General features: G+C 39.7%; 2 protein-coding genes and 1 long non-coding RNA gene across 9 annotated transcripts; 1 reads left to right on the top strand and 2 right to left on the bottom strand.

Annotated features, from left to right (window-relative positions):
• The first annotated feature begins 270 nt into the window (after positions 1-270).
• On the top strand, positions 271-36817 carry LOC132524834 (T-cell receptor gamma chain C region C10.5). Of its 3 annotated transcripts, none has more exons than XM_060157310.1 (6): positions 271-316; positions 437-753; positions 18903-18913; positions 23991-24031; positions 30480-30857; positions 36244-36817. In XM_060157310.1, the coding sequence occupies exons 1-6, from the start codon at positions 271-273 to the stop codon at positions 36384-36386; spliced, it is 936 nt and encodes a 311-aa protein (XP_060013293.1). In that variant the 3' UTR covers positions 36387-36817. The 3 variants fall into 3 exon arrangements, with proteins under 3 accessions (XP_060013293.1, XP_060013292.1, XP_060013291.1); XM_060157308.1 differs by lacking the exons at positions 271-316; positions 437-753; positions 18903-18913; positions 23991-24031 and adding exons at positions 14036-14244; positions 14354-14657; positions 21031-21086; positions 34673-34708; XM_060157309.1 differs by lacking the exon at positions 18903-18913 and having other exon boundaries at positions 437-760; positions 23957-24031.
• LOC132524837 (uncharacterized) lies at positions 31113-42542 on the bottom strand. The gene is made up of 4 exons (XR_009542056.1): positions 42396-42542; positions 41636-41897; positions 33026-33131; positions 31113-32079 (listed from the first exon to the last, which is right to left on the bottom strand). It is a non-coding gene; the product is annotated as an uncharacterized LOC132524837 (long non-coding RNA).
• Positions 42543-46260: 3718 nt separating this feature from the next.
• STARD3NL (STARD3 N-terminal like) lies at positions 46261-96418 on the bottom strand. Of its 5 annotated transcripts, none has more exons than XR_009542059.1 (9): positions 96279-96418; positions 69837-70119; positions 62539-62616; positions 59781-59871; positions 57562-57615; positions 57330-57447; positions 54544-54639; positions 47982-48057; positions 46261-46756 (listed from the first exon to the last, which is right to left on the bottom strand). XR_009542059.1 is itself a non-coding variant. In XM_060157342.1 (9 exons), exons 2-8 carry the CDS (start codon positions 70059-70061, stop codon positions 47999-48001), a joined length of 708 nt encoding a protein of 235 aa, XP_060013325.1. In that variant the 5' UTR covers positions 70062-70119; positions 96279-96418; the 3' UTR covers positions 46261-46756; positions 47982-47998. The 5 variants fall into 5 exon arrangements, 3 of the variants coding, with proteins under 3 accessions (XP_060013325.1, XP_060013327.1, XP_060013326.1); XR_009542060.1 differs by having other exon boundaries at positions 47999-48057; XM_060157342.1 differs by having other exon boundaries at positions 59794-59871.
• Positions 96419-121896: the final 25478 nt, after the last annotated feature.

The raw sequence follows: 121896 nt of genomic DNA, 5'->3' as shown, positions 1-121896 counted from the left end.
TCATGAATACCGTTTGGAAAAATGAGTCCCGTCAGAGTTCTAAGGTGGCCGTCTGTGTGGTCTATAGTAAGCTGGAGGAGCTTGAACTACTGACTTGGAGAGGGTGTAATAGCAGGTGGTGAGAAACACTCCTTCACAATGAGGAAAGAGCCATGTCACTGTCACCAATAGGAAGTTCGACTTGATTGACTCAGCCAAGCCCCACTGGTCTGAAACTATTATCAGCAGCGCTTCCAGGCTGTCCTGGAGGAGAGCACAGTTCCTGCAGACATGCCGTCACTGTTCCACGTGCTCACTCTGACAGTCCTTGGGGCTTGTAAGTTGTTTTCTTCCCCTAATAGCCTTTGACCAATATTCTCTAATTTTGTCATTTTAAAAAATTCCAAGGTTCTGGTTTATTTACTCTCCTCCTTTTTTTTTTTTTTTTTTTTCCCAGTATGTGTGTATGGTGAAGGTCATCTAGAGCAACCTCAAGTCTCCACTACCAAAAAGCTGTCAAAAACAGCCCGGCTGGAATGCGTGGTATCTGGTGTAACCATTTCTGAAATGTCTGTATATTGGTATCAAGAAAGACCTGGTGAAGCCATACAGCACCTGCTACACATTTTATCTAACAACACCGTCAGAAGGGAATCAGACGTTACACTGGGCAAGTTTGAGGCAGACAAGAAACCCGAAACTTCTACGTCGACCCTCACCATTCACAATGTACAGGAACAAGACGCGGCCACCTACTATTGTGCCCTCTGGGAAGTGCACAGTAGCAGACATTAGAGTCACGTCATTCAATAAATGATCCTTGGGTTTTTTTTTTTTAACATCTTTATTGGAGTATAATTGCTTTACAGCGGTGTGTTAGTTTCTGCTTTATAACAAAGTGAATCAGCTATACATGAACATATATCCCTATATCTCCTCCCTCTTGCGTCTCCTTCCTACCCTCCCTATCCCACCCCTATAGGTGGTCACAAAAATCATTGGGTTTTCATTCACTATTGTGAGTTAGGAAACCACAGTTACCACCTGTATGCTTCTGTACAGTTTTCTAGATCAACTTTTATATAGGTGACTCTATGTGAAGTGGCCAAATCCTATATTTTCTTAGAGGAAGCTTTCAGAAGTATGTGCAAATAACCAGGGTTATGTTTTCAGGGAATCATCTTGCTCTCAACAGGCTTTCCCAGGGCACCCATGTTTACTTATCTGAGTCAATCTCCACTACTCACTCTTTTATTTTCTGCCAAGATATATATACCACGTTATCTGTGACATTTTCTTGTGAGTCAATTTGTATTTCATTAGTGTTTTTTATGATCTAGTTATCTCCTTGGATTAAAATAATGGATATTAGATTGAATGCTAATCATTTTCTCTTTTTTTGACCGCACCATGGCCACGGGACCAGGGATCGAACCCAGGCCCTCTGCAGTGGAAGTGCAGAGTCTTAACCACTGAACTGCCAGGAAAGTCCCTAAATGCTATTCATTTTCCTAGAGGCTAAAATGTAGCAAACACACCATGATCTAACCACAAGCAGGGCTGATTGCATAATAAATATATCAAATTCATGCCCTGGAATGGTGATATTTGATTTTGCACAAAACTTATAAATGCTGCTACTTATCGAGTCCAAGTCAAAGTCTACTTTGGATTGAGGTTTGGGGAGTCTTGCATTTTCTGGCTTAAGATTCCATTTATCCCACAATAAGTGTGTGACACTTTGAGCCAGGCGTTGTGCACAGCAGACATTGCAAATCTCATATGCTTTGTCAAAGCTGGAGGTCACTTCTGTAGAGCCCCCTTTCTGCTGCTGGGCTGCCACTCCCCAGTGAAATGACAGTCCCCAACTTAACTACGGTTCAGGGTTATAAGTCTCCCAGGAATGCTGGTTACTTCTAGCTCAGCTCATGGTTTATAATTCTTGTTGTTTTGCCATGATGAAACAAATATGATTTTTGTTTTCTTCAAATGTGATCTTATATAAAACAAATGAAAGTAGATTTGCTCTGGTTAAAAGAATGGAGGGATAAATAATTCTTAGGTTTGTCGTCTCAAATAGCTCTTACATTTTCTGATTCTTCAATAGTCAACAATTATCTGGCTACAGATAGGGTGTAGCCAAGCGGTGAAGACCTTGGCCTCTTGTATCCGAGAGACCTAGGTCTGACTTGGGCTCTGACATTTACTAGCTATGTGACAAGGCCGATCGCTGCTATCGCCCATGTCCTCACCTGTAAAATAGAGGTCCTCCTGGTTGTGTGAGCGTTCCTGAGATGACACATATTAAGGATTTGGTCCAGTGCTCAGCATACTGTGAGAACTCAGTAAACGTTAGCTAGTAACAAATGAAACAAACAAAGTAACGATGAGGGCAGCTATACGGACAGGAACACACACACACACACACACTCACACACACACACACACACACACACACACACACACACACACCTCTTTATATCCAGGTCTTAGCATCATATCTGTCATAGTGTGGCTGACTTACAGTTTAGTTAAAGAGAGATTAGCTAGCTATGAAGAAAGCCTGTTGAGAAGCCATCCCCAATCAATTTCAATCTAAGTTTCCAATCACAGGTCCCTAGTACCCTTAAGGCACACACAGGTGAGACTGACAGTGCTCTTGCTTATGGAGCAACAAGCCTTACGGGAGGAAAACAAGTCTATATTTGGAGTCACTTACTCCTCCTGCCTTCTTCTTTAGGTTAAAGTGAACTTCATCAAGGACACTTTGACAGCACACACCAAAGGCAAACCAGCCCGAGGCAAACCAGCCCCGTCCTAAGTAAACATTGGCAATTAAATGGTTCATAGAACATGGAAAGCATTTGATTAGCATGTACAGTACTGAATACAGAAGGGGCTCAATTAATGTCTGTTGAAGTGAGGTCTATATTTCCATTATTATTGAGGTGTTTGTATTACCCGATGGGTGGATGGGGGAATTTGTACAGATGGATGCCTGAAATCTCCTGATGACTTTGACTCAACTTAACTTTCTCTCACAGCTGAGGTGGGTGATTCACAATGACTTTGAGTAATAGAACCAACATTATATTATCGAATTAATGCTGAGTAAAGTCTAGGAAAACCTTAAAAATCATAAATCATATCATATCATATCATCTACTGCTAACTCCCTGTACATACTAGTACTGTGGGAATAGTGATGTCTGTTCACTAAGCGTCAACTTGGAAAAACCACAATTCTGAAAATTGCTAGGCCCACCTGGAAATCCATTTGATTCTTTTGTCTTGGGTGATCTTTACTTTCAGCCCTGAGAATGGGTTTAGAGCATCAGCCCAAGGTAGAGGAAAGGGTGCTAATTTGCAATGGTCACCTCTGGAGCTTGGGATCATAGATAATTTTTTTCTATGTCACTTCTGTGGCCCCTATATTGTCTAATAGAAAACTTTTATTACTTTTGAATTTTATTTCAAAATTTATTTTTAAAAAGAATTCGCACGTTTCATAATATTAAAAATACCTGGGAAACTTTTGAGCACTTAGAGAACATGAAATTTGATGGTTAGAAAGGCCTGTAATGGGCTCTGTCTTGACCATTTTTTTTCTCCCCTCTTCTCTAACAACTTTTGCTTCTTTACAAAATGAAATCTTGTTTTCTCTCTTGATTCCCAGTGATCCTGTCTGGCAAGTGAGAGACAGTGTTAATGCTCAGGGTGGCTTATTGGGCTTAAATGTCTTTTTTTTACCTTATTATAGACACTAAGTAGTACAGATAGTGCCAAAAATATGCAGTTTTCTTATTAACACTGTGCTACGACGTTCTTGCTTTCTTTACTTCTGTTTTGTCCAGATGCAGATGCCGTGATGAGCAAAAACTTCACACTTAATTACACAGGAGGGGTTTCTGTCTGCAAGGTTGTTTGGCACTCCTATTGCCTGAGAACGTGATCTTCTACCTCTCATGGAAGGTTGCTAGAAAATCAGCCTCATGTGATCTTCACCTGGAGAGTAGGGAGAAGATAGACTTTCGACCGGCTGTCGACGCAGAAGTCTAACCCCTATGGATTCCACTAATGGGCACATTGGAAATCGTTGATTTCCATTTAATTTCAGCCGATGGAATTTGAAGTTCAAAGAAACCATGACTGTGTCATCTGACAAAAGCATTCCTTCTTTGGGCACTAGGATTTCCAAGCCCTGAGGAAATAACAAAGAAACACATGCTCCTCTCTATGAAGTTTATCAACTAGAAAGCACAGAATTTAATGATACTTTCTCAACACCCGTCCAGTTTCCTGTTTTCTTACTGAAGGAGCAGTGGCACATCCTGTTCTGTTAGGGACGGGATCTTAGTGGCTTTGTGAAAAGTGAAATGAAACAAGCTTGATGAAACCTTCTTCTTACTCTTCAACTTATATTACTTATTTGGGGGCAAACATAACCCACTTTATTTGACCACGTGCTTGATTTCTTCCTTTTGCTCTTCCAGATTGACTGTCCACTTCTCTTAACTGTCCTGTGTGCCTTACGAGTCAGACCTTCATGGACTAGGTTAATGGTCTTATCTCTGGCTGCTGTTTGGGAGACTGGAAAGTGGGCAGAGAGTGAGGTCCGAGCTCCCTCCCTGACAGGTGGCCTTGGATTGGCTGCGTTCTCCTCCAGGGGCCAAGTATAGTGACATCTAACTGATAGCCAGAAGGTTTATGTCCAGGAACCAAAAGGTGAAAGTGCATGTGGACATTCCTTTTTATACAAATTTACCCAGTGGAGGGATGTGTTTCGTCTGCTCACACCCTGGGAGTCTCTCTCCTCCTTTTCCTGGGCCTCTTCCCTATCTGCTGCTTATCCTTTTTGGGCACTCAGCCTGGGCAGACAGGATGTATGGCTACAAATGTTCATCTGTTCTTCACTCATGCTGGGAACGTAAATTTGTTTCCCTATTTCTCAGATATGGTGAGGATTTTTTAATAAAGTAAATTCCAGTGAGATAAGTCAGACAGAGGAAGACAAATACTTATGTTATCACTTATATGTGGAATCTGAAAAATAAAACAAAAGAATGTGAATAACAAAATAGCAACAGACTCACAGGTATAGAGAACAAACTAGTGGTTACCAGTGTGGAGAGGGAGGTGGGGAGGGTAAGATAGGGGGATGGGTTTAAGAGATACAAGCTACTATGTACAGAATAATAAGCAAGAGCACAGAGAAACAGAGCTATTGTTTTGCAATAACTTTAAATGGAGTATAATCTATAAAAATACTGAATCACTGTGTTGTACACCTGAGGAAAGCATAATATAGCAAATCAACTATACTTCAAGAAAAAATAGAATTACCCATGCCACCAAAGAAAAAGTAATGTCTTATTTCTTGATTATTTTGCTTTTGGTTGGAAATGCTATTCCAATTGAAGCAAATGAAAATATTTAATAGCAGAAAGGAAACATATGTTTTCACTGTAGGGTATCCAGATATAACTTTCCATACCACACAGGAGCTGAAACCAAATCAGGCTTTTGAGGGTCAGATATTTACTTGAAAAAAAACCTTATTTAAGGTCAGTTATAATCAAAGAATTGCAACCACAGAGTAAATAAAATTCACAAAAGAAGATGAAATGAAGACCCAATATAATGGGCCCTGGGAACCTACAGTATCATTAGAGCCAAGACAATGAGCAAAAACACCCCTTATCATGACTTGTGACCACATCCTTCCCAACATGGAGCAACCTCGGTCCCAAGTCCAGATCTCAGCCCTGGCTAGACCTCAGCCTCAGCCTGCAGCACTTCCTGTGCTTCTCAGGTCGATGCCTCATATCAAAGGAAAGAGGAAAGGGAGTCTGATGGCTATCAGTTGTACCCCTACAGATGTTAATAACTGTGCCCCCAAAAGTCTGGTTTGACATCATTTCCTGTAGACATGGGCTCCTATTTAGAGAATATGTATGTTGAAATGGCCTGATTATCTCAGAGAGAAGAAAAGGCAAGGTGCATTATTTCATTTCCGAGAGATTTTCAGTAAGTGTGAAAAGCTCAGGCCAAAGGTACTGACAATGAACATAACGGAATTTACATCCATTTAGCTCCCAATGGCTGCCAGATAATGTGTTAGATGTCATATGTGTTCAGAAGCTTATGTGATTAAAAACTCTGCAAATAAGCATGTTTCATGGAAGAAGGAATTGATGCTTAGACAGAGGCAGCGATCAGTCCAAAAAAAGAGTCCGTGCTGTTTCAATTGCACTATTGGGCCACTTTGAATACCCTTAGTGTTTACTAACTTTATAAGAATATACTTTGGCATTTGTGAGCAAATATGGATTGTCCCAGACCTATCTCCCTGCCTGGCAGAGCCTGATCAGGACAGAATGAGTAGCCACTCAAGAGGTCATGGCTAGAAGGTCACCTTGGGGCACATCTTAAAGAGCTTTGTTTCTGTACAGTCTGCCCTAGGACCCTTCACCCCTAGGGGAAGGTAAAAGTCTAAGAAAATCATCTATCTTCTATGTTTTATGAATTTAATTTAGCAAGAAATATCATAGACGGGGTACATAAAGAGGGCTCAAAACTCCATAGCCTGGACTTGAAGAACAATCACACTGTGCAATGAGGGTAATACTTTGGAAATTTGTAGGCAGCATATTTTTGCTCTCCTACATAAATCATGTCACCTGTAGTCCTTCTGTTAACACTAAACCATGAGGTTACCACCCATGGAAGGAGATAGTGGCTGTGCTCAGAAACAGCTCCCTTTTTGCTTCTTTTATTTTATCTATTTTCCCCGGGTTTATTGAGATAAAATTGATATACAAGATTGTGTAAGTTTAAGGGGTACAACATGTGGAATCAATAGTGGTAGGTTAAGTTCTGATTATTGTACCAGCCAATTGAGCGGAAGAGACCAGCAGGACAAAGAGCTGGAAGTTGATGAGAACACAAGGGGGGCGGGAGAATGACTAAAAGAATTCACACTCCTATGTGTAGTAATACCCTCTGGGGGACGAGAGGAAGGAAGAGAGAGGATCAAAAAAGGTAAAGAATGTACCAAAAGGGACCGAAGTAACCTGAAGGAGACCGTTCTAAAATAGCAGAGACTAGGGCTTCCCTGGTGGCGCAGTGGTTGAGACTCCACCTGCCGATGCAGGGGACACGGGTTCGTGCCCCGGTCCGGGAAGATCCCACATGCCGCAGAGCGGCTGGGCCCGTAAGCCATGGCCACTGAGCCTGTGCATCCAGGGCCTGTGCCCCGCAACGGGAGAGGCTACAACAGTGAGAGGCCCGCGTACCGCAAAAAAATAAAAAAATGATAAAAAAAATAAAATAGCAGGGACTATTCTAAATTGCTAAGTTTAGTACCTTTTTCCAGTGTCAGAATGAGGAAGAGATACGTCAGTTATACACAGTAATGATGCTCCCATACCACACACACGCACTGAGTGGTGGCATGTGTATAGTCTGTCACTGCACCCTGCTCAAGGGTGCTTAGGGGTTGGGTATCCCTTCCCATGCCCACCCCCCATCTACCCTCAGGACCAGGGCTATGTTAGTCTCAAGAGACTGCCTTTTTCTAATTCTGCATAGGGGTGTGTGTCTTTTTTAATGAGTAAAAAGGAGCCTTATGTGCTATGGGATGGCCCTATTTAGGATGTAATAAGTTCATAGAATCATGTAGACAAGAAACAGGGTTTTAAATAAATTGACTCTATGAAGCTTCCTGGTCCAAAGGAAAGACAAAACGAGTCTAGGTAAAAAGAATCATCAGGGCTTCCTTGGTGGTGCAGTGGTTGGGAGTCCGCCTGCCGATGCAGGGGACACGGGTTCGTGCCCTGGTCCGGGAAGATCCCACGTGCCGCGGAGCGGCTGGGCCCGTGAGCCATGGCCGCTGAGCCTGCACGTCCGGAGCCTGTGCTCCGCAACGGGAGAGGCCACAGCAGTGAGAGGCCCGCGTACCGCAAAAAAAAAAAAGAATTATCAAAGAAGATGGCATAGTAGGAAGACCCTGAGCTCATCTGTCATGGGCACACCCAATTACAACTATTTACAGAGCAACTGTAAATTGTTGATGAGAGAGACCCGAAGACTAGCAAAAGAGATCTTCTACAACTAAAGATATACGGAAGGAACCACAACAAGATGGGTAGAAGGGGTGAAGGTGCAGTATAGGCAAGACCCATAACCCAGGGTGGGTGACCCACAAGTGGGAGAATAACTACAATCTCAGAGGTTCGCCCCAAGAAGCAAGGGTACCAAGCCCCACATGGGGCTCCCCAGCCCGGGGGTCCTGCACTGGAATGACGAGCCCCCATAATGTTTGGCTTTGAAGGGCGGCAGGGCTTACTTTCAGGAGAGCCAAAGAGCTGAGGGAAATAGAGGCTCCACTCATACAGGGCACACACAGAATCTCACAGGGCAGTGGCAGTAATTTAAAGGAGCCTGGGTCAGGTTCACCTGATGATCTTGGAGAGCTCCCCAGAGGCAGGAGGCAAACAGAGCTCACCCAGGGGGCCTAGACCCTGGCAGCAGCCGTTTGGGGGAGCTCATTCTACCACAAGGACACTCGTGGTGGCTAGTGTCATTTTGGAATCCTCCCTTTAGCTTATTAGTGCCTGGGCCTATGAGGCTATCAGCTGACTTTTCAGGAGAAAATTTGCAGGCAAGAAGAGAATGCCATGACATATTTAAAATGATGAAAGGGGGGAACCCAACAACCAAGAATACTCTACCCAGAAAGGATTTCATTCAGATTTGATAGAGCTATCAAAAGTTTTACAGACAAGAAAAAGATAAAAAGAGTTCAGCCCCACCAAATGAGCTTTACAAGAAATGATACAGGAACTTCTCTAAGAAAAGAAATGGCCACAACTAGAAATATGAAAAATGAGAACGGAAAAATCTCATTGATAAAGGCAAATATACAGTAAAAGTGGTCAATCAAGCACATATAAAGCTAGTAGGAAGGTTAAAAGACAAAAGTAGTAAAATCATCTATATCCACAATAAGCAGTTCAGGATATCCGAAAGAAAAAGACGTAAACATGATATCAAAAACAGTAAACATGGGGGTGTGGAGTATAAATGCAACGTTGTTAAAGTGCAAAGTGTTTGACCTTAAGAGATAAGCAACTGAAAATATTCTATATATAGATTGCTACATATAAACATAATGATAGCCACTAACCAAAAATCTATAATAGATACACACATGAAAGAGAAAGGAATCCAAACATAACACTAAAGACCGTAATTAAATCAAAGGGAAGAGAGCAAAAGATGAAGCAAAGGGGTGGCGGCCAGGCTCAGCGGCCACGGCTCACGGGCCCAGCCGCTCCACGCCACGTGGGATCCTCCCGGACTGGGGCACGAACCCGTGTCCCCTGCGTCGGCAGGCGGACTCTCAACCACTGCGCCACCAGGGAAGCCCTCCCAGCTTTTTAACGTGAGATAAGGCACCTTTGCCACACTGTTCTCATAGGTCAAAGTGAGATAATAATACCACTGACCCTCAAGATTGAGAAGTATAAATGAAAGAATACGAAAAAACTATTCAGAACAGTGCCAGCAAATCCTCAGCAGGTCTGCAGTAGAAATACCCTACCTACATCTTCCTCCTGTCCTGCCAAGTCACACGACACCTGGATCTTCCAAAACCCCACTTTCCTGCTTTCTTCTAGGTGACATGGTCAGGCAGACAGGAAGATGTCACTGCTGGGCACATCCATATTTTTCTCCCTCTGGGCTTGTGAGTTGCTCTTAAGAGATGAAATACATTCTTTATTATTTCCACTTTCTGTGTCAGATGTTTATAGGAATTTCCCTTAAAAATTTTTTTTTTTTTGTGGTTGGACATGGGCAGTTAAAGTTAGAGCAACCTAAAATGTCATCTTCCAGAGCAACAGAAAAACAAATAACATATCCTGTATGAAGAAGACTTTGAAAATATAGTTATACACTGGTATTTGCAGAAACCCAAGGAAATTATGACACATCAGATGTTTGTCATCTCAATAAAAACCCCAGTTTGAGTTCACTTAGGTGAGAAACAAAGCAAATTTGAGGCAAGAAAATTTTCAAGCGCCCAGTTCAATCCTTGCCATAAACTTCATAGAAGAAGCTGTGGCCACTGACTACAGTGCGGTGGGACCCACAGCACTAGAGGTGCCGACAGAGCCTAACAACTGCCTCTGACGGGGCTCTGCCCCGTCACAGCCTTCCCACAGGAGCAAACTCAGCTAGTTCCTGCCTGGGCTCCCAGCCTCTGCCTCACTGTCTCTGCTACTTTCCTGAGCTTTCCAGGAAGCCATCTTCGCTTGTCCTTATACATCAGGCCCTATCTTGAGCAGCAAGCATTTCTGACCATGAAGTTCCCAAATCTTCCTTTAACACAACTTCCCAATGAACTAAAGTCTTGTCTGGGAAGGAGTAGACACGGGCTTCATTTATCATATCACCATCCAGAGATTTCCAGTAACTGGGAATCGTTCAGGCTGAGGGAAGGAATCACTGCGTACCAGGACTCCTAGACTTGGTACATATATATTACCACGCGTAATTATTACAACTCCCCTGCATGATAATCATTATCTGCCCATCTTATAGATAAAGAAATTAAAGCTTAGAGAATTAAAATGATTGGCCAGAGACAGGAAGTCTATGCTTTTTTAACTGGACCTTGAGGCTATCCTGAAAATTTAAGGATCGCAATTCTATAACAAACAGAATACTTGAGGTAAATTTGGGATGGAGCAAGTGTCTTTTTTCTGGGGGAGCAGCAGGATGTTTCCTCTCTTCACATTCAAGGCTGTGTCAGCCTGACTTCATCAGAGTAGAGGTCTGAGCTACTGAAGCCAATAGATGAACCCACCAAATTGTGAGTAACCCTCGGTTCTGCCTATGAAGAGGGTCGGAAGATGACCCAAGAGAGGAACAGCTAATAATTCTGTGTGTGAGAGAATTCTCTATTAGTGTTCTCAGTTCTTTGCACATATTAAGTCTCTTAACCCACACGGTAACCCAGGAGGCCTCTTCTGTTACTGTCATGAAGCCATTGACTCACGAGGTAAATAAGATACTACTTGTCTCAGGAATCTGTCCAGGTCACACAGCTGCTACCTGGCACAATAGGGTTGGGCCCAGGAAATCTAGCTCCAGGGTCTGTCCTCTTCGTCATAAGAGGATAAAAAGAAGTACTATGCATCGTTCCTACCTCCATGGAGAAAATAAAAGTCACCTTTGTGGAACACTCACTAGCACAATTTATTATCTTACACTGAATCAGGTGAGCAGGATTTGAGTCATTGCAGGCTTCACAGAATATGTGAAATGCCAATAAGTTAGCAATGTACTTTCCAAAGTATAAAATAATAAAAATCTATTGTTTTCTGATGCTACCTCTCAAATAATTGTGAAGCAAAGGGCTATCCGGTAATCCATGCATTCTTTTTATGCAGTACATACTAGGCACCCCCTGGATATCATTTTGCATCTGTGCCATGAGTATTCCCTTATTTATTTGATAATTTCCAAAGTCATGGCAACATATTCACCCCCATCATCCCATCTACTAAATATTCCAGTCCTATTTCTAATTCAGGGAAGCCATGGAAAGAAAGAAGGGGGATTCACAGGAAAGACTGACATAGAATCAGTCTGTCAGCCTTTCTCTTCTTGCCTCTGATGCAGGCAACCTTTTCTGATTGCATCCTGTCTGTTTAATTTCTGTCCATCTTATTCACTCAGTGTGGGCCGCCATTGATTTCTTGAAATTAAATAGGGCGTTACTGGTTACCTAAACTTTGAACACAAGCTAAGGTAGAGAGCCAGACCTTAGAGAAACCAAAGGTCTGAAAACATAAGCCCTTTTGAGACAGAAACTCGAGGACAAGCTTGTCAACCTACTTCTGCTCCCTTCTTGACATGGTTGCTGAGTACTCAAAAGTGCTTCATAAAGCAGTATGAGGTGTCCAAAGCAGGACCCCCTGTGTCACAACTTAGAGGAGAAGTTTCCAGTAGGTTCTTAGGTGTCGGACTAAATGGTGAATAACAGGGAAAGATTTACATTGTGTTCAAAGGGTAGAAAACTAGGCAGCCGTTGAAAACAACATTTTGTGGATTTATTAATAGAATTGAAAAATACCCACAATACAATATAAAGAAAATTCATGAGGATATAACAATCTATTAAAATTATAGCGGTTGTATTGATAGAAGAATTTAAAAAGAGGAGAGGGAGTTCTCCCACATCTTAAGAATATTCTTGAGAAAACAAACGGTTTTATTTCTACTATGTACTTTGATAACCTAACTTTACTAAATGAGCTACTATGGTTTTACTGTAAAAAAAGTAACTTTCTCTTGTTTGATAATAGTAATAACAAGATTTTCTAACATCACTGAAGACTCAGGATGTGCCAGGTACTGATATCTGAGCATTTTCTTCATGTAATAAGATAATGTAAGCCTCTTAAAACCTCTGAGAGATACGTATGCAGTCAAGGTGTACCTGTGGAAAGTGAGGCAGAAGAAGCTTAAATAATTCAGCTCATGTCAGATAGGGTAAGTGGTATTGGAAGGTGTTGACTTATCTTTAGTCATTAGAAATAGCATTCACATAGTTTAGTTAAAGCAATGTTGCTTACTATCATAAGTTAACCGAGAGAAGAGAATATAAAGCCCCAATGCAAATCCCACTTAAATGTGTATTTATGTAAATAATATCCAGCAATCCCATCTCTAGCCATAAAAATGTACAGAAAAATTCAAACTGAAAGTAAAGGATGGATGATGCCTCTTTTGTCCTTCTTTATATCGTACTTTACCCATTTTCTCTGATAAACAAAGGTTACTTATGTGAGTTATCACATTTACCAACTCCACGTCTCTGAATGAGTCTGTTTGCCACTATCCTCACTGGTCACATGGAGATGTTCATAACAGCTCCCTCACAGGCTGATTAAGAGGATTAAATAAAATTGTAAGAGGACATTTAGAACCATGCCTGACAAATAGCAAGTCCTCAATGGATATTAGGTACCAGATTAATTTTAAAGATTACCGTTGCATATTAAACAGAATATTGCTTTTAAAATACTCCTGCATGTGACATAAAGTTCATGAGACTGTTCTCAGGTCCAGGTTGAGTGAAGCTGATTTCCATAGATCACTCTGTCTCACAGATCCACTAGCAATTGTAATCTAATCCCTTTTTGAAGGCACCCTGATTGTAAACAAAGTATGATTTCTCTGACTGATAATTTGCATGGTAACATCTCAATTAATTAAAAAAAAAACAAAAATACCCCAGTGCTTGTGCACATGGCATATTAAATAATGTCCAGGATGGCTTCCCTGGTGGCGCAGTGGTTGAGAATCCGCCTGCCAATGCAGGGGACACGGATTCGATCCCTGGTCTGGGAAGATCCCACATGCCGCGGAGCAACTAAGGCTGTGTGCCACAACTACTGAGCCTGCGCTCTAGAGCCCACGAGCCACAGCTACTGAGCCTGCGTGCTGCAACTACTGAAGTCCGTGCACCTAGAGCCTGTGTTCTGCAACAAGAGAAGCCACCACAATGAGAAGTCTGAGCACTGCAAAAAGAGTAGCCCCCGCTTGATGCAACTAGAGAAAGCCCTTGCGCAGCAAGAAGACCCAACACAGACAAAAATAAATAAATAAAATAAATAAATTTTAAAATAATGTCCAGGAGATGTTCTAGTGTCTGATTTTTTTCTGTAGCATTACAGAAAAATAAAGGTTAGGTTTCATACCTGAGTCCTGGCTCACCAGCCAGTTACAGAAAGATAGACATAGGGAAAGAACACAGTAGGGATATTTCTGTAGCAACGTTACATATGTACAATTTCTGTACATATTTCTGTAGCAATGTTACTACAGCATGGAATTTCAGGGGGATGAGGGGAGTGGCTGTGGGAACTGCTCCACCCCCAGGTATACGCATTCGTCTCAGGGTTTTCTTTCCAGATCGTGAGCCTACTTAGCCCACCTGCCCAGCACTCAGGGGCAGGAAAACCCCACGAAACCAGAACTGCTCATATCCGTAGCAGGTCATGAAGAACCCTAGAGAACCACCCGACCTGATCCATCGCTTCTTCCGAGACACGAGATCCAGCCCGGCTCTCCTGCCACTGGCCTGAGACTTCCTGCCAACAGAGCCCTCACTTTCTTACCTCCTCCCAGGGAGCCAGTCTGGGGACGGGATGGCACTCCCGGAAGCGATCCTCTTCTCCTCCCTCTGGGCTTGTGAGTTGCCTCCAAATCATTTCAGTCTACAGGAGAGACTGAAGAAGGTCTTTATCGTTGCCTCTTTACATGTCATTTGTTTATGGGAATTTCTCTTCTTTGCTTGCAGTTGGCCTTGGGCAATTAAAGTGGGAGCAACCTGAAATATCAGTTACTGGAGTAAGAGATAAGAGTGTAGTTATATCTTGCAAGGTATCCTCTCAAGACTTTAGCAACGAATACATCCACTGGTACCGGCATAAACCAAATCAGGGTATGGAACATCTAGGATACATCGCAACAGCCCCTGCTCCAAAAAACTTAGGAGGGAAGAAAAACAAGATTGAGGCCAGAAAAGACGTCCGCACCTCCACTTCTACCTTGAACATAAGATTCTTAGAGAAAGAAGATGAGGCCACGTACTACTGTGCCTGGTGGGTTTATGTCCACAGTGTTAGAGTTTCTTGGGTAACACACACAAGAACCATCTCCAGCTCTGTGCCTACCCACATCCTCAATACCAGCAACTACTGAGGCTGCACAGCTGAGAGCCCCGCCTAAGTCTCCCATTAAAGAGAGCGAGTCGCATGTGATATTTTTTTTTACTATCCAGAGATTACTTGAAAGTTACATGGTTTATCCTCAAAGAGGAAATCACCCATTGCCAGAAAACACGCTGGTGGTATTACATCTTATATCAACGTCACAACACTGTTGCAACGTAATTCTCACTTTTTCCACTTCAATACTAATAATTTGAGGCTTAGCGAGATAAAATGACTTTTTTTTTTCAAGCCTGCATCTGACATTAATTAATTTATTTATTTTTGCTGTGTTGGGTCTTCGTTTCTGTGCGAGGGCTTTCTCTAGTTGTGGTAAGCGGGGGCCCCTCTTCATCACAGTACGCGGGCCTCTCACTATCTCGGCCTCTCTTGTTGCGGAGCACAGGCTCCAGACGCGCAGGCTCAGTAGTTGTGGCTCACGGGCCTAGTTGCTCCGCGGCATGTGGGATCCTCCCAGACCAGGGCTCGAACCCGTGTCCCCTGCATTGGCAGGCAGATTCTCAACCACTGCGCCATCAGGGAAGCCCCAAAATGACTTTTTGAACCTCCAAATCCCATGCTACTTCAACTCTCTCAGGCCATCCTGAATAAGTTCAGAGTTTGGTTACTCCCTACATATTTGGGGTGAATGTGGGATGGTGCTCTTGCCCTCCCTTGCAGGAAGGGGGTCACTGTTAACTCCTCACTCAGGGTTTGTGTGACAGCCCGACCAGGGCACTTCCTTTTGCACAGGCCTCTGACCCCCAGGGGCATTAGGTGATCACACAACAAGGTGGAGACTCCTGTCAGGATCCTTTTCCCAGGGATTCTGCTGTGAACCTGCAGAGCACCACAGAGTCCATTTATTCAGGCTGCTGCTCTCTCTCAGACACCGTTCTAAATCCTTTAGGTCTAATTTTTCTCATGTTTGGGACAATCCGTTGACATCAGTGCTGTCATGATTCACATTTTACAGGTGATGAAACACAGGCATGGAGATGTGATTTCTTTTGTGGTAATAGTTACCGAATGGGGGAGGAAGCCTGCAGCCAGATGGGGAAAAAATAGTAGACTTTCTTCAGAAAGCATGCAAACAAGAAGACAGTGGACAAAAATCTTTAAAATATTGGAAGGGAAAACTGACATCTCAGCAAAAATATCCTTCGAAAGTCAAGGAGAATTGAAGAATTCTCAGACAAAACAGAAATTGAGGGGGTTCATTGCCAGCCCACCTACTCTTAAGAGATGTTAAAAGAAGTTATTCAGGCATAAAAAATATGGTATAGGTCAAAAATTTGAATTTCCATAAAGAAATGATATGCATTATGAGTATAATAAATGAAGGTAAACAGTAATCCTTTAAATGTTTTTTTTTTTTTTTTTTTTTTTGCAGTACGCGGGCCTCTCACTGTTGTGGCCTCTCCCGTTGCGGAGCACAGGCTCCAGACACGCAGGCTCAGCGGCCATGGCTCACGGGCCCAGCCGCTCTGCGGCATGTGGGATCCTCCCAGACCGGGGCACGAACCCGTGTCCCCTGCATCGGCAGGCGGACTCTCAACCACTGCACCACCAGGGAAGCCCTAAATGTTATTTTTAATTGCACTGAAATAGGAGTTGGCAGACATTTTCTGTGAGGACCAAAGAGTAATGATTTTCAGTTTTGTGGGCTGTGTAGCCTCTGTCCTTCAGCTTTGGCACGGCAGCATGAAGTCACTCTCCTTTTAGACCTTTAGGGACAAGGAACTGCTATGACAACAGGGAGGGTATCTGTATTGAGAGGTCACTTTGGGAATTCCCTGGCGTTCCTGTGGTTAGGACTCAGTGCTCTCACTGCCGAGGGCCCGGGTTCAATCCCTGGTTGGGGAACAAAGATTCCACAAGCAGTGAGGCGTGGCCAAAAGAAAAAAAAGAAAGAGAGGTCACCTGCCAGGAGCTGTGGCCTTTAGTAAAGGGACACAACTGTCTGTCAATGCAAATCATTCATAAGTCATCTTTAATAGGAAGAGAAAAAGAATTTTTTACTTGAGCTAACCTGAAGACAGCCTAGGAGACACAGATTCAAGGACCACAGCTTTTCTGTCAGTAATTAGGATTAGAGTCGGCAAGGTGTGAAGGGTGACTCTGAGCTGGCAGCTACGAGCAGGTACTGTTTTTGAAAGGGCTTGTCGTGTCCTTGAGTTTGATACACTTCAGAAAATTCAAGTTCCCCGTAATGCAGGAACGTGCCGGAAAACACATCCACAATGGAACCCGGCTCCATTTGGGATGCCTCAAACAGTTTTGTTTCTGTCAGAACAAAGGACAGACATCGAACATGACAAGGGCACACTTCATCAAGGTCTCAGAGAGACAGATCAGTATGTACATGGCGACTCAGCTTGACCTCGGTGTCTGGAAAGGAAATCTCATCTTCAAAGGAGTACAAGCATTGACCTCATAGGAAGGGAAGGGCATTCATTTGTATCTTCAAAGTGGACATCCTAAATAATCTGGTAATGCATTCTTTTTTTTCCCTTGAATGGTTAAAGCGAATGTGCAATATATGTTTGACAGGCCATAAGACAGGCTGTTCTAGTTAGCACAAAGTTCAAGCCAAATGAGGTATAAACAAGAATGACTTCCCCATACCTCAGTATGTGAACATGTCTTCCATCAATACCTACCTATCTTAGTTTGGGTTCCCCAGAATAGATGACTTGGGATATGAGTATAAGTAGTTTATTTGGGAGGTGCAGGCAGTAAGGAAAGGAAACATGAAAGGCAAGGCAGATGACACTAGGTCGCTACAGGGAGCATAGCAAGGGTTCAAAACTGAGTGATGGGGCTTCCCTGGTGGCGCAGTGGTTGAGAATCTGCCTGCCGATGCAGGGGACACGGGTTCGAGCCCTGGTCTGGGAGGATCCCACATGCCGCGGAGCAACTGGACCCGTGAGCCACAACTACTGAGCCTGCGCGTCTGGAGCCTGTGCTCCACAACAAGAAAGGCCGTGATAGTGAGAGGCCCGCGCACCGCGATGAAGAGTGGCCCCCGCTTGCCACAGCTAGAGGAAGCCCTCGCACAGCAACCAAGACCCAACACAGCAAAAATAAATTAATAAAAATTTTTTAAAAAAGAATAAAGATGTTAATCTGAGATCACAAAACGATCTTTATTTAAAAAAAAAAATGAGTGATGAATTGTGTAATGGATTTCCTGTTATGCTCTCCTGTTTTGTGGACTGGCTATGTAAAAAGAATAGAATCTGTGGGACCCTAAGCGATCTGAGTCAACGTGGTGGTGAACCAGGGAATCTTGCTAAGAGTCAGAACACTACAAGGAAGTACTTACAGAGTAGAAAAATGTTCATGGTATCATATTAAGTAATAAAGACAAAGCACAACCTTAAATATACGATATCATCATATCTATGTGAAACAAATTTTTTAAATGAACAGAAATTAATCTGTAAGCGAATGTACCAACTGTTACCAAGTAATTGTCTCTGAGCGATGGGACAAAAAACGATTGTTTTCTCTTCTGTTTGTATTTCTTTATGATCCATACTGAGGATGCACTCATTATATATTAGGAAATAACAATGGCTTTTGTTTTTAAGGTATATTAAGGCACTACGAGGACACAGCATCTCTAAGGATCCCATTTAATGGTCACATTCAAAAATAAGAGAATATGGGGCTTCCCTGGTGGCGCAGTGGTTGAGAGTCCACCTGCCGATGCAGGGGACACGGGTTCGTGCCCCGGTCTGGGAAGATCCCACATGCCGCGGAGCGGCTGGGCCCGTGAGCCACGGCCGCTGAGCCTGCGCGTCCGGAGCCTGTGCTCCGCAACGGGAGAGGCCACAACAGTGAGAGGCCCGCGTACCGCAAAAAAAAAAAAAAAAAAAAAAAAAAAAGTTTATTTGAAAATACTGGAAAAAACTAAACATTCTCCAACTTTCTCCTCTGAAACATTAAGTATTAAGTAAAGGTGCTTCTTAATCCTCTTCCCTTTCCAAGCTCCCCTACACAACAGACCCAATTAGTCCCCTACTTCTTTCCAGCTCACATCTCTAGATTCTTTTTCACTTGGATATTTATCTACTTGGAACTCAATTTATATGGTATGAGGTAGAGAGCTATTTTTGCTTTTTCCAACAGGGTAATCAATAGTCCAAAGCTTTTTTAAAAATAATCTATTATTTCCCTATTATTAAAAAATACCAGATCACTGGGGCTTCCCTGGTGGCGCAGTGGTTGGGAATCCGCCTGCCATTGCAGGGGACACGGGTTCAGGCCCTGGTCCGGGAAGATCCCACATACCGCGGAGCAACTAAGCCCGTGAGCCACAACTACTGAGCCTGCGCTCTAGAGTCCACGCTCTAGAGCCCGCGCGCCACAACTACTGAAACCCACGCGCCTAGAGCCCATGCTCCGCAACAAGAGAAGCCACCGCAGTGAGAAGCCCGTGCACCGCAACGAAGAGTAGCCCCTGCTCGCCACAATCCGAGAAAAGCCTGTGCGCGGCAACGAAGACCCAACGCAGCCAAAAACAATAAATTAAAAAATACATATACCAGATCACATTTTAATATCAGCGTACACTTGGACCACCTTCTGGAGGATTTCTGTGTTATATAAGTTTCACTATTCTTACACCTTTATCCTACTATGTCAGTAGCTTTGTAATAAGTGATAAAATCTTCTATGCTAAATGTCTCTTCACCATTGTTTTTAAAAATATTTTTCAATTATCTCATATTTATTCTTCCCATTAGAATTTAAAATCAACTTATCTAGTCCACCCCGACATTTTACAACAAAGAACAAAAAATAAAATGTTATCATAATTCTGGTTGGAATTGAGGTCAATTTATATACATGCTTTTAGGAAAGGTTAGCATCTTTATGATCTTGAGTTTTTTCCTTTACAAATATGGTATATATCTGTTTATTCAGGTTTTACTTTATGCCCTTTAGTAAAATATTATACTCTTCATCTAGTTTTTGTAATTTAATAAAGGATTTTGTAACTCTTTACTTTTTTGTATTTTACTACCTTCATGGATCTTGAAATATAGACAACTCCTAAAATACCTTATAACTCTCCTCATTTTCTTGGAATAAGGTAAAACAGAGGAAAAACTATCAGAAAGGAATTGAGTGGGCATCATTTATGTCTACAATGGGTGCAAAGGGTGTTTGACAGCTCCAAGTAATAATATCTTTGAATTTTCAGTTAAAAATCCCTTTCTAAACGTGATTTTCATTCAGGTCTTCCCCCATTGTGTTGGGGGTTCTGAGCTGCTGTGAATGAACAGTAGCCCACCGTGGCTTCCTCTTACTTTCATTGTCAGGGCAGAGGCAATGATTGCTCACAGGACTGAGGCCGGAACCAAGTGGATCTGGAGTGGACATGGGGATACTCAGGCCCTATCCTGTCCGGGTCCTGGCAGTTGGACAGCTCATCTGTATTCAGAGGAGCACTCAGCTGCCTCTGGCAATTTCTTTTCCCTCTGATCCATATTGAGTGACATAACATTACAGGACAGCATCCCAAGATGACATCTTTCAACTTATCAGAGAACTAGGCTTAGTTTTTAAGGTTTAGTTTAAATAAGGAATCTATTATTTCAAAGAGACAGAATGCTACAAATTTCTTCTTTCATCCCACGAAAAATAATAAGTCATCACAGGACTTATTTTCTCATTTGACACTGCCTTTTTAAAAATCATGTGGCCCAATGGTAAAAGCGGTTTAGGAGAAAAGAAGAACTTTGTTCACAGTGCTCAGTATATTTGTGTTGGCATATTTGCATTTTCAGTTACTGAAGCATTTCCTCCTTTCAGAAATGCATTCCCTAATCACTAATGGAGAAGCCCTGGTGTTTGTGAGAACAAAAGAGACTTTCTTTGATGCAAACTCAGCAGTTTCAACACAACCGAACACCTGGAAATAAAAAAAAGCCTTAATCCTCTGAATACTTTTCCTGGTAATTTAGAAAAGCAGTTGGTTGACCAGTTGGTGCTGAACTCTTCTTTTCCTGCTTTTATCCTTTTCATTTTCTATCCGTGCTTTTTAAAGTTTATGACTCGGAGGAAAACAGACATTTGGGTCAATTGATTTGAGGAAAATCTACAAACTATCAGATGCCATGAAACCTACGTTCAGGGACGTTCGAAAGAACTGGAAGATCAAATTGACTCTACAAAGTTTTTTAACTGCTGGTCACGTCATGAAGCTAGGAGAAGGCTGAGATTTTTGTAGGCGCTCTAACCATTGTGATAGCTCAGGTTGGATCAAGATATTTGGAGGAGGAACTAAGCTCATAGTAACTCTCCCTGGTAAGTAGCTTTTCTCTATTTTAACTTAATAGTGAAAAATTCATAGTTGCTTTTTAGAAAAAACAAAACAAAACAATTTAGGGTTCCCCCTTATCTGACTGCCACATTCTTGTCCTCAGCATCTGAACAGCAATTTTGCAGCTACTGGTCACTGTAAATGGAAACAAAACTCTCTTGTAAATGGCTTTTCCCTGCTTGTTAGTAGTTCAAATTCTACTTTTAGAAGTTCAACTTTTTATCCAAAAAAGAATAGACTCGGGGTAGAAATTAAAGTATTTTGAGGACCATGTCTGTAATCCGTTGCTGTAAGTTATGGGTTCAAAATGCTTTTCTTATAGATGGGCTATTTTTTAATAGATTTTTAAAAAATTTTTATTTTTTCTTTGTGTCTTTATTTTTGGCTGTGTTGGGTCTTTGTAGCTTGTGTGGGCTTTCTCTAGTTGCAGTGAGCAGGGGCTACTCTGCGTTGCGGTGCACAGGCTACTCATTGCGGTGGCTTCTCTTGTTGCGGAGCACGGGCTCTAGGCACACAGCTTCAGTAGTTGTGACACGTGGGCTCAGTAACTGTGGCACACGGGCTCAGTAGCTCTGAGGTATGTGGGATCTTCCCGGGCCAGGGATCAAATTTGTGTCCCTTACACTGGCAGGCAGATTCTTAACCACTGTGCCACCAGGGAAACGCTATGGATGGGCTTTTAAATGAGAGACAATATTTACCTCTTCTCTATAGTTTGAGATAAACATATTGCTCCTTTCTCCCAATAACCTGAAAAAATGACATTATTGGTTTTCATCTCATCCTTAACAGCAGTGCAAAAAAATTCTTATAGTAAATGACTATAGAACATCGATAAATCCCACTTCTTGTTACTCTAGCTTCTCAGACATAGGGTGAGATCAGCTGAAATTCATGCAGTTACAACTCTTGTTACATTGCCTGGATGTGGACCAGTTTCATGGGATTTTTGAGCTCAGTGAGCCATCTCAGCTCCAAAGTCCATGAAAAGGGTCTGCATGGTTGTATATTCTCATTTGCTCCTTCTCTCAGCAAACATTTATTGAGGACACTTTCTGTGCTGGATGCTGGAGATAAAAGGGTGAACAAGACACAGATAGGACAGGTCCCAACACTCAAACAGCTTCCAGTCTAGTGGAAAAGTCTTCTAGATTCTGGCTTGATTGAGCCCCATATTCTTTGGTCCGTGGCTGCCAGAGAGGTAGGAGGTCTTGCATTGATGAGCTTGTTTCCTTTCTTAATTGATGTAATACCTATAAAATCCATATACTTTGTTTACTGGAAGATTTTGATGAAGTGGCCACAACCATCCCATTAAAGGGAATAATAATATCACCTACTGTTTACTGAGGACCAGACGCCAAGACAAGTAGTTTCAGTGCCTTATCTCCTTCCTCAACAGGAATCCTCTTCTTCCCATTTCATAGATAAGGAAACTGAGGTTTAGAGAAGTTCAGTTACTTGCCTAAAGGCACATGACTAGTTACTGTGGCAAAATTTGGGACCCAATAGCGACTTGTTGATTCCAAAGTGCAGGGTCTGGACCATTATGTGATGTTAAACGTCATGTTTTTATATTCTGAATATTTAATCTTTTGTATTCTGGCCTTTAAAAAGGATTTTGTAATTGACTACCTAATTAGTAATAGCTCATAATTTGTATTAATACTCATGTGTGAAAATAATGCTCCTGCTTCTAATCATGGCACCGAAAGGACCTTGCTCCTCCCAGAAAAGATCATGTAAGTCATACTGAATATCCAATTATTAAATACTCAAAATATAATTCTTAGAGTATCTTTATAGAATGGCAATTCATTTTGACACCATTTCACTCAATTTTCCTTCTGTATTGGCATCAAATTTGCTAAAAATATTGAATCTGGTAAAAGAATTATAGCATTTATACTAAATTGCATAACTTAGAACTGCTTCTCCAGACATGATGGGAGCGAAAAATACCAAATACACACTATTCTATTTAAAATAGATAACCAACAAGGACCTACTCTGCTCAATATTCTGTAACAACATAAATGGGAAAAGAATTTGAGAAAGAATAGATACATGTATATGTGTAACTGAATCACTTTGCTGTACACCTGAAACTCACATAACATTTTTAATCAATTATACTCCAATATTAAATAAAAATTTTTAAAAATAGTGCAGGAAAGGTGGTACCAAATGCTTGAGAAATACCAAACTGAATAGGATTCTCTGATGAGCAGCGGAGGATTTTATTTCAATGCCCTTGAAACCATAAGGTTATTTTCAGGTAGAAAGGAGCAGTCTTTCAGCAATGAATAGCTTAAGAGGCCATCATTAAAAATTCACACTCTGCCGCAACTCATCTGGTCTACTGAATGAGGATTGGATTCCGGAAAGAAGTTACTTTAGAATTAACCCAGATACCTACCTCTCAATACATATATATCACAAAATAGCTATAAAAGGTAATGAATAGACATTTATTAAATAATCAAATATATTATTCCTAGTTCAACTTTGGAAATTAAAGAAACATTAACTGTATACCCTAAGCATGAACTGATTTTATACATGAAAACCCTTTAAGGGAGGATATTTAGAAGATTTAGGCAAAATGGTGAGAAAAGATGGAATCCTACTCTCCAGTGTACGTGAGGTGAGATGGGAGCAGATGTAACCCAAGATGCCCAATAAAAGCAGGTTCAATTTTTCAATTCTTGACCACGTTCGTACCTAATGCGCTTTTGCTTGAGTTCCACCTTTGTTTATTGTTAGCAGGGCCATTTTTAAAATATATTTACACAAATATTGAAAAACTATGGGCACAATTTTAAAGCAGGCCGAGAGGGAGCTTTCTACAAAGGTTTTTTAGATAGTGGGCTAACACATGGCAAGAGCGTCAAAGTGTTTGGTTCTGGAACACAGCTCATTGTTACAGGTAAATATTCTTTAAATTCTGTAGTAAGGTAGGGGAGGGAGGCAAGCAATACAGGCACTGCACACTGCAGTGCTGGTGTTGCCCAGAATTCTTGGATTTGATCCCTGTTTGGTCACGAATCAGGGTGGGGTCTCTGGAGAGGTCGGTGACTCCATCCAGGTCCTTGGCGTCTGCCTGGTTCCTTCTCTGCCTGACCTAGTACAGAGGACATTGACAAGAGTTAGCCAGTTAGACCAAGTGTGAGTCCCTCAGTGGTGGATACATTAGGTTCATTGGGTCTTGGAAAATTTCAAAGACTCTTAGGTGGTTTTTTCATTTGATTCCAGAAATAACCGATGGAAAAATTGGACAAATATTGTTCAACATGTCATTTAATTAGAGAATGATTAGTATCAAGTAGCAAGATATTTAACTTTGCGACCATATTCAAGCATGTCTTAAGGTGGATTTTTTTTTTCTAAATTCAATCCAGTAAATGTATTCCCTCTTCATTTGCCTTAAAGGTGAAATTTTGCCTGGATGAGGGGGGAACATCTCTCAAGTATGTTCCTACCCTATGAGATCCACGGAAATGAAAGTTTTAAAAAATTGTCACAAAGTTGATAAAGCATTGAAAAAAATGAAAGAATTATATATTTTGATCTCTTTAGTGGTTGTGATCATATGAACAAATGAATTTGTAAATTGAAAAGCAACATTCCGGTCTCCCTTTTTCAACTGAGTCTATTCAATGCAAAGTATAGCAATCAAATTAAATAAAGGTGACCCAGATACAACTCATAAGTGTCCTGAAAAATGATTTTTAGTAGTGTGTAGTGCAGGGAAAAATATGGACTTTGATTCTGTCACTTTCTGTATGATGATCCTTTAGCAAATAAAATTTGATTCACTGGTTAGTGCTTTAAAAAATTATGCAAATAATGCATGCCCATTGCAGGAAAAAATTGAAAAATATCAAAATAAAGAAAAATTAAAAATTTTTATAGACACATCACTGTTAACAGTTTGATATATTTCTACTCACTTATTCCATCTGTGCAACAACCATCTCGAGTAGATGTTGTGAGGATTAAACAAAATGAAAAATGAAAATTACCTACCACAAATGTTGGGACGTGGTCTATGATAAAAAGATCAATTCCTCTCCAGAATTTAAATTGTTACTCATTTACTCATTGGAATTCTTTATGAAATCAGGAGTGCAGCTAAATGTATTAATTACCATCTAGTCTTAGGTCATTTGAGAACAAATGGTCGGTACTTAAAAATTCTCTCAGTTTCTATGACCAATTGTTACCTGTTTCTAAAAGTGGTAAAATGTAATAAGCATTATCTCAAATATTATTAACCTGAATATAAGGTGCTCTCTCATCTTGCAGTAGAAATATCTGGAAGTAAAAAAAAGTGGTTTTTTTAATATTTTTTTTTGCAACTTGAACATATAAGCTTATAGAGATATAGACAAAAGTCAAATATTCAATTGTAGTATTTAATTTCTTATTTGGATTACACCTGAAAGTTAAAAATTATGCCAATACAGAACCAGTTGAGAAATATTGCTTTTTGCCCACACATTTCATTAAAAATTTTGTTCAGACCCTAAACAGGCACCTAAAACATCTACCTTAGAGCAACTTACTAACTCATCTCAGGGTCTGTTTGTTTTTTGATCCCCATATGATGATGCCAGTGGGTATTTCATTCAAAGAAATAATTACCCACTTATAAAATAAAAGGAAAGCATTTGTAAAATTTATTCTGTTATTCTATACATGTGCAAGGTAAGCACAAACTGTAGAGACTTCAATCCCAAATAATTTTTACCAGGTAATATTAATACTCCCAAACCAGCTTTAACTGAGTTCCTTTCAGGTTGATATCTTGTCCAGGTAGTACTTTTTGATCAGAGCAGAGTATTAGAAGAGGATCTTTTAATATGAATGGTTGCACAGGCACTGACACATAGGCAGCCCCTTGTTTTGTGAGGGATAATTTTGAGAAAGAAAGCCTCACCTTATGTTCTGGTACCCTCGGTCTGTTTGAATCCTGCATGTTTTGGTTCTATATCACAGAACTAGGATTAGTAAACATATTTTACCATACCTCATATCATCCTGGAGTTAGATCTTACTAATTATGAACCCCTAGGGCAGAAAAACAAGCAACCTATAATGCAGAAACTATTTGTCACTTACTTAAACTGCTTGTTTGCAAAATCTACTTGAGAAGACCTAACAGAGCAAACATATATAGAGGCAGAGCAGGAAATAAGAATAGAAGATCAAAGGCACTAAGGGAAGCAGAATGAAAAAGGCCTCTGATAATCTAGCAAGAAGCACAGGGTAAGATTTTATGCTCAAAAGTAGGAGAGTTATGTGTCAGTTATATCTCAGTAAAAAGAAGTGAATAAAAAAAGAAGGTAGGGGAACATGTAGTAGAATACATACCCTTTGTTAACTGATCAAATGAAGCACACCAAATTTTCAAATATGATATGTTTTCCCACCATAAAATTAGAAAAAGACTTCAATGCAGGAGTCTTGAAGGAGGAAAGTGATGTAAAGCATGGACATTGACTTCAATATCCGTTCCATAAAATGGAAGAAATGGTCTTTAAGCCAACCCAGTTTATACTCCCAGTGCATCGATGATACGGCACCAAAACATTTAATGTCATTCGGATGGTGACCCTCAGCAGATAAGGTCAGGCAAGTTTTCGTGATCCAAGGTGACAATAATAGGATTTGAGGACCAGGCATCCTGCTATTTCTCTAGTCATCCTGCCTTGAAGGTCCACCGCCAGGAGTTGCAAGCTGAACTCTGAGCATGAGCTGGAGAGAAGTCAGATTGAGGCTGAAATTTCTGGTAAAACTTCGAATGCCAATAGATTATGCTGTTGATTGGGGAAAAGCCATTTGTTTTGGACAACACGAGTTAAGTAGTCCCATATACTGATTACATATATTTAAGCAATGTTCCCTTTGATTTTCTTAACCATAGATATGCAGGGGATAAGACAAGATATATTGCCTATTAATTGGGTGTGTAAAAGACACATTTCCTATGATGAAGGCTTTGAAACTTCCAGATATATCAGAGCACAGCAAACCAGGGAATCAGTCTTCCTGCTTGATTGCCACAGATCCAATTGCAACCCCCAGATACTGAATTTCTAGCGGTGAGGGCATGATTTGGTCCCATGAGATTAAAATGTCATATTGGACCACACAATCATCACAAATTGCTAATAAAATGATAATGATAATAATAATAATTATAATCTCATTTCTGTAGCATTTTTAATCAAATTGCTTTTCAGATCTTGTTTTATTTTGGTCTCACTTCAGCACTGGTAGGGATGATGAACTGATTTACATTAACATTATTGTTTTCAAATAAATAAAGGCTTTAGTTTACCTGATTAGCTCAGACACAGAACTCGTTAAGAGCAAAAAGAACCAGGAACAGAGCCCTGGTCTCTTGAATAGCAGGCTGTTACAGTTCCACTAGGATTTGAAGAAATCAGAGAAGCTAAATTAGTCTAAAGTTTTTGATATGGGTTGAATCACTGTGGAATTATTACATAAAAATTTTCGGCGATGGGACAAAACTTGTGGTCACAGGTAGGTATCAGAGGAATGCAATTTTTTTCAAGTTTTTGGAGGGAGGGAAGAAGAAGTTAGAGTAATAGTTAAGAATCTTTAGAAAAAACAAGGCTGTGATGGTATTTAAATGTAGAAACCTTAGAAGTGGTTTTAAACAAATCTGTATAGTAAAGGACAGCACAGATAACACTGTGCACATACTGTGATAGGAATTAGTCTTGTGTTCATGTGGACTTATACAAAGTGCTCATACGTATGTAATTATTATGAAAATGTTTGACCCAAGGCTGAAGTTTGCTATTACAGGTAAGTTTTGTATTACTTTTCTGATGGTGAAAGGGTGTTGTCAAGGAGCCTGGGCTTTGGCATCAGGCTGAGCTGGAGCTCCAGGTCCATCACTTACTGCTTATGTGAACTTGGAGATGATTCTCTGGCCTCAGTTTCCTAATCCATAAATGGGATAACAGTATGTATCGAGCAGGGGTTGTGCTGGAATTGAATGAGACAGTGTGAATAAAGTACTTTGCACATTGGCTAACTCATCATAGGTGCTGGATAGGTGTATCTACAACTTATTCCAGGAGAACTGTGTCCAGTATAGAGTTATTTGCAGCCTATAATATTAACAGAACAGATATTCTCCAGTGAATACAGTTGTACTTCTAACTGCTCAAATGAAAAGTTATTTTACTGTCCACTCACACAAAAAGATTGAATTTAGACATACTTTTTTCTCTTTAGCAGAATTTTTCCTCACTTAGCAAGAAAAACGAGATTAAAATGTGTCTGTTTTTCATTTCTGTTGTTCTGTGTTTGTAAACATAGATTATGAACACTTTGGGCACATAGAACAAGAAAATAAATCTTAATCCTTTATCTCAATTGCTATTATCTCAACACCAATATTTATTGCCTCTAAAATTTATAGGCAATAAGTTTGAGTTTCATACTCATGTTTATAAGGAAAAAAATTAAATTCATACAGAAAATGATCGATATGTAAAATCAATTAAATGTAGTTAGAAATGTCATAAATTTGAAATTCTTATTTAAATATAAATTAGCTGTAATTAGTTATTTGATTAAAAATGTGACAAGACAAAATAGAACGTGTAAATCAAGATCAACAAAGTATATATACAGTTGGAGAAATTTTTAGTGTCATTATTATAATCAATCAAATATTATTTGCGCTAAAATTGAGATGTATAAAATTAAAATAAGCACACTGTGAACTAACTATATTTACAGTATGAGTAAAAAATCAACATTGTTTGCTTACTGATTTATGATAAAAATCAGGAACTTGGCTACAAAGGCAGAAATTCTCAAGAATATTTTTCCTTTTCTGCTCAATGGAGAAATCCAGTTCTTTTCTGAAGAAATTGCCCATTGAATTATTAAACTAAATCCAAACTAGTCAAAAGACAATATCAGTAAAGCATTAGTGTTTCAGTTGAAGATCAAATTGGAAAGAGTTCTAACATTTATAATTTCAGTTGTTATATTAACAATAAATGTATAATCAAGAACATTCCAGCATTCGAGTGACATCCTTTGCAAACTGTGATGGTTTTGTACATATCTTGACGTTATGTCTGCAAGAAAACTCGGGAACCATAACTTTTAACATTACACTAATTATATATACTCTTTATTCAGCAGAAGTAAACACAGAAATATTTGAGCTTGAAAACAGTTCAGCAGCCCAACAGGGTAGACTCAAATTTGGGGGGAGACAATAAAAGTCAAAATATGGTGCCTTCTTAGTCATGCTTCAACTTCAAATGAAATTCCAAAATAAAATGCGTTCTAGATGAACATTTTCTAAAGTGGAACAAAATTCTGTAAGTGCATTACTTGGTACGGTAAATATAAAAGCATTTCCAAAAATAATATATTTTAACAGAAATATTGGAAGTATTGCTGTTTTACTTCTAAACTCAAGGCAGTGTTTTGGAGGTGCAACTTTAATATTGCCCTCCTCAAAAATCTGGAGTGGTTCAGATGTGACATTGAGAAGTTGTACAAAATTAGGAGAACTTCTTCACTTCAGAACTGAGCTTCAAAATAAGGAGAACTTCTTCACTTCAGAACTGAGCATGGGACCCACATTTGAAGCTCAAAATTCAACTTGATAGATTGTCAGATACAGATGGAGGTAGAGTCCCATTAATACAAGTAACTGTATATTGTTTTTAAAATGATAACCCCCTCCTGACATTTATTTATTTAGGAATTAAGATAAATATGGTGCATTCCAGAATCAGTTAAATGAAGAATGAGGTTCCACAGAGATGCAGAACATAAGAATGTATTAACCAGCCAAAGAGAGCGTGTTAACAAAACACAGGATAGGAAAGGGAAATAGCTTAGAAGTGACTAAAGATTCTTACCTGTCGAGAGACCATCAAAGTTACATGGTCTTCTCCCCCAACCCTACCACCCACTCTCATCCCCCTTAAAACAGGCTCCACTATGATAGAACAAAAGAGATTTAAGAAGATGAATTTGTTCTTGAATGTTCCAAGCATTGATATGGGGCAGTTTTAAGTCATATTCCAACTTAGCAAGTGGAGAAGGAACCAAAGCCAAGGTGCGAGCCAGCCTCTGTTTCTGAACAGCTGTGACTTTGGGCAGGTTATATAACCTCTTGAACATCTCTTCCCATTGAAAATAAGAGCAATAATGAGTACCTAGACATCTACTGTGGATGAAAGGCCATGATGAGAACTAATTCAATGGAAGCTTTTCTGCCTTTTACTATAAGCTAGGTTGTTCCAAACCACACAATATTTATGTTTCTCTAATAATTTTCAATTCTATTCCATTATCCCCTACAGATAGAAGCCTTGATGGAGACATGTCTCCCAAGCCCACTGTATTTCTTCCTTCGATTGATGAAATAAACCTCCATGAGGCTGGAACACATCTTTGCCTTCTCGAGAAGTTTTTCCCTGATGTCATTAAGGTCTATTGGAAAGAAAAGAATGGCAACAGAGTTCTGGAATCCCAGCATGGAAATATCATCAAGACTAATGATACATACATGAAATTCAGCTGGCTGACTGTGACTAAAAAGTCAATGGATAATGAACTCGTATGTATCGTCAAACACGAGAATAATAAAAGAGGAATTGATCAAGAGATTCTTTTCCCTTCAATTGAGAATAATAAAAGAGGAATTGATCAAGAGATTCTTTTCCCTTCAATTAACAAAGGTATGTGATTATAAAGAAACATAACCTCCCATAATTCTTTTTTCAAAGAAAATACCCCACATTGACGATCAAGCATTAATGAAAAACAAATATAAATTGTTAAATGTTGTTACATTTAATGGTAGCATAAATGTCCTGCTATTTCCCCACAAAATTAAAATTGTATTGGCTTTGAAGCATAAAAAAGAAAAAAATTTACTGAAGCTTTTTCAGCTCAGTTTTATCATCTGAAATATAAAGGTCACAATGATGTATTTTAGGGTTGCTGTATAGATTAAATGAAACAACGCATGTCAAAGTACCTATCAAGTTAGCACACAATAAATGCACAAAGAGAGATTCCATTTTTGATGACCTTACTTGATCAGGAAATAAGAACAATCACACATCTTTCAAGAAGGTTCCAGTCAGCAAGCAGAGTTCCTCTCACTTCACTCTTACTTTACTCAAAGTATAACCCAGAAATAATGAGTTATTAAATGACAAAATGGTGTTCGTATGAGGAAGCCAGATCATGGCTCAACAAAATGTAGAATAATTACTGCTTCATGTTTATTATGGTCTTAGGTTTTTGAGGTTTGTGTTTTACCTACCACTTAAGCTAAAATTTTGTAATTGAAGATTGGGTGAGCCTTAAGTGTACAGACTTACTCCCATTTTACATAATGAATGTATTTCTTGCCATTGGTAAACGCCTCTCAAGAAACTTCTCTTGCAGCCCTAGCACGTGCCGGGCCTGGAGGGATGTGTGGACGAACACTCTCGGGTGAATTACTGTCCCAGGAGGATGCAGTACAGTGAAGAGAATATACACTTTTCCTAATCACTCAGGGTCTCTCATGATTCAGGCATGATGTCCCAAAGGAGACCTTTTGATGCAGATGTTGTGCATATCCACACAGTGTGGGCAGAGGGCTGGTTGTACCTTGGCCCTGGCAGTGGTCCTGTAACTCACTGGACTCGGGACTTAATGACCTGAGTGTTCACCTAACAGACCAAAGGACCCAGAGTGCCCATCAGAAGAAACCATTTTGTTATCACTTCTTTTCTCTGTGGTTAGGAAAACTTTTTAAGCAGTGGCAACCAAGCATAAAACAAAACTGTGCAGAGATTTTGGTGTGTAGCAGTCTGAATTTCTGAAGCAAGTCTTTATCTTCTCAGATCGTGAGTTCATCCAATGATCAAATTACATCCGAGCACTTGCCTTGGCTTTGTCCTGGGGCTGCGATGAAGAGCAAATGAAATAACGTCAGTGAAAATGCTTGCTTTCTAAACCATAACACTGATGTATTTATTCATGCATTCATCATATTTATCGATATGCTTTTCTCAAACTAACTAGAGTAAGATTACAAAAACAACCCTAATTTTCTATTTCTACAGCTAAGAAACAGAGGGGAAGCAAATACGCAAAGTGTAAGTTTAACATAACCTTGGGCTTAAAGGTCTTATTAGGTTTTGATTTTGCTAGTGATCAGGGAAAAACAAAATGATAAGTTCCATGGTGATGACGATCATAAAGGAGAGAAGTTCCAGTTCATAATGTGTTTTACTTGGCACTCCATTTCTGAAATAAATGTCTTCCATGGGCTTCTCAGTGCAACATAGCAAATGAGGGCATTTCTGTCAATGTCATTCTACACTAAACTCCTAATGCTGTTTCATAGAACTTTTTGTTGGTTGTTGTTTTTGTTGTCTTAATGAAAGATAAAATATAACATGGAAGCACAAATGAGTGAAGTGATCTTAAAGGCTCATAAAAGTAATCTGGTCCAAGTTCTTGATTGAGAAAGAGAACTTAGGATATTCACACAAATTTTATGATGAAAACTTTTTATGCTATTGTTTTTACCTCAATCAATGCATGGTGATAAGTGATTTTTATTTATCTTATAATAAATAAATTCGCTGAAAGGAAAAGAGAGAGGTTTTTAAGACATATTAAAGTCAGTTCTTAAGTATATTTTAACATCTAACGTGAGTGTACTAACATTTTCCTTCTTGGGATTTACCCCAAAGTCTACACAGGTTTACTCTCTACCTGAAAGTAGATTGTTCCTATGAAACCTTTCCTAAGATGAAAGGCATAAAGCGAAGAAGCAATCATCTTAAGACAGATCTTGCTAACAGATGGGCAAAGTAAATGGAGATAAGGCACAGATGCTCACAGATAACAGTTCAGAGCTATGGCAGCTTGATGCTGAAATGCTGAGTGTAGTCCCTTGGTGATGCTGTTCTTGTTGCTGGAGCGCCCGCTGCCTCTATCATGGCTGGCTGCAAAACAAACACTAAACGCTATTTTTGCTTTTAACCTTTTCTCATAAAAGTGAAAATCCTCTTCAGATTTCTTTCTGTTAGCAAAAACAGGTACTAATGTAGGTCTTTCGTAAAAGCGAAGTGGCGTAAACTTTTGAAAAATAGGGGATACTTGTACCTCGAAGCCATTTTTTAGAGCAAACCAACTAAAGATCTCCCTGAACCATATCATAAACTAGAACCATATCATATGTACAAAAACACACCTAGGAGAAAAAGGATAAACCAAACAACCTCTGTGTCTCTGATTTCCTCCATCCAACAGTCTACTATTATTTTTAAGAAATTTTGTTTTTGTTTGAATGTAGGGGAAAAGGATAAACCAAACAACCTCAGTGTCTCTGATTTCCTCCATCCAACAGTCTATTATTTTTTTAAAGAAATTTTGTTTTTGTATGAATGTTTGCCTTTTTTTTTTCATTGTAGATAAATACACCTTTCACCTCAGGTTTTCATATTAACTAGAAATATGATTTGGTCTATCTCTCTATCCTGGAAAGAATTGAACTGAAATGCTGAGCTCCTGTAATAAATATTTCATTTGTTAAGAATAATTAAGATCTCTGGAAAAGAAGATGTTTTCAGTGTCCACCATGGTGGAATTATGTTGTCTCTCTATAGATTAATTTCTCTTTATTTCTATGGATTATTTTTTACAAAGTACTTCCCACCTACTCTATCTCATTTAATCCCCCATGACCATCCTTTGAATGCACTCTGTCATCACTGATGTGACTTATCCTCTAATCTTTATTCCTCTTTTGTACCGTGCCATACCCCCAAATACAACTCACTCCAGTGTCACTGGGGAGTTAAAGGAGATAGTGCATATGAAGTATTTAAGCAAGTACCTGGCACAGTAATAATCACTCACTAGCTATTAGCCTCATTTATATTGTTATCCTGACGTCCACAAACTCCACAACTGCAGAAAATCACATACATGAGTTGGGGATACTGGGGGTATGTGTGATCTGGAAAGGTTTCACTTCTTTTTTTTTTTTTTTTGATGGGAAATTTACCTAAGCCAGACTCCTTCAAACATGAGATTCTGTTGTAGATTCTGGGATTGGATGCATCCCTTTGGGGAGCATCCCTTCATGTCAGCAGTGGGCGCTGAAGATGTAGAGCAGCCGCTTTTTCTGACGATTTGTCTTTTGACAGTATTTCCTGAACGCTTTGGGGTGTAGGAGATGCGAACACAGAAGGAAACCAAGATGGTCTTGGATATTACCCTCCAGCTGTAATAAAGAAAAACAAAAATGTACCCTTCATGAACTTGAACATCCTCAGATACAGAAAACAGTATATGCACTAGATCTACTGAATTACATTGAACCAGACCATCTATTCCCGGATTGTAGGCATCTTATTTTTAAAGATTCTCTCCTCTCTCTGCAGATTCTATCAGTCTGTCTATCCAGAGACACACACAGAGCTGCACACTGTCAAATAACGGATATAAACAATTCACTAATACTTGCTCTTATTTCTTGTAGAGGTCACTACACATGCCTGCGTGAAAAAAGGAAGTGGTAAGTTTTTGTCTAGGTTTGCCTTTATGTCATGCTGCAGCACATTTTTTTCCTCTGGATAAATTGAACTTTTGAACTTCCTTGGTTTAAGGGAGAAAAACCAGAATGTCTGGATGCTGCAGAAATAGACTGAGTGATGGTTTAAGTAAATCTATCATCATTTCCTAGGAGTCACCTTAACACAGTAAATGCCGGTTTTGGTGTGACGTGACTCTAAATTAGGGGGTGCAGTGATAGGTTCTGAATTATTTCAACAGTGGATTTCCTCTACTTGTGTGGCTTGTGTTTCTAATGACTAGGGAAACGTGGTATCAAGTTGTTTGTAGATTTTTTTTTTAAGTTTTAGCCCTTGCTAGTACCTAATACATGAACTGACACTAACTGAGAACTTCGTATACACAAGGTGTTGTGCTGTGTCTTGCCTACATATCCTGTTTACTGCTTATAATACTCCTAGGAGGTGATACAATATTTTTCCCTCACTTTACAGATGAGGGCAGTGAGCTACAATTAATTAAGTCCCTTGTACAAAGCCACACAGCTCTGTCTGCGGATTCAACCCAACCCATTTGAATCAATGGTTCATGCGCTTACTCAGTTCTCTATCCCTCCTCTAAGGTATAAATATAGAGCAAGAATCCCAAGGTCAAAGCCCTGAGACAGAGTGGGCAGGGGTGTAAGAGCGTGGGCTTCCGCTATCACAGACTGGACTTTAACCCCAGTTCTTTCATTACTAGTTGCATGAATATGGGTAAATTCCTTACATTTTCTGAGCAATACAGTCATCATCCGCCCATAGGGAACAATTACACCCTACTCAGTTATTGCAGACATAAGGTCACATATGTGGAATAGGGTGTCCATTTAGCTAGCACAGAATCAGTACTAGTTGGTGGCCCTTTCTCCCCACATGAAGATTCTAAGTGAATTTAGAAGCACTGGCTCTGGCCCTGCTGATCCTTCTTTCGTTCCCCCTACCAGGGGGCCTGGAACTCACCTAACACCTGAGCTGACTGAGGGCAGTGAGTTCTGAGCACATCACCTCCTGAGATCCCTTTCCACACCAAGTGCTGGTGATTCTGGAATTCTGACTCTATGAAGATGAAGCGTGGAAAAGGGAAATTTTCCCAGGAACGGACTCAGCCTTGTGGTCCATTCAGTAGCCAAGTCAGGCCCGTCATCACTGTTGTTAATTATTTCTTCACATCATATATGTCTTCGAAAACTTGATAGGAGAGGAAGTGTCATTACCTAATAACATCCTAGCCACCGTGAGAGATGTTAAAGAAAATACAGGTGACTGAGGCATGAGATCCTAAAGTTTCAGAGAATTTGGATTAAAATGTTTATTCCACTTTGTGCAATGTTCTCTTTACTAAGCCCCCAACCACCCCACTGTGAACACCAGCAGATTTCCCTGATTTGTACCCCTCATACGAATCTCATTGATACTTCTGACTGTGATGCGTTCCCCCATCACTGTGTTTTAGCCTCTCAAAAGAACAGGTGAAACTAACCAAGATGTCTTCTCCTAGATTCCCTGCAGCTGCAGCTCACGAACACCTGTGCCTGCTACACCTACCTCCTTCTCCTCCTCAAGAGCTTGGTCTACTTTGTCATCATCTCCTTCTGTGTGTGTAGAAGAACAGCCGTCTGCGGCCATGCGAAGAGCTCGTGACAGAGGACACCACAAAGGGGTCACCTTTCCTTCATCATCTCTTGTCTCTAAAAGTGTCTGCTGAGGATCTAGCTGGGCTTCCTTTCTGGGTTTGGGTTATTTCAGTTCACATGTGTATTCTTCTATGTGCCATTATTGTGTAAGGGTTTTTCAAACCACTGGGCAAGCAGACAGTTTGACTCCGTAACAGGGAATTCTACCATTACTCAGGGGCAGGGCCCAGGGCTGGCCCAGGGGAGCCTCTCCCACCACTGTCCCCACAACCTCCTCAGGTCCTCCTGCCCCCGAGTCCTCGTGCCTCCTGAGGGCACACAGCGGGCAGCTCTCCTCTCCTCCCTCAGTGCCTCCACCCAGACCACGGCCCCCACCCTCCCTGCCACCCACCCTGGGGCCACCAGCTTTGCCACTTGAATCCTGTCCTTTGATTTTCATAAGAGACATGAAAAATAAAAAAACAAATCAGAAGTCCACTTTTGTCTGTGTATTTTAATCTCATGAAATCTAACCAAGGTAAGGAACAGCATGACAACCGAGCTATCAAATCCAGTGCTGGTTGTAATAATGGTCACACTGCATTTCTGAGTCTTTCCCTGAGGTGCTGATCATAGTCCTTTCTTTGGGGCACTGGCTCCAACGGCACCCACCGCCAAACGAAGGTGCCCGGGTTCCTTCACTTTCAAAGGTCACCGGATTCAGATTCATTGGTTTGGGACATTCCTGTGATGACAGTATAACAGCCAGCGTGACCTGCACCGTGTGTGCTCAGATCTGTACTAGTGTCTCACAGGCACTGACTCCTGACCCTCACATTAACCCCATGAGAACTGCAGCGACGCCAGAGGGGCACTGGGCGGGGGGTGAAGCACACAGATTCTGACCCCAGAGGGCCTGAGTTTGAACCCTGGGTCTATTTTTTTTAATAAATAAGAGAGGCTGTTATAAATATAATTAAAGAATAAGAACAGGAGCAAGAGACTATCAAAATGATCGGACAAAATTTTCAACTAAACTCAGTTGAAAAATACAGTAAACTGGAAACTTAATTGTTAAACAAGTCATGCATTGTAGAAAAAATTTATAAGCTAGAATCTAAAAATGAATAAATTACATGCACACACAGATAGGTAGATATACCTCACATATAACATGTAGAAAATATATAAATATGTATATCTATATGATTAGAAAAAAAGGAGTAAAGAAAGAAAATATCTGACATACTTACAAATGGACTTCTGGAAGAAAAGAACACGAAGAATGGAGGAAAGACAATATTTAAAGAGATAATGGCTAAGTATTTTCCAGAATTGTTGTATGGCATGAATCCTCAGTTTCAGGAAGTCTAATCAATCTCAAATGGGATAAATAAAAAGCAAGGTATACTTAGCCAAGTTGCTGTAAAACTGTAGGACCAAAGACAAAAACATGATTTTAAAATCAGCCAGAGAAAAGAGAGAAATTGCTTACAAATGGCAAAAATTTAGGTCAGATTAGGTTTAGGTTTAGGTTTAGATTAAACCTAATTTAGGTTTAATCTAAATTTAATCTAAATTTAGGTTTAGATTAAAACCTGACCTCTCGACAGCAGCAATACAAAACAGAAGACAATTAAACAATAGCGTCAACTTTCTGTGAGAGAACTGCTGTCAACTTAAAATTCATTATCCTCTAAGCCTACCTCTCCAGGACAAAGGAAAATATATTAACTTATAGATTAAGGAATTTCTAAGATAAGTATTTCAAAAAAAAAAAAAAGAAGGAAAAAGTGATCTCGAATGGAGGCACCTGAGAGGCAAGAAATTATAAGCCAAAAATATGGCATGCGTGTTAATCTAAATAAACAATTACTATATAAAGGAAAATAATATCTCAATTATAATCAAGAGAGAAATGATCTGTTCTAAGGCTTTGCTTTTATATTGATTTAACTTTACATTGTGTTGAGTTAAATTCCCTTATTGAAGCTCTTTAGGGCAACCACTAAAGAGAAAAAGCAAGAGAGGAGAAAAATAGAATGGGGAAAATTAATAATAAAAAGGTAAGAAAACAGAGAGGAAAGAGAAAACGTAAATCACAAAATAACCTAGTAGTAATGAATCCAAATAACTCAGTAAGCATTTCAAAAATAATAGATTATATAAAAAACAGAATCCAACAATATATTGCTTGTATATGACACAATCAAAATGTAAAGGCATTTGGGTGGAAAAAGATCTACTAGGCAGGGCTTCCCTGCTGGCGCAGTGGTTGGGAGTCTGCCTGCCGGTGCAGGGGACGTGGGTTCGTGCCCCGGTCCGGGAGGATCCCACGTGCCGTGGAGTGGCTGGGCCCGTGGGCCGTGGCCGCTGGGCCTGCGCGTCCGGAGCCTGTGCTCCGTGGCGGGAGAGGCCACAGCGGTGAGGGGCCCACGTACCGCAAAAAAAAAAAAAAAAAAAAAAAAGATCTACTAGGCAAATACTAAGCAAAATCAGCTGGGCAAGTATTATAACAGAAGAAAAGTAAATAAATGACATAAAAGTTGGAAAGGAAGAACCAAATCTATCACAATTCACTATCCATAGATCATATGACTGTTTACAAGAAATTCCAAAATAAACAATAGGAAATGATTAGAATTAATAAGAACATAATAAAGATGTTGGATATCAAATTGATATATAGAAGTAATTTGCATTTACACATATTTGCAGAAAATAGAAAATGAAATTCAAAAAGGTGACATAGTAATTCTTTATATCTATCTAACTAGCATCTATCTATGTATCTATCTATCATCTCTCTATCTACCTAAGTCTTTCACCTATCTACAAAATCTAGAATTAAGTCTAAATTTAATGTGGAACATTTTGAAGAAAATTATAAAATTTTAGTGAAAGACATTAAAGAAGAATGAAATAAGTAAAGAAATACCATGTTTTGGGAAGGGCATATTTAATGTTTTTAAGATGTCAGATCTCTCCAAAATTATCTGCGGATCCTGCACACGTCCAATGAAAACACAAAACGTATTTTGTGGAATTTTACAAGTTGTTTCTAAATTTTATATGGAAGAGAAAGGGGCCAAAAATAGCCAAGAGTCCTGGAGAATATAAATAAGGTAAGTGTGGGTGGGGTGGTGAATGGCCCTTCAATGTATCAAGATTTATTATAGAACTACATAATTTAGACAGAGTGGTATGGGACAAGGATAAACAGGGAGAAAAAGGTGAAGAGAACGGAGACCAATTCATATAAAGTCCTACACAAAACAGGGATGGCAATGGAGGAAATCAGTGGGGAAAGGATCAACTCTTCACTGAATGCTGCTGAGGCAACTGGTTACCCATAAGGAAAACAAAATGAAATCGTATCCTTATCTCACACCATGCACAACTTTCTTGTTTTATGCCTCCTGATGCTTCCGAGGGGCTTTCTCCTGTCACAATACTGGGGCAACAGAACAGGGGCTTTCTCTAGTGATTCACGGTGGAAAAGCCCTAAAGAGAGAAACTTCTAAAAGCTACCAGTGGGTAGCAAGCTGATTCAGCTCTTCAGCCATTCAGCAGTAGGTTGTCACATAAAGAGCACATACAAATTTAATTCTCTGCTGATTCTAACTAACCCTTTGGAATCCTAGTCACTTCTAAGTACATTTCCTTTCCTTTAAGAAAAGGTTAAGTGCTAATGTGGTTGCTGGTTTGCCAAGAGAAATCTGGCAACTCTTACAAGTACAGATGTAGAGTGTAATTAAATTCTTAATGTAGAGCCAGACAATTCATTGCTTTGAAAATAATACTTAACTACAAAGCCATCCTACATTCTTTTACTAATAAGTATTGACTGGAGTTGGAGGAGGAATTTTTTTTCTGACCTGGTTGATGAATTCAAGTGACAGAGCCCTGGGTCTTTATTGGTACATTTCTGTGTGATCTCAGGCAGCGATCTGAACTCTGTGCTGTCATTTCCTTCTGTGTGTAATGAAGTTACAGCGCCCTGTCTCCTGGAGCGTGAGGATTAGACGAGTTAATAATGTTTGGTCCGTGCACATCCTCGACAACATTAGCAACTACTGTCAGTAGCTCTACTGTAAAAACAGTGGATTCCACACATACACACGCAGACACACTGAGGATCATCTCTAATCTCATTTCCCTGCAGACAGGGTGGGTGTGGATGGATCAGGGACTCGGTTTTAACAATTCCCAGGAATCGCATTCATTGTCTAAGAGCCCTTGGGGGAGGGTACAGTTATAGCCACAGTTTACAGATTGGAGAGGTTAAGTATTCTGCTCCTGGTCACTATTTTGTAAGTAATAGTCAGTTACAGCCAGGGCTCTCTGAACTCAGAGATCATATTTTGTTTCCTAGGATCTTATGGCTTGTCCTTGACTCACTTTCTACTGGGAAAAACAAAAATAGAACAAGCCACAGCAAAATGAAACACGCACTGCTTCTTGACTAAAGACATCCTTCAAGGAGTCGGTGAGAATGTTCTAAAGGACTTGTGGGTACACCTGTCTTCTCCTCATGTACGTACTCTGGAATCACCATAGCTGTTCCCTTTATTGTCCACATCATGGAAATCCTGCCTTACTCTGTGAGTGTGTCTAGATTTGTAACTGCTCTTTTGGGGGGTGTAATGAATTGGACTGAGATTCTCAGGCAGAGCAGGACACTGGATGGTGCTCTGAGCATCCTGACACCACAGCTCCTCCCCTAGACTCAACGGGCCCTGAGATCCTCAGAATCTCCCTGTGGAAGCCTCTTATATGTCCAGGGGCATTTCTGAGGTGGGAGGAAGGCATACATCGTTTTGGTCCAGTCCTTTTCCACTACAGCGTGGCTACAATGTGGTATTGGGGGAGGAACCCTGGACCAGAGGTTCTACCTCACATCCCATCGTTATAGCCTCCACTTCCCGGTCTGTTATAACCAGCTGTGTCATTTCTCCTTGACCATGTCACGTTGCCTAAGTTTACCCATCTTTAGAAGAAAGTGTTCAAATTAAGTCACTTCAGATTTCTATGGCAATGTACAAATTCAATGATTAATAACCCAATGAAGTAATAATAGCAAAGGCTTTCTGGTACTGGTCTAAGTGCCTGTTAACTTATTTAGCTCTCACAAGACACGTGCAGTTATCGCTGTTCTATAGATGGAGAAACTGAGGCAGAGAGGGTTAAGGAGGGTCCCTGGAGTGAAAACAGCTAATAAGAAACAGACCTGGGATTTGAACCCAAGCAGCCTGGCTACTGGAGCTCTGCTCTTACCTTCTACATTAGTTGCTGCTATTATAGAAACAGGTTACATTTACTTTCGGTTAAAACAGGAAAATTTCCTTCCCTGTCCACGTTTCCTCTCCTTGCTCCTAGGCTGTGCGTGCAATTAAAGGGTCAGAGGCCAACCTGCCCCCAAATTTTTCATGCCGGGAAGACTTTTATACACTGACTTGCCAACCACTGATAGAACCTCTGTGACTAAAGTCCATGACACTTGGTTGGATAAAATATATACCACGACAGCAGGCTGCATCTGCAGGTGCGAAATGGAAAAGTTAGGCAAAGATGGATACAATTCCACATTAGAACTCTCATGTGTCAGTTGTTTTTATAGAACTAGAGTACATCATACACTTCTCAAGTATACAAAAGGGAAACTTGAAGGCAGCAATTCTCAAAGTTTTTCCCATTATGAATTCTCTTTACTGTTTTGGAATTCTTTCCCTCATAGACTTCAGTTTTTGAAGGCTTCCTGTCAATCTAGCAGGCCATGATTAAGTAATACAGGATTTCCCACTTTATTTATTCAAAGTCATATATAATTGTCAATTAGAAATTCTGAGTAAAAAGAGATAACTAGAAATACTACATACACCAAGCTGGTATAATTCAGCCAAAAAGCTAGAAATTCAACATTTCTGTTAGCCATGAAAACTAGTCTGGGTAAGTGCATGGTCTCTGTAATGGTCTCTTAGGCTAATTTTGTATGTTTGCTTTCTTTTGTTTTCTTTGAATAATAGCAAGTACCTACCACTTAGTGAGCATCAGGAATTCTGCTGGGCAGTTTGCTTGCTTCACGTTCGATGCTCTCACTAAAACACAGATCAGGTATGACACTCATTTCACTGATGAGAACACCAGGCCCCAGAGAAACTAAGAAATATACCCCAAGTTAATACAGAGCAGCGCCATAGTTCGCATGGGCCAGGTCTGCATGACTTAAGCCCTACTGCTTTATCCATTACAACAGTTGCTGTCTTCTTGGGAACCCATGGAATGTTAATTATAACTCAAAATAAATGGAAGGAAGAGAGGGAGGGAAGGAGGGAGGGGGGGTGAGAGAGGGAGGGAGGGAGGAAAGGAAGAATCACTGAGGCCCAGACTTCATAACAGCCCAGGCATCAGACTTTAAAAAGCCCCCTTCAGTAATTCTAATGTGCAGCCGGATTGAGGCAGCAAGTGACTGAAACAGTCCCAGTACTGCCAGCTCAGACCTCAGGCAGCAAGGAGTCGTCGCAGAGCCCGTTACACGAATGTACAACGTGCTTCACCTGGAAAGTGATCTTACCGTCCACGCATCAATTTCCTAAGGAAACAAAATGTATGTACTGAGATTTATGTGCCCAGATGTCCATCAAATGTAGCACCACTTACAGCAGCCCAAAGTAACCCAAATGCCCAATTAGAAACTACAGAAATAAACTAAAGGACATCATATGACAGACTACTATGCATCTTCCAAAAAAATGTACATTATTTAAGGAAATGGAGAATTAGTCAGGAAGTGTGGTTGAAAAACTAATATGCCTAGCGAACTCCAGTAAAATTGTTAGATTATACCACCACATGGTTCCAAATGAATCAAAAACACTCTAGAAATTGCATTAAGAAACCTTGCTTCAACCACTGTATCTACGTCCCTGCCTCTTACAGGTCACACTTCTCTCTCCTCTGCACACTTCCAGTTTTTATTTAGCAAATTCAAATGAACATACAAAATAAATAAATAAATGAAACATATATGTATATGCGTGTATACATATTCTAATTTCCGGCTTCATACACAAAGGTAGTAAACAATATACATTCTTCTGCACCTCTCTTCTCACTTATACCACCTAGAGCTCTTTTCATGTCAGTCTCTGGGGACACATGGAGAGCTGTGTGATATTTCACTGGTGAATTACAATACTTTACAAAAATCAGTGGCCCCGTGATATGTCATTGGCTTATTTCCACTCTTTTGCTATTACAAAAGATGCTGAAATTATAATAGTGTTTTATGTCATTGTGACCGTGCATATTGGTCATTTTGACAGCTATGGCCAACTTGCCTATTATGGACACAGCACCATCCTGCATCTGTACCACAATGTAGGTGAATGCTGGGGGAGTGCAGTCAAAGGTCAGGATTCTGCTGATCTGACAGGTGAGAAACAGTATCTCATCTATCTCATTGTGGTTTTGTTTTTCTCTTTCTGTGAGTGAGGATAAGCATCTCTTTATATGAAGTCTATTCGTATTTCCTTTCCTGCGCAATATTTGTTCAGTCCTTTGATCACTTTTTTCTATTGAGTGGTAATAGTAGCAAGTACGATGCTCATTTATATGTGTATCTGTGTATTTCTACAGGCACACACAAAACAAAATGTTCACTGCATGGTAGGTGGTTGAAAAAATAAGTGATTGTATATTTTTCTATTTTCTCTGATCCTTTTAAAGTAAAAATCCTTTTTATGCATTAGAATTAAAACATTGTCTCCTTTAAAATTGGGAAGCTGTTTTTTTGTTTGTTTCTGTGTTTACAATTCACTTCAGCTTCCGTGAAACTAGTTCTTTTGAAAACCAAATAGAGGTTCCCATTTGGAAACAAAACAAGAGCAACCAGATACAAGAAAGATGAAATCTAATTTAGATAGTCTCCTTGGTTGAGACTATCTAAATTAGATATTTGAGCAGATCTCTTTAGCCCAAGTACCTGGCCCTCCTCTTGGAGTTTGGAAACTATTTCTACGTTGGGAAAGCATAGAAAGGCAAGATGGAAAGATGGCAAATCTCTGAAAGTTTTGTGCAGCTGATTTCACCGCCAGGGCCCTGCTGGGCAGTGCCTCCTGTGGTTTCCAACTTCTCAGCGACTTCCTTTCCCAACTCGCCCTGGGCTGCCCTGGCCTGGGAGGTGCAGAGACGGGAAGGCGGTGGTGGTGAGGGTGACAGCGTGAGTGGCAGGAGGGCGCTGGTGCGGCTGGTTCTCAGGCTTCTTTTGTTCATGTGCTCTGTCGAATGTGGTTGATTCGTGGAAAATGCTCAAAGTCAAACCGGCCCCTGCTGGTTGGGACTGTGCAAGGGGTAGATGGGGTGTCACAAGGAAATAAGAACAGTTAAACCACAACCAACTTTGCTCACTTTCAAAGAGTCACAGCTAATGGAAAGAAAACATCCCTCTACACAGGCACGTAATTGCTATCAAACATACTCCAGGCTGTGGCTTAGGGCTCCCCATTATTCCTGTATGCAGTTCCTCCAATTAGCTCCTATGTGAGCTGGGAAACTTATGCCCAGAATATTCAGATGCTGCTTCTCTGTCCACGCTCAGGACTCTGTTCTGGAGGAAAGAGCAGACAGGACTCCTTGCAGCACTAAGAGAATCCCTGACATTCCACCATCCACCCATGCTCTTCCATGATCTGTGATTTACCGAGGCTGGTACTTCTTGGTTTCATTTTCTCAGTGTAGACAGGGTGACACAAGACTCGATCCCCTAAACCCAGCCGCATGGACAGATGTGATGTGCTTTTTCCCTCACAAGAACAGAGATATGGAGGCCCTGATCTCGCCCATGCAATTGAGTGTCATATACTGAGTCACATATGTTCCCCGAATGGGACAAAAGGACTTCAGAGTCATCCTGAGCAAGGCTCAGTAGAAGCACTAACATCAGATAAGAGTGTGATGGGTGAATGGGCCAAGGGCTGCTCAGCAACGTGAGCATGGAGAGCAGGTGTCCCACCTCCACCCCACCCAGCAGGGGTCCAAGCCCTGGACTCCATCCGTCCAGTCCCAGAGGGAAGCACGGCTCTATGGCTGAGCTCAATGCTTTAGCTCTCCCAGTCTGACCTTACAGCACATTCAAGTCACATCCTTCATTCTTCCTGGTCTCTGCTCTGAGAGCCAACATCTGGGGGGCCCTTGCTCGCCTAGGAGGACTGGCCACATCCTACTGGTCCAACCCAGTGTGTTGGGGAGAGCTCCTTCTCAGCTTAAAGGCACACAGGTCACATCAGTGGTCATGGTGTAGATGGGGGTCCCCTCCCGAGACAGGATGTTCTCGTTGTGATGACACCACTGAATTCTTGAGGCTTTAGTCCAAAGCCAGACCCTGGAGCTCTCCCTCCCCCTTTCTCCATGGAAGAAGCTCCCCCTGGTTAGGCCCCAGCCTCCCAGGGAGCTTCCAGCTGCACTTCAGTCCTGTGGCCCATTCTTAGACCAAGCATGGATGGAGTTGATTTGATCTGCATAAATGGTCAGTTTCCATCCAAACCAGCACCACTTCCATCATACACAGTTGAGTATTTCTTGAATGACACCATAAATAATGAAAGAAAACTGATAGACGTGCTGCCTTCCCATGAAGCATTGCGTTGAATATTCCTGTTTAACAAAAATAGCTCACAATACAATTGAGCTCATTTTAATTCAAACTAGCTAAACACAAGGGAAAATGATTTCATAGAGTGCGTTCAAAGAAGAGTAATCAGACTATTTTAGATCATACTTCTGAGAGAACGATTCTATTTCTGGTGACTTTTTATATGTATTCACAATCCCTCATGTTCCCCTTTTGCAATTCCAACACTTTAGGCCAAATACATAATGCAAAACAGGAAAAATAAAACCGATCATTTTGATATGTTGGATTTTATTACCTTTTAAAATTGTACAAATAGTGCATGTGCATGAGTTAAAAAAACACAAGGGAAATGTAGGGAGTTAAAAAAGAAAGACAAAAGAAATCCAAGACATGAAACAAAAAAATTCCATTCTGCAAGTCAAAATAAAAAGATATTCTGCATACTAAAAAAGTGTTATTCCAATATATTAAGAAGTCTTTTGATCAGGAACACAGCACAAGACTTTCTGCAACTATTCTTTGACAGGTCAGACTCAAGTCTCACTGAATACAGGATGGATCATGACATTATCTTACCAGCCACAGGCAGGTGATTAAATGTATGTGGAGATGGTACCATGTCTGTGAGGTATTACAATCAATAAATTCGTTATTAGCCGTTCAGTAACGTCAGCAGTGGATGTCACCATTTCAACCTTCAAAAGGGAGACCCCCAGTTTCAGTGCTTTTTTCCCTCTGGTGACGTTCAGTGAAGGTTTTTCACACTTAGAAAAAGAGAGAACACAGAAATATTTGAGAGGTAGTGTAAAAAGGCAAAATGCTCCGTTTTGCTCTATGTATTTACAACACAGTCTACATACTAAAGATAGGCTGTGTTACAGACACTTGAAAGACCACGCGTGAGGCCACCCAAGAAGTTATTTTAAAGCATTTCAGAAAAGGACGTCCTTATTCACATGCTCATATTTTTGTCCTACGTCTGAAGACTGTTGTAGAAAAAGGGGCCGGAGTGTGCTGGGTACCACGGATGCAGGGCGGGGCCTCCGTTTGCTGCGACTCTGGCCGCCTCTGGCTGCCTTTTATTTCTTTTAAATAAAATTTTACATTTTGTTTCATTATTTTTTTAAGTTGAGATATAATTGACATATAACATTTTATTAGTTTAAGTTATACTACCTAATGATTCTATATTTGTGTACATCGTGAAATCATCACAGTAAGTCTATTAACATCCCTCACTATACATAGACGGATTATTTTTTTTTCTTGTGATGGGAACTTTTAAGATCTACTCTCTTTTCCCTTCTGTGGTTAAATAATTAAGCAGGGTTGCTGCTTCTACCATTGCCTGTATGTTTATTTGCTCGTATTTCTGAGGTTGAAATGTTTCCTTTGATGATTTGAAGGGAATGAACAACGTGCCCTGACCTGGAGGTACATCGGGCCCGACTGCTGTGACTGGACCACATGTGTCATCTCAGAAGCTCCAGAACCCTCCAGAGACGTCCATCCGGTGCGGGACCAGAGGAGATCCTGGTACCACACGGAACGCCCGAGTCCCGGCTCTGCCCCTGCCAGCTGTGCGACCTTGGACCAGTCACTCACCCTCAGTCTCACCCGCCTCCGTGTAAGTGGAGACAATGACAGTACCAGCCTCCCAGGACTGCTGCCCTCGCCGCCCTCAGAAGTTAGGCTTTGTAATTAAACAAAGTCTGACACGGAGACATTCTGGCTACATAAACAAAAAGGAACTAAGTCATCCTTATTTAGAAATTCGGGACTCTGAGGTATTTCTCATCCTTCGCAAATTTATACCTAGGAAAGGTTAAGAGATTTTACATCATAAAATGTGCCTGACAAATTTATGTACTTAGGAGAAATATAATGTATAGTCACACACATATTCTTTGAATTTTACTTTGAATCTACTCAAAGAAAGGCTCCGTATTTAACCACTTCATTATTACAGTTTCCTTTTCGAAGACTTACTTTAATAAAAGTCTTACTCATAGTTCTAAAAGTGGTTTTTCACTGTCCTGCTTTTCTTCAGCTTCATTTTCAGATCCTAGATGGTAGGGAAGGGGAAGGAGAAAAAGTACTGCATTCGATTACAGTAACAAATGATTTCTTGAAAATTATAATCTAAGAGCATAAAATTTTAAACGAGGGATACATATGTTTAAACCACAAGAGATTCAAGTTAACAAAACTGTAAAATAGTTTTACTTTATATCTTGTAGGAGGAAAACCTTTCAAATAGGACCTATCGCAAGCACCGATCTGTCAAAATGGATTTCACGTATGTTCTAAAAATATTCATAGGGACCAAGGACTATTATGCACTGCTCCTCCTCTTGTGCTTCTTTGCTGAAAAGCTTACCTGTTTTTCAAGTCCAAGTATCTTTGGGTATTAATAATTTAATCTACGTATTTTGAAAAAATAGCTGTATTCAGTGAGTGAGAGAGCAGTGAGGGATTCCAATGTACAGGTAAAGCTGATGTCACCACTGTGCGCTGTTGCCAGCGACCACGGTTACAACCATTCTGGGTCAATGTTGCGTGAGCCTTCGATTATTCTTGAATGTGACCCAGTCATTCCACTCTGGGATGATATCCTTAGGATATCTCCCTGAGGAAATAACATTTTTTTTCCATTATGAAGACTTCCCCTCTAAAAATGAGAAGAAAAATCTAATGTCTGAGAGTAGAAGAAAAGTTAAGTAATTATTATATTTCCATGAAATATCTTCCATCCACTTAAAAACTGTGTTTATACAGTATATAACAACATGGGAAATGCATACGCTAGAAAGTAAAAGCAAAAATATGTAACGAGAAATATAGTGTAAGATCAGATTTGATAAAAATTTTAAAAACTTGATATACTTGTACAAATCAGTAAGACTAGAAATAAATGACCAGGGGACTTATGTACATTTCTGGATATTCCAAAATTTCTACAATAAACTTAAAGTGACTATCATTTTTAAAACAGGGTATAAATAACACAGACAGTACGGCCAACAATTATGTGAATTACACAAAAGTAGAAGGAAACAAACTGAACTGTCGATACTAATGCTGCTGAATAGTTTGAAGGAGCGTGATCTTTCATTTTTGTTCTTTCCACACATTTTTATAACAATTACGCATTCCTATCATACTCAGGGAAGGGAACTAAAGAGAGTGGTGAGGAGACCAAGGGAACAGGTTAGGATGTTACCTACTCACCTGCAAAAGCAGCCAGCGCCACTGTTGCTTTACTCTTAGCAGATAATACACTTCAAAAAGGGCACTTTCACCGGAGGGAAAGTGGGGGCAGAGGGATGAATCGGGAGATTGGGATGGACATCTACACACTACCATATATAAAATAGATAACTAATAAGGACCTACTGTATAGCACAGGGAACTCTACTCAATACTCTGTCATGACCAATATGGGAAAAGAATCTAAAAAGAGTGGATATATGCATATGCATAACTGATTCACTTTGCTGTACATCTGAAACTAACACAACATTGTAAATCAACTATAAATAAAAAGTTTTTTAAAAGGGCACTTTTTTCTTCGAGAACGTCTGCCTGGATTATAGCCAAGAACAAATCTGGTACAGAAGAATGAATGCCTGAGAATCTTAAGAAAAGTTTTGAGTCCCACACCTCAACCTCATAGATGTCATGTCGTTCAGGTTAAGTCTGTGGTAAAACAAATACATAAAGAGGTAGTGGTTGGGAGGCTTCACTTCCCAGCTTATTAAACTGCTGGAAATCTTAGAGACACTGGAGCGGTTTAACTGCCATGTCACTTTGAAAGGAGTCTAAGGAAAGTGGTCATACCGAGCCTTCCTGTTTCCGGGCTCACTTTCCACCTGTCAGGGTAACAGCACTCAAGCCACAATGAGCTGACGTGGCTTGGAACTATTTGCGAGTCCTAAATAAAGCCAAACTTTAAATTAAAACGTAATAACGCACATGCTTTCCGTAATTTAAAAGCGAATGCTAGCAAGGTGTTATTGTCGAATAAGGAGTTCAACAAATGTTTTTGTCGAATAAGGAGTTCAACAAATGTTCTCCTCGAAAAGCAACTCTAAAACTGGACTAGATGAACCAGAGAGCAAGTTCAGTGCTGGGGAAACGACCAAAGGCTTACAACTATGTGAGAAGTGCTTGAAAAATTGCAGAATTGCGGGAACAACCATGTTGCTCTTTCCTTCAGCTGCCCCCATTCTTCCCCCACCTCCCATCACCCAGCTCCATGGCATGAAGGTCCTTCCAGAGTACGGCAGGCCGTGAGGACTGCCGGCAAACTTACATGGTTGAAGGAGCTCATTTAATCTGGGGTGAGAAGTGATGCAATGGTGAAATGGCAGACTTAGTGGTATGTGAGCACAGGGGCCAGAGCTTCTGCTGGTTTGAGGTGATGGTCACGGCTGCAGCACGCATATGTTTGGCTGAAGCTGTGTGCATACACAACGGAAACCCAAGAGAACCCACGTTATAGCCTAAAAACCATGAGGCTGTGAGCATATGCAGAGGAGGTGTGAAAACATTCAGCAAAAGAAGACTCAAAAAGCTGAAAAAGCTTTTTGAAGAAGACTCAAAAAGACCTGAAATTTGAATGTGCTATCCAATACATACAAATATCCCTTTGGCCGAGGATGAAAGTCTTAATCAAGGTGACTGACCACAAAGGCTGTCTAATCATTGGCTCCCACTAAGCTATGCAGACACAAGGGTGACCCCTAGGAAGCCAGGCTTAAAAATAAAAGAATTAAAAACAACAACAACTGAAAAGACACAGCCACACACCGTAGGGGACATAATTTCACAGACTTAGCCCACACCAGCATGCATGGCGTCAAATTTAAATTTCAGTGCCTTACTCAGCCATAAAAAGGAACGAAATTGGCTCATTTGTAGAGACGTGGATGCATCTAGAGACTGTCATACAGAGTGAAGTAAGTCAGAAAGAGAAAAACAAACATCGTATATTAACGCATACATGTGGAACCTAGAAAAATGGTACAGATGAACCGGTTTGCAGGGCAGAAATTGAGACACAGATGTAGAGAACAAATGTATGGGCACCAAGGGGGGAAAGCGGCGGGGGGGTGAGCTGGTGGTGGGATGAATTGGGAGCTTGGGATTGACATGTATACAATGATGTGTATAAAACTGATGACTAATAAGGACCTGCTGCTGTACGAAAAAATAAATAAAATAAAATTAAAAAAAAAAAAGATGTTTCAAAAACTCCAGAAAACTTATCTAACGTACAAAAATGGCCCATAATTTATAAAGGTAAACTAGTATTGTATTTAAATGTTAAATTCCATTTTATTTTAATGAGTTATTTATTTACTTTTTTAGACCTCAGGCAGTTTATTTTACTAATTTTTTTTCAAATGTACTAATAAAACTACATTTTACAGTGTATATATATATATATATACACATGTTTAACACAAATAGACTCACAGTGTATATACTCTTCTGCAAGTTGCCTTTTTTTACTTAATATATAGTGGACATCTTTTCATATTAGTTTATAAACCTCAGCCTCCTTTTAACAGCCTCATAGGATTTATGATAAGGATGTACCATAAGTTATTTAAATGTTTTGCCTTTTTTAGGTGTTCCCAGGCTTGGGTTTCATTTTGCTCTGCTTTACTTTATAAACAATACTGCACTGAACATCCTTGCCCACAGATCCTTGTGCGGTGTGGCCACACCCATTTTAGAAGGCACACACACACAAAAAAATTTCAATGCCTTCATCTAGATTTGTTTAGCACAGATGATAGTATGCAATGAGCTAGTCTTTATTTTAAGTCAGTCTTTCAATGATTCAAGAGGTGACAAATTACCTTTTCTCCAGCATCACAACTGGTTCATTTAAATTGTTTGAGCACATAACAACCTCAACCCAATCATCCGAGAAAGGACTCTGCTCCCTCATTCTTTCCATTTAATACACAGGCAAACAGGATATGGCTAAACCAACAAGCAAATCTGTAAAACAAACCACCTTTATATCCTTTAAAAGTACATCCACTAAAATGTGCTAATTTTCCAAAGCTCTGTGATTCTAAAATTCAAGCCATTCCTTTACAAGGAAAAATGCTAACATTTAAATTTCTGGTGCCTCCAATTTCTTTCTTTCTCTCTTCATTCATTCCTTCAACAGTTCTAAGTTTACTATGTGCCAGGCACTATATTAGGTGCTAGAGAAAGACAAGAAAAGGCAAGGCAGGCCTCAGACACCCTCTTATTGATAGGGACCAATTAGCACTGTTTAAGGGCAAAAAGCTTATAACTTCTGCTGCTAGAAGACTATTTAATATTTGTCTGCTGACCTCATAAGAAAGCTTTATTTTAAAATAAAACCTTCTTTTCTAGGCACATTAATTCCAATAATAGTTTTCAATCTTAATTCTTTCCTGAATTGAACATTCAGACAATGAAAATATAATACAATAAAGTAAGTCACTTTGAACACTCCTCTGCCCACTACTAATCTGGGCTTTGTCTTATACAATGCAGCCACCCAGTGGAACGCTGACAGGGTTGTTTTTGTTTAGCTTCATAATTCAATGAAATGGTAATGCTTCCAACTGCCACTAGGTGGTGGTAAAAGTCAAAGAAGGAAGCCAACGGCTTGCTGGATGAAAAATGCCTGAGGTATTCCTCACATTTTTATCCTGTTGTTCTGAACTTCTAATTAAAAAAATACACTGGGGCTGAGAAATTTTATTAGTCTTAGAAAAAAAGTTATACAAAAGCATGAACTGTAATGCAAACTTTTTTTTTGAAAGAATGATTCCTGTGACATACAAAAATCTCAAGGAAATCATCCTTATAATGAGGTAATGAAAGTTTAATACTTATTCTAGTTTCTGCTGGCTGAGAAATAGCTTTTCTGCTAATTCATATCTTTATTTCATCTAACTCTATGATTTTGTATTTTATATTGCTTTTAAATCTAACACCAACAGTCCAGAATATCAAGTTACTTCGAGTTCCCCTAATATCCTATGTCCCATTGTTGTGCCTTTGATATTCACGTGGCTCTTTCTGCCTGGAGTCTGTTTTTACTCTAGTGTGTGTGTGTGTGTGTGTGTGTGTGTGTGTGTGTGTGTGTGTGTGTGTGTGTGTGTGTGTGTGTGTGTGTGTGTGTTAAAATATTTACTAAATGTAATGTGGGGAATAAATCAATGTAGTCTCTAACCCAAGTTTATATCCCAGTAATAGAAACAGGCCAAGTCACTGCCAAAGACAGTGCAGTCAACCCAGGATGACAGGGTTGTGGGAGAGATCTTACAGAACCGAGACAAAAGACCCTCTACCTAGGACTGCTGGGAGCCAGGGGGAGGGTGGGAGTGGGGAGAAGCCTTCTGCGCGTGTGAGTGGAAACTAGGACTGCAGAGGGTAATGTCAAGGATAGAACAAGCAAGATGGCTTGAGGGTTTTAGTGTATTTTCAGAAAACTAAGAACAGCACACAGGAGCATGAGAAGAGAGCTTGGATCACTGAGTAAGGGTGGACACAGAGGTGCTTTCTGTCAGCCTAAGGATCCAATGACTTTCTTAATCCTTTGCGTCGCCGAAGGCTTTCAAGCAAGGAAATAACGTGATCAATTTTGCATATTCATTAATACTGAGAGGCTGTATATTAGCTATGATCAGGGACTCTAGCCCTGGAGCTGGGGTTCAAATCCTCCACCTTCTTACTCTTTGTGTGATACTGGACAAACTACCTCACTTCTCTGTGTCTCAACTTGCTCATTTCTGAAACAGGGATAATGAGACTTTTACCTCACAGAGTGGTTATGAAGAACCTTTAGAACAATGCAACTGTTCTATTTAACATGGAATTCTAGTGGCTGGTTGGGAGAAGGCAACTGAGGAGGGGGCTGTTGCAGAAACTGAGATGAGAAATGCTGGGGACTTCCCTGGCGGTCTAGTGGTTAAGACTCCGCGCTTCCAATGGAGGGGGCGCGAGTTTCAGCCCTGGTCAGGGAGCTAAGATCCTACATGCCGCGCGGCACGGCCAAAAGAAAAGGAAATGAGAAATGCTGAACTGAGGCTACAGATACGATAAGTGTTCAATTTAAATGAAATCAAGGAGGCAGAAACAAAGAGGATCAAAACGGCGTGGTGAACGATGGGCCGGGAGCCACAGGTAAGGGGCAGAGTCCCCAGTGAGGCTCTGGTTTCTGACTTGGGCAACTGGGTAGGCAGTGCTGCTACTTTCAGACATGGGGGATTGTGGAGGAAGGTCAGTTAGGGCATGACAGATAACAGAGCATAGAGACCCTCCCCCCGGCCACACATCAGGTCTAAGGCCCTCTACCACGTTTATTTTCACATCTCTGCATCTCATCACGGGTCGCACATCAAGACCACGTCTTAGTTATATTCACAATCTAAATGCCCGGTATGTTAAATGTTTGCTAAGCATATTGAGAAGTAGAGGGGGTAGTGAGGGGGAGAGGGGGACCAAGTTCTGAATGATGGACAGAGACGCAAATGATAATCAAATTTTGTACCTGCTTCGGATTCAGGAGGAGAATAAAACTGACCATCAGAAAGACCACCAGGTATCAGTGCTGCCCTCTCCGAGGCATCCTGAACTATTAGGAGTCCTGGAAGAGAAGAAATTCAGATACTGGGAATGATGTCAGTGTTCTGGTCGCTTAGTCGCCAGGTTAATCACAATAAAATGGCGTTACTATAACATTTTTAAAAAAACTCTTAGCAGGAAGGGTACTCTGAAAATCTTTCAACCAAAAACAAAGTGTTATTAATAAACTATGAACCAGTACAATAAGGACAGGTTTCAACTAGTTAAAAAAAAAATGCTTCATGTTACTCATGGGATTCTTTGGCTCTGTATTTATAGCATCTTTCCCTTTGGAAATACCTACTTCCCTATAGAAATCAACAACATCAAAACCAAAGCACAAAGCCAAACAAAAAACCTGGTCATGCTTTACGTCTGTGTCTGGTTAGAGAAATGGCAGACGTAAAGCATCAAAGCACTAGCCCATGATGAGAGAGGCCGTCGACAATGAGTTCTTCCGGCTGAAGCTGAGTTAGCACCGGGATAAAGCTAGAGGAAGCATCGGGCCAAACAGCTGGTGCCAGGTATGCATGTAATACATGCTACAGTGAAAATAAATGCTGTGTTCAAGTTTTTCATTAATTATATGTTCTGCTTTATTAGTTACTTTGAATTTGGTTTAATCACATAGGCATGCAAGCCTCAGTCACATTAACAGTTGATAAGGCTTTCAAGAAAGTTCAGTTTGATGTTTATATACAACTTTTTATTTTTTATTTTTGGCTGTGCCATGCGGCAGGGGGATCTTAGTTCCCCAACCAGGGATCGAACCTGTGCCCCCTGCAGTGGACACGCAGAGTGCTAGCCACCGGACCACCAGGAAAGTCCTCTATTTACAACTTTTTAAAAAGTGGCTTCCGTTGGCTTTATTTGTCCCCTTTTCACAATACATTTTCATAAAGGAACAGAGGGCGCAGAATAGAAGACGGATCTTGGTCTGATTAATGTGTTTTAAAATCTACACTTGAAATTATAATTTTTTTCTTCTAGATTTCTTCTTTGTATATGAGCTTTTGAAAAATAAAACCACTTGCAAGGTTATCTTCCCTTCTGCTGTATCTTGAGGTTACAATCCTGCTTAACTTTCTATAAGACACAAGAATTTTTTTTTTCCTATTAGGCAGGGCAAATCCAGCCAGATGACTGACAGAGCATAAAAACAGCATGTCTTGAAACTGCCTGGGTCTCTGCATTGAACTTTGATTATATCACCTCTAAGAGGGCAGGTGGGATGTACAGGCTTTCACTAAGGCCATCATGCAGAGGAGAATTCCAGCCCCATAGTTGATCCTAAAGTTCAGTCAATCATTTGGATTCCCCAGTGAATATTGAGTGATGCTCAAAGCCACACAGGGAGATGATAACAGCTTTGACAGGACTCATGACTACATAACGTCAGCGCTCACTCTGCTCCTCAGAAGAGGACTGGAAAGCCTGAGACGGGTGAACATTTCCAGCTGGCTAACTCCCTCCTCGCCATCTCCATCAGCAACCCATCAAACCACCCCCCTGTAGGCACTCAGCTGTTATTCACACTGTGGCCCATTCAAAGGCACCACCTGTGGGATGGACGGCAATGGGAGGCTGTGGAAAATTGAGGACTTCTATGTAGAACTGCTATCTCGGCACAAAATGCTTCGTGTCCTCCGGCTATTATCGACAGGGAGAAAAGGTCAACCTGTCCGAGGAGAAGGAGGTGTTGGCTGTTGTTGCTGCTGGAATGTCTTTTCCACCAGTGTTCACACTTCCTTCCGGGGAAGCCTGGCCTAAGAGCTGGAGTGAGGAGCCACACCCTGTCCCTGTCTTTTCCTCCAACCCTTCCCTCGATGTCTCCTGCAGCCCTGCAGGGTGGAGACATGCGATCTGCCTAACTGCACCCAGAGCTCCATGCAAAGCCAGATCTCTGAACCCTCCTACACTGTTGGTGGGAATGTAAATTGTTCCAGCCGCTATGGAGAACAGTATGGAGTACACTTAAAAAACTAAAAATAAAGCTATCATATGATCCAGCAATTCCACTCCTGAGAAAACCGTAATTCGAAAAGATACACACACCCCAATGTTCACTGCAGCACTATTTACAATAACCAAGAGGTGGAATCAACCTAAATGTCCATGGACAGAGGAACGGATAAGGAAAATGTGGTACATATATACAAGGGAATACTACTCAGCCATAAAAAAGAATGAAATAATGCCATTTGCAGCAACATGGATGGACATAGAGATTATCATACTAAGTGAAGTAAGTCAGACAGAGAAAGACCAATATCATGATACCATTTATATGTGGAATCTAAAAATGATACAAATAAACTTATTTACAAAAGGGACACAGACTCACAGACTTAGAAAACGAACGTATAGTTACCAAAGGGGAAAGGTGGGGGGAGGGATAAATTAGGAGGTTGGAATTAAGATAAACACACTACTATATATAAAACAGATAATCAACAAGGACCTACTGTACAGCCCAGGGAACTCTACTCAGTACTCTGTAATAACCTATCTGGGAAAAGAATCTGGAAAAGAATAGATACATGTATATGTATAACTAAATCACTTTGCTGTACAGCTGAAACTAACACAACACTGTAAATCAACTCTATTCCAATATAAATAAAAATTAAAACAAACAAACAAAGACAGACCTCTGCAGCCCCTCCTCCCAGCCTGACCAATCTCAGGAGGGGAACTTGGAGAGAAACTTACGGTTTTCTTCTTCTGCCTCTTGAGGTAACACCTTGAAATCCAGGAACCACGTCTCGATCCAGGCAAGGATGAAGGAAATGATGGGCAGCACGTAGCCGAAAGCCCCTTGAGAGAAAAGCTGGAAGAACAGACGTGACCAGAAGAGAGAAACGCAATTACCATGAGCTCACCCTGGAGAACGCAGCTGTGTCAGTACAGATGGTCATGGCACAGAAAAAGCGGAAAGCCATACCTTTGAGAGGATCACTTTTGCTAGTAAAAAGGCACTGGTCACTGCTGTCGTCAACTGAAAGACACATAATCCAGAAGCGTTCAAATTCGATGTTTTACACTCCGAAGGCACCTTCCTCAAGCAAGAGTCCCATCTGAGCCAGGAGCAGGTAATGCCTGAAAGGGTCTGTCTCACCCAGCTCCCTCCCATGTCACTCTATCCCCTAAACCAGACAGGGGCAAAGTAGGCTTCCACGTGGCACACGAGCCCTGACCGGCAGCTTGAGGTTTCCCTTCACCCACATGCTGTGTGTTGGGAAACTCTGTTTTGTCCACTAGAGGGTACAACATGCAAAGATGCTATCGGCATAGGAGAAAGGACCAGTGAAATAGAGGCAAGGCTCCTCCAGGGCTAGGGAAGCCCAGAGACAATCCCACAGCACCTGGGGTTTGTCTCTCCATCCTTCAACTAATATTTGTAGCAATATGAAACCTGACCAAAGTGAGTGCCAACGGCAGCCATGACTGACAAAACGGAGGTTGGAGGTTGGGGAACATCAGGCATCATGCTTAGTGTTGACGAAGTTGCAGAGTTAGTTTTGTCGGCAAAACATACACACACACAGCAGACACACACACACACACACCAGCCAGACACACACATACACACACACACAACATGGGAGGGGAGGCATCTTACATTCTGATACTAATTAACTTTACAGGCTGACACTAAGTGCTCTTCAGGTACCAGCTGACTCCTTCCAGCTGCCTGGCCCCCTCTCTGTAAATGTTTTTTAAAACGAGAATCAAAAACAATAAAATGGGGCTTCCCTGGTGGCGCAGTGGTTGAGGGTCCGCCTGCCGATGCAGGGGACATGGGTTCATGCCCTGGTCCGGGAAGATCCCACATGCTGCGGAGCGGCTGGGCCCGTGAGCCATGGCCGCTGAGCCTGCGCGTCCGGAGCCTGTGCTCCGCAACGGGAGAGGCCACAACAGTGAGAGGCCCGCGTACCGCAAAAAAAAAAAAAAAAAAAAAAAAAACAACAACAATAAAATGGATGTGCTAAATCTGACCTGTCCCTTTGATCATTTCAAAGAAGAGGTTGAAGAAACTCTCTTAAAACTCTCATTGCACATCAACCACTTTCCTGAAACAAACACTGAGACAGATGGTCTGACAAATACCAGTGCACATCATGGAGACTGGAATAGAATGGCCCAAATTGGGGCTGCTGCAGACGGTGGGTAAGGGATAACCATCACAGCCGTTTGGTATCGGCAACAGCGTACACAGTAAAGGGAGTCAAGTCCGGCTGAAACTGTCAGCCCTCATCCATGAACCGTGAGCTTGGAACTCAACGGATGGTCTGACAGCAGCCCTGGGATTCCGTGGATTCTCAGAAGAGATGGCCCAGGCAGATGCGGCCCCTGGGGGACTCCCCCTTAGGACAGTGCACAACCCCATGCCCAGCTGGACAAGCCCATGCCGGTCCCACACAGACTGAGGTCTCACCTTCCAGAAGCAGGACGCCAGGTTGGTCCTGCCCATGTCTCTCCAGTCTGAGGACTTCAACACCCCCCATATACCTGCCTCGTTAGAGCTCTCAACAAGGTGACTGTTTAGAAGTCCATGGAAACAGGGAAAATAATTCAGGCAGAAATGCTTGTAATTCTTCTCTCAATCAATAAATATTTATTGAGGGTGAAGAGCTTGTGCCAAAGCTCTGGGCTGAAGGCCAGGAAACAGAGGTGAGTTAAAAACTGCCACTGTCTTCAAGAAGCCCGAAGGCAACCATAAAAAGGGAGCTTTCCCCTTTAAGACTGGAGCGAGGGGGATAACACAGCGAGGAAGGCAGTGATCAAAATAAGCTGAGAGCAAGTCGTGAAAAATCACCAAGCAGTTTCAACCCGAGAGGAAACTGTGCAAATCGCTTCGTGACAGAGGGACGGAACTCATCTCTCGTTTGCATAATGAGGTAGAGGGCGGGCTGATGCTTGGACCACAATCACGGGTCGGCCCCTAGATTCCTCACTTGTCTCAGTCTCCATAGCGACAAGGCTAGTTACTCATTAGGTTTGGAAAGAAGCCCCGGAGAATGAAACCTACTGAGGTGTGGAGTACGGGGACTCAGGAGAAGCAAGTGGAATTCAACCCAGATGGAATCCACGTCTGCCCCCAGCTCAGCCCTCTTGTGAGCAGGCCCCAGCCACCACAATCGGAGGGGAGGGACCACTCACCAGGCGTACTCACCGCTATGGCCCACCAATGGCGCAGTCTGCACACGGCATATGCAAGTATTAACACTTTAAATCGAAAAACTGCCAAAAGCTGTATTAAAAAGAAAAGACAAGATAAGTTTTAAGGAATATACACAAAGGTAAAGTCACTGGGTTTCAGGAAGAAGCCACCAAAGTGTCTTCATTATTCTGATTTAGCTGAAAACTGTCACAGATGGGTACTTGTCTACAGACCCGCGTTTGGGATCCTCTGCTCTAGAATTTATGGAACACTGCCCAAAGAGGGATTCAAATTAACTTCCCATTATCAACAAAAGAATATATAGTTAGATGTTTATTTTTCCTTTCTATTTGAGTCCATATATATATATTCTGATATCCTTTTAAGGTTGGAGAAAATGCTTTGAAAGTTTCCACTCCAGTACCTTTTCACTCCAAGTACAAATACTGACTTTTTGGAAGATACCAGATTCTTAGTGATGTCCACTGCAAAGCTCTGAGTTACTGGGGTGTTGGGAGAGTTCTGCTATCCCAGGACCTGCCCTCTGATTTTTCAGGGTGGTTCAGGGACTTTTGTGAAAACTTTCATGTGTATTATTATCCCATGTAATCCCCCAGCCCAGCAATCCCGTGAGTCAACTGTCATTAAGATGGATAGAAAAATTGTCCAAGGCCACACAACTCTTAGTGAGGAAGCCATGATTTGAACCCTGGTAGCTTGACTCCAAAGACCAGGCGCTTATCCACTATGCCTTACCTGTCTCAGTAATTCTACTAAGGAATAAACATGGAATAAAACTTTACTAATTTTACTTGGAAAACATACTTATTCTGAGTAGGGAGAAGTCAGATGGCTCTGGAGCAATGCCTCAGGGTAGTGGGTCTGCCCAAAGTTCCTCACTAATCACAACTGCTGAAAGGCTGGAGGCTGACAACTTCTTTGCTGCCACTGGCTGGGTGACCTTACCGAAGATCCTTTCACGTAAATGAACTTTGCAGTTGTTTTTGTTTTAATTTCCTGCTTTCATTAAAAAAGTGTTTTCTAATAATCTGCTAACCATTTAGTTTCTCTATGTATCCTACCCCTATCTCTGCATTCTGGACTTGGCAAAAGTATAAATCTTTATTCCTCTATCTCAGAGTCTCCCAGATCCCAAGGTTTCCTGGAGGCTGTGTCCATTTCCAGGGCCAGGCATGACAGTCTTTCCAAGCTGAGCCAATAGGTCCCACCTATTTGTCCAATATCATTAACTCCCTAAGCAGAGTTCAGACAATCCTTGGAGATCTGGCCAGTGGATTAACTTGGCTTCCCGGTAAGTCCTGGCTCAGACTATGTTAAGATAAATTCAACAGGGGAAATAAAAGGAAAAAGAGAAGTCCATTTTGTTATTCTATGTCAATAGTTTTACAGGAAAAAATTATCAAGAGATTTGGGATCTCACATGCTCTGCCACCAAGTTCAGTGACCTGGGGTAGGTCAAGACACTGAACCATGAGACTCAATTTCTTCATCTGGAAAAGGAGACTAAATTATATCAGTGGTTTTCCAAATATTCTGCAGCAGCCAAACACTTTTTCAAAACAATCTTATTGGAACCCTAACATACCGTACAGATAAAAATGGAATTACTCAGATGGCAAGGGGGTGATGACATGAACACTGATCTCTATTTACTGGGAACCCCATCTCTTTCCTCACACATACTTCTGCAGTGAGTGTGGGAAAAAGAAAATAAAACAAGACTTCTTAAAGTAGTATGAAAACCACTAGAAAATATAATCAGTAATACTCTTCATCCAAAACTAATGATGATAATAAACGTGATTGCAGGTGAGTCTCTGAGCTCCTAGGACATACCTATCATTGGGCTTAAGTGTTTTCCAGGTAGTATTTCATTTACTTTTCAGAACGATGATGATTTCCTTTCACATATGAGGAAACTGAAGTTTAGACCTAATATATTCAAAGATATACAATGAGTGATAGTGTTGTGAATCAAACCCAGGTTTTTCTGACTTCAAGGGTCTTATCCGTTGTGCACACAGCTTCTAAAGATAGTAAAGTAGTTAAAATGAATTTAGGGGGGATTCTTTATGAATTTTAATTGCCTGTATCGTGTCTAACACAATGTTAGAATCTGACTGACTTACACTATCACCTGTAAAGAGATACTGTGAGATGTATTAAACCCAACCAAAGTCACAGTGTGTCCTGGAAAGATACTGCCTCATCTACAGATAACTGCATCTATATAATTCTACAACTGACTAGTTTTGCCCAAGATTATCAATATATCACTTTTCTCAAAAACTCCTATTATGGAAAAATGAAACAGAATTATTTTTAAAAACATACACAGAAATCTCAAGACAGAAAAAGAATGGCATTTTCATGTGTTATTACGTAAACAGGTGCATTTTCCTTTCAGTGATTAGGGTCTGTCAGTGGCTTCTATCTCAGCCATTTTAGAGAATAAAGGAAAATCAGAATGGCTTCTTCTGCTATGCTCCCGTATTTCTCATTAATCTTTTTTTTCCTTGAGATGACCAGGCAATTTCTTAGAAAGAGAGACAGAGAGAGAGAGAGAGAGAGAGAGAGAGAGAATGCACTGAATGGTCCAAGAATAAGGAAAAAGGAAAGATAATGTTTAAAAGAGGAAAAAAGAATGGCATAGAATCTGAGGTCTACTGACAGGAAATTTGCCTTTTGGTTAGTTTCATCATGTCCAAAATGAAACCTACAACAGAGAATACTTACAAATATATCAAAATAAGAAGAGTAGTAGTCATACTGCACCACCTCTTTTTCTAACGTGTTCTCAATACCTCCATTCACCTGGGAAGGAGAGGAAGAAGTAAAAATGAGGGGAGTTATGTGTGAAAATAATACAAGAGAACATACAAGTAAATTTTTGCATACACTTTTCTGCCTTCTCCTAACCCAGAAATGTTAAAATATGGGAGAAAAGAACGCTCATAATTCGAATAGAAAAATGCTGAAGAGCATTTCCCACTTGAATTCTGAATTCATTTGTTCAACAAATATAAATATATAATGACAAACAATGCCGTTTTTTGTAGTTCATATTTGGTAAACTGAAATGTTAAATGTGAAAACTAATTTTTTTCTCTTGTAAGATAAAGTCTTCAATCACACAAACATATATTTTTATTATTTTTTTAACATCTTTATTGGAGTATAATTGCTTTACAATGTTGTGTTAGTTGCTGCTGTATAACAAAGTGAATCAGTTATACATATACATATGTTCCCATATCTCCTCCCTCTTGTGTCTCTCTCCCTCCCACCCTCCCTATCCCACCCTTCTAGGTGGTCACAAAGCACTGAGCTGATCTCCTTGTGCTATGTGGCTGCTTCCCACTAGCTATCTATTTTACATTTGGTAGAGTATATATGTCCACACCACTCTCTCACTTCGTCCCAGCTTACCCTTCCCCCTCCCCGTGTCCTCAAGTCCATTCTCTACGTCAGTATCTTCACTCCTGTCCTGCCCCTAGGTTCTTCAGAACCATTTTTTTTTAAATTCCATATATATGTGTTAGCATACGGTATTTGTTTTTCTCTTTCTGACTTACTTCATTCTGTATGACAGACTCTTGGTCCATCCACCTCATTACAAATAACTCAATTTCGTTTCTTTTATGGCTGAGTAATATTCCATTGTATATACAAAACATATTTTTAAAGAAGAAAATTAACATTTATCCAGGGCTCCCCTCACTCTCTGACCACTGCACTATGTTAAGTCTTGGAAGGTCAAGTGGTCCCCTGATCTCTTAGCACATATCCGTGATGACAGTTATCATGACACAGGACAGAAGTGTAAAAAATCTCCTGGTTGCTCCTAGCACTTTAAAATTCTGCACTCTTATCAACTTATATGTATATATATATTTTAACTTGAACAGATAACAAAATAAGGACCAGATTAGACCTATGTGAGAAAGTTATAGATGAAGAAAATTAAAGCTAATACGATAAATTTTCTGTCCTCTCCCAATTCTCCTATCAAGATGAATTTTAAATGATCAAGTTCAAAATTCTGCATATCGAACTATATAGAATACTAATCAAGGAAGGGAATGTATGCGTGGAAGCGAATGCAGCGTTCTAAGCAGACCCTCTATAAGGCGAGGGCCCGTGGATTAGCTGATAATAGGGAACATGATGTACAACAGTAAATTCAGGGTTCTGATCTGGAGCACAGACATCGTTGGTCCTGGCAAACCAGTGCAGCTGGTCTGAGAGGGACAAATTAGAGGGCAATTAACCCAAGACCTGAGTAAAAGAAAAAAGGGGAAAAAAATCAATAAGGAATACCTTTGCAAGGTTTGCTAATTGGTCAAATTAGAATAAAAGTTGCCATAAGGAAAGGATTCTCTTGGCTTAGATACCTTTTCAAGTACAGTTGACCCTTAAGCAACAGGGGTTTGGACTGCACGGGTCCACTTACACATGGATATTTTGCAATAGTAAATACTACAGTACTACATGGTCCATGGTTGGTTGAATCCGTGGTTGTGGAGGAACCTCAGATACGGAGGGCTGGCTACAGATTATACAAAGATTACTGTCCCCCTCCCCCACATGCTGGGGTCAAGTGTCAACTGTACTTGTTATGAAAATGGAGTATACCATAAACACTATTCTGTTCTTTAAATCCCTTAAGGAGGCTTAGACATCTGTGTAATTCGTGCAGGTTGCCTACAGACCTGCCTGACTATAGGTAGACCTTTACAAATGAATAGAATTGAAAACCTGGGAGCAAGGAGAATTAAAAGCCAACCAACCATCTAGTCTCACTGCTATGTCTCTTCAGACTGAGGAAACTTACCAATATTCAACATATTTTTTCAAAAGATTATTCCAAGTAGCCTATGGCAAAGAGGAGTTCTCTACCACATAGAAGTTACCCCTCCTGGCTGAGAGAACAGGAATTAAAGCTGCTGATAACAGTTCAATAACTAGCCAGTAGAAAAGGGTTCTCTTCGGTATCCATATATACTTTAAGAGACCCTGATTTCATGTTGCCTTTAAATATAGAAATCTAAAATCTACATTTCTAGCCCATCTTGTACTCTAAATTATTTCAAAATCTTCGTCATCTCTAGCACAAGATGTCCCAGATTCATCTTTAGTTTCACATGGAACCCCTTCCCAATCAGAGTTCTGCCAAAGCTGGTAACTGTTATTCTAGGCTCCATCCTTAGAAATCTTAGAGTCACCTTTGGATACTGGGGGTGATAAAATCAACCTATCAACAAATCGTCTGATATTTCTTCCTTTAGTATGTCTCTCAAGTTAGCTGCTCCTTTTCTACTCCTACCGCCTTCCACGGGGCTCCTTCAGCAGTTTCTGAGTTATGTTCTTACGGTCAGTCTGCCCGGAATTTATCCTAATCTGCAAACCACGGCCATTATCTTGATCCATTCACCAAATACCTGTTGAGCACCTAGTGAATGCCAAGTACTGTTCTAAACACAGGAAATACTCCAGTAAACAAAACAATATATCTGCCTTTACGGACCTTCCATGCTAGCAAGTGGAGATAGAGACACATAAGAAAATCAGTGCTACAAAGAGGACAGAAGCAGGACAGTGTGATGGAATAATAGTTGACTCCTTTGGGTTGGGTGGTCATGGAAGTCTTCTCTTCGTGACATTTAAACTGATACCAGCATGCTAAGTTGAAATCTACATCAAGATAAAGGAAATTAACCATTTCATATAGAAGGAACTAGTGTCAAAGTCTAAGACAGAAGAGAGCTTGTTCCATTCTGAGAACAGAAGTCTGGCTGATCTGGGTGGGCCAGGAACAGAGGGTGGGAAAGGAAGTCTGGGTTGGCTTCTGGGGGGCTTTGCAAGCCGAGTTGCAGCATTTGGACTCTATGCTAAGTGCTCCGGTTAAGTCCATGAAGGGTTTTAAACAGAAAGTAACATCTGATTTATGTTTTTACTTTTAAGAGTCACTGTGGATTCTATCAGGAGAATGGATTTGGGGAGGGCAAGTGTGGAAGCAGGCAAACTGGTCAGGCACAGACAGGGTGCAGCAGTTTGGATGAGTAATAATGTTGGCTTGGTCGAGGGTGGCAATGGTAGAAATGGAGAGAAGGGATCACATTGTGAGTATACTTTGCTGGTAGATTTGACAGGACTTACTTTTAGATTGGACAGGGGGCATGAGAAATACAAAACAAACAAGCAAATCAATCAAGGATGATTCTTCACCTTTGGCCTGAGCATCAGGGCATTTTTTTTACTGATAAAGAAGTGGGTGTATGTGTCGTCGGGGAGCAATGTCAAGTTAAGCGTCCAAATCGACATAGCAGGTAGCTCGTGATGTAATGTGGAATGCGAGTCAGTGACCTCTGGAAGATCTCAAAACCGTGTTTTTCAATCTGCTCTAGAACCTATCTCAGCTCACAACTAAGGTAAGTCCAACACTTCCGTGTAGCTCTTTAAGAATTTCAATTGTTTAGAACCAGGTTACCTAGGCAATTTCATTTCCTAGAGGCACTTTATTTCTAGCCAGGCTAATATTTTCTCTGCATCTGCCCTTGTCCCATCCAAAACACACACACACACACACACCTGCATAAGCACAACAGCCTTGCCTCAGTGCTTCTGTTCACCTCCATCTCGAAACCCTCTCCCTATTGGTCCCACCATCCAATCCTAGATCACCCTTCTATCCCCAATTCCACTCTTCAGATAATTCTAACCCACTGAACTCTCCCAGTGAGTTTTTGTTATCGTGGGTCATCCCAGTTTAGCTATAGAACATAATGACAGTGGGGTAATAAAATCAGAATCAGAATCAGTAGGATAATAAATACCTGAAACGTAAGTGTAACAATAGAGAGAGATTAATAAACAACTTGTTTTTTCTCTTTCTGGGTAGAATTTATTTAGCTAATAGTAAATGACATAATCTATAGTTACGTAGAGCTTCATAACTGCCCCGGGGCTGTGGAATATATCTTTTTATTTGCTCCTCACAAGAATTCACAAGGAAGGCAAGACAGGTATTAGCTCAGTTAACTGACTGAGAAACCAAGGCTCAGAGAACTTACATGGCTTGCCTGAGGCCACAGAGTTGGCCATGACAGCTCTGGGACACATTAGAAGCATTCTGACACTTTCTGCTACACCAGTTAGAAAATAAGAAGACAGGCAATGAGCACTGATAAAGGTCTTTCTTGAACCATAATCTCAACCAAAGTGTCAAAAAAAGAAAAAGACAAAGAAATCAGCTGGCCCAAGGTCTTCCAGCAGGAAAATGATCCAAGGTGCTCTTAGGCCGCTCCAGTTCGCCTAGGCCCTGCACACCAGGCTGGGTTGGCGCCAGTCAGCTCCCTGGAGCCAGGAGGAAAAGTGGCTAAGTTGGAAGTCATATATGAAGGCAAAATATTTTGGTTACTGTTATGATTGCATAGAACAGCTGGGTCCCCATAGTCTTTTGAAGGCCTAAGCTCCCTTTATGCTATTTCTTTCCTCTTTTAAAGATCAACAGTAGGAGGCAATATAAGATCATCTGTTACACCTCCTCAACTAAACTTTAAACTCATGTAGCTCTTTGTGGAGCTCACAACACCAGAATCAGAAGCCTATGTCTCGGCACTCGGTAAACGTATAGTCATGTGAAAGTAACAGTGGATCCGAGTGATCAGAGATTTACAGAGACAGACAACAAAAGAAAAAGGGATGGTACAGTGTGTAATGAAAACCCCGGGTCAGGGCTGACAACTCAAAACAAATAGAACTAGAAAGTTAAATGTTTTCTTTTTTTTTTAAACAGCCTTGCTAAGGAAGTCATGATATACTGTCTCAGAGATCATATACTCTTTTTACAAACGGGGAAACTGGTAGTCAGTGGAAAAGTGAGGATAGAAACAAATTTCTTAATTGCTAGGTCTGGTGATTTTTCATTTATAAAATGTTGCATATGGATGGCAACAGATTGCTTATGATGAACGAAACAGGGTGCATCCCACTTACTTCACTTCCATTTCAATTTCCTTGAAGCAGTAAGAAAGGAGGGAAGTGAGTAGTGTAATCCCGTAACCCACGACGGCCCCATCCCATAGCTTCCCTAACTTAAGTGCACACTCAGTGGTCATATTAGTGGCAAACCAATGAATGCCTCGATTTTGTGCTGTCACTGCAATAATTTTAAGTGTGCTTCCTTAAGACTGCTGCTAAGCTTTCCTGTTAAAAGATGCATTTCTTTTTCATCTCTCATGCTACAGCTGCTGGTTTTGAAAACATATTACTCCTTTAAAATATATCAATTTAAATATATTCTTTAATGTGTACACATGGAACACATAGTTAAAAGAGACATTTTAAATTACTGTTGTCATATCACTGGCTTTTTTGGTTTGAAACAAAACTAAGGCATACCCACAATGCTAGATTAACAGAAGGAAAAATCTATAAACAGAAACTTAACAGTAGATTTGTGCTGCATATGACCTTGATTCTGGGAAAAATCTATCTTCTTTTGATTAAATTTTTAAAATTTTCTAATATAAGTATATATCTGCTTTCATGAAGTTTTATTACTCTATTAGAATTTATGATGAAATTAAATGAATCCAATGATGCTAATTATTAAGAGTCTAGAATCTAGAACTAAAATTGCTGCTATGAATCAGAATATTAATCAGAGTTTAGATTAAGACATTAACTCTTTCTATCATGAGGCAAGGTTAAAAATCATTTTCCAACAGGAATCTCAGCATCCTTTCATATTTTCTCTATTTTAATAAATTTCTTAAAAGCACCTAGCACCATGCCTAGCAAAGAGTAACCTCTTAATAATAAACACTAGCTAATAACTATTGCTTCCCAGGCCTTAGCATATGTTTCTTGGAAATAAATGAACTGCTGAAAGTGAAGGAAACAGACAATTTTTGCTTGGGAGGAAGCATTCTGGAAGAGTTCACCTATTTGTTGGTAAGGAATGTAAACAGTCAAAGCCGAGGCTTTGGAGAAAACAGATATATTGGGTTAAATAAAATGTATTATTAAAATGAACTTTACCTGCTTATTTTTATTGTTGTTAAATGTAGCAGCTAGAGAACTTACATGAGGCTTGCATTCTATTTCTATTGGATAGTACTGGTCTAGACAATTATTTGGCAATATAACCACATAAATTTGACAAAACTTCAAATGCCTCTAGGATTTTTTTGTGTGTGTGGTACGTGGGCCTCTCACTGTTGTGGCCTCTCCTGTTGCGGAGCACAGCCTCTGGACGCGCAGGCTCAGTGGCCATGGCTCACGGGCCCAGCCGCTCCGCGGCATGTGGGATCCTCCCGGACCGGGGCATGAACCTGTGTCCCCTGCATCAGCAGGTGGACTCTCAACCACTGCGCCACCAGGGAAGCCCTAGGATTTTTTTTTGATAAAATATGAACAAATAATCTTTTGCAAAAAAATAAAAAATAAGGGCATGCAAAATCTTAAATATGGGAACTAGAAAGTAAATGCAACATTTGAAACATATTCCGGGAGCATGTTACATTTTTTAAAGCAGTGATTAGCAGTTTTTTTCTGAAAAGGGCCAGGAAATAAAAAACTTTGCCTTGGTGGGCCAGATGGACTCTGTCAAAACTACTCAACTCAACCACTCAGCACAAAAGCCAGCCACAGACAATATGTAAACAGATGGGCAGGGCTGTGTTCCAATAAAACTTTATTTATAAAACCAGGCCACCTGAATTTAGCTCTCAGACTGCAGTTTGCCAACTCCTGTTATAGAGCAAAACCCCAAGAATTCAACTTTCATAATTGCAGACACAGTGAATTTTAAACTAACCAGGTTCTTCTTAAATATTGATAATAACCATAAAAAAACAAGAAAGGTCCAAATCAGCTGGAGAAGACCAATGGTGCCTCATTTGAAAAAAAGTTGAAATTCACGAAAAGGAGACAGAAATGATGAGAAAAATAAGAAAACTGTTTTGTTTTGTTTTGTTTTTGTCTCTGGAAACAATTCGTATAATGTCATGAAAAAAAAAACCACTTACATTTAACTCTATTATCCACAGTAACGTTACAAATAAGAGGTCAAAGGTGACAAACAAACAGAAAGTCCTCCTGACATCAGATATGCCTTTCTTTTCCCTTCCTTCATAGGACTCAATCCTGGCCATGAGTTGCGTGGGGTTGATGGAATGGACGTCGCGCAGGGAAGCGTGCGAGCTCTGACTCCCCATGAGAGCGTTCTCCATGTCTTCTGGCACGGGGTTCATCCTGCAGAAGGGTTAAAGGAGCCCCTCTCCAACTTCACCATCCCTAGAGAGAAGAAATCTTTGGGGAATGAAAGAGAAACGCACGTTAAATCAGAGCCCACCTGATACCACAGTGCTACCCCTGCCCCGTGTGACTGCCTGTCTCACTAAGCATCAGGGTTTTTTAACTGAAGACATTTCTGTCTTGATGAAGATACAGAGAGAAAGAGAAATGAGAAGCAATTCTTGATGTTATCCATCAATACTATCAATACCAAAAAAGCTGTTATGGGAAAGACTGTCAGTAAAGAAGAATGCAAATTTATAGTAAGTAGTATACGGTAAAAACAGGCAGTTAACAACAGACAGGTGTGCCTGGAACCTGGAGCAAGCCTCTGGGTGACCCAGCCAAGCCAGCTCCCTTGCTGTGCCAGGGAGAAAACCTCTACAGTTCTGTCAGTGTCACTACCCATGGACTAGGAAAACATTTACTGAATAGCTTCCCAGAGAGCATGTAACCAGAACGTGTAAACCCACTATAAAAAAAAATCTGTTTCCTAAAGAGGAATTGCTTTCCACCACAGGTATCTAATAAATCAAATTTAGCATTTCCATTACCTCTTAATGAATAAGCATGTTTCTGGGCCTCTTCTTGGAAAAGAAGTACGCATACCTCGAAAAGTTTACCAGTAGTTTACCATTATAACCCCACTGATAATTGCAACAATCATAGTCCTATATGGAGACGCAGGACTCCCATCCCTGCAAGGCCAGCATGTGCTTCTATAATAAAAGGCTGGCGATCTGAATGATCTGATCTCCTCATGGATGAGGCAAAGTCATCAAATAGAGAGTATGATGGATGGTATTTTTCTTTGCCAAACATTGTAGTTTCCCTTCCTACACCACCTCGCCCTATGGGAGGATTATATACCCCTGGCTCTACTGAATTCATGTGCCTTTCTCTGGCCAGTGTAATGTGGCCACTGTAATGCGTGTTACCTGCGTCCAGATCTTAAGAACCAGCGCATGGTTCACCCTGCTCTCCCTTCTGCCACAATGACTGACAATGTCCAGTAGAAAGAACATTTTCCAGGTGGGTAAAATACAATTTCAGAACATTGCTGGAATTTCCCTAAAGTAATATGGTCCCATTTGGTCCTATGCACAGTCCAGAACTCTGTATCTTCACACTTGACCTTCAATTCTCTCCCTCCCCACACTCAGGAACAAAAGTCCTTTCCACATTTTCATACAATGTGGTGATTTAATGACATAGCATTTTTGAAAGCAATTTCGTTATGTAGTTTGAACTATGATAATTTAAAATAATCATACTGCTTGATCTAGCAACCCTACTTCTGGAAATCTATAGGAACTTAACTGTAGACCTTCAAGGCAAAAATTGATCTATGTCATTAGCGGCTGGGTCAGTGATTACCTTAGAGCAAGAGGAAAGGAAAAGTGACAAGAGGGTGCAAGCTTGGTCCAGTCCTCTTTCTTGGGCTGAGTAGTGCTAACACGGCTGTACTCACTTTTTGATAATTTATTGTCGTATCAATGATTTAAAGCCACTAGACTGTACAGAAAAATCAACAAGTTCACAATTCAAACTGAGGACTGTTTTTAGGAAGAAAATCATTTGCAAGGTAATTGGATCATCTTCTTAGTCTCACCCATTCCTCCTTTCCTGAGCCCACCCCTCATGAATAAAAAGGACAACAAAGAAAAACACCCACCCCAGAAGTCTGAGGCTATTTCCAACTAAAAAACTGACATCATACAATGCTGTACACCTGACTTGGGAAACGAGAATCATTACATTATTTTTCAGACGTGTGTATATATAACTTCTAATTAGCTAGAATGTATAGATACTACTTGCAATAGCTTCAATGATAAAGTTACCCACTGCACAGATTGCTCTCAGCAGCCTGACTCTAATCAGACTGATCTCTGTCTGGGACAGAAGCAAATTTTAAAAGGGAGGGAGAGCTTCCTTTTAATGTGTCAAGAGGAAGATACTTCTAAAGCCTCTTTCTACTCTACAATGATAGGATTTCATCCTAACCATGTCCTTCAGAAGGATTCAGTTCAAGTGTCAATTCCTTCAAGAAGACTTTCCTGAAATGCTCCCCACATTCCAATCCCCACGCAAGGCCAAGTGCATCTCCTCCAAGCTCCCCTAGGACTGTGGATATGCCACTTATGGTACCGCTTACCACACGGTGCCTTAATTATCCACTTACTTGCCCGCCCTCCTGCTAGCTGGAGTGCTCCTTGAAGGCCTTGAATTTGATTTGCACATCCCTGTGTCCCCAGGGACTACCTCAGTACACAGCACACAGCAAGAACAAAACAGATATTGACTGCATAAATCCTGTCTAGCATCTAGCCCAGACACTAACGCCGAGCGGGTTCTCAAAAAACTCTGCTGAACTGAGGAGACCACACTGTTTGTTTCTGAAGAAAAGCTTGGATATTTTCCCAGATATAATATTGAAAGTATTAAATATCCAGTTCTTGTACTGAGTCCTCTCTGGGGTTGGCTTGAGGAAAGCTATGCCTCTCTAAAGAGGGTATTAAGTTCTGATTAGCTGTACCCCAGGAGACTGAATCTACAATGCAGGGTTTATTCCAACTATGGAAGAAGCATGGGGAGGGGGGAAGGTGATAAGGAGTGGGGTGGAGAATTATAAAATAAAGAAAACCATCCCCTTATCTTTTACTGGAATTTGTGTAAGGAGATGAGCATCCTCTTTTGTTATTTTGGTTTTTGAAAAAGAGATTCATATCATAATTGTTTTATCTGGATGGGTAACTATCCTCCTCTATATTGGCTAGCTATTTCTACAATCACGCTGTGCTCGCAAACTAGCCCCAAACCCAATGGCTTAAAACAATCTACGTGTGTTCTCAAGCTCATGCGTCTGCAGGGTGCCTGCAGTTCAGCTGGTCTAGTCTGGGCCCAGCTGGCAACTCTGCTTCAGGTAGTGGACAGCAGAGCTTGGCTTCAAACTGTGTTGCGTCTAAGTCTGCTGCCTGTTTGCCTTTCCCCTTGGACCAGGACTACGTGGGGAAGTGGTCACGGAGAAACGACATGTTCTCTTCACGGCAAATGGCAAGAGCACAGGAGACAAGCTCGACCATGTAGACACACTGCAATCTCTGTTCACATTCTAGAGGTCAACTATATCTCAAGGCCAAGCCCAGAGGGCATGGAGCTGAGATGTACATTCCATCCAAAGAGGAGCAGAAGGTAAGTGGACATTTGCTGAGAAATACTCCAATCTACCACAGCTGTCAATGTTCTAAACTAGGAGTCAACATACTATAGCCTGTAAGTCAAATATTGCAGGCTGCTTGTTTCTTAATACCGAGTTTTATTAGAATACTACCACATGCAGTCCTATGGTTGGTATCGATTGCTATGGACACTTTCACATGAAGACAGCAGAGGTGAACAGTCACAACAGAGACTACATGGTTCACAAAGCCTAAAATATTTCCTTTACTGCCTGTAGTTTTCTAGAAAGGGAGACTGCTGCTTCCATCAGCTTTTCAAAGGGGAGCCATGTGAGATGTAGAGGTTCTGTGTTATAATTAGCAAAAAATAGGCTGATTGATGAATATTAATTTTTCCAATGCATGCTCTGATTCTGCAATTAGCAAAAACCTGTAATCCAGTCTTATTTTTCCACAGGTGGCTCTCGTGACACAGCACAGCTCAGGCACAGGTGGTCTTGTTGCCTTATCTAAGGGCCACTTCAGCAGTACTTACAGCCCAAACACACACAGCTCTCTGCCGTATTCTCTTCCCTTAATCCCACACTGCTAGAACTGGAGAAAAATTCTACCATATCGATACTGGTGGCTTCCTAAATGATGATACCCTGTGCACGTGGGAAAACCCAAAAACCTGAAATCCTTTTGCTTCCAGAAAGAATAGCTTACATCTTTGAGATGTTACTACTGCACTGGTCCCCAGGCTGGTTTAAAATAATCTTAGCAAAGCTAAGCCAAAACTTCAGCTCCATCTGCTTCAGCACAGAATTGATACCACCCAGATGGTAAACAGCAGCTGCTATAGCGCAGTAGCTACCACTGCTAGCATTTTACAGAAGTCCCACAGTCTCTCCTGGGAGAAGTGGAAAGGGCCTCTGGGCACCTACTGGGGCGGCCAAACCAAGTCTCTCAACCCAGGCACCCAGGCTTCTCCTCTGTATTACTTCCGGCCACAGCAGGACACTGTAGGTTCTCCTCCAAGAGAGAGAGAATTGAGAATAACAGACACTAAAAATATTTATCATCTTTTCCAAAGGCCAGTGGAGCAGATTTGGCTTACAGACATGTTTTGCTTGGTCTTGTACGGTGTTTCTAAAGATCTTGAACTAATTGCTAACATTTTAAGTAATGATCTTTCATCTAAAATTCCAGATGTCTAGCTTCTCTGGAAAAGTTAAAAGACACAGAATAGCCAGGCCTGCATTCCCTTACCATAAGAATAAAGCCAAGAAGATGCTGAACTCTTTAGATGGAGCCCGCACTCTCCACTTGGCCTCAGCCTCGACCTAGCCTGGAGTCATCTGAGTCTGCCACTCTGATCTATTCCCCTGTCGCCTGACAGGCAAAGAGAATCCTACACCTGCAGATTGTGTCTCTTCTTGTTCTTTCAAAGCTTTCTTCAGGGACTTCCCTGGTGGCGCAGTGGTTAAGAATCCGCCTGCCAATGCAGGGGACACGGGTTTGAGCCCTGGTCCAGGAAGGTCCCACATGCCGCGGAGCAACTAAGCCCGTGCGCCACAATTGCTGAGCCTGCGCGCTAGAGCCTGCGAGCCACAACTACTGAGCTGGCGAGCCACAACTACTGAGCTGGTGCGCCACAACTACTGAAGCCCGCGTGCTCTGGGGCCCGCGCGCTGCAACTCCTGAAGCCCATGCTCCGCAACAGGAGAAGCCACTGCAATGAGAAGCCCACACACTGCAATGAAGCCCCGACTCGCTGTAACCAGAGAAAGCCCGCGCTCAGCAATGAACACCCAGCACACCCAAAAATAAATTAATTAAAAAAAAAGCTTTATTCATCTGTGTTGCCGAAATTATTCTCGCCTCTGAAGTAAATGTTTGCTTACAGATGAAAAAAACAAAAAGGTAGCAGCTGAGGCCTATGCAGATTATATAAGGACACACCCATCTGAGGGATATTTCAAGATATATCTTAGAATTAAGACTCGGGTCTTCCACTTCTGTCCTCTCCATCAGATTCCTAGAAGGAAACAGGAGGAACCCTCTCCATCAGATTCCTAGAAGGAAACAGGAGGGACATCAGAAGGTGTTCAAATGGCCCCTGGGATGCAGTCATTGGATTTGTCCCTAAAGACACGAGCTGCCCCAGCTGTGCCCACTCTACCCCGGGTCTGGGTTCCTCTGGGGGCAAGAAGCACCTCAATCTGACTCTCTTCTTGCAAGGCCCACCACGTGTTACGAGACCTGGTTTATGATGGTTTTTAAAAGCTCTGTGTAGAGCCCACAGTTTCCAAAATGAAACAGCTAGAAGTGGAGAACGGGAATCGTATGTCAGGGAGTAACCTGACATTTACAAACATACTTTGCCAGTATGAGAAAGAGGCATGATAACTAACAAACACAGATGCTTTGGAAGTAAACATGCAGAGAGAAGAGAGAGCTGTGGGAAGGAAGCTAATCCACAGCAACAGAAACACATAAGACAACCTTCCTATTCTAAAGTATGAGAGAAGGAAAGTTCTGCATGCCTAAGAAGACCTGGGAAATCTACACGTCAGACTCAACCAACTATTCAAACTTTCATAAATTAAAAACTTTTATTTAGTGTCTTCTTAAATGATCTGCTTATGTTTTTAAAACATCATAAAGTTGGTTTGTGGTTAAAGATGTTCTAAGCAACAAAAAAAGGTATGATTCATCATCCTGGACTTCTTCATGGCACTGATGCTATAGGTATGTCCATTTTACCTTGGAAGGTAAAGACCTGGTATAACTCTGATGAAAGTGTCTTTAGAAAGCCTGGCAGCGGCTGAGGTTAGGGAGTTGATGCATTTGTGTAACATTCCAGCTTCCTGGGCTGGAGAACTATCACGATGAAGCACTACAGGAAGGTTAATAAAATCAAGATCAAACAAACCTGTCTTTGGCAAATGTCCGCTACCATTATGTTCACATTTCAAAACAGCCCTGGCTTACTTTATGCTTTACGTATTACAAGTTAAATAGAATGTCTAGAAAACATTTCTAAAATCTAGACTATTGGATTGAATTTTAAACCACCTACACATCACATCCAGATTAGTAGTTGTAGCAATAGGAAATTACTGGATAAAGAAATATGGAAAACAAAGTTATTTTAAATTAATAAGTAAAAAAAATGTTTTTAAAGCATCTAAAATCACCCAACCGTTTGGCATTACTTTAAAGAAAAAACTTTGAATCAAGGAATCAAATTTTTTTCCAGCAGATTCCTATTGATTTTCCAACTGAAAATGAGTGAAATGTTTTAAAAAGGAAGAAGAAAAAGATCTATGTGTATGTATGAAACTCTGCTAGGCTTTTTATAGATTTGCCCATATCATCAGGACTACAATGGGGAGAGAATGTTGAAACAATTGAAATAATACTGCCCTCTGAAAGTTAAACCATAAAATCTGCACATAATGAATCAGAGTAGATGTGCTCTGCCCTTCAAGAAGCAAAACGGCTCGTAGGCCAAGACATAAGAACAAGGTGACACGACATATGTTCAGATCTAAAGAGGTGAAGAGGGAATGTGCCCATCAGAAAGAGGGTGGGTCAGTCCCGAAAATACAGGAAAAGGAGTGTCACAAGCAAATGGCACCTGTGCCCAGTCTGGCACTCTTCAAGTGGGGACACCTTGTCTGTTTGATTTTAAGTATCTTCAATCCACTGGCCTTCCTATTCCTATCATTAGTGTGATGGCATCAGGGTATCATCAGCCTTTTGTCACTGAACAGTTTAATAATTCCCTACATGCCTCCCACAACCTTTCACAATTCTGTGCTTCTTATTAAAATGTGATAGGGAGACAATAGAATGGTCAGCTTGAAATAAATATCCAGTCTACACGGCAGTTAACAGTGTTCACTGGAGATTCTGAGATGTAAGTTTACCCATGTGAGAAAGAGCCACTCTCCCTTGGGCTCTGATTACACAAGCCGACAAATGAGGTTTCTCAGTCAACAAGAAAGATGGCTGGACTCAAACCTAATAAAGTCACCAACGTGATGCCACTGAGAAGCTTTTTGGGAGATAAACGTCTGGACGTCTCCTGATGACCCTCAACGGGCTTATCGTACAAAATTGCTCTTTAGGAGCTTCTAGAGATATCATCCAGAGACCATTTTAGTGACAGTTAGCCACCAAAAAATATTAGCATATTCTGTATATAGTATGCAAGTGGTAACGTTTCAAAAGAGAATTATATAAAGGTTGTATTCATCACTCCAGTATTCTTCCAATATCTCTTTATAAACCTACATATAATTATCAATAATTTTCCTTAAGTAGAATTATTAAGTACATGACAGTTACCAAGCTCAATCCAAAGCTATAGTAACAACTTGATTATGCAACGGTGATCCAATATTTGCTTATTTTAAATCTGACTTGTAAGCATTTGGGTATGATTACGAGTTCATACTCAATAAAAAGCAGGGGAGGGTACACAGTTCAGCTAAAGATTTTTAATAAGTACACAAAAACTTCGAAGACTCAAGATGTATAATTAAGTTCTGAGGATTTTTATATATATACTCTTAACTAGGCAAGTATAGCTAATATTTGATATTTTTAAATTTAAGAAGTGTAATACGTTTGAAATCAGGTTTAAGATTTACCAATCAGTATCCATGTATTCCTTACCAGAAATAACAGAAATACAAAATGCATCTTTAAAAACGAAGAATCTAAAAAAGAGTGGATATATGTATGTGTATAACTGATTCACTTTGCTGTACACCTGAAACTAACACAACATTGTAAGTCAACTATACTCAAAAAAAAAAAAAAACTAAAAAATTGCAAAAGCTTACTTAGTGATAGATTATAATCAAAATGGGAAGTTTTTGAAGATTACTTTTTAAAATCTACTGAGTATTTTAAAGATACAAACATGGATACAGATTATTTGAATACTCTAAGTTTTTTAAAGATAGATAATTATTTTTTCAACCCTACAACCATAGAGTATGTGCTATTTTGAAGATATGCCATGTTTACAAAATTGATCATAAAACTAGACTATCAAAAAAAAAATCTAGGGCTTCCCTGATGGCGCAGTGGTTGAGAGTCCCCCTGCCGATGCAGGGTACACGGGTTTGTGCCCTGGTCCGCCACATGCCGCGGAGCGGCTGGGCCCGTGAGCCATGGCCACTGAGCCTGCGCGTCCGGAGCCTGTGCTCTGCAACGAGAGAGGCCACAACAGCGAGAGACCCGCGTACCGAAAAAAAAAAAAAAATCTAATTCAGTAAGCCTTGCAATTAGGAGCTAAATACAGAACAAATAATGCATAAAATAGAAATTTATAACATAGTATTTTCTAAAATAACTACTGAGATAAAAATATTTTAAAATTAAAACAAACTATTTAGAAAATAGTGACAGTGGAAAGCTGTCAAAGTTAAGCTTATTATCAAATTCACTTCCTTAAAGTGCTCTAATTACTTTTCAATAAAGAATAAAATTAAAGAATTAGGCATTTAAACAACAAACTTACAAAAACTCTATCCCCATGGGAAAAAAATATAAAAAAGAAAAACAATGGGTACAATTAATAAATAAATCCAAAAGAAGAAGAATAATTGTTCCAATCTGAGGAATGAATACAATGTTATTCATTATATTAAACCCTCTACTTTTGCACATGGATGAACATTTCCACAAATTTAAAAAATATAAATAAACCCCAAAATTAGTCTTTTAAAAGGGAACATAGGTAACCTAGGTTCGGGAGGGGAGATTAGGAAAGGAATACAAGTCCCATAATAGGAGAGCTTATTTTTCAAAGTGTAAGTGATACTTTATACTAATCACATTTGAAAATCATAAAGAAAGTCCATACTCTGAAAAAAAATATATATTACATCAAGAAGATATAGATCGCCTGAATAGAATGAACCATCCCCAAAAGAAAAGTGAAAAAGTTGACAAAGAATTACCTAGCAAAGGAATGAGAGTCAGAGAGTATGACAGGTATTTCAAAATTTTAAATAAAAGATAAACAAAATCCTATAAACTGTTCCAGAACATTAAAAAGAAAGAAAAGCTATCTATCCTATCATTAAATAAAGCTAGCATAATCCTAACATTATCTGACCAAGAACAAGAACAAAAGAACATAAGTACAAACCTATCCCACCTATTAACATATTATTATATTATGTAATAGTGTATGCCTTATATTAACATATTAACAAAATCAATAGCTTCCTTACACTGAGACTGAGTCAGGCTTGGTGCTGAGTACTTAACATACATTATGTCATTTAAGCCTCACAATAGCTCCCACAAGTAGGACCCACATATTAGAATGTATTCCTGAAACATCACAAAAATAAGTCAAAACTCATATTTTAAAAAAAAAAACTAAACCTAATCAGAAGGCAAATATTTCTGTTTACCCACTGAAATGTTTCACTGCATTTCGAAAGCACACATGAACACAACTTACAACTTATTTGAGCCAAAAAGCTTTGAAATTATGTATGTTTTGACTACTCTTCATTTCCGCATAGATATCCACTACCTTCCACTTTTCTTAAAATGTGTCTCTCTCAAGTCTCTTATTCTCCAGGCTTTGAAAGAGACCTAGGGAAAAATATGTGATATTGCAAAAAACACCACAGTAAGCTGAACAAAAATGGGCAACTGACAATCAGTGTCGGGAGACAAGGAACAACCGGCAAACAGGAGGGGGGCGTATGCCGAATATTCCAGGGCCAAACGTGTGGACATAGAGGATACTGTTATTTATCCGTAGAAGCCAGAAATGTTAACCGTCATAGGAAATTTCCAAAATATTAAGCATTAGTTCAATTAAAAAAATAATAAAAACACTGACGGCCAAGGAAAACTCATTACCAATAAGCCACTGTGGGGCCTGTACTTCCCTAAGCTTTTCTGCAAGGAAAAACTTGTGTAAACCAAAAAATATCTACAGATGATAAAGATACCATCAAAATTCAGTTGCAAAAGAATAAAACTATTAACCAGTCATTCAAGTACATGGAGAAGGAAATCTACTTATCAAAATATACTGAAGATTTTATTAAAAAGCTAACAAAGCAAAATCGTTTGTATGGTTTACATAGTAGAAGAAATGGTGGTAAATAACACATGATTTTAGGATGTGGAATTCTTTCTAAGACAATCTACAATGGAAAACAGAACTGAATACGTAAAAATCAAGTTTCTCTATTCAAAAACATTAGAAGCAAAACAAGAGTATTGAAAGACAGATAATAAAAACCTTAAATCCAATTAGAAAAATGGGCAAAGCAAGTCAAGGCACACTAGAAAAATAAATTTATTGATAAACTAAGGTAATTCTCACCCAACACCTGTAGATTTTTTAGGGGATCAAATTAAATTTATGAGATCATTTATTAGTTTCCTGGGACCTTCAGGTAGAGCTCAAATTCCTTAATCTTGCCTAACCTAACACATGGCCTACTTCTGCCTACCTCTCCAGAATCATTTCACCATACTACAAATCACAAGCAGTTCCCTAAAGGAATCACATTCTCACCAACCCCGGCTTGTATTTTTCTCCCTACCTTGAGTGCTACTTTCCTTATCTCTATGACTCTTAGCCATCCTAATAAGCCGTAACTCAAAGGTCACTTTCTCAGGGAGGCTTTTGCTTCCCCTCATTCTTCTACACCTCTCTGCCCCTATCAGAAAATAGTGTACACAGACATCGATCATGCTGCCTCAAGATTATTTTCAATCTACTTTAGATAAAAACGAAATAAGACAAAACAACAAAACATCAAAAAACAAAAGAAAACAAAAAAAATAGCTTATTCAGGATGTTGTGATTCACCTGTTTACCAATCCCTCCATTCTAGGCAGTTGGGAGTAGGAAGAAATGAGGAGGGGGTGGAATGCTTTTAAAATAGCACCAAAAACATAAAACACTGTAAAGTGAAAAAACACTGCTGAGCGAAATCAAAGAAGATGAAAATAAACAGAGAGCTGACCATGTTTATGGGTTGGAAGAATTCATACTGTTAAGATTTCAATTCTCCCCAAATTGATCTATAGATTCAACTCAATCCCAATCATAATCTCATCAAGCTTTTTTGGTAGAAACGGATAAGCTAATTCTAAAATGTATACAGAAATGCAAAGAAATGAGAATATCCAAAGCAATCTTGAAAAAGAACAAAATTGGAAGACACACTACTTAAAGATTTTCTATAACACTTCAGTAAGGCAGCGTGGCACTAGCAGAAGGATCAACAAATAGATCAGTGGAACATAAGGAAGAGTCTAGAAACAGACCCACACTTACATGATTTTACTTTTGACAAAGATGTCAAAGCAATCCAACAAGAAAAGAAAGTATGATGCTGAGACAACCAGATATCAAAATTGAAAAAAACCATGAATCTCAAACCCTAACTCAAACCATGCAAAAAATAATTCAAGATGGATCATAGGCAGAAAAGTTAAAAATATAAAACTGATACAAGAATTTGCAGGAGAATATTTTTAAAACCTTTTTGTAGGCAAAGATTTCTTAAGAGAAGGCACAAAAAGCCATAATCATTAAAAAAAAAAAAACAAAATTGTGTAGGCTGTGACGAGTTCCCGCGGGTCAGATTGGGTGACTTGAACATAAAAATGAATAATGACTGTAATGCTGGAATTTATGTTGGAAAAATTAAGAAGTTCCATGAGTCCATCGTAATATTGCAAAAAAGAGAGGGTAGAAATTCTCCTTTACAGGAAACAAATGTTAGATTAAGAAATGTAGAAAAAATTAATAAAATTAGATAAATCAACGGTTTGTAAGCCCCAGCTGGAGTAAGTGATTCGGGCAAGGATCTTTACTGGATGCTTAAAATTATTAAAACATTGTTGGGGAATAGGATATTCATAGTCTCAAAGTGTAACCCCTCAGAATATTTAATAATTTCACTGGGAATAATATGACTTTATAGTAGAGAGATCTGGTAGTCTCCACCTGTACCAAGTAATCAAACAGCATTACCAATATTAGAACAAGCTGACATTATATGCCTTTTAATGTGATACAGTCACAGGTATATAACAACAATTATGATGTTCCCTTGCCAAAAAATGTTTGGCCTGAATTCAGCCATAAGGAAACAAACAAACACAGTAGGTGGGACATTCTAAAAGACCGGTATTCTGGAATTTTAAGCGAAGTCAACATGTTGAAAACCAAAACGAGAACAAAAGGTAGGAAAGCGGTGTGGATACTCTTCAAACTTAAAAAAGCATAAAGAGCCACAACCATCAAATGCAATGCAGAAGTCTAGACTGAATCCTGAATTTAAAAAAACCCAAAAAACCCAAAAGATAATGCTACAAAAGACAGCTGGAAAATTGATTATAGTCTAGTATTCTGATTATGCAGGAGAATTCCCTTATTCTTAGAAATTCTTAACCTCTGAATAGTTCAGAAAAACATAAGGACATAAGGATGTTTTGGGATAGAGTTGCTCTATCTATCTATCAATCCATCCAGTATATATAAACATGTATATATGATATAAATATATTTAAACATAATAAGTATATAGTATACATATGTATATGTTGTGTGTGTGTTTATATAAACATGAATAAAGACAAATTTTCACTGCAAAAATTCATTAAATTAACTTTACTGTAAGTATGAGCTACCTTTAAGAGCAGAATAAGCAACTGGAATCATCTTAGAAAACTTCATAACTCATTCTATAAAAGAGAATGCATGTGGATTTTGTACACATACCTCTGTGTAATAATTCCTATGTACGTGACAATTTGAGACACACTGATAGACTCAAAGGAAAACCTATATAAGATTTCTGGGCATCCAAATCATTCTGCCCCTAATAAAACTATCAAATTTCTTGGACACAAATGGAGATTGGATGAACACTTCTAAAGTGCTTGTGACTGCAGACAGGAGTCATTCTGTCTGGATTTTGAGCCAATACCAAATACCTAATAATAGTCTTTTGCTGTTGTTGTGTCGTCACAAGGCTTAAATGAAATAACGGAGTGCACACCATGCAACAGTTTGGGGGTCTCAAGTTTGCTCCGGTCTTTAGTGAAAATGTGCACAAGACATAACTTTACTGTAAGCTTTTAATGGCCAACTTTATCCTTCACTTGTTCCGTATGTTAGTACTTATACTCTTCCCAGACACCTGGGGAAAGATGGATCTTTTACAACGCATCATCCACCGAGGCTTGTGGGCACCATGTGTTGTTTTATTCATGCAGCTGACTTATTCCACTGGGACCTACATTTCAACTGCACTCCCTTCTTTCTCTTACTTTGCTTCAAGAATTTAGAACTCCAACTCCATAGTAATATCTCTATGTATCAATTCCATGGTTTTATTCTTAATACTTACGTTCCAGGTGTCATATTTTCTATTGTTGTTCATATTCATTTGGGAGGTAATGAAACATTTTATTCCATCCTGATAAGTCTGCTCACTCTGCTGCTATGTGTTCTGCCCTCTTCCCCCTCGACACACATTAAGGCTCTCTAATCAAGCTCTAGGTCATTTCTTGCAGTCTCATCTCATTTAACAATTTCTGTTAATATCAACAGATAAAAGTAATTGTGTGTGCATAAAGAGAAGTTAACTTTTTGACAGCATGTTTCAAGACTCAAATTTATTTAGAAACTAGCATCAATGACTTGGAAGAATTAAAGCAGAAAACAAGTACGTGATGGTGTTTTTAAGTCGCTCCCCTCACAGACACTAATTTATCTCCCAAGCCCAAACCTGTTCTTATGGCAACTTAATTTCTAAGTGACCTATTTCTATAGCAATATTAGAAATATTAGTGAACTTTTATTTGACATATAGAGGGAAATACTAAGATTTAAAGATAGCTGGGTAAATACATATTGATGTTTTCATAATTTATGAGGCAAATCTAAAACGTTTATTAAGAAACTGAACCTGGATGTATACTATAAGATTTAAAAATTGCACTTGATAATTTTTGAAAATTCAAAGTTTGCCGAGAATATACCGCATCTACTTCATTTACTCCACAAATAGGTTTTGAACTACCAAAAACATATCAGGTCCTCCTCTGAGCACTGGGGATGCGGCAATGAATAAAGCTGAAGGAATTTTCTCCCCTCACAGAGCTTACCTTCTAGAGTGCAGGGACACAGGATAAACAGAGGAGCCCTGTAACCGTACACTGCTTGGTCTGGATGAGCTCACTGAGGTCATTTACAGGTGAACAGAGGTGGAGCAAGGACTAGCAGGTGATAAGGGAGAGACGTCACAGGCAGTATCAGAAGAAAGAGCAGGGCAGGTGGAGAAAGAGGACAGGCAGGGGCCTGAGCGTGGGGTGGTGCGGGCCAGGCAGGAGTTCAGCAGGTCGTTAGCTTCCAGCTTTGCAGGAGCCGACAGCATGGAAGAGCAGCGGGAGGTGATTAACGGAGAAGTCAACAACTTGGGATGGCCTTGTGGCGCATCAGAGGCCACAGTAAAGATTTTGAATGAGATGGGAAGACGCTGGAAGCTTTTCAGTAGAAGAGAAGGCTGATGCAGCTGAAGCTTTAGGAGATGCTCTGGCTGACAGAAGCACAGAAGCGGGGAGCCCCTTTAGGGGACTACGGCAATAATTCAGGAGAGGGAGGACATACTGCCTTAGTAGATGAGGGTGGTGATAGCGGTTGGTTCCAGACACAGAGCCAAAAGCAGTAGGGGATGGGTTGGGCATGGGATACAGGACAAAGGGAGGACTAAAGGAGAGCTGACAGATTTATAGCCTGTGGGAAGGGAGGGATGGACTCACTATTTACTGAAAGGGAGAAGCTACAGGAGGGGCGACTCTGAGGGAGAACATCAGCTCACTTTGGACACATGGAGTATAAGATGCTTATTAATATCTAAGTGGAAATAAAAGTAAGCAGTTGGATATGAGTCAGGAGTTCAGGGGAGAAGTCTGAGAGAGAAACAGAAAGGGAGTCAACAGCATTCAGATGGAAATTATTAACAGCCATGAGACACAACAGAAATCAGAATGTTCTCCTTTCTCTCCATAAAAGAAGAAGGGGGAAAAAACCAAAGAAAGTGCATCTACTTGTAGAACAGAAAATAATTATGAGGCGGGCCCTATTTAAATCCTCTAAGAGTTCTCATTTTCTTAAATAATAAGCATTGAACACCTACAGAATGTAAAACTCCAAGCAGATATTTTAAAGGATCCAAAAGGTAATGCAAGAGTTTCCCTGCTCTCACAAAAACTTCCAAACAGTCAAGGAAGCAGATATATAAATACTACAAGGGAGCGACCGGAGAGAGGGGAAAGAAATCAAGTGTATACTCTTGACAATAACCATGCCAGTGGGATGTTGCTTGGTCCAGGGGAGGATGGGCCAGCTGGACAGAGGAAGGTCTTTTGACAATGTATATCTGTTCTTCCAAAGATCATAGGTTGGCAAAATGAAAACAGGCCACACAGTGGTCAAAGTCATGTTGGGTGGTACATGTTGTTAGATCACCCTGCAGGGCTCAACAACTCGGTAGCCAGTTACATCACCAGCACTGGTTGAGTCAGATGGCTGGAATGTTATAGCTACACCTCACCATTTTTCAAAAGTCTCTCTCAAGATGGCCTCTGACAAACAAGAACACTACTTTATTTGTCTCTCATCTTTTTCAGAAGCTGCTATCAAGTGGCCCGGAATCACTGGAACAACAGAGTTACTATAGCTACCTTCCTCCAGCTTCTTCTGTCTCTCTCCAGCCTCTGATTCTCCTCCTAATAGATCTCTCCTGGTGCTCAAATTGACTTTGCAGCTTGTTAAAGCTTCAGCTTTAACTCCTACACTCAAATATTTTCGCCACAGCTTACCTAGAAACTCCTTTGTCTTAATCTTCCCAATCACAGAAGCTACACATAACCTCATTTTCCTTCATGAGTCAGTCTTTTCCACAAGTCAAAAGACTGCTGATTTTTTTTTCGGTTGCTGACTGTCTATCATTTTCCAGGACTTTTCTTTCTTCCCATAGAACTAAATCTAATTTTAGCTTTCCTAAAAATCACAAAAATATCGAATGGTTATTATGGAGTTACCACTATTTTTCCCAATTTTAACCTCATTAATACTGTCAACCAGTCAACCATCAGCTGACAGTAATTCAGAGGAACCATGTTGCTCCTTAGTGCATATATTCTCATGAATATTTAAACCTTCGTCTTAGAGATGTGTTGCCAGCCTTGGCAATAATGGAATCAACATCATATTACTATCTAGACAGATGAAGGTCCCTCAGTTAAGAAACTTGAAATATTTTCCAGTGCATACAAGGGCACCTTTGCACTATGTAATGCCACTTCTTCAGTACTTACTGCAAGCAATTTTCCAACAAACGCTTTCAATTCTCAGGGTGGAACTGATGATCTTATTGATCTAGATCTGAAAATCAATAATATCTCAAGGCAGTGAGCTCACTGCTCTCCTAGGAACCATAGGAAGGTAGCTAAAGGTGTACAACTTGTTTTAGTAACTGTCTTTCTTCATCTCAAAGACTAGAATTAAGAACGTGTGATGAACACATTCTTAGCAGGCCTCCCCAGACCTATCTTCTCTATGCAGAGAAAACAGAAGCTAAACTATAAGTAGCTAGCTGATGAGCAAACAGCAAAGCCAAGGTGGATATTTAGAGGCAAGATGCATTTCTTTTTATTCAACAACACAAGACTCCTTCTCTGGCAGGATAAGGGTTCCTGCAAGTGTCGCTCTAGTTGTCAGAGCCATCCTCTACTCACTGCTCCTGTAGTGGCTCTACAGCTGGTAGAAGTGGCACACTAGTAGCAATGCTAGGGAAGATGTAACATCAACTGTCCCCGGAGTTATCTGAGGCCAACTTCGTATCTCACAAACTAGAGCAAGTCAATAAAAGGGAAGGCCATTGGCATGTTTGCGCGGGGGTATCTACCAACAGGCAGAAGTTACATACGTTATCTCCCATAATTTGAGACATGGGTAAAACACAGTTCTTTAAAAAAATCACTAATCTCTACCGTAAGTCAAGGTTTGAGGTTCAAAGCTTGGTGCATGTGACTTGGAAGGAAAGTCAATCTCAAATCTTGATACTGAGATTTAAACCAGTACCCTTTCCTCTTTCTTCATCAGACTTTTTAGGCGGTCACAAAGGAACACAGAGCCTTGAGAGATCAGCATCAGAGGACTTTATCAACCTAGCTTGTGCTTCAGGAAACAGGATCACAGAAACAAAGACCACTAATTATAAGAGTCAATACAACTACAAGCTAATATATCCAGAAAATAGAGTATGAACTACAGCCTAATAATGAGAATGGGCTGGGAACACATGTTACAGAGGCAGAGGATATCACTAAAGTAAGACCTGTTTAAGCTCACAAGGTTCTCAATAGAGGTTTGAAACTAGCATGTCTCCAAATAATTGCTCTCAAATTATTTGCTCTCAAATAATTAATAAGAAATAAACAATTACAAAATCAAAAAAGAAAATTTTAAGAATGACTTAAAAATACTGACATTGATGTATAATATATATACACTACCTATAAATACTTCACAAATGTTTAAGGTAAGAAAAATTAACCAATAATAATCAGTAAGATCTCGTTTACACCTTGTATTAAGACAATGTGTTAAATGTGATTCTGCTACTGGCTCTATCTTCCAAACATTATATTCTTAACTGGTGACTGTGTCATTCCTCCTAATAGCTCTCATCAGTCTTTTCCACGGTTTTCCCAATCAGCGTTTATCCACATTACTCTGTAATTCAGTCTACTATCTGCAAAACATTCTCATGCTAGCTTTTCTAAAATGAAAGCCTGAATAAACCATTTCCTCCCTCTACTCAAAACTCCATTTCCCTCACACCCAGGGCTCTAGATGTACTAACTCATTGTTGGCTCCCTTGTCCACGAGGTGGTTGCACCATCCGTGCCTTTGTCCTAATACTCCTTCTGCCTGGAGTGCCTTTCCCTCCAACTGCCAAATGATTAACAGCAATAGGAGCCTATTCATTGCTCAAGGAAGCTTAAGGATCACTTCCTCAATGAAATCTTCTCTGATCCCACTGATATATTATCTTTCTTTACCAGCACTTCTAATCTTTCATATGTATTTCACATATTGTTTACATGTCTTATTCTCAGTACTATACCAAAAGCTCCTAGAAGACATTTCTGTGCCCTTAGCACCTAGGGAAATGCGTGGCCATGTTTTAGGCATTCAATTTGTTTGTTAAATTCATGAATTACAAATATCACTGTATAAAAGTATGGAGTCTAGGTGCTTGCTACCTAAAGTTAGACAAGTTTACACAGTTGTCTGGAGCTCTAATACATTATATTAAATAAACCAAGGATATTTCATCTCTGATTACTAGCACTGACAACGTAATTAATAAAGATGCTCCAACCTCCCCAAATTAATTTGGTCATCACTTTTTCCTACATATTCTGAATTCTATTTAGTGAAGTCCCTCTAACAACACACTATATTATAAACTGATACAAATATATGGAAAGAAAGGGAAGAGATCACTGTATGAATGGAAATCTACCAGACTCCAGTGAATAAACTGAAACATATTAAGTATCTACCCTATGTAAAACACTATGTTAGATGCCATGGGGAAAAAGTGAGATGGGAAAGACTGTTCCCTATCCTCAAGTAAAATACAGTTTTATAAAGGAGGTAAAATGCTTATACAAATAATTAGAAATTAAAGCCTAAGATAGCTATAAGTCTAAAGGACCAAACTTTAGGTTCTTGTGGCTAGAAAAGGCTTGATGAAAAAGCTGGCCTAGAGCTTCCCTGGTGGCGCAGTGGTTGAGAGTCCGCCTGCCAATGCAGGGGACACGGGTTCGTGCCCCGGTCCGGGAAGATCCCACATGCCGCGGAGTGGCTGGGCCCGTGAGCCATGGCCGCTGAGCCTGCGTGTCCGGAGCCTGTGCTCCGCAATGGGAGAGGCCACAACAGTGAGAGGCCCGTGAACCGCAAAAAAAAAAAAAAAAAAAAGCTGGCCTAAGAGAAAATGTATGGCTTCAGAAGAAATGAAAAGGTGACATATAGCAAGGAAGAGGCAGACTAGAGGAAATTAAAAACAAAGAAGGACCAGGAACAAGTTCTGGAGACTGGGCCACAGTGGGGGAGGGGCCCACGTGAGGGAGTCTTAGGAGGTACTGTGGACTGAAGGACAGGACAGATCTGGAGGCCATGAAAAGTCAGCATAAGAAAAGGAGTTTGCTTTTCACACCAGAGCAGGGGCATGATGGCACACAGGCTCAAGGAAAATGCTGCAAAGGCCAGCAGAATTCCATCTGCTACTAAAGCAGGCAGACAGCCTGGTCTTACCTAGAGAGTGAAAACATACTCAACTGCTTACTGGCTGTTAAAAAAGTGAGGTATGGTTGTGGTTCATTTCTCCAGGATATAGCCACTGAATTTCAGAATTTATGTTTTCTCAGTGTCATATAAGATATGGGTTTTAACACCTGGACAAGCAGAGGTCATAAAAGAAACTGTTATGAGTGATGCTGCTGGAGGACATAAAAGTACAGAACTTGCAAACTGAGTCTGGGCAGCAGAGCATTAACATTTCAAAGTGTGACAGATGGCCAGCCTAAGTCTCGCACTCTTTTGGCTTATAAGAAAGCAAGACAACCATTTCTAGCTAGAAGCTCCACCCACCCATCCTTATTTTCAGAGCCTTCCAAGAAGCGAAACTTTCGCTCTCCACAGAGAATCTACCTCCTTGCCCCTCATCAAATGAATACACAATTCTCTATAATGTTATATTGCTGCAAAGTCTCCACAAAAAGAGACCACAAACTTTAATGGCCCAGGACCAAATCTTGTCCATATGTAGGTGATACTCTTTGCCTGTCTAGTGGCTTGCACGATGTTTTGTAAACACTGAATTGCCAATATTAAAAGATAAGAATTTTTTCACACAAATAAAATCCAGATTTCTAGCTTCTCTTGAAAAACAGGCAATTCTGGCAAGGCTCCCCAGTTCCCTCCAGCCACCTCACAGCCCTGCTTGATGCCACAGGCATTTGTTTTGTCCCCTGGTTTACATGGGTCTTTGGATCCCTAACAGTTTGCGCCCAGTCTGTTGGATGCGCTGGGCCAGGGTTCACGAAGAGCAGTGCCTGGTTTCACATCCAGTATGATTGTTGACTAGTTGTGTAATCTCGGACAAGTTACTTAACCACTCTATGCCTCAGCTTCTCCTTCCATAAAATGAGGACAATAATATGACCCACCTTAGAGGGCTGTTGAGAGGAATAAATTAGTTTATATAAAGCAGTTGTTCTCAAGGTGTCTGGGCTGTGGAGGGAAGGACTCTGCTCACTACCCCCTTCAGGACAGCTGGCTTGTCTAGAGACATTTTCGGTTGTCACAGCTAGGGGAGGGGCCCCTGGTACCCAGGGCATAGAGCCCAGGGATGCTGCTAAACTCCTTATGACACACAGGACAGCTCCCACCACAAAAAATTATCCAACCCAAAATGTCAACAGTGCTGAGGATGAGAAACCCTGACCCACAGCATTTAAAACAGCACCTGACACAGAGGAAGCCCTAAGGGTCAGGGTTTTTTTTTGTGGAACGCGCCTCTCACTGTCGTGGTCTCTCCCGTTGCAGAGCACAGGCTCCGGACGCGCAGGCTTAGCGGCCATGGCTCACAGGCCCAGCCACTCCGCGGCACGCGGGATCTTCCCGGACCGGGTCACGAACTCGCGTCCCCTGCATTGGCAGGCAGACTTCCAACCACTGCGCCACCAGGGAAGCCCTAAGTGTCAGTTTTTATTAATAATAACATAAGCAAGTCCTGGCTGGTGCTCCAACCTCAGCTGGAGAAGATTCTAATTTCTCAAGAGCTCCTTGTGTTCCCTTGGAAGAATTTAACATACCATACCGATAGGAAAATGAACTTGAAATTCTCTGGTTCTACATCATTAATTCAGCAAGTGATTGATTAATTAAAAGAATTATGAGAATACATTTTCCTGAAATAAAAAGCAAACAAGAACATGCTCTAGTGAGCAACAATGCACAGTGTCTGAAAAGTAAACTGTCCTAGAAAATATGGGATGTGGAAACCTGTAATTACCGCAACTTAGAAGGCACTAGACTGAATTCCTCCACACTCCAAGTTTAATACAAAGGATGCCCACCAGTCCCAAGATATTTTTTGGAAAACTGTGATGAGAGGGGAAGTAGAAGAGAGAGGTTTTAAACTAAAGAGCCTGCCAAACCCAATACCAGCCAATGTTTGCCCAGGAAGATCCCACGGGCTTAAATAGCTCAGTCCGGGATCCTTGGTGAGAGGTCCTGCTTTGACCGTGAGTCACAACAAGAGGTGTCTCCCAGATCCAGGGCGACTCACTAGCAAAGCAAGTGTAACAATCCGGAAAAGGCCTAAGCTGTACTGATACAATCTTTTCACTGTTGTGGCCTCTCCCGTTGCGGAGCACAGGCTCCGGACGCGCAGGCTCAGCGGCCATGGCTCACGGGCCCAGCCGCTCCGCGGCATGTGGGATCTTCCCGGACCGGGGCACGAACCCATGTCCCCTGCATCGGCAGGTGGACTCTCAACCACTGCACCACCAGGGAAGCCCTGATACACTCTTAATAGGCTACCAGGAATTCTGCAGCAGAACATCAGCACGAGTGCTGGCCCACACTGGCCCCCGCCGCCGTGAACCAGGAGTGCTGACCAGGCTCCCCTGCCTGGCACTACAGGAGCCCCTGGCTAGTCCTCTGGGCTTCAGTTTTCTCATCTTCACTATTAAAAACTGGAATTACTGTTATTTTTTTCTAAAGCCATAAACACAGAGAACACTGATTTTTATTTGCAACAATGTGTCTTCAATATTTACAGCCCAAAGAGGTGAGTTCCTCTCAAGGGACCCTTTGGTAGCTGTAGCAGTCAGACCCTCAACTGAAAACAGGAAAGAGGTTCTACTGAATCAAAGCCAAGAAAAGCATAACAATGCTTCCCGCAAAGAGGAGGCAATAAAAGCTCTACAAATCTAAAAGGGCTAAACTATAAACTACAGGGCTCTATAATCTACAAAAATCTTTGCATGTCTAACATGAATTGTTAAGTCCCTTTTAAGCTCAAGTCAACATATATTTGAATACCCACATACAATATAGTGTATTACCAAAGATACCAAGATTGGTAAACTGTCACGAGAAAGACTACCAAAAATGTTGTGAAAGAGAAGGCTTCCATTAAAGAGATACAGGAAGTATCTCATTGAGGAAGGAGCATAGATGGAAACAGAGGCACAGGTAGAACTTTGTCTCGGTTTGTCCATCTAGAAGGCATACCAGGCTGTAGGCAGAGCACAAGCAATGGCACTAAAGCTGGAAAGGCCAGGAGTCCAGTTTGGGGCACTGAGTTCATGGTGGAAGCACGCACTATAATTTGAGTCCAAATCATGACAGCCTGGACCTTCAGAAAGTGGAGGTCAGTTGCATGAACAATCATAAAGGATAGAGATACTCAGTCAAAACAGCCCGTAGATGACTTAAAGAGCAAAAGCTCTCTTTTGGCTAAATTTAAATATCTTCCAACGTTTAAGAAAGAAGGTGTTACTAATTCTAATAACATTATTCTGATTTGACTAATAGAAAAGACAATCTCCACTAAGTTATAGGAGAGTCAAAAAGCCACCAGAAAGTAAAGTTAGCTATTTGTTAATTTACTATTTTTCATCAACCATATCCCCATCATAATTAATAAAATAAGCAAACCTTAGAAATAAAGAATGGGTATTTTTAAATTGTAGAAACAAAGTAACCCATTTTCCAGCCATATAATTTAGGAACTGATTTTTACTCATTTTTTAAAAATGATAATACATTACACTAAGAAAGAGAAGTTGTATTCCTGAGCTGACCCAACAGCTTCCTCAATTATAGGAAGAAACTCTACTTGCCAGCAGAAACTCTGAGCCAGCAAACACTCGGCAATATTCCCATAATTGTAAGCAAATGGTTAAAGCTGGGAAAACAGTAAATTTAAAACTCCCTTACAAAGATTTGTGAAGTTAAAACTTAAATTTTAAAGTCATTTTGAAACCACTTTCTACTAAGAGAACCAAGATTCATCCAGAATATTTACACCTGCTCACTGCTGAAAAAGAGAAGTAAAATAAAACAAGGGGTTATTTTAGCCCAAGAAGCAGCACTGCTTCATCTTTTAAAAATTGCCTTGTATGAGGTTATGGACAGTAAATTCATGATGCTGAAAAATTATATTTTTGTGTATACAGAAACTCCTTGTGAAGGGACTTTCATGAAGTAAGTATAGCAGAAAAACAAACAAACAAGCAAACAAGAACACTAGGCTGAGAATCAGCAGGGCGAGAATCTGGTGCCAATTCCGCCTTTAAAAGCACCGAATATCAATGGACCTCCACAGTCTCACCTTTAAACTAAGAGGACTGAATCACGATCCCTAAAATGCTATTTCATAAAATATTAATTTCAAATAACAGAGGTCTGTAGTTGTTATGTACTCGGGAAGCGGTGAGGTGGAGTAGCATGGAATGGGCTTTGGGGGCAGGCTAACTGGTTTCAAACCTGGGCTCCCTCAGTACCACCTGGGTGGCCTGAGGCAGAAGCTTCCTCTTCTACCAAGAAGGGATAAGATTTACCTTTGCAGTAGAAGGTTAGAAGGATCAGAATGCATATAATGCACCTGGTACATCGTAGGCACTAAATAAAGGCAGACGTTAAGTCTCTGGTCAGTAATAAAAGTTTTAATGGAAAACAGTAATCCACTTGACAATGCAGTTTCCTAGAACTCTGCGTGGGGAAGTGCAGGGACTTAATGTCTGCACATCAACACTGGAGAGGACTCGTGCTTGGGAGCAGGAAGGATAAAAGCAGGGAGTGGAAGATAAGCAGAGGCTCAGAGTCCTGCCTGTAATAAGAATGAACAGGAAAGAAACAGCTTGGGACACAGCGCTTGAGGGAAGAAGACATTTTTCCATTAAGAAAGAGGACCAGCGGTAAAAAATATATACATGTAATGATTTCATACATGTGATTTCATAACCAATATAAAGCAGAGAGCTGGTTAGCTTCTATGAATGTCACTTAAAAAAATGGAGCGCTTACTGCAAAAAAAAAAAAAAAAAAAAGGAGAGCGTTGACTATATCTAAATCCTATTTCCTTTGTCTGGTTGCAATTCTTACCTGGGGTTCAGATGACCTCAGTCCTGCCTACCTCTTGAGCGTCATCTCCTCCCCGTGTCTCCCCATCTCCCTCTCCCCTAGGTTCACCTCACTCCAACCACACAGCTTTTCATCCATCCCTGGAACATGCCAAGCTCCTTTTTCCTTCAGCTCCTTTGCACTGTAATTTCTGCTTGGAAACTTCCAGTCATCTTCCCATGGCTGACTCATTCTAAACACTCAGGTCTCCTCCAAACTTCCTCAAGGAATCTCCTCTGATCACCCACATCTAAACTTCCGTCCACATCCCAGTCACTCTCCAGCCCCTTCCCCTGTAATATTTTTTCTAGCATTTATCATTATCTAAAATTGTCATTTTTATTTATATATTTATAGTATCTCCACCAAAATGGAAGGTCTTGAGGGCAGGATCCTTATCTAAACGTTTCAGCATTCAATCCCCAACATCTAAAACAAAGCATGGCATAGATGAGGCACTCATCAGATAAATTTTCCAAAGACTAAAGTCAAATGATAATAACCATTCTTCTGTGAACCTAAGTAAGGAAAAGTCCCCTGAAGCGGCTTTAATTTCATTTCTTTAATGCAGTTTTATGCAATAACTGCATAAATAACTGCATAAATAACTGCAATAAAAGTCTTAAAAGGTCAATGTCTGAGACAGCAAGATTTAAAGAAAATAAATTCTTCACAGTACAAAATACTACATATGGATACATATATCCTATAGTACACATTTTCACTTTATGAGCATGAATTATGCCCCACCTTATTAGAACCCATCAATAAAGCAACGGTACCCTAAGTTGTTTTGTTTTGTAAGGGTGTATGGGTAGACTGTGTGTGTGTGTGTGTGTGTGTATATTATATATATATATATATATATATATATACACGAATTATCTTTCAGAACCCTTCTCAACAAAGAATTCTGAGAAAGAAACAACTAATTCCAGTATTAGTATTGAGAGGTTCGACCTGTTACTTTATTACCTTGCTAAACTTATCCAAACTATTACTGAGTCAAGTGATGAATTCAGTGATTCCATCTGTGAAATAGAAGACACATGACATGGTGAACAATTGGCACACGAAGAGAGTGATAAGAAAAGTTCCACAATGTTAACTCATGTTTGAACTGAGAGAGAGAGAGAGAGAATCCCTTCCTAATCCTAAAACAAAAATAAGCATGCTACTGAGATTTCAAAATATGGCCAGATACCCATGAGTGGGCAAAGCAGTGAACTGAAACCAGAGCCAGAACATTCGGGACTTGAGCTTTAATTTTTCAATTTTGTTTCGAACACAGCTTTTCTTGATGAATAAAAGAGGTCAGTAACCGACCTTGTCTGTATAATCCACGCATCACCCCAGTAACCATTCTTGGTCATTCTGTAGGGCCCAAGGGGCCAGCACCAGTCTGGACCCCATCGAGGGCTCCTCGGGGTCCGCAGGGTTAAGGAATGGAGACCTCGCTACCTGCATCCATCCCCTGAATCCCAGCCCAAACCCTGGATGAAAAGGGGCTCCGCAATCTGCAGCTTCACTTTCGTACCCTTTATAAATACAGCCTGCCTAGCCCCTCCTCCTCCCCGGAGGACGGCGAGGGCTCAACAAACACAACCGGACGCTCGGCTCTGGCCTCCGTTCGCGGGTCTCCAGTGAGTCCCGGGCAAATCATCTGATCCCGGATGACTCAGTTTTCCAATCTGTCAAATAGGGTGACGAGAAACCCAGCCTACCTCATCGGGTGGTTCCGGGCCGGCCGCCCTAGGCTGGCCCGGCGACAGCGGCTCTGTGGCTGCGCCCGCTGCACTCTTCGCGGGCGGAGGGGCGGAGCTCGGCGGGGCTGGACCGGGAATCGAGCCCTGCAGACGTCGCGCAGCCCACCGCCCGCGGACAGCGGCCCCCGGCTCCTCGAGTACCCGGCCCGTGACGTCAGCACGCTGACGTCGACGCACAGAGGCTGCATCTCGCCGGAGGGACCAAAGACAAGGCTAAGGGCCTGAGTGTCCCCCCGTAGCAGAGCAGCGATTGGTGAGTGACTCTGTCAATAATCTACTGCCCAGTAAGCGTCGCGGGAAGGCGGGAGAGGGCGGGTCGGCCTGCCCTGAGGAGAGAGTGGGAATCTGGAGCTCCGGCTGGTTGGGTTTGCCCTAAACCCGTACCACACCGTTTTGTGACACGTCGCTTCTCCCTCCTCGACCATTCTTCCGCCTTCCTCCAGTCGCTCGGTGGGGATTTAGGCTCCAGCTCTGGAAAATAATCATGGGACTGGATTTCAGGGCCTCCGGGCTCTCCAGGAATGAAAAAGTAGGACATTTCAGTTTCTCTGTTCAAGAGTCACCTCAGCTTTGACTTCTCCTCAGACCCCTCCAGACTTAGGACACACCCTTTCTCTAAGCTCTATCGCTTAACTAACACCTCAGTCTTATATAGTAGTCACATTCAATTATATTTGTGTCGGTTTTCGCACGAAATTGGCATCCTTTAATCATTGTTTGACTTCACATTATCTTTATATTTTAATGAACCTTTTTTTCCAATAGATGCTACAGTTACATCGTTCAAATACAGGAGGCAATAGCTTACGGAGTGAACGTTCTCCTTCCGCTTCCAGGTCCTCAGGCACTCGGCTCGCCTGTTGAAGTTAGTGCCTGAGTCCGGGTTGCTGATATTAATTCATGTTAAATTACACATAACCATAAATGTAAACATCACACATTAGGCTAATCCTTTTCAGGCAGGAATTACAAACCAGTCCCTATATGGTGACTCCTAGTTCCTCTGCATCTAAATATGTGTAGATGTAATTTTTTTCCCCAATCAACATTATATCCTCGAGATCTTTCCATATCTCTATATAACTTTATCTCATTCTTTTAAAATACTACGTAGTAGTTCTCAGAACCAATAGATTTAATTTATGATTCCCTTACCCTCTATCCATAGTTTGTTTCTTTTTTGGTTTTTTGTTAGAAGCGTTGCTACCTTCAACGTGTGTTTGTGCCTTTTTGCACATATATCCAAGTGTTCTCTAGGTAGAGATACTAACGTGGGTGCGCTGGATAGAGTATGCACATTTTCAATCTCAGTAGTAGATTTCCCTCTATTTACTCCTCAAAGTAGCTGTTACAACTAACATTACTACCATAAATAAATGAGCACCCCTTCCCTGCACCCTCGCCAAAATTGATAAAATATAATTTTTAAAATTTTCTGAATGGATGTGCGAAAAGTTGTTAAGAGATAACATATGTACAAAAGTGCAATAATCCTGAGCAGGTATCTTGGTAACAAAGTAAACGAACGTGTTACCACCTCCTAGACTAAGATGTTAAATGTTTACCAGCAATATAGAAGCTCTCCTTGTGCTCCATCTTAGTCATTCCAACCCATACAGAAACGGTCACTGTTCTGAATTTTATCACCAAAATTAGTTTTGCCTGCTTTCCAATGGTTATAAATGGCCACACATAGTATGTACTCTTGTGTGGCTCTTTTCACTCAATAATATGTTTGTAAGATTGATCCATAGTAAAGAATATATTAGTAGTTTATTCATTTTCATACTTGTATATATCCCCATATTTCTTTATCTATTCTAATATTGCTTAACATTGGGTTGTTTAAAGTTTGGGGTGACTACAAATGATGAATATGTAGTCATTGACTACAAATGCTGCTGCTGCTATGAATATTCTTATACCTGTCTGTTGATGTGCATAGTTACACATTTGATTTTGATATATACCTAGGAGTAGTATTACTGTGCCACAGGATGTACATATATTCAGTATTAGTAGACACTGCCAAATAGCTTTTTGGTTTTGTCAATTTACATTCCACTAGCAGTGAATGAAAATTCCAGTAGCTCCACATCTTTGCCAGCACTCGATATTCTCATTTTTGTGTTCATCTTTTTTTGTTGTTTGTTTTTTTGCTTTCAACTTTATTGAGACAAACAATATACAAAAAGTTGCAAAGATTTAATGGATACATTTTAATGAGTTTGAACACATGCATAGACCTGTGACACCATTACCACAAACAAGGTAATAAACATATCCATTGACAAAACTCTAATTCACAAAGATACAGGTACCCCTATGTTCATAGCAGCACTATTTACAATAGTCAAGACATGGAAATAACCTAAATGTCCATTGACAGATGAATGGATAAAGAAGATGTGGTATATATCTATAATGGAATGCTACTCAGCCATGAAAAAGAACGAAATGATGCCATTTGCAGCAACATGGATGGACCTAGAGATTATCATACTAAGTGAAGTAAGTCAGAAAGAGAAAGACAAATAGCATATGATATCACTTATGTGTAGTATCTAAAATATGACACAAATGAACTTATCTATGAAACAGAAACAGACTCACAGACATAGAGAACAGACTTGTGGTTGCCAAGGTGGAGGGGAGGGGGGAGGGATGGATTAGGAGTTTGGGATTAGCAGATGTAAACTATTATATATAGAATGGATAAAAAATAAAGTCCTACTGTATAGCATAGGGAACTATATTCAATATCCTGTAATAAACCATAATGGGAAAGAATATTAAAAAAATTTATATATGTGTGTATTTAAATACACACACACACACACACACACACACACACACATATATAACTGAATCACTTTGCTGTACACCAGAAACTAACACAACATTGTAAATCAACTATACTTAAGTAAAATAAAATTTTTTAAAAAGTGTCCATCACCACTAAAATATTTCTTGTGTCCCCTTGCTTTTTTCTTTGTGGTAAGAACACATAGCAAGAGATCTACTGTCCTAAGTTTTTAAGTAAACAACAACCTATGTTAACCATGGACTCTGTGTTGTACAGCAAATCTCTAGAGCTTATTAGTCTTGTATATAACTGTAACTTTATAACCATTGAAAAATTCCCCATCTTTTCCTCTCCCATCTTCTGACAACCACCATTCTATTGTCTGCATCTATGAGTTTGTACTAAATACTTGATTTAAGTAGAATCATGCAGTATCTGTTATTCTGTGACTGACTTATTTCCAGGCCTAATGTTTTCCATGATGATGTTGCATCACCAGCTCCTCCCTCTGAACTTTGTGTGAGCCGCGGGCTAGGCTGGACTTTGGTGTCTGCCTTTCAGATGGTTGGTGCCATAAGAGGGCCACGTGTGTGCAGGTAAGAGGTGCTGCTACAACTGCAGATCTCCCTCTCCCCATCCCCAAGTACAGCTCAACTCAGCCCTCACCTCACACTCCCCCAGGCCAGGCGCCTGAGCCCAAAAACTTCTCTGCCCACTCCAGGTTTGGGCTTTGGGACACCACAGCTACTGAAGCAGCCCATGAGAGGTTTTAGCCCATGAGAGGTTTTATTCCAAAATTATGGAATTTTGTATTCCATAAATCTTTAGGAATTATCTAGAAAATACAGATGCTGTAAAGAGAAAGTGGTGATTGAACCGAATGAAGCAATGTCAGAGTAAGAAGATGTCTCTGGTTGTGCAACTGATCTATATCACATGCCTTTTAAGCAATTAGAACTCGATGGTGCAATTATTTGTCACCCAATTGAATCTGAAAGGCAAGAAATACATGGAGTAGCACTTTAGCTTTTGCTTCAGTCAAAGCAGTTGTTACTTAGATAAAAGGGCATTTAAAATGAAAAATTAATTTTGATAATAATGTAGAGGTATACGTAATATTTACTTCTAGGTCCATCCATGATGTCCCAAACGGTAGGATTTCCTTCTTTTTTAAGGCTGAATTATATTCTGTTGTATGTATATACCACATTTTCTTTATCCATTCATCTGTTGATGGAAATTTAGGTTGTTTCCAAATCTTGACTGTTGTGAATCATGCTGCAATAAGCATGGTAATGTAGATATCTGTTTAAAATCCTGATTTTAAAATCCAGTGGAATTACTGGATCAGATGGTAAAAGTAATAGAAAATATGAACAGACTAATAACAAGTAAGGAAATTGAATTAGTAGTAAAAAAAAACCTCTCAACAAAGAAAAACCCAGGATCAGATGGCTTCCCTGGTGAATTCTACGAAACATTTAAAGAAACTTAACGCCAGTCTTTCTCAAACTTCTCCAAAAAATTGAAGAGGAGGCAACATTTCCAAATCCATTTTACAAGGCCTATATTACCCTGATACCAAAACCAGAAAAAGACATTACAAGAAAATTGCAGCTCCATATCTCTGATGAATGTAAATGCAAAAATTTGTAACAAAAATTCTAGCAAACAGAATTCAACACTACATTAAGAGTATTATATGCCATGAGCAAATGGAATTTATTTAAGGGATACCAGGATGGTTCAACATATACAAATCAACCAGTGTGATATACCACATTAACAAATGAAGGATGAAAATCATATGATCATCTCAATAGATGCAGAAAAAACATTTGATAATATTCAACTTCCCTTCATGATAAAAACTCTAAGCATATTAGGTATAGACAGAATGTACCTCAACATAATAAAGACCAAATATTAGAAGCCCACAACCAACATCATATTCAATGGTGAAAAATTGAAAGCTTTTCCTCTAAGATCAGGAACAAGGCAAGGGTATCCACTCTCACCACTTATATTCAACGTATAGCATAGGCAGTCCTAGACAGAGCAACTAGTCAAGAAAAAGAAAAGGCATCCAAATTGAAAAAGAAGAAGTAAAATTGTCCCTATGTGCAGATGACCTGATCTTATATATAGAAAACCCTAAAGATTACACACACACACACACACACACACACACACACACACACACACCTGTTAGACCTAATAAACAAATCCAGGAAAGTTTCAGGATACAAAATCAATATACAAAATTTAGTTGCATTTGCATACACTAACAGTGAACTACCAAAAAAAGAAATAGGACGATAATCTCATTTACAATAGCATTAAAATCAATAAAATGTTTAAGAATAAGTCTAACAAAGGATGTGAAACTACAATACACTGATGAAAGATATTAAAGAAAACACAAATAAAAGGAAAGACATCTGTGTTCATGGACTGGAAGACTTAATATTATTAAAATGTTCAGACTACCCAAAAGAATCTATATATTCAATGCTATTGCCATTAAAATTCCACTGGCTTTTTTTTTTACAGAAATAGAAAACAATTCTAAAATTCATATGGAACACTGAAAGACCCAGAATACCCAAAGTGACCTTGAGAAAGAACAAATCTGGGGACATCACACTTCCTGATTTCAAAATATATTACAAAGCTGCCATAGTTAAAGCAGTATGATACTGGGATAAAGACAGACATACACACAATAGAACAGAATAGAGATCCCAGAAATAAACCCATACACATACAGGTAACTGATCTTCAACAAGGGCACCAAGAATACACGGTGGGGAAAGGATAGTCTCTTCAGCAAATGGTGTTTGGAAAACTGAATATTCACATGTAAAAGGATGAAAACAAACCCCTATCTTACCACATACACAAAAATCAATTCAAAATGAATTAAAGATTTAAACAAAAGATCTGAAACTATAAAACTCCTAGAAGAATATGGGAAAAGCTTCATGAGAGTAGGCTTGGCAATTATTTCATGGATACGACACCAAAAACACAGGCAACAAAAGTAAAAATAGACAAGTGGAACTATGTCAAACCAACAAGGTTCTGCACGGTAAAGGAAAAAATCAAGAATGAAAAGGCAACCCAAAAGTAGAAGAAAATATTTGCAAACCATATATTTAATAAGGCATTACTTTCCAAAACTTATAAGGAACTCCTACAACTCTTTAGCAAAAACCCCCAAATAACCCAATTTAATGGGCAAAGGATTTGAATAGACATTTCTCCAAAGAAGACATACAAATGGCCAACAGGTATATGAAAAGGTGCTTAATGTCACTAATCATCAGGGAAATGCAAATCAACCAACATGAGATATTACCTCACATCAGTTAGGAAAGATATTAACCAAAAAACACATGTTGGCAAGGAAGTGGAGAAATTGGAACCCTTGTACACTGTTGGTTGGAATCTAAAATGGTGCGGCCACTATGGAAAACAGCACGGAGGACCTTTGGTAATGTTATACATTCTGATGCATCTGTAGGCTATCACCTTATGGATTTAATTTGCGTTTTTTGGATGACAAAAAGAGTTTAGCACCTTTTCATGTGTCTGTATATCATTTGGATATTGTGAAATGCCTTTTCAAATCTTCTGCCCATTTTTAAATTAGGTTATCTGTCTTTTTCTTACTGATTTCTAAGAGGTTTTCTATATTCTAGATATGATTCTTTGGCAGATAATTGTATTGCGGATATTTTTCTTACTCTGTGGCTTTTTCATTGCAAAATGAATCTTTGACTTATTAGAATCTTCTGCAAGTTAGTACTTTCCCTAGTTTCCAGACAATGCAAGGACTTTAGAACAGTTTAATTTCATTTACCCAATTCCTGATTTTTGTGCAATTGTCGTCACTTATTTTCATTCTGTTTAATCATTTTAAAACCCAACAAAATATTATTTATTTTAAACAGACAATATTAGTTTAGATTTATCCTTATATTAATGCCTTACTTCGCTTTTCATTGCTTTTTGCATTTCTGGCATTAAATTTGAAATCATTTCATTCTTTATTAAGTTTTAGAGCATATCTCCTGGTGACAAAAATCACTACCAGGCTATCTAAGATGAGATACCTAAGCTATCTTTCTTGGCTGCTTTGGATACCCTCAGATGCTACTGTTTCCTTTTCAAACTTAATCCAGCACTATGGTTATTCATGGTGGGAAGTTGGTCTGATACCATATACTCAATTATAGCTCAAAATGGGTTGAGCATGTTGACAGGTGTGAATAATATTATTTTAGTGAACCTCAGGCTAGAATAGCACTGTGCACCATAAGAAAATTATTTTTGAATGTCAGTGGTGAAAATGGCAGAGTATGCACGTTCAATGGCTTATCCCTCCACAGAAATTTTGAAAACTTAAGCAGAAACAGTCAGAATCAATTTTGCCAGAAGTCAGGAAAACAGGCAAAGGTTTCAAACAACCAAGCAAGTGCTGAATCAAGACAAGGCAACTTTATAATGGTAGAAGGGTTTTGGGTGTTTTTACTTGCCCTTGACCAGCCCCCTCCCAGGTACTGCAGTGGTCTTAAAAATATGAAAATATTTATTTAAAGAGACAAACTGTAATTTGGATTTTTAAGCATATAAGTGATATAAACCTGTAAGATGATAAGTGGAATATGGAGGACAAGCATTATAGGAAGAGAAATGACAGCAGTAATGTGTGAGTAACCTTGAGGGTAGCCATGATTGAATGGTACATGAAACTATAGGTCTCTGAATTATCTAAATTGAAAAGTCACTTAAGGTTTTGAGAGGGCCTATGGTTGGTAATATGATGAAAGGAGGGATTAACGCATTTTTTCCTAAAATTCTTCTTATATTTCCTTTATCACTAGTTTGCAGCTAAAATAATCTTAGGAGTTTGTCCAAAAGGGACAATCCTTTTAGTAATTTAATAATTAGACACATTGTTACCAAACCAAACTTGGGTCTCTTTGCCCAAAGTGCAGCAAAGCCAATCCACTGACACCAGGTTGTGGTGAAGGATAGTACAGCTTTTATTGCAGGGTGCCAAGAAAGGAAAATGGGTAGCTTGTGCTAAAAAGATTGGAACTCCCCAGTGGCTTTCAGGAAAGGATTTGGTTTTTTTGTTTGTTTGTTTTTTTTGCGGTACGCGGGCCTCTCACCATTGTGGCCTCTCCTGTCACGGAGCACAGGCTCCAGACGCGCAGGCCCAGCGGCCATGGCTCACGGGCCCAGCCGCTCTGCGGCACATGGGATCCTCCTGGACCGGGGCATGAACCCATGTCCCCTGCATCGGCAGGCGGACTCTCAACCACTGCGCCACCAGGGAAGCCCAGGAAAGGGTTTTTAAAGACAGTGGGAGGGAGAGGGTCATAGGATGTGTGATCAACTCGTGCACTATTCTCTGAGTGGTTGATGGTGAGGTAACAGAGTGAAGTTTTGGAAATCTGAATTATCAAACTCTGATTCCAACTGGTTGGAATCAGTCTACATGTTGGTGGTCAGCATGCAGTTAACTTCTTCTGCCTGGTGGAGGTTTAGTATCTGTAAAATAACTCGAGGATATGGCTCAGGATATTATCTGTGGCCCTTGAGGAGGAACTAAAAATCCTTGACTTTGTTTTATGGGTAAATTATTATTTTGTCTTGCTTGACTGTTTTGGTTTGTTTGTTTGTTTCAGCATTTTCTCACTTCTCTGATTATATTTACTCTTTGGAACTTGGGAAAAGCCTAGGAGGCTAAAGTTTTTCTACAAACAAGAGGTGGGGGGCATGTGGGGTTCTGTCCCCAGGAAGGCTCAGCAAAGTCCTGCTTGGTTTCAAAATCACTGATGCACACTGCAACTTAGTTCCCACTAAGTAATACTACTATATAAATAAAAATGTGAAAAACCTGGGATAGATGATTTCAACTTAAAAAAGGAAAAGCACACCAATCCTGGAGAAGAATGAAATAGTAGATACCTGCTAGGAAGGGCAGTATCTATACCACGTAAAGTGACATGGGTTCTGGGCAACTTGGGACATTTGGGTCTGATCCAAGATAGACTTTAAATATTAATTTACTTTAAAACAGAATGTAAATTCATATTGAATTTATTGAAAAGACAACTTCAGCTGCAGGAATTTAAGTATTAGAAGTCTAAAAGACTAAGTAAAACCCAACTTATGAGACCAGAGCTAATGTTAGAACTTCATAGAAGTTTGCCAACCCAAAACATCAGTGAATTTGTTCACTCTCATCCTGTTCTCTCCTAATTTGAGGGATCTGGTTGCATTTTGGTGAAGCCGTTTAGCTCACCATGGTCTCCCATGTAACACAGGACCACAACCCCAATGAGCATCCTCTTCTGCTCCCGAGTGAGTCAAGACAGCCAGGAAGGAGGCTTTCTTCTGCCACTGTGACTCACAGCACATGAGACTGAGTTGGTGCCCTGGAGTAGGGAACCACTGTACCCCCCCCCCTTACATGTGGACCTGATGTTAGCCAAGGCTGGTCAAACCACCAAATCCACATGTCAAATTAGGCCTTCGTCTTGCAAAGTTACTAAGAAGTCATACAGAGGTTATTGGCTATTCTTCCCAGCTATGTTTGTAAAGTTTTCACACAATGCTTATGTTGGCAAGAATCAGCTTCTATAAGATTCTAGTGGTAGCATGTGAGGAAGGGCCAAAATAATGGCAGAATATTGAGGAAAACAGTGTTTGCTATTATCATTAATTATTTTCAAAGAAAGTTTTCCACATTGCTTTTTTGACTTTTCGGGGTTTTCTTAGTCTTTTTGTAAGCCTCTGTAATCTGATCTTCTTTCTATGTTAAAAAAGGAATTCAAGTAAAAACATTGTTAGTAATTCTTAACTTTTGGGAGCACCATGCTGATATAAAATTTCTCCATAAATTACGCTATCCATCAAAGTGCTTTTTTAAAAAAGAAAAGGATTACAAGCAGACAGCACTATAATGCTCAGTATTTGTTCTTAGTGAACTCATTCACTATTGCCAGGAACTGATAGAGTTAGTGAGGTATTTTTTTCTGTTTAAAAATTAGTTTGTTTAAAAATTTATAGCAGTGATTTTGACCCTGCTGAAGTTGAAGCTAAAGGGATGGGGAATGGGGAAGAAAGAGACATGGAATGGGAGGCAGGTAGGAAAGGTGTTAACTGTAATGTAATTTTGTAAGATGGCTCCATGATCTCTGGGCCTGGGAGTTTTGTATTATTTTAACTGTGTGTTTTTTTTTTAAAACAAAAAACATCTAAGACAATATTTACCATCTTAACCATTTTTAAGTGTACCATTCAGTAGTATTAATTATATTCACATTATTGTGCAATTGATATCTAGAGCTTTTTTATCTTGCAAAACTGTACCTCTGTACCCACTAAGCAACAGCTCCCCATCTCCCCCTCACCCCAACCCATGGCAACCACGATTCTACTTTGCTTCTGTATATATGACTGCTTTAGATAAGTCATATAAGTGGAATCATATACTATTTGCCTTTTTGTGACTGACTTATTTCTTATTTCACTTAGCATGATGTCCTAAAGTTTCTTCCATGTTGTAGCATATGACAGGATTTCCTTCTTTTTTAAGGATGAATAATATTCCATTGTACGGATATACTACATTTTCTTTATCCATTCATTTTTCCATGGACATTTAGGTTGCTTCCACCTCTTGGCTATTGTGCATAATACTACAATAAATATGGTTATGCAAAATGTCTTCCATCCTGCTTTCAATTCTTTTGGATGAATATCCAAAAGTGAGATTGCTGGATCATATGGTAATTCTATTTTTTTTTTTTTTTGAGAAACCTGTATACCATTTTCCATAGTGATACATCATTTTACATTCTCACCAACAGTGCACAGGCTTCAAATTTTTCTGTATCCTCACCAACACTTGCCATTTTCTGAGTATATGTCTGTGTGTGTGTGTGTGTGTGTGTGTGTGTGATATCTCATTGCAGTTCTCTAATGATTAGTGATGATAAACCATCTTTTCATATGCTTGGTGGCTGTTTGGATATCTTCTTTGGAGAAATGTCTATACAAGTCCTTTGCACATTTTAAAATTTGTTGTTGAGTTGTATTCTTTATATATTTTGGATATTAACCCTTTGTCATATATATGATTTGCAAATATTTTCTTTTGTTTTGTAGGTTGCTTTTTCACATAGTTGATTATCTTCTTTAATGCGCAGAAGTTTTTAAGTTTGTCTTTTTTTCCCTTTTTTGCCTGTGTGTTGGTGTAATATCCCAGAAATCAATGCCAAATCCATTGTCATGATGCTATTCCCCTATGTTTTCTTTTACAGTTTTACAGATTTAGATCTTATGTGTAGGCCTTTAACCCATTTTGTTTTAATTTTTGTATATGGTGTAAGGTAGAGATCCAACTTCATTCTTTTGCATGAGGAGCCCCAGTTTTGCCAGCACCATTTGTTGAAGATACTGTCCTTTCCCCATTGTGTGGTCTTGGCACCCTTGTCCAAGATTATATAACCATATGCGTGAGTGTTTATTTCTGACCTCCCTATTCTATTCCATTTGTCTATATACTTGTCTTTATGCAGTACCACACTTTTATGATTACTGTATCTTTGTAATGTTTTAAAATCAAGTATGAGGCCAACAACTTTGTCCTTTTTCAAGATTTATTTGGGGTCCCTTGAGGTTCCATACAAATTTTAGGATGGCTCTTCAATTTCTTTAAAAAGGTCATTGGGTTTTTCATAGGGTTTGTATTGAATCTGTAGACTGCTTTGAGTAGTATGGACATTTCAACAATATAAAGTCTTCCAATCCGTGAACATGGGATATCTTTTCATTTATTTGTATCTTCTTTAATTTCTTATAGCAGTGTTTTGTAGTTTTCAGTGTATAAGTCTTGTTCCTACGTGAGTTTGTTCCTTAGTGCTTTGAGTGAGTCTGTTCCTAAGTATTTTGTTCTTTTTAATGTTACTGTAAATGGAATTGTTTCCTTAATTCCCTTTTCAGGTAGTTTATTGTTAGTGTATAGAAGCACAACTGTTTTCTACCTGTTGTTTTTGTATCCTGGACCTTGCTGAATTTGTTTATTAGTTCAAACAGTTTTGTGTGGGTGTGGGTATGTAATCTTTAGTTGTCTACATATAAGTATATGTCACCTGTGAACAGAGATAATCTTACTTCTTCCTTTCCAAATTGGATGCCTTTTTTTCTTAACTAATGGCTTTGTCTAGGACTTCCAATACTATTTGAATAGAAGTGATGAGGGTGGGCATCCTTGCCTTATTCCTGATCTAAGAGGAAAAGATTTCAGTTCTTCTATGTTGAGTAAAATGTTAGCTGCAGGCTTTTCATATAGGACCTTAATTATGTTGAACTGTTTTTCTTCTATTCCTAGTTTGTTGCATGATTTTATCATGAAAAGGTATTGAATTTTGTTAATGCTTTTTCTTCATTGATTGAGATGATCATGTAGTTTTTTTCTTCATTCTATTAATGTAGTGTTGATACACTACATTAACACTACAAATTGATTGCTTTTCATGTGTTCAACCATCCTTGCATTCCAGGAATAAACCTCATTTGGTCGTGGTAGGATGCTTTTAAAATGCCATTGAATTCAGTTTGTTATTATTTTCATGAAGATTTTTATATCAATATCCATCAGGGATATTTGTAGTTTTCTTTTATTGCAGTATCTTTGTCTACCTTTGGGATCAGGGTAATACTGACCTCATAAAATGATTTTTGAAGTGTTCTTCAATTTTTTGGAAGAGTTTGAGGAGTATTGGTAATTTCTTCTTTAAATGTTGGTAGAATTTTGCAGAGAAGCAGTCTGGTTCTGGGCTTTTCTTTGTTGTGAAGTTTTTGTTTACTGATTCAGTCTCCTCACTGATTATAGATCTGTTTAGAGTTTTAATTTCCTCATGATTCAGTCTTGTTTGGTTCTATGTTTCTAGAAATTTATGCATTTCTTATATACTATCTAGTTTGTTGGGTATATTTCTTCATAGTAGTCTCTTTTTTTATTTTTATTTTTTACATAGTAGTCTCTTATAATCCTTTTTATTTCTGGAAAATCAGTTGTAATAGCTTCTATTTCGCTTCTGATTTTATTTATAAGGGTCCTCTCTTTCTTTCTTAGTCTAGCTAAGGGTTTGTCAATTTTGTTGTTTTTTCAAAAAAATTAATTCTTATGTTTTGATTTTTCTATTCTCTATTTCATTTATTTTTGCTTTAATCTTTATTATTTCCTTCCTTCTGCTAAATTTTTACTTAATTTGTTCTTTTCTGGTTCCTTGATATGTAAAGTTAGGCTACTGACTTTAAATCTTTCTTCTTTTTTAATTTCAGTGTTTACTGCCGTAAACTTTCCTCTTAGACTGCTTTCACTGCACCCCATGAGTTTTGGTATGTTGGGGTTTTTTTCATTTTTATTTGTCTCAAGATATTGTTTTTTTCTTTTTTGACTCATTTATTCTTGGGTGTTGTTTAATTTCTGCATTTTGTGAATTTTCCAGTTTTCCTTTTGCTGTTGATTTCCACTTTCATCCCATTGTGTCCAGAAGAGATATTTGGTATAATTTCAGTCTTCTTAAATTTGTTAAAATTTATTTTGTGGCCTAACATGTGGTGTATCCTGGTGAATGTTCCATGTACACTTAAGAAGAATGTCTATTCTGCTAACGTTGGGTGGAATGTTCTGTATGTCTGTTAGGTCTAATTGGTCTATAGTATTGTTATTGTTCAAGTCTTCTGTTTCCTTATTGATCTTCTGTCTGGTTGTTCTATCCATTATTAAAATTGGGCTAATGAAGTCTCCTACTATTATTGTGTTGCTGTCTATTTCTCTCTTCAATTCTGTAATTCTGTTTGCTTTGTATATTTGGGATTTCTGATGTTAGCTGCATATATATTTATAATTGTTATGTCTCTGTGGTAAATTGACACTTTTATCTTTATAAAATATCCTTCTTTGTCTCTTGTGACAGTTTTTGACTCAGAGTCTATTTTGTCTGTTCAATTATGGTCATCCCTGCTCTATTTCAGTTACTATTTGCATGGTATGTCTTTTTCCATTCTTTCACTTTCAGCCTGTATGTGCCCTTAGATTTCAAGTTAGTCACTTGAAGAGAGCGTTTGGATGGATCTATTTGGGTTTTTTTCTAATCTTTCTAATCAATCTATGTCTTTTGGTTGGGGATTTTAATCTATTTACATTTTTAAAGTAATTACTGGTAGGGGAGAACCTGCTACTGCCATTTGTTAATAGTTTTTGATATGTCTTGCAGCTGTTCTGTCTCTTTTTCTCTTGCTACCTTCCTTGTGTTTTTTTTGTAGTAATACACTTTGACTCCTTTTTCATTTCCTCTTATAGATCTTCTATAGGTTTTGTTTATGGTTACCATGGAGATTACATAAGACATCTTAAAGTTATAACAATCTATTTTAAACTGATAACAACTTAACTTACATCGCATACAAAAACTCTGCTTCTTTACATTTACACTTCCCAACTTTCTGTTATTGATGTCACAAATTACATCATTTACATTGTATATCCATAACATAGATTTATAATTATTTTAAATTCTTTTGCCATTTAAATTCTATTCCAGAAATAAAAATGATTCATGTACCAACATTACAATACTTGAGGATTCTGTATTTGTCTATATATTTACCTTTTCCAGAGAGCTTTATTTTTTTGTATATTTTCTTTAAATTTTTGTATATTTTACTTTAAACTTTTGTATATTTTCATGTTGCTGTCTAGTGTCTTTTTCATTGAAGTATAGTTAATTTACAATGTTGTGTTAGTTTCAAATGTACAGCAAAGTGACTCAGATTTATTTATTTATTTATTCCTTTTCAGATTCTTTTCCATTATAGATTATTGTAAGATATTCAGTATAGTTCCCTTTGCTATATAGTAGGTCCTTATTGTTTACCTATTTTATATAAAGGAGTATATATATGTTAATCCCAAACTCCTAATTTATCTCTTTCCCCACCCCCACTATCCCCTTTGTAACCATAAGTTTGTTTTCTATGTCTGTGAGTCTATTTCTGTTTTGTAAATAAGTTCATTTGTCTCTTTTTTAAAATATTCCACATATAAGTGATAGCATATGATATTTGTCTTTTTCTGTCTGACTTACTTCATTTAGTATGATAATCTCTTGTTTCCTTAATTTCTCTTTCTGATATTTTGTTGTTAGTGTACAGAACCAGCAACTTTATCAAATTCATTGATGAGTTCTAGTAGTTTTCTGGTAGAATCTTTAGAATTTTCTATGCATAGCATCATGTCATCTGTAAGCAGTCACAGTTTTACTTCTTTTCCAATTTGGATTCTTTTTATTTCTTTTTCTTTTCTGATTGCTGTGGCTAGGACTTCCAAAACTATGTTGAATAAAAGTGGCAAGAGTGGCATCCTTGTCTTATTCCTGATCTTAGAGGAAATGGTTTCAACTTTTTACTGTTGAGTATGATGTTAGCTGTGGGTTTGTCATATATGGACTTTATAATGTTGAGGTATATTCCCTCTGTGCTCACTTTCTGAAGAGTTTTTATCATAAACGGATGTTGAATTTTATCATAAGCTTTTTCTGAATCTATTGAGATAATCATATGCTTTTTATTCTTCCATCTGTTAATGTGGTGTGTCACATTGATTGCTTTACAGATATTGACAAATATTTGCATCCCTGGGATAAATCCCACTGATCATGGTGGATGATCCTTTTAATGTATTGTTGGAGTCAGTTTGCTAGTATTGTGTTGAGTATTTTTGCATCTATTTTCATTACTGCTGTTGGCCTGATGAAAAATTTTCTTTCTTTGTGATATCTTTGTCTGGTTTTGGTATCAGAGTGATGGTGGCCTTATAGAATGAATTCAGAAGTGTTCCTTCACCTGTGAAGCCATCTGGTCCGGACTTCCGCTTGTTGGGAGTTTTAAAATTACTGATTTAATTTCAGTCCTGGTAATTGTTCTGTTCATATTTTCTATTTCTTCCTGGTTCAGTCCTGAGAGATTGTACCTTTCTAAGAATTTGTCCATTTCTTCTAGGTTGTCCATTTTATTGGCTTATAGTTGCTTGTAGTATTCTCTTATGATCCTTTGTATTTCTGTGGTGTTGGTTGTAATTTCTCCTTTTCCTTTCTGATTTTATTGATTTGGGCCCTCTCCCTTTTTTTTTTTTTTTTTTCCTAAATAAGTCTGGCTAAATGGTTATCAATTTTATTTATCTTCTCAAAGAAACAGCTTTTAGTTTCACTAATCTTTTCTGTTGTTTTTAGTTTCTATTTCATTTCTTTCTACTCTGATCTTTATGACTTCTTTCCTTCTACTAACTTCACATTTTGTTTGCTCTTCTTTCTCTAGTTGCTTTAGGCATAAAGCTTAGGTTGTTTATTTGAGATTTTTCTTCTTTCCTGAAGTAAGCTTGGAATGCTATAAAATTCCCTCTTAGAACTGCTTTTGCTGCATCCCATAGGTTTTGGATTGCTGTGTTTTCATTTTCCTTTATTTCTAGGTATTTTTTAATTCCCTCTTTGATTTCTTCAGTGACCCATTTGTTGTTTAGTAGCATGTTGTTTAACCTCCACGTGTTTGTGTTTTTTGCAGTTTTTTTTCTTGTACTTGATTTCTAGTCTCATAGCATTGTGGTTGGAAAAGATGCTTGATATGATTTCAGTTTCCTTAAATTTATCCAGGCTTGCTTTGTGGCCCAGCATGTGGTCTATCCTGGAGAATGTTCCATGTGCATTTGAAAAGAATGTGTATTCTTGGGCTTTCAGATAGAATCCTCTATAAATATCAATTAAGTCCATCTGGTCTAACGTGTCACTTAAGGCCTGTGTTTCCTTTTTGATTTTCTGTGTGGATGATCTGTCTATTGATGTAAGTGGGGTGTTAAAGTCCCCCACTATTATTGTGTTATTGTCAAATTCTCCTTTTCTGCCTGTTAATATTTGCCTTATATGTTGAGGTGCTCCTATGTTTGGGTGCATATATATTTATAATTGTTATATCTTCTTATTGGATTGATTCTTTGATGATTATGTAGTGTCCTTCTTTGTCACTTGTAACAGTCTTTATTTTAAAGTCTATTTTCTCTGATATAAGTATTGCAACTCCAGCTTTCTTTTCATTTCCATTTGCATGGAATACCTTTTTCCATCCCATCACTTTCAGTCTGTATACATCTCTAGATCTGAAGCGAGTATCTTGTAGGCAGCAAATATACAGGTCTGGTTTTCATATCCATTCAGCCAGTCTGTGTCTTTTGGTTGGAACATTTAGTCTGATTAGCAAACTAAAAGAAAAATATGTTGACACATGGTTAGACACTATTTTAATATTTTATAGGACTTAGAATTTGACCTCTCTGCCATGGAATTTGTTAGATACTTCAAGTACAGAATCATGTGGAAGTTGTAGAAAAGATATTTTGACCAGTAGATGTCTAGTATACCTACAAATTTGAGCTTTTCACTGAAATTTCATTAGTCTTGCATTTTCTGATGTGTGTATGTGAGGTAGGTGTAGTGATTGCTGATGTTAAGAAATTGTCTATAATATCTGGAAGGATACTGGCAACAAGACTGCATTAATTTTATAGCTCCTTTAACCACGTACCACAAACTAAGTGGCCTTAAATAACAGAAATGTATTGTCTCACAGTTCTAGAGGTTAGTATTCTGAAATCAAAGTGTCAGCAGGATCATGCTCCCTCTGAAAGCTTTAGGGAATATCCTTCTTTGCCTTCATATAGCTTCTGGTGGTGGCCACGGTCCCTGACATTCCTTGGCTTGCAGCGGCATCATTACATTCTTGGCCTCTGTCATCACATGGTGTTTTCCTTGTGTGTCTCTCTTTAGTTGTCTTCCTTTTCTTATAAGGACACTGGTCATATTAGATTAAGGACCCATCCTACTCATCTAATTACATCTGCAATAACCCTGTTTCCAAATAAGGTCACCTTTGGAAGTGACACATTTGAGGTATGGGGGGTTATGACTTCAGTGTATCTTTATAGGGCACACAATTCAACCCATAACAATGACTAAACCCAGTTGTAGAGGTACTGGAGTAGTAGTGGTCAGATTACCTAGAAATGTTATAAAGAACAAAGAACAAGACAGAAGTCCAGTTATAAGAATCAGAACAAAAGCTCAGAATGAAGCTGAGATCAAGGATAACTTACCGCCAAAGCGGACAGTTAGCAAAAGAGATAAGGCATTGTGGCTAAGGCTAGGATTTATTCTAGAACTATAATATTGGGGTCAGGTGTAGAGAGGGGATTAGAGAAATTGGAAGCCAGATAGGTGCAGATAATCATTAACAGTTGTATCTCATATTTAGTGCTGTTAATCACTTTGTATAATCCTTTAAAGTTTTTAAACCATCTTTTATATGCCAAGTCCTCTGGCAAGTAGCTGGACAGGTACAGTGATAGTAGATGCAGTATGTCCCTTAGGGCTATCTAGCATTTTGCCAAAACACACATATGGCATTTACAATTAACCCTTGAATAATAAGGGGGTTAGTGTCACTGACCCCAGGGCAGTCAAAAATCCATGTATAATTACAGTCAGCTCTCCATATCGAGATTCTGTATCTGCACATTCAACCAACTGTGGATTGTGTAGTATTATATTATGTATTTATTGGAGAAATCCACGTATAATTGGACCAGCACAGGTAAAACCCATGTTGTTCAAGGGTCAACTCTACACACAAATGTTACTGATATGGGGCAATCAGACTGATAATTGATGCATAAAACATGTTATTGAATGGAGGGAAGGAATGAATTGATCTTGACAGGGAGGATATATGTTCTGTGCCCCTCAGCCCACCACTCCTTTCCCCCACCCCATTTTGGTTTCTGTTTTCCTCTGTTCCTTCTATGTTGATCTTGGCAAGCATGTCTTCCACCCTTACTGTCTGACACTGAACCCAAAGACACTGTTATAGACTAAATATTTGTGTCCTCCCCAAAATTCACATTGAAACCTAATGCCCGGTGTGATGGTGTTAGGAGGTGAGGCCTTTGGGAGCTGCTTTCATCATGAGGGTGGAGCCCTCATGAGTGAGATTAGTGCCCTTATAAATGAGACCCCACAGACATCCCTAGTCCCTTCTGCCATGTGAGGTTACAGTGAGAAGATGGCTGTCTATGAGGAAGGGGCTGTCACCATACATCAGATCTACTGGTGCCTTGATCTTGGATTTGCAGTCTCCAGAACTAACAGAGAAATTTCTGTTGTTTGTAAGTCAACCAGTTTATAGTATTTTGTTGTAGCAGCCCATATGGACTAAGACAGCTTCTTTTGTTCTTTATTTCTGCTTTGGTGTTTGCTGGCTAGACGGAAAGGGGGAAGGAAGGTGGGAGGGAGGAATAGACATCCTCAGTGTACCAGTGAGAAAGTGGGGTGGGGAGGGAATTATTTGGAAAACACACAGATTAACACTGAAATATAATCCTGCCACAAAAAGGCCGTGTGGCAAAATCACCTTCTCAATCTTCACTGTAATTAACTTTTCAATCCTGCAGGCTACTAATCAACTCCTAACTCTAAGGAAAAAATTATTGAATTTAAGCATGTTATGACTTAGGAAAAATGTAATTTTAGTGGTTGACTTGCATGTATACACTTTCTCCCATTCAGCAAAATGGATAGATCAGCTGATGCACTTTTTTTCTATACTGGCCTTGTCGTAAGAACCACGTGGGGCAACAGTTAAATGTACAGATTTTTGCCCCAGCCACAATGCATCAGCCTCTCCAGGGGAAGGGCTCCGAACATCTATTTTTAAGTTAAGAAGAATCTCATGATCAGGCAAGTTTGGAAACACTGAGCAAACATGGGGAAATATTTCGGAGAAGGAAAATAATAGTGCACTCAATTTATAAATATCATAACATGCATTTGGAAATAACTATCCCATTGACTAAACATGTCTTTTAAGTGAGGAAAATCCAGGTGAGATCTTAAATCTTTTCTAAGTTTGAGGAGGATGATTTTTCAGATTCGCAACACTGAAATTTCCCCTTTGCCTCATCTTCTATAATAATATCATCATCATCATGAATTGCCCAATCAGTATCTTTTTTTTTTTTTTTTTTTTTTTGCAGTACGCGGGCCCCTCACTGTTTTGGCCCCTCCCGCTGCAGAGCACAGGCTCTGGACGCGCAGGCCCAGTGGCCATGGCTCACGGGCCCAGCCGCTCTGCGGCATGTGAGATCCTCCCAGATCGGGGCACGAACCCATGTCCCCTGCATTGGCAGGCAGACTCCCAACCACTGTGCCACCAGGGAAGCCCTCAATCAGTATCTTTTAACTAAATGAGAATTGTAAGTAATTGCTTAAGAAACACTATGTTATTATTTGTTTTTAAAAAACAGTTCTGTAGAAATAAAAGGAAAATTAATCTGCCTTTTATATGAAGGGAAGAAATGGTGGTTTTTTGAGCACTTATCAAGAAATGTATGCTGCTATGCCATATAACTGTTTTCAAATCAGAGCAAAGTTTCCATTTTACTTATGGAGAAGCAGATTTAGAAAAGCAAAGAGGCTTTCCCATGACCACAGTGTATATGGTGGACCAGTATACCAACCCAGATAATTTATTAAGAAAGCTAAGTCAGTAATTAAGCAGAGATGAAAAGTTTGAGAATTCATGTTGTATTTCAAAAATAAATCTGCCATAACGTATACAAGAAAGAAAAAGCTTATAAATCCTTGTTTTAACTCCAAGAGAATTCACAGTGCTTTTGTATTGGCAGTTGTATTGTTTATAGTAACATCAGTGAAGTCACAGACAGTGGGTTGACTTTACAAGGGTGATGAGTAAGTTTAACTAGAGCAAACAAATAATGAATCAACACAATTTCCCACAAAACAATACAAAAGCAAACTGTAGGAAAATTTCTTGAAAAACAAACTCATGTTTTTATGTCAAAATATAGTATATAATGGGACTTAAATATTCTTCAGTGGTTCATCTGCTCCAGGCTTCTTTGATGCTTGCCAGCAGGATTCAGTTCCTCACGGGCTATTGTACTGAAGGCTCTAGTTTCCCCTGGCCGTTGGCCAGAGGTTGCCCCCAGTTCCTTGCCACGTGGGCCTCTCAGACATGTCATTTAGGCCCACAAAAGAGTCTGCTAACAAGACAGAAGTCACAATTGTTGTAACCTAATCAATGGAAGTATTCTACTCATTAGACCCAAGTCATTCGGTCCAGCCCACACTTAAGAGGAGAGCATTACACAGGGTGTGGATACCAGGAGGCAGGGATTGTTCGGGGTCATCTGGAAGTTGATTTATGGCCTAAGGTCTCTATAGGCATCAACCCAGAAACATCTTTCCCCTTTGTGTTAAGATTTCTCTGTTTTCTACCACATCTCAAGAAAATCTTTGGACTAAAATACATTAAGCCAAGGAATTTGCAAACATGTCAGAAGAGAGAAGAGATTGCCTCAATATAAGCAAAATTTTGGTTCTTAGATAGCTATGAAAATGATAAAATTACAGAAGCAGCAGAAATTCTAGAACATGATATTCATCCATCCTGCAGTGATTTTAGTACAGATCACACAAATTTGTATAAAGAGCACATTCTTTTGTGTTTTCAATAGGAATGTTTTTAGCTCAGGCATGCTCTCTCTAGTTCCTCACTGGCCCCTTCCACTGCTCCTGGGCATTGTACAACCCTGGTTGGTTTCTTACCTTAATATAAATAACTAGCCTGGCACCAAATCCTTTGAGTTGGAACTCCCTGTGATGTAAGGTACCACTTGTCAAAAACTGTTCTGTGATTTTGAGGTCCCTCCATTTCCCAGTTTCTTAATGATGGAGTCTTTTAGAAATGCTTTAATGCTCTGAAAGAGGATTAGCATAATAGAGGAGCAGCATATTGCAGGACAGCATATAACTTTCATTGTTTGCTTAGTATGGTCAGTCAGCAAACCCAGATAGCAGATATTTTAGGCTTTGCGGGCCATATATGGTTTCTGTCACCTATTGTATGTTTATTTTGTTTTGGTTTTTGTAACTCTTTAAAAATGTAAAAATCCTTCTTAGCTCCAGGATGTATGAAAACAAACTGCAAGCTGGATTTGGCCTGTGGTTGTAGTTTTTCAACTCTATTAAAGATTTGTTTAATGAAATTTTTTGATGTTTAAAAATTGAAGTACCATAATCCTCAAATTTGAGACACAGGCACATTTGTTACAAAGAGTGATTCAAATTTACTTATTGAATGTAGTTAATATTTTTTCTTTATATTAACTAAATATTAGTTGAATATAAACTATAAGGTAAATAATAGTCCACCTGTCATGCTAGACACTTGGTAGGCCATTTTGATTTGGAAACTCCCTGCAGGAAATTTAACTGCATTACTTCTGTTATAATTTCATCCTTTTCATTTTTCTCTACTCTTTTTTGTGAACTTGTTATTAATAAGATATTGGACCTCTTGAATCTTTTCTATCACATTTTCCCACTCATCTTTGGTTTTTAGTCATACTTTTGAGGAGAGTTCCTTAATTTTTATCTTTCAATCCTTGTATTAACCCCTAAAAAGTTATATTTCTAAGAGTCCTTTTTTGTTCTCCAATTGTTAATTTTCCATAACACTCTGTTCTTGTTTTATAATGCAACATCTTCTCTGATGTCCTGAGGATATTAATTAAAGATAATAGTTTTGAAGAAAACCTTAAAAAAACACCCAGGGCTGTATTTTCCTATTTTCATATCTTTCTTACATATGGGAGATTTTTCTCAAATGTCTCATAACATTTAATTTCCATTAATATTTCATAGTGAGACTCTGAAAAGCAGATTGGAAGCTGTGTGGTTTAGCTCAAGGACTGGTCATTCATTGACTCTTTTGCTTATTTCAGCAAATACCATTTGTAGAGGTATATCCCAAGAACCACTAAGTTCTTCAGAAAAGAAACTGCCAATCTCTTGCCCATGGTGAGAGATGGGAGGAGCTTAGCTATCACTCTTCCATGCATAGTGTGGGAAGGAGGGTGGAAGAGTTAGCTGTATACAATTTTTGTACTGTCTACAAAAATTCAATTTTGCCCTGTGCCTCCTCATCACTTTCCTCTGTACTTTGCACCTTCTAGTCCTGAGCCCCTCCTAGTCCTGGCATGTGAACTATCACTCTTCATTCATTGTGACCGTGGCTTCCTCAGCATCATTAAATCCATATATGTTTGGTTTTCTAGAAATTGAGATTCTTCCTCTAGCTGTCCCCCTTTTCATGTTCTCTTTGTATTTGTCAGTTTACATCTTTTTTTCTCTTTAATGTTACTTCTAGGAGGGTGATTAGATGAACAGTTGACTGATTCCATATATTTGGAATTAATTAATTTGGATTCATCTTGTAGTTAGTAATTTTATTGGAATATATCCTTTAGTAATTATATTAAATGCAGTTTGAAGTTAGTAAATTTTATTACTTGTAGTTACTTAGTTTACATAATAGTTTTTGGATCTGGGAAAGTCAAAAGACATTCTTCTAAGGGCTTAGAAAATAGCACTTCATTATCTTCTTGTATCTAGTGTTACTTGTGAGATACCTAATTTCAATCTGACACCTGTTAGTTTATAGATAATTTTTGGTTGTTAGCTGCCAGTCAACAAGATCCTGAGATTTCCCAACTTTATAGTAGGAAAGTATTCAAGCAAATAGGAAAGTTGAAAGCATGGTGTAGGGAATACCCATGTATCTGCCACCAAGGTAAGCATTTAGCCATATTTGCATGATATTCCCCTCTCTATATGTGTGTGCATTCTTTTGCTTAACCATTTGAAAATACGTTGCAGCCATCATGAGTTTTCATCCCTAATATTAACATACTTTTTTAAAGAATAGGGTAGTCTTCTATTATCCACAAGCCTCTCATTACATCTAGGAAAATTAATACTTATCATTTTATAAGTAATATTTTTTATTTTCTTTTTTTCTACATTTTAGAATTTTTCCTTGATGCGTCGATATTTTTCTTTAATGTATACCAAAGTTGGAGCTTTCTATATAATTTCTTTTTAATCTCCTCTGTTTAGCACTTAAGCAGTTTCTTTTAATCTTACACCAAGCCCTTTTTAGTTCTGGGATTTTCTTAGAACTAAACTTTCTTCTTTAATTTTCTTTTATTTATATTATGTACCACTCTCTCCCTTTGCTCTCTGTGCTGTCTTCCTCTGGAACTGCTTCTGGAAATTCTGGACATGCTTGCTATGTCTCTTATCCTTTCTTCCATGTTTTCTGTCACTTGGTTTATTTAGTATTCATTTAGGGAGAACTCCTCAGCTTAATCTTTCAGCTCACCAATTTGTCTTTCAGCATTGTTTATTTTACTGTTAATCCAATCTCTAGAGTTGGATCAATTTTTAAATTTTGTAGATCTCTTAGAGTTTTTGATGTATGCAAAATCTTCCTGAACCTCTCTGCAGGGGAGGTGTCTCCATTTATACATTTTCTATAGCTTCATTTAGTTTGCTCTATTACCTCTATTACTTTATCGTTTTTCCTCAAGTGTACAGTGATTACAGGTTGTGTGCTCATCTTTATTTGTGTTTCCCTTTTAGCCCTCTGTGGACATAGTATGTTTTTACTACAGTCTTTCTCTTTTGATTCTGAGGAAGGGACATTTCTTGTTTCTTCAAAGCTAGTTTCTTTATGTTGGGTTTTTCCCACTCTCCTTATGTTTTGCCAACATGACACCAACCTGATTCTTAGCAGAAATCCCCACTACTCTTTCTTGCACAGATACTACTCCTGCCTGCTCAAATGGCATAGGTCCATCTCCATGAGTTACTGGGGCTGGATCCCTAAGGAAGTGTAGATGCCTCTCAGGATTAGCCTCCTGAGGCGCAGTAGGAGAAACAGTTATCCATTAATTCCTGACCCCCATTGGTTCAGCGTCCCCCCACTGTTTGCTAAAGCTCCGGAGCTTCTAGGCTGCAGAGGCATGTGTGCAGAGTGGTCTTCTGTGTCCCGTGCTTCAGCAACAGGAAACCCTGGGCAGAGAGTTGTTAGTATGACATGAGACAGTCTTCAGAGAGCTGTTTGCTACAGCCATGGAATCAAGGGTGTGACTGAGAAGGTCTAAGACAGGCACTAGTGGCATATGATACAGAAAAGGAGGTAGGAAATTTCAGGCAAAAGATGTTAGACAGACTCCTTCTGGAGTCATAGTCCTTGTGAGACACAGGAGGAACTTAATAGAAGCAAAGAGAGATCCCACTTGCCGTTACCTGTTATCTGGCTTTACAAGGACAATGGCATTCAAATGAGCCTCACAACACTTCAAACCTGATTGAAAGGAATACATTTTAGGCAAAGCTATATAAACATCACACCAAACCCTCTTCCCATTGCCTCTTTTTGACATTGGCTTCTAATTTCAGAATCCACCTAACACTGTAATAATTCACAACATGGCAGTGAGAAAGTGGACCATCATAGGGTGATGTGGGGGTCGCTAGTAGCACATGCTGTCTTCACCTACAGCAGGGACTTTGTCCTTGAAAGTCTCCCGTAGTTTCCTTTAGCTCTTTACTCGTGATTTTCGGCATCTTCCCACAACTGCTAAAGGATCTGGACTTTACCAGACATCTCAGAACAGAATATATATATTTATCTTCACGAGGGGAAATTATTCTTTGACAAAAACTATGGGTGAATTTTTGCTGAATAGCTTCATTTTATAGAAAAAGAATA

The sequence above is a fragment of the Lagenorhynchus albirostris genome, chromosome 8 (genome assembly GCF_949774975.1).
Source record: "Lagenorhynchus albirostris chromosome 8, mLagAlb1.1, whole genome shotgun sequence".
NCBI classification, from domain to species: Eukaryota; Metazoa; Chordata; class Mammalia; order Artiodactyla; family Delphinidae; genus Lagenorhynchus; species Lagenorhynchus albirostris.
This window is presented reverse-complemented; position numbering and strand designations above follow the sequence as displayed.

Bases quoted from the DNA above. Each gene is read 5' to 3' on its own strand.
- LOC132524834 (XM_060157309.1), top strand. From the start codon at position 271: ATGCCGTCACTGTTCCACGTGCTCACTCTGACAGTCCTTGGGGCTT. The intron at 317-436 runs GTAAGTTGTTTT...TTTTTTTCCCAG, and splicing joins TCTGACAGTCCTTGGGGCTT to TATGTGTGTATGGTGAAGGT. The intron at 30,858-36,243 runs GTATGTGATTAT...GTCTTCTCCTAG, and splicing joins TTTCCCTTCAATTAACAAAG to ATTCCCTGCAGCTGCAGCTC.
- STARD3NL (XM_060157342.1), bottom strand. From the start codon at position 70,061: ATGAACCCCGTGCCAGAAGACATGGAGAACGCTCTCATGGGGAGTCAG. The intron at 59,872-62,538 runs GTAAGTATTCTC...TTTTTAATACAG, and splicing joins CTTCTTATTTTGATATATTT to CTTTTGGCAGTTTTTCGATT. The intron at 57,448-57,561 runs GTATGGCTTTCC...CTGTTCTTCCAG, and splicing joins CAAAAGTGATCCTCTCAAAG to CTTTTCTCTCAAGGGGCTTT.